Source organism: Vanacampus margaritifer, chromosome 10 (genome assembly GCF_051991255.1).
Source record: "Vanacampus margaritifer isolate UIUO_Vmar chromosome 10, RoL_Vmar_1.0, whole genome shotgun sequence".
In the NCBI taxonomy this organism is placed as follows: Eukaryota; Metazoa; Chordata; class Actinopteri; order Syngnathiformes; family Syngnathidae; genus Vanacampus; species Vanacampus margaritifer.
The window spans coordinates 27,470,606-27,610,688 of NC_135441.1; the positions used below are offsets into that span (position 1 = coordinate 27,470,606).

Consider the following 140,083-nt stretch of genomic DNA (forward strand, 5'->3'; position numbering starts at 1 on the left):
TTGAGCATTGATTCGTATGGACATCAAGGATATTGAATGAATGCTCAAAAGGCTTTCCGTCCGTACAGGGGCGGAGGGCTAAGATAATAGTTTGGGGCTGGACTGGAGAAAAATGAAGCGGTAGAGGAAGAAGCAGCTCAGTCGTGATACATTTGAAAGATGCAGCTTTTGATGACGCCCATGTATCTGTCCCACACAACTTGATGCCTGATATGCAAAAAGAGACAGAGACAGACAAGGAGACACGCACACGCACACACACAGTAATCAACCTAAGCGCAAATTCTCAAGAAAAAGTTTGATTCTAGTCAGGCAAGCGAGATATTTAAAAAATATATTTAATAAATATCTCTTTGTTGAGCACGCGTTAGAGGTGCGAGTGCGTATGGTGCAGGCCTGAGCCGAATTCCATTTCGGAATGTTTACATGAAAAACAAGGTCAGCGTCGCCTGGAAAGTTGAATGAGGTCGTACGATTCGGAATTCAACCAAAGTCTTTGAGACAAGATTGATTTGCTCCGTGACCAATTCAACTTAAATGCCATTAAGAAAACTACGCAACATTACTCGTTCTGTATCGGTATGAAAATAATATGTTACATAAAAGCAAGTAAAACCTTCAGTGTGGTACCAAATTGAGGCTCAACATGCGGGGCAGCGCTGAACTCTGCTGAACGACATGCAGCATCATGAAGACCAAGGAGAGGCAGGTAAGCTATTTCATCATTTCTTGTCATTCGAGCACAATGTGAGCAACTTGTAGGTGGTCCAGCGTTCCAGAATGGCCAACTTTTCAGCTTCCACTGTAACCGGTTTAAGGAATGAGGGATGAGACAGGGTGACGCACAACTTGATGGCTAAGCGCCAAATGGCAGAGCGCGAGTGTTTATCTGACTTTGTTTAGTTGACCAAAGTAGTCCGCTTTAACGGTGGGTCCGCCTGGGAGGAGATCAAGACAAGCCTGGTGGGCCCGTTGCCACAGTTGGACGGTGTAATGGCAGAACTTTTAAGCGACACTGTTTAATGGGTTTGTATGGTGTCGCCTACAGGCAACAATTCCCAAATCAAAGTTGTGTGCCTTCAGTGTAGTACCATGTTTTGCCACACCCTACTGGGGCAGCACTGAGTAAAGATGATTTGGTTAAAAAAAAATGTTTAGCTGTACGTTTTGCTGCTCTGTTTGTGTTAATGTAGCAGTTGTCTGACTGTTAAGAATAACTGCGACACTGATGCTCATTTCGGTTAACCTGTCTCTGGTTTTACAGAGTCAAGTGAGATTTAAACAGAAATAAGCAGGTCCACTTTGCATGTTCATTTGCTTTTTCTTCTTTTTTTTTTAGGATGGCGCTAACCCCTGTTTTTCACGTCAAATGTTTATTGTAGGTGCATCTCCGTGTAAGAATTACTGCCATTATGATGGGTGTCAATTATTCACGGCTTTTCGCTATTCACAGTCTCTACCCCACGATATTTGCGGGGGTCCACTGTACTTTAAAAGGTACTATTCGTATCATGTAATTACAAATACTCTTAAGTAAAGCATTAAAATAGTGTTCTGATCAATTTAAACATGTTTAAAATGTGTGGAAGGGTAAAACTATTTAAAACATGTTTTTTTTTTATGTACTGTATTCTCTCTATATGACATTGGGTCTGAAACTTATCCCATTATACTGACTTGAAGGTGTCCAGTATGTGCGCCGAGTTGCTGTAGTGAGTCAGGTAGAGCCTCGTGTCCGCTGCTGTCCAACGGTCCGAGCGACATGGCTCAATAAACTGAGGGAAGAAGGGAGGTGGTGTTACATCAGGCGGATTCCGTCCTGCTTTTGTCCGTCCTTGGGAAAAAAAAAAAAAAAAAAAACGACACACCTTCTCCACAAGGTCGATGAAGAAATCACGGACATCTTTGGTGTTGGTTAACTTGGCTGCGATGTTCACAAGGCCTCTGGAAAGATTCTGCCAAGAGGAAAAATTATTCATTTGCACAGCGGAAACGCCAGGGTTCCACAAGTCAAAAATATTTGGAACTGGAGCAAAACCTTGGAGAGAAATAAAGTCAAGTCGTAGACCAGACAAAAACTTGATCAGTGATAACAACTGTTACAGTAGTGAAACGGGCTGGAGTGCTTCCGGGCTGTTGATTTGTCAGTCCCAGTTGACGTTTGTTAGCTTGATGCAAACATAGGCTAACGGGATGGCCTGAAGCAGAGAGATGCCAGAAGATGGCACCAAAGCAATATTTACATTTTCCGGCACATAATGGCAGATGTGTTGCATTAAAACTAAATCTGTGAACATGGAAGTCTACAAGTTGCTAACTGTGAAGATGCGGGTGAATGCTGAACACTATAATGCTTGAACAAATTATTTTCACATGTACACTGACATTATAATAATGACAACTTTTCTTGATATTAATTTTTCACCTTGAAATTGGCCTCCATCTCGGGAAAAGCTCTCGTTTTCCCCCTGAGGGCTGTGCAGACAAGACTGGACACAAAAGAGAGAACTTGAGGCCTTTGAATTTTTGGATTCACTGTTCAGCAGAAAACGTGTGTGTGTGAGTGAGTGCACGTGTGCGCGTGTGTGTTTGTTTGTTAGACCTTTTGTGTTGATCCAGCAGATCCTTGTCGGAAATTAAAATCTTCAGTTCCTTCAGCTCTTGGAGGAATTCTTTGTCTAGATCCACATCCATGTCTTCCACCATGTTATCTAAAATTAATAAGTGAGTTTTTATCATTTATAATTTATATCATTACAAGTAATTAACATGCTATTTAGGAAATATCCATCCATACATCCTTTATCTGAACATAAAATCATAATATTAATTATTTACAATTAATCAAACAGCTACAACTTTTGTAGATGGTTATATCTTTAAAATATTCTTATTGATATATAAAACAAAACCATCTCCACTGATTTTGACAGACGGGACATTTCTCTGCCTTTTGGGGGATCCTGGCGACCTCTGGTGGCCAACAGGTAGAGGCAGGAAGTACTGTGCCAAAAGGCTTTTGACGCCAGCAAAGAGGTTTGCTTTGCCATTTGTTTGTTAGGGGACAGGCCGACTTGGACGAAAAAAAAAGAAAAGATGCTGAGGTCACTTTGAAGTCAGTCAAAACAAATACTCAGCTTGTATATACAAAAAAAATCTTTAAAAATTGGGTCACTTGTATCTCAGGGCACCACTGGATAAGAATGTGTTCACATGGGAAATATTTAGCATTTTAGTCTGGGCTTACGTTTACATGTTTTGTTTGACTTGGATGTGTGTTTAATGTAAGGCAGTCAATGATAATGCCTAAATGGCATTATGCAGTCTCACGTTAATCCAGGGATGCCTTTCATCTCAAGCAAACAGAATCAGTCTCTCACCAACAGCTCCAACTGTCCAGCTGTCGATAAGCTGCCCGGCGCAGAAAGCAAAATCCTGGAACGTGAGATACTGCAGCTTTCTCTTCCCCGTCTCAAAGCGATTGTTGGCAAAGAACACAATGGCCGCGTAATCCCTGAAACGGGCCAAGAAGGCAGTTAGCGCACCGTCGTTTTCCTTGGCGCCACGATCCTGAATAGCAGGAGTTAGTTAAAAACATCACAGTGATGTGAAACCAGGCACACACAAAAAGGAACATTAGCAATGCTTCAGTTCATAAAGTCAAGGCCTTCGAGGAGGCTTGTTACCTTCCAAGTTTGTCAGAGAGAAGGAAATGCTGGCGTATGTTCTCCACTAGAGGGCCCTTTAGCTCTTCCACCACTTTAAAAACACGCTTGAAGTTGTCAAACTGCAATCAAACGCAGCATGTATGAAAATGTGTCTTTTTAAAAGGGCTAAACTTCTTTATTCTTTGTTCATTTCAATATAAGAAAGTTTGACCCTGGGAGTTGTTTTGAAATGTGGAAAAGAATTGCATAATATGAGGGATACTTTAAAAGCCGTGGAATTGTTTTAATCGTCAACAAATGAGCGACAGTAGATCAAAAGTGATAAATTAACATTTTACCTGCCGTCGGCAGCTTTTCAGTGTCACACCCGTCTTGGTGCTGATGTCATCCAAGTCTTTCTTGGTTCCTTTTGAGAGTTTCTTGCCCAGGACTTCGCGCACAAACGCGTCATCAAAGTCGTAGTATCTTAAATTAGGAAACAAAAAAGAGAGACTAAAGTTAGACTGAACTACATCATAGAAACAAAAATAAAGGGAGTGATATGAACATGACAATGCATGCCTTCTTTGTAACAAAATGTTCATAAATGAGGCACAATACAAACGTACAGGGGAAATTAAACGCCCTAAAAGTTTGTAATGCAAGATAATTTTTGGAAGTAAATAGATAAATAAACTGGGTGTCCTCAATTTATGACGCGGTTCCATTCTTATGGTGCCAAATGAAAAACTTGTACACAAGTTAGAACGTGCCAAATCTATCACTAACCTATGCTAGCACTAGCGCAGTAGTAAAATCTTAAATTCCATAAATATAAATCAAACAAATGAAAATATAAAAAGTACAGCAGTAAGTGAGCGTGCATTATCATGTCACGTGACCAAGTATTCTTACACTACTACGCTTGTTACCTCGAAACGTCGATGATGCCAAGTGGGCATCTAAAATGCCACAAAATTTTGTAATGTTGCTTATTGTGTCCAAAAGAATGAGCACCCTCACCTAAAGGTCTTATGAGAGAAAGATCCCAGAATAATCGCAGTTCAGCATGAAATCGTTTTTTTTGTTTTTTACTCTATCCTCCAATATTCCTTGAAAATCTTTATTTGCTAATTTTGTGTTCAGGGCAAAGCCCTGGGTAATCTAAATTTATTGACAAGCCATCACTCTGACTAATGAAAAGTAGTACTTTACTACTTTGCTGCCATCTTTTGGCATCTATAGGCAATAAACCTTTGCAGGAAGGTGTCCATTGCTCACGGATTTCTGTTGTTTGTGGCAGGGCTCGCTATCCATTTTGCATTTGATTGTTTTACATTTAAGCGTATTTCAAAAATATTTACTGTAATTATGACTTTACAAGTTCACTTCTGCAGTGAAATGCGCGCTTGAGCAGATTGTGTTTGCCTTTGAGAGTCCACTGTAATTGTTGAATTAATATTGAACGTTATAGAAACCTCACACTGTACCCGTTAGTCCTAAAAGCAACATGTTCAGTAAGGAAAAGGGCGTCACCTCTCAATGAGCATGGCTTGTCGATGAGGCGGGATCTGGAAGAGCAGCTGATTGGCCAATTTGGACGGACTGTGCAGCAAGCGCTCACACATCTGGAAAGTTCGGTACTGGTCCATGGTGTCACTCAACAGCACGTCCGCACTCGCCTCGCACTCGTCCAGCGCTCCGCCCTCCATTCGGACCTTCACCGCATCGTTTACTGCTCCGGAGAACAAATATGGTTTATTCACACATGTTTTTACCCGACAGAGTCCCATTTATAACTGACTTTTTAAATGGTTGGATACAAATGGTTGTGTGTTTGGAACATGCCCAGTTCCGCGTAAACGTCTGCATGTGAGTTTTGTCTTACTATGTGATTAAAAATAAATAATAAACATAACGTCTCCTTAAAAATGAACAGTATGGCATACATTACCTGTATATCCATCCAACCACAGCTGATAAACCTCCTCGTCCATGATAGTGGTGTTACCCACAAACACATCCAGCTCCACAGCCATCAGCTTAAAGACCAAATGTTGACAAGCATTAAGATTAAGTCATACAAATTGCAGCAACCTGAATTAGACTGACTGGATGAATGGAAAAATAAACTTTGAATGCTATGCGAGCAAGGTTATTTAATATTGCCCTTGTAGGCAACACATAACTTAAAAAGGTGCATCCTCTGTGTTAAAAATTAACAATTTAGTAAAGCAAACCTAACTCCGGTATGGATGCATTGTATAAGCAAACAGCTCGTATAACTACTTCAATAACTTAGATGTATATGTTAAGCTCCAATAACACCTGACCTTTTTTTTAGTCACTTCTCAAACACCATCAGGCAACAAAATCCAGTGACATGTTTTCATGAATTCGCTTCACTTGCCTGCTAGTATGTGCTCGCCTGTCGTGCTAGCTTAGTAGCAACTACGTCGCGTCGTGAAACAGACAGTAAACACGCACTCACTCTGACAAAAAAATAATAATATATATATATATATATATCTAAAAGAACGACAATATAACGGAAGTGTGCTGTGAGGTCATAAGCTAAAGTCTTTCTAAAGCTTTCACATGGTGCGATTGTATGAGAATTATGCTATGTGAAGAATTATCAACAACAGCCGTCACACACGCCCACTTCCGTGTTACGTCACCGGAAGAAGTGCACGCTTGACGCTGCACGTCGACAACGTACGTAACATAAACTATCTGGTTTGTTCATGACATAATGCGCCTACTGCGTTACAAATATAGCATTTGTGTTCAAATCGCTCACTATTTCCTTACATAATACACAAAGTACTTTACATAATCGTGTTTACTCCCGCGTTTTTTTATCATATCGCATCTGCAGCAAATATGTTCCACACAGTTATCACACATATATTCATTTTTCATCTAGTTGTTAACTTGCACCTATCGCAGACTGGAGTTACAGTTATATAACCTTGAATGAAACATGTCGCCCGATTGGTAGTCAGAAATACATTGTTGATATCTACAATGTTAATTCTGATGGTCAAACTTAACTTTTAATTCGCTTGCCACAGTAATAGTCACTTATGTAACTAATGGGTTCATGCACGTTGTTGATGCTTTGCTGATTAAATGTTGCTTTGTGTTATTACAGTGCAACCGAGCAACTGAATCAACCAAACGATCGACTAACTTTAACTGTAAATAAAATTGACTTCAAATATGAACGTTTTTTCCTAGGTTTGTTAAAGGGTTGAATTTGAGGAGAAGATGAACAACGAAGGGGAGCAGCTGAACTTTTAAATGTTGAAACCACTTGACTAAATCGTCCGCTTGCAACCGCAATGGATGACTGACATGTAGCAGATTTGCCTATTCATTATTTCCTACTTGCTTAAAATAGCTACACCAGACCACATCTGCTCTTGCTTGATCTTACTGCATGAAATACACAATCTGCTCCCCCCGCTGGCGATTAATCTAAATAAATCCCCATAAATCCCCGGTCGCACCCTCCCTTTTTCTGTGTTTCTGCATGTGTCCTTCAGAGTAACTACATGGGGATGGGAGGCGACGAGGGGCGAATCCTCTTGTCAAATCCCTCGCTGCACATTTATTTTTTGGGTAGTTGTAAACTCGCATGACACTCTGATGCCGTCACCATTTGGGTTAACACCCCGCATTGTCCTGGTCTCTATTCAACAATAGAGGTGGGACGCAGGGCGGAAGGATGTCTGTGTGAATGCCTCAGCACAAAGCTATTGAGGAGAGACCGGGGAGGGGTCGAGGTGGGGGAATGCAGACATGCAGTCACACACAAACAGGACAGGCAGCCGTTTACCATAACGTGCATGTCGCTTGCTGTTGGTGTCATCCTGCAGGGAATATCCCAGGGGGAAGAAGTGCTGCTTTCCCAGCATTTCCTAGACTTTTGTTGGGATTTCCACTGCATGGTTTCGAGTCGAAACCGGTCAACAAGAGAAAGAAGTCAAAGCATGATTTATTTTTCGATGAGCACAGCGACATTTCAGAATTTCTCTTGATTATTCATGATGTTTTCAAAATAAGAGATCCATTGGGGGCGACTAGTAGGGCGAGATCACAAATATTTATGATGATCCCCTCAGGGAAGGCCAAGAAATAAATCTTCATACATATTTAGTTTTTAAATAACGTCTGGATTTCAATGGATATACTGTATCTGATTATTCAAAAATAATTTCCAAAACAAGATCTCCCCTGGGAGTGATGGGGAGAGATGCAAATATTTATGATCATCTCCGGCAGAAGCGTAGGAACTGATTGGTTTAATACTATTGCAGAGGACTTCTGGTAGAATTTCAAAATAAAACAATTGTATGCGAGGAAAATAAATCACAAGTGATCAATTACAAGGGGAAATTGACGGTGACTCAACTATACCCATTTATCATAACTCTTATTTGTTTTAAAGTTGCAAACAATGTATTCCATACTACAGGGTGTTTATAAAGTCGGGTACATTGTAAAAACAAAACACATAGTTCTTAAAATAAATCAATTATATTGAATTGTAATGTTGATAAAATACATTTCAATGCATAATTTGACGTGCTTTGAACTCGATGGAATAGGTATGCATTGCCATCGATTTCAGCACGTTGACCTTTTGGTGCGTGGTTTCAATTTGTAATTGTCATCACACCCAAATGAAACCGTAAGACATTGATTAAATGCTTATTTATGGATGATATCTGGTAGCCCAAAAGTGTCATTAGTGATGGGAGTGCCTTACTTGAAAGACACAGCCGTTTACCTTCTGCACTTATTTTGACAAATCAACCCATCTGCTTCCGGTGAATGCGTGTAGCTTGATGTCGTGTAGCCGCTAGCGGAGAATCCCAACCGTGAAAGTGTCTTGTGGAGGCGGACATTGTTGTGCTCAATGTCCAGCCCAATAATGGCCACAGGCGGCGTTACGCGGACCAAAACGGGCTCTTTTGTAAGCCTTCTACTTTTTTACGCCTAAAAATGAAGCGTTTGTGAGAAGAAGCCGCTGCTTTCTCACCAAAGTGGAGCAACGGGAGAGAGAGTCCATTGAGCCCGGAGTCCAATCCGGATGGCGAGTGGCGACCACCGCGATAAAAACACAACATCCAGCATCTGTGTTGTGCATCGTTGCCGGATGGATTAAAACAACAAGAAGATAAAAGGCGGCGGTGGATGGAGCGAGCCATTTTTGCAAGCCGCTGCCTTGAAAACACAATCATCCTCCTCATCTTCGGGGGGAGGTGAAAAAAAGCACAGTGGCCGTTCCCTCGCTCGCCGAGGCCTGCTTTGCAACTGCTTTGGATGATTTTTGGACGACAGGCACATCATAGTCGAGCACAAAATCTTGTCAAATGAAGCCCTGCTGTTGTGATGTTTGCACCCAGAAGACACACTGGATGAGGGTGGTCAGCTTGTGAACCGATTGCATCCTCTCTGCACTTTCACATTTTCTCAGGTACAGTACAGTGAACACCCGCGTATTTAGCTATGTGGTTTTTTTTTGTAATGGGGGGCTTAGTATTCTATTATTTACATAAAATTTCACCTCTTGTTATTTGTGTTTTTCAGCACATAATACAGAGGGTGGTTTCCCCTAAAACTAAAAACTCACAAAAAACAGCATTAACAAAAACAATGATTAGGTGACTCACAATTTTTATAATACAAGTTTGCCTTGTACTGAGCAAAAAAAAAAAAAAGCAAATAAGGCAAATTGTGGTGGATGGGTTTCCCCCCAAAAAGTCATCTATTTGCTGTTACTGTGTTCACAAAACAGGGACTAGATTAGCATCTTGAACGATGCTGAAGTGAGGTGAGTCTTAATTTAGACAAATGAAGTGCTCTGGCATCATCTTGTGGCATCCTAGTGCCAAGGAGCTAGTGAACAACCACAGTCATTTTTTTTTTTTCTTCTGTGAATAAGAAGCTATCGGCTCTCGTTCACAGTGTTTATGCGCTCTGGCCAAAACAATAGGCTCCCTTTTGTTTGCTACAGTAAAAAAATAAAAAATAATTTCAAAATATCTGAAATATTACAATTTGACTTATCTTAGTTTTAATTTCAAACAACGACAGAAGGTGCAGAGAGTTCCCAGGGTCTGAAGCATCTATGAAAATTTAAATGATTAGTTCCCTGAACACTTTTTTAAAGTCAGTCATTTACATTATGTAACATGGCTTCATGATTGTGTACATGCTATTTGCATTAATGATACTTAAAATCAACCAATCAATCCGAACGTAATACTTACAAATAAAAGTGTCTTGACTTTAGTTTTGTCTTGGTTGTCAAAGGGTTGAATTAGAGACGAAGATGAGCAACGAAGGGGAGCTCCTGACGCGGGAGCTGTCCAAGATGTCGGACGAGGACCTGCTGGCGTGCTCCAAAGAGGAGCTGCTGAGTCGCCTGCGCAAGGAGGAGTTGGAGAAGATGTCGGCGCTCATCCAGCGGGGGCGTCTCATCAAGGAGGTCAACAAGCAGCTGCAGGGCCACCTGCTGGAGATCCGCGAGCTCAAAGTCATCAACCAGCGCCTGCAGGAGGAGAACGTGGAGCTGCGGGACCTGTGCTGCTTCCTGGACGACGACCGGCTCAAAGTCAAGAAGCTGGCGCGCGAGTGGCAGCACTTCGGCCACCACGCCGCCAAGGTCATGCGCGAGGACCTGGGCGGCTACCTGAAGAAGCTGGCCGAGCTGGAGCGCACCCAGGACGGCCTGGTCAAGGAGAACCTGGACCTGAAGGAGCTGTGCCTGGTCCTGGAGGAGGAGTGCGTCAGCCGGAGCGACTCCAGCCCCGGCGGCTCCACCGAGCTGGCCTTGCCCTGCATGGTGGCCCGGGACCTGGGCGACGGCAGCTCCAGCACGGGAAGCGTGGGGAGTCCGGACCAGCTCCACTTGGTGTGCTCGCCGGATGACTGACGCGTCGAAAGGGCTTCGGAAACGGACGCTGAGGGCTAGGCACAAGGGCTGCGCTTGGAATCCTCCGCTAATCACCCACATTTGCATGTCGCGCGCCGCGACGCTTCCTTGAGGTCTGCTTGAAATTCCTTTTCAGTGATTGGGGAGGGGAGAATCAGTGAATGGTTCCGAGCGCAATCATTCGGCATTCCTGGCTCCCTGATCACAAAATCAGGATTTTTTTATGGAAGACTTAGAAAAAGTCTGCTAAAAAAATGTAATGTTTTTTTAGTGATTCTCTAATCACAAATTTCATATAGTGAAATACATAGTGCCCAAAAAAGAGTCAATAAAATCCAGATATAGTGATTCAGGAGTCGGAAATTAGTAATCAAATCTCAGTTATTATTCATTCCCGATAACCTTTTCACAAAATAAGTGTTTTTTTAGAGGGCTATCTTGTTCATGAAGAGTCGGTCCACATCCCAATACAGCATATTGATTCAGTGTGAATGATTCGGGATTGATTCGTCAATCTCGACTCCCTAATCTAAAAAGGAAAAAAAGAAAGATTCAAGTCAAGAAAATCTTTAGTGATTGTAGAGTCAAGAATGAAGAATCATTTGCCATTTCTGATTCACTATTATTAAACAAGGATTTCTTTTTTTTGATGTATTTCACAAAATATTCGAGTCACAATCCCTAATATAGACATTAGGAAGAATAGAAGGAATCATTTACCAACTCATAAATCACAACAGCAGATTTTCATGCCTTATTTGGTGGCACCATTTTACAAAAGTTGCGACAGATGTTGCCATTTTTCAACAGCATTTTACCAATATTTACTGTAAGACTTACAATCGCCAAACCGTTTTTGCACAATCTTTAGCTGAAATTCTTTTGGGGAGATGGGCACGCAAATGTTTTGGTACTGAAAACCAGGAAGAGAGCTTGGCAAAAAAAAAGTTTGCCGTTTGCGTGGTGGTCTGCTCTCATTGGTGGAAGTGGCGGAAAGCACTGATGACCAAACCACGTCAATACCAAAGTCCGCTAGCTTAATGCTAACATAGAATGGGAAATGCCATAGGTGGGCTAACTGATTTTTTAAAAAAGTATTATTATTATTGGAATACACTTTTTGGTGGTTCATCCCAGTTTTTTTCAAGAATTTTTTGGGTTTAACAAAATAAATAAATATATATTTTTTGCCATTTGGGGGAAAAAAAAGCTTCTGATATTCTCCTGTCAATGGCGGCGGTCCACTGTACTGTACTTCAGAACTTTGACGTGGCAGTTTGGTGGCGAGGGGTGGATTCCGAACGCAGCCAACTTGTTCCATTCAACTCCGTGAGCCTTTTGAATGCTGCAAGACTCGCTGTGTGCCACATCGCTGACCTTTTCAGGACTTTTCACACAACTTTCTCGATACTGTAGGTTTACATCCATTTTACAGGTTTTCTAATGACTCTTCTGCCCAAATCCTTTTTTCAGTGGTTTGTTGTTTAGAAAAAAAAAAAAAAAAAGAAGTAATGGGACCAAAAAGTGGGTCGCATTGATGTATCTCATGCACTGGACGAGAGTTGCAAAGCGGTGGGAAATTTACAAAAAAATTCCGGGAATTTTCCATAGAAATTTATGGGAATTGATTTGAGGTTAACTCCTTTTTTTTTTTTTGCCATGCTAAATTGCTCTCCTTGCCCACATGTGAGGGCATTACATTAGAGAAATGTGGTCTTCCTTCAGGCATAACAATACCGCTTTTGTCCATATGGCGCCGCCATAACCGACATAAACTGAAAGTTCCTGAGTGTTGCTTTAAGTTAATTCACACAGAAGACCTCCTAATCTAATCTTCTACCCAAATCTCAAATCCAAAACCACGTAAAGCCGGCAACTACTGGCATCTTTTTGTCATTACAGCTACGTGCGTACAAGCTTGAGTCGTCACAAGCAAACAAACTCGTTCGTTAACAACAGGATGACGAATATAAACGTCTATGGTAGTGAATGAGGTGAGAGCCAATCTTCAACGTTATGCTTAATTCCCATAAATTTCTCGGTGGAAAGTGACCTGGAATTTGCAAGCCTACACTGGACTAGACTACACTGGTAGAAAAACAAAAAACAAAAGAGCCTTTTTTTCTATTGCACTGAACGGCGCAATGGTTGGTCTAAAGATCAATTCCAATCCAGTTTTGAGCCATATTTAGTCGGAGGAATCCCTCATAGCACTGAAGTGGCGTCGAAGCTTGTGAAAATTTGCCATGGGCGCCCAACCACGTTTTATGCACTCTCCGCCTCAGGACCAGGATGCGAGTGCCATACGACGCGCGTGGCGACGACGCCTCGGCCACGCAGCGCGGCGTGACGGCCCTTCAGGTTTTACGGCGGCCCACGCCAGCGAGCCCGCGAGCCCGCCAGCGAGCGTCGACGTCTTCGGACTCACTCACGCCAACACTTTTTCAAACCAACTGGAAAAGGCTTTGTATCAAACTGGAGGAAGAAGAAGAGCAACAAGTCGGAACGCTTTGGATTCATCGCTCGAATGCATTTTGACTTCCGGTTGCTGCGGATGTTCACTTAAGATACGGCACAGACTTTAAGTTGCATCTTCTCTGTATGCTTTGTATTTACCGAACCCTGTAACATTAAGGAGCGTTTACACTACTCGCAAAAAGTTTGGGGGTCCGGAAGAGAAATTTCAGGAGGAGGGGAAAATACAAGTTCACCTTTACTAGCTAACTTGTGTTTTGAAAGGTTTTTATATGTTAAAATCAAAACCAAAAATAAATCAATTTAGCACAGATTTGTTTTTCATCGTCAAAATGTATTCAGAATGGAAAAAAATGTTCACCTAAATTTTGAGTGATTTTTGGTTGAGGCAATGTTAAAATAAATTCTGATCTAAATAAAGATTTTTGTTAAATAAATGTAACCAAAGAAAATGAACTTTATGATGTTAAGTTAGATTCAGAGTATTTTTTTATTTTGTCAGTGTTCAAATTAATACTTTAAAAACATTTCTATTAACGCTCAAATCATAGTTTGAAGAAATGTTTATTTAAACAGAATAAAAATGATTGGTTAAAATAAATTCTGATTAAAAAAGACTTCATGTGAAAATAAATTCAGAGCGACAAAAGAAAGAACCCCTCATTTTATAAAATGTTAAAATAAATTATAGTTTAAAAAAAATTGTTGAAGTAAATTCAAGTTGATATTTTTTGTGTCAATTTTAAACTACATTCTGAATTCTTAAAAATGTTTTTTTCTTTTCTTTTCATGTATTTCAAGTAATTGGGCCTTCTGTCAACTTTTCAATGCACAAGTCGTTCTTTCTTTTCAAATGTATTTCTCAAGACTCCCCCTTCGATGCCTTTCTGTGTCTCTTCCAGTCTCTGTTGCAACCCGCTGAGGACATTCTTCTCGCTTTCTTTGCGTTGGCGGTGCAACAGGGAGACTGGAAACATCACAGAAACGTTGACTGTCCCAAACGTTTTGTGAGTACGCACTGTATATCTTTGAGTCGTCTTTTTCTCTTGATTTGTCTGTATTACGTCACGTGGCATTGCAAACCCTTTTAGTTGAACGATCCCGTCGGGCGATGCGCAGGATTGAGCTGTTTTATGGCCGGGCCGTGTGCTCATGAGTGCGTTGAAGAGCTTTAAATACAGTCCGATGACACTTTGCCGCTGCGCTGTCCTTTCTTTGTGCGAAACGCACGAGTACGCGACACACGTGATTGATTTGTGCACGTGCGCTGTGTTGACCTCTTGCCCCGCGGGGGGTAGGAAGTTACCCCGGATAACAAATCACTTGATTAGCAACACCGAAAGCAAACTTATAATATTATGGCATTAAAAAATATATATCAATAAAAATAGTAAAGTATCCTAACCAAAAGTAATTTTGGTAGAAGCTAAACCGGCATTTTTAAATCTTAATCTGACAAAAGACATTTTCCTCATTCTAAGTATTAGATAAAAAGTGAGTGGTTTGAATTTTATTGTGGTTTACACAATAAAAGAGTAGTTCTACAATTACCACCTCAAAAAATATTTGATTCTCCAAATGCTATCATAATAGCTATAACCAAACGTAATAGACATACCATAAAGGGAAATTTTATTCCTAAAAAGTACCACAATTTAAGAATGACTGAAGTAAAGGAAAATATCCAGAATCGGGTAAATGCATAGCACATTTTTTTTCAAATAACAACAACAACAAATACCCGCCATGCTTGAAGGCAAATTCCCGGATGCTGACATGTCGTAGTGTCGACGGGGCCCTACAAGGGGGGACTCCCAGGACGGTGTCATTGCAGTGTCGTCGTGTTGTCATTGAGAAGGGCCGCCAGGCTTTAACAGTACAGTGCGCAAACACACACACACACACACACACACACGCCGATTTCCCCCTCCAGCTCTCCATCTGTCATTCGTCCCTGTCTGTCCGTCGCTAACCCACTTTGAGCGTAGCAACCGGTTGCCCCCGGAGACACGCATGAACAGCATTAGCAAGCGACTCGCTTCCATTTCCAGAAGCAGACGATGAGGCGAACGAGTGGACCTTAGCACTTATCCGGGATCATAGTGTCGATTATTATAGAACGCAGCGTTTCCTATCGAGCCAAGGCACATCATGTTATTTCACATGCTGTATTTTATTTGGCGCATTACAAGTAATTGTGCCTTTTTTTTTTTTTGCCATCTGATTTCCCCCAATTTAATGACTGTGCCAAGTACATCAGTCATTATCTTATGATTCAAAACAGTAACACACACGGAAATGAAATAGCCGCTACTCACCAGAAATGTTGAGTATTAACTAAATTCAGGTGTCCAGAAGCTAACGACGTACTTTGCTCTTCAGATTTAAAAATTGAGCTCTAGTCTGATCAACCAATCGGTGGGCGCGGAGGAATGCTGACGTCATTGGTCTCCCCGCAAATTTGAAATGTGATTGGTTTAGAAAGTTGGGAATTTCACGGGCCCGCAGTTACTACTTAGTGTAGTGCTCAATGTTAACTATCACACATTTGTCATATATATAGTGCACAGTTTTGCCTTACTAAAAAGGTGTCATTGTACTGCTAGTGTGCTAAAATGTTACTGATGCATGGAAGTCAACTGCATTGCAGCGCTATTAAATAAATAAGCCACGATGAGCCAATTGAGTCAATCTAGAAAAAGTCACGCACGCTATTGGAAATACAAAAGTATGACAACAGAAGCATTTGAGGCGTTGTGAAACTCTTTATTGTCTCTGAAACAATGCTGAGGTCAAAGCTGAAAAGGAAGGCACTGCCCACACATGATCAAAAATATATTATACCCTCTCGCAAATAAATATGCTCACTATTAACTCCTACGGGCCAGCCTTAGTGGTCAATAAAATGTACTGTATATTCAAAAAGAAAAGAAAAAATAGCTAAGGATGACTTTCCTTTCCATTTAAACGTTACATGCCGTGATGTAACATTGTCATAAAATGCAATCTTACATAACATTACCAAAATATACTTTGATCAAATATTCTGCATGCATTGCTCATCAACACAATTGTGCCACTTGAAAACCAAAGGTATAAAATATCTGGATCGGAAAATCTCCATAAAGTACGAGCGTAATGAGCGTACCCTGATAATGCCACTCGGGTAGAGCGGTGGTCCTCAAACTGGGGCTCCGAGGAGTCATAATGGGCAGCAGCTTGGTGGTCCCCCAAAAATCTTTTGCAAAAAATGAGTATATTATGTATCATTGAAAATAGTGCATACCGACATATGCGCCAATAAAACAAACATATCATAATGCCCGCGCTCTTCATTTTGGGCCAATTCAAATGATGACCGTGACCTTTTGCATCAATCTGACACCGACGACAAATCAAGTTGACAAAATTAGATTAAGTCCTTAAAAAATAATAATAATAATTAAAAATGGAGCCGTTTTTAAAGAGTATGGGCATCTTTCGTACAAGTTGTAATATTACAACGATTTAATTAACTCTTTGACTGCCAAAAACGTTAAATAACGTTTAGTAAAATCCTATGGAGGAGTGCCAAAGACGTTAAAAGACGTTTGTTCCAAAACAGAGGTGAAACTAACCATTTTCTATTGTGGATTACTGAAAAACGGAATAAGGTAGAAACAAACTTTTTTTTCTGATGAAAGATGAGAGTCCAATCTTTTTTTGGTAGTATGTGTGTTTCCATAGTCCAAACACATAATTTTCTATGGACCTTGAAAGATCAGTCAAAATGCTTAAAATCGGCTGGCACCCACGGCATCCCTTTTCTGAAAACGTCTGGCAGTCAAAGAGTTAAAGGTTTTTTTGGGGGGGACTTACTTGGTAAAATCTGACTTTTTTCCCACCGTTCAACTTTTAATCATCATAATATTGCAACTTTATCTTGGAAAAAATGTAAATTTCGTTTTATAAGATTGCAAATTTTTATTCCAACAAACTTGTTATTCTCAATTTTCCTTACAACTTTTTTCTTTCGTGCAAAAAGTACAAAAATGTTGTATTTTGTGTGAGATACAATCCCTTTTTTTATGGATTTTATGTGTCTTTTTGGGATAAAAGTTCTAATATTACAGCACTATTTGAATAAACTTTGATTTTTGGAACTCACTTGTTAAAATATGACTTTTCCCCCCTGAAAAATTCAACTTTATTCTTGTCCTTGTTCCCTATTTTTCTCTCATTTTTAATTTTTTTTGTTTTTACATATGCAGCTTCTAATTGAGGCATTTACGGGTACACGGTGGATCTGTTTAATTAGTGCGACAACCACGAGGGATAACTTGGAAAAACTTTACCCTGGACCCCAAAAGTTTGACAACCACTGGAGCAGAGAATGCCTTTGCCCCCCAAAATAATAATAATAATAATTGGTTTGAAATGGTCGGTTCCAAATAATCACGCCGCCAGTCAGAGCGTGAGGATGGTGGGCGAGTGCAGGGAGTGATCCGATTGGTCGCCGCTGCTGCTGCTGCGCCGGTGGGCCACGCTGCAAGGCTGCGGAGCCTGATGGTGCGCGTCCGCCGGCGCCGAGGGGTACGTGAAAATCATGCTGGCCGTGAAGGGGGTGAGGGAGGGGGTGGAGGTCAGCACGGGGGTGTGCAGGGACTCGGACTCTTGGCTGACGGCCAGGGTTAACGATGACGAAGATGAGGATGAGGAGGATGTCTTGGTGGGGATGGTGATCTTGGGTTTGGGCTTTTCCGCCTTGAGCGAGCGCCGGTCTCGCGACGGTCCGGGCGCGCTGTAGTCTTCGGGCTCCATCTTGATGCCCGCCAAGGACGAGAGCGTGGCGCTGGCCTCCGAGTCGGAGTCCGAGTCTTGGATTTTGCAGATGGGACGGTGAGCCTCCAGGACCAGCTCCAGCTTCTCTTTCTGCCTCTGCAGCTCGGCTATCTCCTTCTGCAAACGCGACTTTTCATCCTCCAGGTGGTCTGTCTCCTGAAGCGCACAAAACGGCAAATGTGAAATGTGAAGCCTGACGGAGAACGTCCCATTCAGCAATTCCACTCGTCTTTGACTCCTGCTCACGTTTTGTAGCGTGTCGGTCAGCTCCCGACGGCGATTGCGACATTTGGCCGCCGCCAGTTTGTTGCGCTCTCGCCTTACTCGCCGTCTCTCCAGCTCCTCGTGAGACAGCTGAAAACAACAACAAGGGACAATTAGGGACAAATAGTACTGAATTGATGATTCCATTTGAAGCTACAAGCAGATTTGCGATCTTCAACTAAAGGAACAAAGTTGTAGTGAGGTGTGGAGGTGCTTCTCTTTCTTTTTTTCTTGTTAAATCATGAGTGCTTTGCTGCCATCTTCTGGCATCTGTAGGTAATCACAAGTCTGTTTACTCATACATTGTCATGATTTGTGACAGGGCTCAGCAGCTATTTCCAAATGTAATGCGAATTAAAGCTTCAAGCAGCTGTCAACGGACCCTCGCATCCACTATTTCGTGGCCAGTCCACTTGGGCTGGGTTTAAAAAATCGAATCATCGATATCGAATAGAGATAAAACTATGAATCGATTGTTTTTATATCTCTTTTTCCCATAAATTTATAAGAAAATAGGATTTTAAAGGCTACGTTTTTTGTTGTATTTTACTGTTTTCTTGACATTACTGTTGGCATCAATTTAAAATTACGTTCTTACATTTGTGAAAGACTTGACTTATTGTACTTAAAGGCAATTCAATTTTTTATTTATATTTACAATTCAATCAATCAATTCAATCTCATCCTTGCTGACGCCAACGTTTGTGTAACACTTAAAGTGATTTTAACACTAAATCCAAACCGCAAAATTTAATTTGGAATGCAATATTTGTGGAGTTTTTAATCATGCCCTTGATATATAAGAAGACTTGATGTTCCATAATTAATCAATATCGCATTGAAATTGAATCTATCTCGTGGTGTGAGTCACCTTTCAAATGTTCTTGCTGTGACTAAAGATCATTTAAAATGTGAAAGGTACAAGCAGGCATGATCAAAAATAAAATAGTCCCATCATGATGATGACACAGAAGAAAATTGCCCGCCTAATTTATGAGTCAGGCCAGAAAAGCTTAGCAATGTGGCCGCTTTTGTGTCTGTGCTGCACAAGGACTCGGCCTCCATCCAGCACCGGCGCTGGCTGGCGGCATCATGAAGACGCTCGGCAGTTTCCCGCCCATTCAAAAGAGTGATGAGTCACCCTCGGGGCCCAACGGTGACTCAGGTGTGAGTCACGCTACGTGACTTGCCAGCCCCGTGAGTCACCTACGAGTCCACTTCCTGTGCCATTTGCACTTTGAGAAAATAAAGGTGGCACCGTGGGGATGGGGTGGGGGGGGGGGTACTTGCACTTACACTGAAGTAAAAGTACAATTACTTGAGTAAAAAAAAAAAGTAAAATTAGACGTAATGATTCATCTCATGGGGGTAGTGTTAAATGGAAAAAAATTAATATACTGAGGTACCAAAATCTATATATTTTTTTAATTACTGTGAAATATACTCTGGATTTAAATAGAAGTACAGTTACTTGGGTAGCAAAAAAAAAAAGTACTGGTTCAACTCGAAAATTTGAATCTGAAATGTACTGCACTGTATGGAAGTAAAAATGAATTTCTACTGTGAAAAAGTACTCACACTTTGGAGTATACAAATACTTGTGTGTAAAAAAGGAGGAGTTACTGTACCAATTCAACTCGGGTACTTACAGTACGTAAAAGTATTAAAAAAAAACTACAGACTCTGAAATGTAATCAAATACAGAAGCAAAAATGTGAGAGTGGACTAAAATTCCAAAGTTTTATGGCTGCAATAAAAAGTGCTGAATGCCCATAAAGTACTGCCCCCTATATGTCAAAATAGAGACTACGCCTTGATTCAGACCAAAGTTCATGTGAAAGATATTCTTTTGCTTTATTCTTTCCTGCACTTCTGTTAAAAAGAAGAGAAATTGATTTAGCCCACTCCACTTCTCAGTGGCTCAATTTGCAGTTAAAATTCATTTGGACTTGACCCGGATGGCTGAGAATCAACACAGACATGCGCCCGTTTTTCATTTTACGTTAAGGTCGTCATCTGCTGAGGCGGGAAAAAGCAAAGAGTGTATTTTGACAGAGTCGAAAAAAAATCTGTTTTCAAAGTAAAAAAAAAAGGCATCAGAAAAATCAATCTTAAGTAAAACTATTTGTACCTTGTCACTTCCTATTTTACAGGGGTTATTTTTATCTTTTATCAAGGGTTCAGAAGGTTCAACTGTTGAAGCAGGTCATGATAATGCTGCCCTTTTTTTTCTTTTTTTCATGTGCAACACTGCACTGCTCTCAATGTTTGTTTGTCCCAAGGGATTATTTGACTTGTTCAATATTGTCTCAAAGTCAACTAGTGAGAAATTAAATAAACAGTGTGCGCTTGGCCATCCCAAAAATCAAATTCATCAGGCTGTGTCTCCACAAATTTGTTGCGCAAGTCCAATTGGGACAGCGCAGATGTGTGAGTGAGCGTCACAGGATATTACGCACTACTCCTGACATACGTACATTAATCCAGCATTGACTCATTTTCCGCACAACTGCCGCACGTTGCGTCAGAAAGAAATCAGAAACATGTTCGCCTTACGTGCTCATCGTTCCTGCGCCGCGTGGGACCCGCGGCCGGGTCGGCGCTGGCCCTGATGACGAGCGGCCGGAAGAAGTGCGAATGGGACGGCGGCGGGGGCGGCGGGCCCTGCGGCCGTGCCCGGGACAGGGACGACGGGTAAGGCGGCACCGGGGAGCGGGAAGGACCCGGCGGATGCATGAGGGAGGGCTGGACCAGCCACTGGAGGTCCTGGCTGCTCGTGATGGCGTTGAGGCTGGGTACGAATTGGCTGGAGCCCGCCATGGTCATCTTCTGTCAAAACAGCACAAGAGTCAGGCATCCTTATTCTGATCACTACCACATTTATGAACAATTAGCCGGGATGATGTACACTAGCATGTACAGTAAACCAGCACATAATCATGGTTCAAAATTTGCATATTTTGGAGGGGGAGGCAATCCTCCGTTATTGGTGCCTTTTTCTCGGTTACGTGCTGTAAAACTCGCCGATTCCAATATAATATAATTGTGATGGCGCCATCTGGTGGCACCTTGGTGTCAAAGAGCCATGTTGAAGTGAGGGGAGGAGCTCCATTTAGTCTGGTCAGGGGTTGAATAACAAGCCAAAATTCGATGTACAAGCAAGGTTCGGTTACGTCGCCGCTCCAGTTGAAGTCAACAAGAATGGAGCAATTAACTACTAATAATAATAACAATGACGCATTGGATTCATATAGCACTTCTCTATCTAATCGGCCCCTCCCACCACCACCAAACATTCGCACCTTCCATACACCAGTGTGATTATCACTGGAGGCAATGTGGGGGAAGTGCCTTGCCCAAGGACACGACGACACACGACTTGGGGAGAGCGGGGATCCAACAGCAGACCTTCTGGTCATTGAGTACAGCCCTGGAATGCCCTCGCGTGTGGGAAAGGAGAGCTACAGCGTTTAGGTTTTAAGGATGTCTTAATATGACAAAACTATGTGATACCTTTCCATCAAATCACCATCAATTCCCAGCTAATTCCATCAATTTCCCTTGGAATTTACCAATTTGGAAACATTTCCAAAATTTCCTAGTTTAAATTTCTGGACATTTAGCAGGAAAGCAATGAATTAATTAATTAATGACACAAGATGCCATCAAAGAACTACTTTTGTCGGAATGAAGCTCCTCAACTGACTTCAAGTTACGGTAGTTTATTCAACACCTTGTGCCACCTAGTGGAAGCCAATTTAATTGTTCTGCCTTTCACAATCTGTCAGTGGCCAAAGATACGTTATTTGTAGTCGTAAATCATTTTGGGACAAATTCAGTCAAATTGAATCATTTCCAGTGGCACAGTGATTGTGAGTTTAGTTAGCATATTAGATAGAATTGCCTGTATTTTCAAATTCCCCGATTTTGTTCAGAACTTTCTCGTCGTCGCTTATTTGTGTTTTTTGACCTGGGTTGTGGTTTGTCAATTTTGTTGTTTTGTTTTGCTCTGTTGTTTCTCATGGCAATTATAAGGACTCATTAATTATTCGCGGTTGGTCTCGCCCCATATCGCGAGAGTATCGGAGATCCTCCAAAAATGGTAGATAAATGTTCAACTTCATAAAACACTAACAGCACAATCAGTTTGTGTTGTAGTTTTAAGATCGTCTCAGTATTTCTTTTCCATTCATTCAACTCTCAATATGGATATTTCATTTCATTCGTTTATATGTATTAGACAAAACGTATTAGTTAGAAGAGGAGGGTATGCTAAGAGCCTATTGTGTATATCACAATATAAAAACATGTTTACAATCAATAATGGTCATTTAACAGCTAGAGTATTTTGAATTTCGGCCTACCTGCTCTTGTGTGGTGGAAGTGGTGGTGCTTTCCAGGGAAGCAGCGTTTGACCCTGAAGCGCCGCCTGCGTACGCCGGGTTGCCTCTTCCGTGACCTCGGTACATCCTTTCTGTTGAAATAATTTTTAAAAAATTAATAAAAATCAAATAACTGCTCCCTGGCTGTCTGAAGCTGAAATAATGTAGTCCGCACGAGTGCTGAAAAAAAAGAAACTTTTACATTCAAAGTGAACCCACTCTATCGAGGCAAGTCGGTCGAGTCCAAGCAGTGACGAATCTGAGGGGTGTAAAAGAAAGAACAAACGTCTTGTTTTTATTCCAGTGGTCCTTAAACTTCTAGAAACAACGCTCAGTGTATCATATGATGATGAGTCACTCACCTAGAAATCATAGTGAGGCGATGATTGTGGAGTTGTAAACTCTTAAAGCGGGACGACAGTTTCGCCACGCCCCTTCCCGCTTACGGGAAATAAATGTTGTCTGGAATCTCTCGCGGAATTCACACACGTGACGCTACGTCATTTGCCTAATATGGTGAGAGGTTCCTACAGCCGGGGTATTTGAAGTTCATGGCCACAACGGCGGGCAGCACGGTGGCTGACTGGTTAGCACGTCCGCCTCCCAGTGCAGAGGACGTGAGATCGAGTCCGGGCTTCGGCCTTCCTGGGTGGAGTTTGCATGTTCTCCCCGTGCTTGCGTGGGTTTTCACCGGGTACTCCGGTTTCCTCCCACATTCCAAAAACATGCATGGCAGGTTAATTGAACACTCCAAATTGTCCCTAGGTGTGAATGTGAGTGTGGTTGTTTGTCTCTGTGTGCCCTGCGATTGGCTGGCAACCAGTTCAGGGTGTACCCCGCCTACTGCCCGAAGCCAGCTGGGATAGGCTCCAGCACCCCCGCGACCCTAGTGAGGAAAAGCGGCCAAGAAAATGGATGGATGGGCCACAACGGCCACTGGTAATTCATTTGGGAAAAACACATTTTGGTATCGACTTATTCAGACTTCTGTCTGAAATTAGTCTACTAAGAGTATGAAAACAAACTTACTCACTGTCTGTGAGTTAGTTTTATTTTCGAGTGAGTCACTGAAAGTTTGTGTCCAATATACACCTAACTGTAACATATGGAGGACCAAAGATGACAAAATAAAAAAATAATAAATAAAAGTGACAATAAAAACGTATGTAAAAAATGTAATTTGAAAATTGAATAACAAAAAAGTAATATAAATGTGTGTGGGGGGGGGACAACCTTTATATACATATATAACCTGTAGGATTAAACATCAGGGTGTGATTATGTTTTATATTGCGTAAGTAGGCATTTTCTGGGATCATTTTTGTGCTGATTCCATTTAGCTTAAAGGCCTCCAGCAAAGACATATTTCATAAGATCACATAGTATTGCAACACAGGTGCCCTAAAGATGTTATTACATATTCAACACACTACAGGACTGTGGGTGCAATTGTGCGGTTATAATATCTACAGATGCATCATTGATAAGGTTTCCTTTTATATTATGCTACAACACTGAGTGGTGACAAAGTGAAGGTTGCAATGATGGGCCAATGATGAAACTTGCAATTGAGGGTGTGGAGACTTTTGGAGAGTCACTCTCTCTTGCCAAACCACATCAATGTGCACACATGCCTGTGGACATGAGTCAGCTTGTTGCCACAAAAGCTGCCGTATTACATCGCCATCTTTATTCACTGACATTTTTTTTTTTTGTGCTGATGAACACCTACGGCAAAAAAAAGAAAAAAAAGGTAAAAGCTATACGGTGTGAATTCAGTAAGCTTACTTACTGTCACAACAGCTGCTGAGTTTGTGGTTCCCCTGAGGACACGCAGAGTTCCCGGCATGGGCTGACTTCTCCTGGCTGCTGACTGTTGCACCAGCATCTCGTGTTACTGCTGATCAGTGATGGTGGCCGCTTACAACCTTACTTACTAGTATTTGTTCCATTGTACTAATTTATTCCCAACAGTCTATTCTCTTCAGTTGCTAGCATTTCCCTTGGCCGCACTGCTTCCAGAACATGCTGTGGATGTCCGTTTTTTTTTTTTTGTCCAATCAGATTTCAGCCTGTATGTGTTGCCATGTCAATCTAATCTGCCCAGGGCCTTCACAGTCACATACAACCATACTAGCAGTGAGACTGTTTCTTTAACCAATCAGCATTTAAATGTGTCCTCACAGGGCTATCCAATACAATCCATTTTATTTCTATAGCACATTTTATAAACACGCGTTTCCAAAGTGCTGCACATTGAGTTCTACACACAATCATACACATAAAATCTAGTAAAAACAACTATAAAAAAAGTCAATAAAATAGTAAAATAAAAAAATTAATACATTAAAAAATGTAAAAATAAAATTAAAATAAATCATGATGCAAAAAATACAAAAAAAAACAAGGACCACACAATTCACGCTCATGCAATGATAAATATTTATATAAAATATATGCAATAAATTATTATTTTTCTAATAATAAAATAATGTGTGCGTTATTTAATGTTGCAATTCCTTTTAATGTGCTACTCCTTTCGGTGTCCCCCGTCTTGGCCACAAGGAGGCAATATAATACAGTCATGCACAGAGCCGTTGATAGAGTTTGGCCAACTTGGGGTAACAAGATGGCATCCATATGTCATGTGACCAGCAGTTGCCCAATTACAGAGTACTTTGTAACTCAAGTCGACTGCTGGTCACATGACATATGGACACCATCTTGTTACCCCAAGTTGGCCAAACTCTCTCTATCAACGGTTCTGGTCGTGCAGATGGAAGGGAAAAAGAATAGTACTTAGGCTTGAAATGCACTTATTGTCTAATTATCTAATTTGTGATGTGATAGTGAAGAGTTGGATTAGGTCGGGGAAGTCCCTACCAACGCTCGTAAATAACATTACAACTGATACTCCTCCTGGGAATAGTCAGTGACAAAGTGAAACTGCCAACAGCACGTGGACCTTCGACGGCTTGCTCACTGATCCGTTTGACTGTCAAGTGTCCCGTCTCAGAATGCCAATCTGTAATAATGATGAGGGGACGTTGTCAGACGGAAGTGTGTCTTTTCCTAGGGTATGCCATCATGGCAGTGTGTGTGTGTGTGTGTGTGCTAAAGGTGAGTGTCACATGACTCAAGCTGCTGGAATGTCATGATGACATGTGCTGCGTCTCGACGTTTACATGGCGGGACATGTCGGCCTTTCACCTAATTACGTTCAACCAATGCTTGTCTGAAGTCATGAGAAAATGTGCCAGTCACGTGTTGGCGTTTATGCAAAGCATTGATTCCGTATACTATTCGTGCGCTCGCTGGTCCATCGTGCGCTTTTTGTCTCCAATTCAGCACACTAGTAGAACAATTGATTTTTCCACGACTCATGCTAATTTTGAACCCTAATAGTAAATGACTGTAAAGCAATAGTAACACTACCAAGCCCAACTGGTCGGCAAGTGTTACACACTACTAGTAGCATCTTTATCAAGGCTATTTTATGCGCTAACAGCTTCATGGCAAGAAGTCTGAGCATATCCAGCAGATAAGGCCCGAAAAAAACATTTTTTCCCACAACAAATTCTATTTTTGCCCTACTAGTAACACAATCAAACCTTATTGGTAGACGACTTTGCTGCACTACTAGAAGGTCCAACTAGTAGGCACGTGTCACACACTAGTAACTTCCGTATCATGGATGTGAAATAAAGCTGTTTGAGGATTTATTCAACATTCATGATATTTATCTTCACGTCCATGTGCAATTGTTTGTCCTTCCTAATAAAACTGTGGCGTGCTAGCATGACAACTATATGTTACTAGTGAGGCAAATAAACTATGCACTGACTAATTGACATCTGCGTCCTACTAGTCTCCCGAGTGACATCTATTAAAGTTTACTAGTCCAAATGTGGCACTTCACTACTAGTAGTGCGCAGTTTTGCTTCACTAGTAACATGTAACTGTTTACTTGCTAGTCTAACAAATCTCTAAAGTTGAGCATCTTCAGATTCTGAATGAGCATTTCAGTGTCGGCTCCTCGGCTCACGTTCCCTTCAAAAAGTGAAGGAAGTTCGGGATTCCATTGCAATGTACTCACCCTGAAATCACCATATTTATTCACTTACTCACACGCGAGCACCCACCCACACACATCCCATACAACACACCCACTCAGCCACCCACACACACACACACACGCACACACACACGCACACACACAGAGTTCACGTGAAGTCAAAGAAACCACCTAGCATCAAACCTAGTTGTGTAACATGGATATCTTATAAAGAAGTTTGGAAAACTGCCCCAGGACAGCTCTGAATGTCCCAGCAAGACGTTGGGTGTGTTATCCATGATAACATAAAATTAAAACAAAGTGGGTGTGGGTGTGGGTGTTTGTGTGTGTGTGTGCGTGGGTGTTTGTGTGGGTGTGTGTGTGTTTCTGTGAGACATATCACTACAAGAACCACATAAATGACTAAATGACATAATTTGTTATGTTGTGCTTGACACGAAATGATTTGAACACATCAGTCACACTATCCTTCATGAGTATAATGTGTGTATCATTCGTTTCCTTGTCACAATCAAAAGTAAAAGTTCAACACATTGCATATGTACTCGACACAACACAAAGTGCACCCACACCATTCAATTAGAATGCAGAATAGAATAAAGTATCGATATAAGGTGCACCGTGCGACATCACCGTTCTCGTAGCAGCTGTGCTTCGATAGCATAAGAAGCTAATGAGGAGTTTAAAAATATATATATACAACAACAAAAAAACTACAAAGGAATGTGTTCAAATTGTCTTAGGCTAGTGAATAAAAAGGTTATTTCAATATATTAGTAACACCCAATCAGAAAAGTGATACATGTGCCAGTTTATATATATATATATAGATAATTATCATTATTATTGTTTTTATACAAAAGTTCCACTTGTTTGACAGACAGCGAGTAATGGGCTTGCTCACACAAGGTCAAGATTGATTTCTATTTTGTGTAAATAGCTCAAATTTGACCTAACTTAAAAGGAGCCTTTTAATTGAATAATTATGAACGAATCCTCCGCACGTTGATGGTGACTGGCTCCGAAGCAAACCGTGAGACCGGTTGGGCAACATTTGGTAGATGCGGAGGCCAAATTTGAGGCCTGTTAGCACCCACGTCAACAATGACGGACTCGGCCGCATTTGTTGATTTTGGCAAATGGTGGAGTACAGAAGACAATTAAGAGCTTTGCACTTCCTCGGCGTGTACCTTTCAGGTCAGCAGGTTCATGACTGTGAACAAGCTGAAATACATTTGACCAGATAATGTGCTGAAGAAACTCTTCATCTTCATGTTCCCATTAGCTCTTGATATGATATGGAACAGGGATGTGATGTACCAGATTGTAATGTAGAGTGTAATATGCTGCCATTTCGTCTCCACAAAACCCAAATCATCGTATTATTCATGATTAGTTTGTGCACAGAACTCGTTGAACACCTTGCAAGCTTTATCAATTGAAGATTCTTGATAAGCCATTAATGTCCTGTACATTGTGTTCATCAAACAAAGTGCCAGGGACTTTTCTACATATTGTAATGTTTGGTATTGCAAACTGGTGGCCAAGTTTGCGCAGCAGGTTGCTTCCAATTAATCTTAAACAATAGCACAGACCATCCCAATCAATCTGCAAACAGTCATTCTAAGCAATCAATCCTCAATGTTTCTAAGTATGAAAAATGACTTATCGGCTGGTCGAACGAACAGCATCAAAAACAAATAAATATAGCAGCAAATTGTGAAGAGTCTTTAAATGGCCCACCAATAAATGTGATGTTATTGTTTAAAATTGAGCAGTTAGACAATGATGTCATGAGGTGAAGATACGATTCATACAACGTAATCATTGAGCATTTAATTTAGTGATTCTTTTTCATACATTTATTTTTCCAAGATTGGCTTTATTTTTATCATTTCCACCTTTTATTATTGTTGTTGTTGTTGTTCTTGACCATAAAAAAAAAAAAGTGAAGTGCGCATCTCTGCAGCGCGGTGCATTATGTGTAGGTCGGCTAGTAGCCTGCTAACAACTTTCAATTGAAAATGAATTGGTACTACTGGTAATACTGGGATGGTCATGGTCACTGAGCAAAATAGAAGAAAAGAAGTGGAAATGTCATGAGTGTTACTGTTTTAGCGGGGGGGAAACAGCAGAGGCAACGTAAGATGGCCGCCCTCTGGTTTCAACCGCGAGAGGTGACTGGCAGGCACGCACGCACGCACTTACGTACGTACACTGGATTACACTGCCACGCAGGCAAAATGACGTCAACCAATCGCAGCGAGTGGGCGGGGGCAGCCATTTAGCCACGTAGCTAGCTACCTAACGATAGCAGGCTAGGTAAGTTCCGCTCCTTCCTTGGTGTGATTTTTGTGTGTGTGTTGATTGTCAGAGCATTTGATGTGCAATTGGTATCGGTCATTTATAATGTTGCTATTTTTTTTTCGTGTCGTTGGGAGTCGTAACCTCATTCTCAACTTGGCAGCTGTGCTTCGTTAGCAAGCGGCTAACGAGGAGTAGGCATTAAAGTTGAAGTCGAGCTGAAACGTTAGCATTTAACACTGCAATAATTATTGTACTGATCATATGACATTTATTGTATCTTTACTAGCAGCGTGCTAGCTTTGTGGTGTGTATGTACGTGTTTTTTTCTCATGCATTGGCTAATGTGTCACTGTTTTTATTTTGGAAGCTAACGTCAGCGAGAATTTGCAATGGATTTGCCACATCACGGATACCGAGCAAGTAAGTGGAACGTCAATCGCCAAAGTTGGCGCAAAGCAGTCATTGTTTTTGGAAAATGACTGTCATCTTCTCAGTTATTACTTCGAAAGAGGTAGTTAAATGCGAGACTGGTGACACAAGCAAGTCTTGGTCACATCAGCTACATTATGTACACTTCGAGACTATAACAGAGTCCCCCAACCTTTATCGAAACTAAGCAAAATACACTTCTGAGAAATTATTATTTATTATTATTATTATCATTATGAATCGCAATTTAAGTAAGCAAGGAGGAGCTGAACTGCAAAATCCACAACAGGTGTTTGATCCATGTGTGGAGTAATAAATATCCCGGTTTCATTTTTCTTAAACGGTCGTCTTGATCATGCTGTTCACATTTTCGTAACACCAATTGAACAACTGCACATCACCATTACAAGGCTTCGAGCAGGATGTTGGCAGAGGGAAGAACTGTCATCAGATAGGTTGCGAGCGAGAGACTGAAAGAGTCACACAGAGGCAATGACATGGCATAGACGTCATCTTGTGGATTTTGGCCACAACTAATACAGACTAACCATTCAACCCGACTCAAGCTACTGCTGTCACTCACTAGGCCACACCCCTTAAAGGCAAACATCTCCCTCGTGTTTTGATGATGCCGAAATTCTACCAACGATACTATCGTAAAACATCAACAGTGGGATCATCAATGGCAAATCATGCAATTTCAAATATTTTTTTAATGAAAAATAATATTACGCACTGAAGTATAATAACTACATATTATATGCATAACATTCCTCCTTGATAAAAGAAAAAGACAACAATTCAGCCTTTTAACATAAAAAATAAAATGTTTCTCACAGCTGCTGAAATTGGTTTAAAATGTAAAAATTGCTTCAGAAAGTTGTCATACAATGTAGATGTGTGAAAAGCAGCACACATTTAACTTCTTTTTTTTTCCTCTCTCGGTTTGGACAGTTCATAATAGTCTTTGTAGAAGATAAAAAATATGCCAATGATTGTTTGATAGCTGTCTAACTGCTACTCTGGAAGAAAAACTACTTCAAAAGATGCGGTATTGTACTGTTTTTGACAATTAGGTACTACATTACATAATCGTTTATACTTAAAAAAATCAGTTCATTTCATATTATGTTTATTTTTTTTTAATACGGCGTGGTGCTATTTTTGTATATTAAAAATCCAACAAATGGTAGATATTTTTAGGAGCCTACAATGGAAGAATATCATTTCAAAAGTTGATTACAGGCTTGGTGACAAGTTGAAGGCATCTCTGTAATTGCTCCCGCAGGCAAACAGCGGGGCCGCGGCGCCCCGACGGGCGGCGAGTCCGTGCTGTTCGACGACACCAGCGCCTCCGGGGCCAACGCGCAGGGTTATTACACTCCAGGCTACAACATGGCGGGGCCCTCCAACGACATGCAAGCGGGAGTCGGCAACCTGTTCGCCGATCCCATGGCCAGCGCCGCCGTCATGTACGGCTCGTCCTTAGCCAACCAAGGCAAGGACATGGTCAACAAAGAGGTGGGATCGTCCTTCCAAACGTCTCCATTTGGACCGCGAGGGGTCGATTCAAACAAAAATGAGCACATTTGAACCCGTTAGCATCCGCGTGGACTGTGACGCACTCGGCCACGTCTGTTGACCTCGACGGTTGGTGCAGGGTCGTCCGACCAGGAAACGCTTTGCACTTCTTGTGTGCCTTTCAGATCAGCAGATTCATGTCGGTGAACAAGTTGAAATACTTCTTTGCCGTGGACACCAGATACGTGATGAAGAAACTCATGATCCTCATGTTCCCGTACACGCATCAGGTAATCGGACAACACGTTTGGCACGTGTGAGAAGCCGTTCCTCCATCACATTTTATTATTAGTCTTATCGAGCGCCAAAGAGAAATTTCAACCATGAATCTGTGCCAAGTGAGCTTTGTGAAACTTCCTAATAGAGCGGTGATTTAAAAAAAAAAAACGAAAGCTCAGTAAAATTAGAACTTGTGTCAAGCGGCGATTCCCACATACTCTGCATTGAGAAAATGATCCAATTTCACTGAACTGAGACGGAAAGAATGATTATGACGAGTCAAGGTTTTGCTGCGCTGTTTGTGTTGGATTTTGTTGCTTAAAAGGTTGTAGCGTGGCAACAAACTGCAGATGCTATTCAGAGGTAGCATCGAGCCAACGGGCCATTCTCGAAATACGCGTGACGGTTTGACGCTAAATTGCAACCGACAGTGGCAAGAAACCGCTTACGTTATTTGACCTTATGCTGTTTTGACCTTTTTGTATTTGTACGTTTTAACTGTTGTTGTGAGTGACATGTTGGTGACTCTTGCTAGGATTGGGAAGTTCGCTACCATCGAGACATTCCGCTAACACCAAGACAGGACGTCAACGCGCCGGATCTTTACATCCCAAGTGAGTCGGCTTCAATGAACTGCGAACCCTTAATCTGGACATGCCTATAGCTGAAAATGTCATTTTTTAGCTGTGGAATGTGCACCTGATAGATATGACATTTTTGATTGGCCGTTGTCAGCATCATTTTTTAAATTATTTTTTGTATTAAGTGGAAATGTAAATAAATCCATAAATGAAAAGTTCCCTGTATCTCACTGAGCGACAAATACATGTGAATGTAAGCCAGTTGAGGGTTTTCGTCGGGGTTTGTAAAAGATTTGTGCAGACGGTAAAAAAGAAAAATGTTGGAAATGGTCTTTCTGACAAGTAGAAACGGTCTGAGAACATCTTACAAATCCTGATGAAAAGAGATGCAAACGTTCAGATTTGTAAAAAGGTCAAAATGCCAAATATCGGGCACCGGTCATCGGCCTGGCCCTACTTTTAAGCACCCAAAAGAACGCGTGCGGCGTCACGGTGAAATGTTTTGCGCTGATCCGCCAACCGTGAATGTTTTCATGACAAGCGTCCATTTTGTGGTCCTAGCAATGGCTTTCATTACGTACATCTTACTGGCTGGGATGGCTCTCGGCATTCAGAAGAGGTAACACGTTCTTTCTTTTCTTGTTGTTGTTGTTGTTTGCCATCTTACGGCCCGTTGACGCGTTGACCGACTTGTGTCAAAGGTTCAGTCCGGAGGTGCTGGGCCTCTGCGCCAGCACGGCGCTGGTGTGGGTGGTCATCGAGGTGCTGGTCATGCTGCTCAGCTTGTACTTGCTGACGGTGCACAGCGACCTGTCCACTTTCGACCTCATCGCCTACAGTGGATACAAATATGTCGGGTGAATATGACGACATGGCGATCCGCTGCAATCCGTGCGTGTCCTCGGGGCTTCCTCGGTTTGCGTCAGAGTTCCCGAGTTCTACAATTGCAACTTGATGAACGTGTTTAGCGTACAGTATACTGAAAAACAGTTTATACAATTAGCGTTAGCGTTGCGCAATCCCGTTAACTCTTTGACTGCCAGACGTTTTCAGAAACGGCTTGTCCCCAGTGCCAGCCGATTTTAAGCATTTTGACTGATCTTTCAAGGTCCATAGAAAATTATGTGTTTGGACTATGGAAACACGCACACTACCAAATGAAAGATTGGACTCTCATCTTTCATCAGAAAAAAAAGTTAGTTTCTACCTTATTCCATTTTTGAGTAATCAACAATAGAAAATGGTTAGTTTCACCTCTGTTTTGAAACAAACGTCTTTTAACGTCTTTGGCACTCCTCCGTAGGATTTTACTAAACGTTATTTAACGTTTTTGGCAGTTAATCACTAACCACTTGTAAAGACAAAAGTAAATAGATGTTTAGAGAACATTACTAGGCTGTAAATATGAAACAATCCAATAAATCATAAAAAAATATATACATGTGCGACATATTCTTACGCCGCCCAGCAAAGTAGTCCCATTGCGTGCCTTTGGAACCTCAAAGATTGGCATGTCACTGTGTCATAAACCGATGGCGATCAATATACGGGCCGCGGGCCAGATTAGGCCCGCAAAGGGGTTTAATCCGGCCCATGAGACGGTTTTGTAAAGTAAAAAAAAAAAATTGTAATGTCCACCAATTAGTGAGCCGGCCACAATCAAAACATCTGAATTTGTAATTTCACAAGTTTTTTTCACTTTTTTTACACGGAATCGTCCTGGATGTCTTTATTTTGCACACAACCTAAAGCTACGCTTTGTGTAGCAACAAACAACAAAATCCTCGACCAACATCAAGGCGTTAAATGAGAAACAAATTCAATTACTGGTAATTAGTAATAAGTAGCATCCTTATAACTTCATGAACTGCGCCACACAATGCATTCTGGGAACAATAGATTTGCAAAACAGGTCGATTTAACCCGTTCGGAACTCCGACAGGCAAAGTGTTGCCGCGTACCAGTTGCATTTGTGCGCATGTGTTTTTTTTTTTTAACAATATGATTACAGTTTTTTAAGGCTGGCCCACAAAAAGCGAAAATCTGCATACAATTGACGGCCATCGCATTTAAGTTCTATAGCGTTATTTTTCAAATGGCGGCCCTGATCTCACGTGTCTGTTTTCTCTCCAGGATGATCTTCAGCGTGCTTTGCGGTTTGCTGTTTGGCAGCGACGGCTACTTTGTGGCGCTCGCCTGGTCCTCTTGTGCCCTTATGTTCTTCATTGTAAGTATTTTAGTCTTGTCAAGTACACTACAAATGCGGTGGGACTTGTCGACTCACGAGTTTACAAGGAATTCTTCATTTGAGTTAGGTTTGATTTTGTTTTGACTTTTCTAAATTTAGATAGTTTTATTAAATGCTTAGTTTTGGTTTAGTTTTAGTTAGGTTCAGTATTAGTTTTCCTGGATTTTTTTTTTTAATGCATTAGTTGTGTGCAATATTTAATAAAAAAATATATATATTTTTGCTATAATTACAGTTAATTTTAGTTATTTTTATAAACGTTAAATAATAGATTTTTTTTATGCCTCTAGATGGTGCTCTTGGTTTAAAGATATTTTTTTTTCCAAATGATTAAATTTCCACTACATCTGCAAACCAACACTTGGTATCGAAACAAATATACTTAAAATCACAGTCAAAATCAATCACCCCCAAATGCTCATGTATTACAATAATTATTTGCGCTATAATTATAGTTAATTTTAGTTATTTTTGTAAACTTTAAATAATATTAATTTTTTTTACGCCTCTAGATGGTGCTCTTGGTTTACAGATGTAAAAAAAAAAAAAAGATTGCATTTCCACTACATCTGTAAACCAAGAGTGCCATCTATAGGAGTTAAAAAAATATATCACAAGTGCTTTCTTTATGAAGCTTAATTTTTCCATTTTTTTATGGAGCAGCTAAAGGTACTGTAATGCCCTCACACGTGGGCAAGGAGAGCAACTGCCGCCAATGCATTTATTCCCGGCCCACCTGTTTTCAGGGTTTGGCCTCGTGATCTTCGTAATGTGACCGCCAGGGCACTTTTGACATCGATTTCAGTTGACGGCACAAAAATGGCTGCGTCATCTGCTCAAATTGTTCTTTCCCTTGAAGTCGATGTCGGTCCCGCCGCAGTCGGCAACGTTGCATGCGCGCGGCGCAGCCAACCGAGCCAGCTCGCCATCTAACGCTGACATGTGCGCAGGTGCGTTCCCTGAAAATGAAGATCCTGACGTCGCTGGCGTCGGACTCCATGTCCACCAACTCCAGCGCCAAACCGCAAGTGCGCATGTACATCACCGTGGCCACCGCCCTCTTTCAGCCCGCCATCATTTACTGGTTAACCTTTCACCTGGTCAGGTGACTCGCGTGAGCGGGCTCATCCAAGTGCTTTTGGCGTCCGTCTCCATATGTGCGTGCGTGCGTGGCGAAACGCTTGTGAAAAGGAAAGTGAGTTCACCAAATTGTATGAAATCCGCGAGTGTGCAGCCATTTTGACAAAAAGTCTCCTTTCCTGCCGTCTTTTCAAAACGAGGGCTGTCAAATTTAGAGCTTGGTTTCCTCCGTGGATTTGATTCTTTTCCTTGATTTCAAGTCAAAAGCCATCATTTCATCCTTGAGATCCAGTTTAAGGTGTGCGAAACGTACGTACTCGTTGAGCCTTGCCGTGTTAACAGAGCTGCACACTAGTTAACTAGTAAGGTTTAATTACCAGACTCGTCGTCCAAAAGTGATACTATCATCCTTCCCGAGACTATTTTGGATTTGTTCTGAACGCCGAATGGACTTTCCACAAACTCCTCCGTTAATGATGACATCACCACCATTTCCAAACCTGTATTTTTATTTATCTGAAATATAACAAAGCATGACACTGTTTGCATTTTTTGTAGGGAAGAAAATAAATAATATTCAGCTTTGTGTATTCAATTGTTTGTTGGGAGGTTCCATGTGAAATGATGCGGTTCGACACTTTTTAACTAATTGCAGGGATGTGATTTTTCCGCTAATTCGCGGAATACCGCTTTTTTTATATATATATATATTTTTTTTTAGTAGTTGATTGTGTATGCACATGACTCCGACAGATAACATCTTCTGCTATAACAAAGACATTTGTGGTATGCTCTAATTACTGTATCGACTAACTTTCAACTACTAGCGCACAGTAGAGCCTCGCGACGAGTACCAAGTATTTGTCCTACTAGTGAACACAAAAGAGCTTGTGTGTGCGGGCGTGCACGCGGGTTGAACCTAAAGCTGGAGAGCAAAAGGTGACCGTTTGGATCAAGTTCCTGTCTTTTGTGACGCTGAGCGGCTGCAATCGCGAACGCGCACGCTGGCCAGTCGGGCACGCGCCGCCGGCTGCAAAGCGTCCTTTTTCGGTCCCCATGGCAACCGAAACCACAAGTTCGACGCACACGGACCGCCGGCGGGGAAGCGAGACAGGCGTTCGGGTTACAAGTTTCGGGTTTCCCAAATCATCTTGAACCCCGACAAAGACGAAAGTTGACGGGTGAGTCGCAAGTTTATTTTGTTTTTTTTTTTGTTTTTAATTCACGCACATCAAAGTTAACAATTCGGAGCGAGTGGATGACCAAAAAGGGCGACTTCAGAATGTGAACGACACAGAGAAGAAGACTGAAACTTTAGATTGCGGCGCCATTCGAACCGCTTTGTGGCTTGAAGGCGCGAACACACACTCGTGCACGATAACGTCATGTTGAGTGAGGCCCCGCACGGTCGCACCCGCAGCATTTATTGGTGTTGCCTCCACTAAAGAGCCAGGAGCGCACGATGGACTTTGTTCGTTCTAGTGGATGCACATCAGACTTTTTGAGGTTGGAGCAAATGGATAACTGACTCATGTTCTTCAGACAAAGACACCATTTTTTACAGGAGAGAAATAAAAGCCACGAAGGGGCCGAAATCTCCAGACCTCATCCCAAAAGAAAATGTAACTTTTAGAAAGGCCGTGTTTTCAACACTGAAATTATATTGAAAGACTATAATAGGCGACTAAGGTCCAATTTAAACCTTTGGCTTTCCTGTATTTGATCAAGATGAGTTTGACCAACTCAGTTATGTCATGGTGGGAGTTTGACGCACAACTTCTGTCATCATCTCTAGTTTGACAGGATGGATCACAGTATTGCGGTTGCCGGAATAGAAATAAACAAATTGACTAGAAAAAGAAAAATTTGTGCCATTTATGGTAGTCGAAGTTCAAACTGTGATTTCAAATTCTTAAAGCTGCAATAAAATCTGCCCAATGAACATTATATTTGGCTGATGTAAATGTTCGCGCTTCATCTGGATTCTTGTTTTTGCACAAAGTAGTTTTCCTCCGATTTTGGCATTTTGCTGACTATTATGATTTTGATTTGGGGTGGGGGGGGTGACTAAGTCCTTGCAAGCAGCCATCAAATCGATCAATATTTCATAAAAGATGACAATGCAGATGTACTACTTGCTTTCGGAGACTTTTAATGATCTCGTAACTCACTTTGCGGGATGTTGGCTCAGTGTTGCGCTGCGGAATCGGCAAAAGTACTGAAGACATGAATGCAGATGAAGAACGTGACTGGAGTGGCGTTCTAATTTCCTTGTATTTATTTATCTATTTATTTATTTACAATGACAATAAAGGCAGTCTGATTCTGATTGCCCCCTATAGTGCACCAAACCACGTTTTAGACCAGGATTCACCAAACATGCTAAAAATGGAGTTAGCCCACTTTTGTTCTCAGCGGCTCATTCCTTGATGTTGCCATTTTTTTTCCCTTCCCCCGCAGAGTTTGACGTGAACGATGGAGCACTTATGCCACACATTAGCCCCGTTGTCGCCGTGTCCCACCGCTTTCGGGGGGCCCTTCTCACCCTCTTGTCACATGACCTCCCTCCCGCTGTCGCCCATCTCCTTCCCTCCGTCGCCGACCACGGCCGAGTCTCTCCCATCTTCCTCCTCCTCCTCGTCCTCTTCCTCTTGCTCTCCCCTTTCCAACTGCACGGGGTCCCAACACCTGGAGGGTCCCTCGGACAGGTGGGACCAGGAAGACCTGACGTGCCTCAGCTGGCTGCACCAACGGGGCAACCTTCTCCCGCTCCAGCCGCTCCCCAAAGCTCCGCCGCCGCCGCCGTCTCCGCCTCCTCAGCCCCGAGGCCAGTGCGGACGGGAACCCGCCTTTGAACCCGCCTCGGCCAAGCCGCCGTACTCCTTCAGCAGCCTGATTTTCATGGCCATAGAGGAGTCGGCGGACAAGAGGCTGCCGGTGAAGGACATCTACGGCTGGATCGTGGACAAGTTCCCGTACTACAGGACGGCCAGCGCGGGTTGGAGGAACTCGGTCAGGCACAATCTGTCCTTGAGCAAAAGCTTCTGCCGCATGGAGAGGGATAAAAGTCAGGTGGGCGTGTTTGCCGTCACCATCCAAATGAGTGCAAGTTATTTGAATGACTTGAAAAAGCGTTAAAATGATCAATATGGGGTCAGTTTTAGGCCAATGGTTTAAAAGCCATTTAGAAAATAGGAGCTAATTTGTTCCGATAAATAATACAGACCTATGTCACGACATTTATGGAGTACCACAAGGGTCAATTCTAGGTACCCCAAATTTATGAAAAATCCCAAAGTCTTACAATGTGACCTGGCTTGTTTCCAGTCGGCGGGGAAAGGATCTCTGTGGCGCGTGAATCCGGAGCATCGAGCGTCGCTGCTGGAAATCCTTCGCAAGACGCACGCCTACCACAGCAACAGCAGCAGCCTCGTCAGCAAGCCGGCCCTGTGAGACCAATCGCACTTAGCATTTCTTATCATCTCTGCGATACATTCAACCAGTGAGAACTAGAGTGGGCTATCTCCATTTGGGCCAGTTTCATCAAAGTGGCCTGAAAGAAAGAAACAATTTGTCATTTTTCAAAAAGAAAATAGTTTAAGTGCAATACTGCCCAAACAGCCACCAAGTGGAAGTTAATTCATTAATTAAATATTATAAATTAATTAAATATTAACTTACCCTAACGTGCAGATGGACTAACACCAAAGCTAAAGTACTAGTAACTTCCTGTGATATTTTTTGCGGGATGAGGAGATGCAAGCCTTTATTTCGATCAGTATTTGTAGAAAGTGTGAATTGCAGGCTCCCTCTAGTGGTCACATGGGGGAAAGTTCCAAATGCATGTCAGTGTCTTAAACTTTCTTTCTTTTTTTAATCCAGTAAAATATATTTGTTGAGTTATTTTAAATTTAAACATTACATGTATTTTTTTTTAGCGGTTGATTTTTAGACATTTATTTAGGTAAACATTTTCAAGTATACATTTTATATATATTAAGCTGCAGTGATAAAGTTCTCTAACTATTCAATATATTACATTGGCTTACGATGATATTGAATATACTTTAAATACTTTTTTTTGTGGAGGTACTTGATTTAAAGATTTTGAGGTCCACTGAAGGTTTTCTCCACTTTATAGTAGGGGGAGGAAAAACGGACTTAGCCCAGTTTTGTTCTCAGTGGCTTTTTTTTTTAATAATATTTTTTTTTAATGATTAAACTTTTTTTTTGTTAAAAAAAAACTATTTTAACAATACTGTATCTCCACTGTTGGGCGTTTGGGCTGATGGTGCTGATGTTTTTTTGGGGGGGGAATTCCAGGTTGGAAGGCGTGGACTATGGCGTGTCTGTAGTGTGCGACTCCATGGAAATGTCAGGTTAGTACACGGCCCCTTGCAAAAAAATTTGGAAATACTTTATGTTAGCATTATTTGTTACATTTTGAAAAACAGGTAACATTCATTTCATTCCTCCAGCTCAAACATCAATGATACTCTTTAATTAAGCCTATTGACGATTTGTGCTGAGCAGTTTTTTGATATCGTCAATGTTGACTGTAACGAGTTTTGCTCTGATTGGCCAATCAGGAGACTGAAAAATGCCATCACGTGAAAACCAATGAATAATATTTGCATATTCGCATTCGTCTGGCATTCATAAACGCACCTATTTTCTTTTCTACTTAGTTGCATTAAAAAGAAAATGAAAACACATAAGCGCATTCGTGTTTTTAATTTTTTCTAAATTATTATTATTATTTTAAGACAATTATAAGGAGAGTCAAGTGTGATCCCTCTTCCCTGCAAATAGTGGGGGTCCGCTGTATACATGAACTAAAGTTGTAAAAAAAAAAAAAAAAAAGGTTAACTGAAAAACGAATTAAAAAAAAAAAATGAGGCTGTTAATAAAATTATTCTAGAGAAAATTTTCAGATGTTTTCATCTTCGTCATTGTACCTCATAAGCTTTTTGGGTTGTTTAAAAAATATATTAATTTAAAATAAAATTAAAATAAAAACTAATTCTTAAACTAAGCCTTTTCAAAAAAAATAAAAACAGCAAACACGCTCTAAAAACTGATCAAAAATCATTTGAAAATCAATAAAAGTTCAAGCGAAATTCAAACTGATCCATAAACTATTACTTTTTAATGAATTATTCTTGGTATGCTGCATGAATGTGAAATGTGATTGTTGATTGCAAAACAGTCAGATTGATGTTGATGTCCCTGTGCAGATGATTAGGTTGACATGGCAACACATAGATGCTTCAATCTGATTGGATGAGCATCGACATGTGCGTAGCGGAAGCAGCGCAGCCGATAGAAATGCTTGCAAGTGATTAAAATCGACTGTTGGGAATGAAGGAAGACATTTCATGGAACAATATCAGAATGTAGCTTGTAAATGAAGTTGTGCGCTTCTGATAGCGTTCAGGCCTTGCTGGTCCTGCTGGTCCTGCTGGTCCTGCTGGTCCTGCTGGTCCTGCCCGCCCAAAACTGTTAATGAGTCAAGTTGAACCTGCAAGCCTTTCACAATTTCACCCTATGGGATCTTTTCTCAGCCGTGTAACAGCGCTCGCTGTCACTTTTACTGCCGCCGTCTTTTCAGACTCTCGCCGGCGTTCTCAGCGTGACACATTGTTCCTGTGTTTGCTTGCTGTCGTCATGGCGACAACCTTCTCTTTCCCTGGTAACACGCCAACAGCCTCCTTAATGTGACCCGGCGTTGACGTGCGGGTCTCCATATGTGCCCACTGGCCAGCAAGAGTTTGTTGACACTTTTCTCTGTGAAATGTGCCTCGTCAACGAGTTTAGTGATCGAGTTCATCGGGTGTCGTGCAAAATAACCAATTGAGCCGGAAATGTGTTCTTTTAGTGCCCAGTTATTGGATGAAAAACGGCTCTCAAAGCCCCGTGGAAGAGGAAAGTAGCGCTTTGGCGCCATCTTGTGGCATTTTGGTGTCAAGGCACTGCAGTGAAGCTCACATTGTCGCCGCTCGCCATTTCGATTTGAAATCAACATATTTCATTTTGATTTTTGATTTGTTTAATAGCAACGGTGAAGTTCGGCATTCTCAAGTACACACTTGTGATTTTTTTTGTAATCCTTAGCTATCTGCTAATAATAATAATAATAATAATGCAGCGTGTGTTATTTTGATGCTCAAAGTAAGTTGAGACAAAACTAGTGCTTTGCTGCTATGTTATGGAATCTTGGTGTCAAGGAACAATGTTGAAGTGAGTTGAGATGTTTCATTTTGAAAAATGTAGTGCTTTGCTGCCATCTTAAAACAATTTGCTGTCAAGGAACTGTGTTGAAGCAAGTTGAGAAGTTTCATTTAGACAAAGCTAGCGCTTTACTGCATTCTTAAAGCAAAAATAGTGTCATTTAACGATGTTGAAATGATCTGAAAGGTTTCATTTGGACAAAAGTAGTGCTTTGCTGCTATCTTACAGCGTCTGGTGTGAAGTAAACATGTTAAAGTGGGTTGAGCAAATTCATTTGGACAAAAGTAGACTAGTGCTTTGCTACCGTTTGCTTATATCTATAGGCAATTTGTTCATAGTTACGTACCTATGAATATAAATATGTCAAGTTTGCTGCAGTTGAGTATTTTGTCCGGTTGCAGATTGCCTCCCTCACACCCTGATGCTGTCGGCCCCGTCGCCCGACACCCGCAGCCGGGATAATCCCGCCTTCTGCGAGCACCCGGATTTCCCCTTGACCCCGGAGCACGAGGAGCTGGTGTTCATGGAGTCGGCGGAATACCACGCCGAGGACCTGGCCGGCGACTTGGACAAGGACCCGCTGGACGACAGCGGCTACATCGAGCTGCACTACTACCAGTCCCCCGAGTACCAGTACCTGGTCCTGCCCGACGACACCCAGCTCGATCTGGAGACGGTGGAGATCCTGCAGCTGGACGCCGAAGCGCAGGAGGCGGCCGGCTCGCTGCTGGACTTGGCGGGCAGCGGATATTTTAATTAAGGGTGGCCCAAATCTTTTTGATTATTGTTGTAATCGTACCGACCACAACGTCACTGCCCAAGATTGAAAACTCTACTAGTGCGTATCACATGTCTACTAGTTTCAATCCTGCAAAATGACGAGTCCGCTCACCCGACTTCTCAGTGGCTCACTTCTAATACTAGTATGCCAAAATTGTCCTACTAGTGACGACAAACAGCATAGTAGTACACCTTGAGATAGATTTCATCAAAATTCTTGATAATGAGGCTACTAGTGCGGGACACATGCCTACTATTTGGGCCAAGTAGTTTTATCTAGAATGAAATGTACTAATAAAGTTTAATTACATACTAGTAGGCCAAAAGTGGCGCAAAGAGTGGAAAAGTGCCACTAGTGAGACAACTAGTCAGGTTGCCATCCAAATGTTTCGAATTTTTAAAGCGAATTTAGTGAAAATGCGCAAACGATTTATGCCGGTTTCCATCTGTTGTTCTTTTGCGAATATTGAGAAGGGACTCCGCCGCTGTAGGTGGCGCTATACACCATGGAGATGTGATCCATCAGTAATTCAAAAGAAGAAGAAGAGGAATTGACTGCGCCGTGCGATGACGTCGTATGAGTTGTAATTCTTGACAAATCGTATCGTTTCTTTGCTGTTTTCTATCTAAACTAGCATTAAAATTCGCTTTAATTAATTCAAAAAAATATTTTTGTTTCATCGTCTCCCCCAAACATACTTTTATCGTCTATTGCTCTGTGACTACAAACGTGCGTGTGACGTAATAACTGGTCAAAACGTATGACGTGTATCCGGTCTTGCCAGCGTTTATTCGCAAAACCTGTTTTCATTTTTTTGCGAATTTTGGGCCCTTTTTCGGATCTCTTAACGTTTCCATTCAGTTTTATTTTAACATTTTTTGAAAATTCGAATAAAAATAGGTGGATGGAAACCCAACTAATGTCATTCCACTAGTGCACTACTAGCGATGTTGGATCTTTTTTTGACTGGTATGTCATGTGACTAATACCTACAATAGTTGGATCTAGTATTATACAACACAGTAATTTGTGAGCAAGGTCTAGTTTCATACTAGCAACCCAAAATTGGCACTTGTTGTGAGAAAACATTACTAGGGTGCACTCGTAGAATGACTATGGCTTACCGGCAACATTTTTATTTTTTATTTTTTTCACCACTACTGCCTTCCACTACCACTTGACCTTTCTGTACTTTAGTAGTACAACTGGTCCCTATTAGCAAAGTGCAGATGTTAAGTAGTAGAATTTTATTTATGTTACTAGTAGTACTTAGCACGGAGTTGTCAACTCATGGTCACTGCCATTTTGACAAGTTTATGCTTTCAGGGTCCACTCGATCGTGTTTGAATTCATGTCACATCGCATCTGAATCCATGTCAAATCTATTTTTGCTTACATTTTTTAAAAATTCTAACAAATAAAAGATGCCATTCTGTTATTTTGACTGTATTTTTTTTTATTAGTTCTAAATTACTAAATTGAATTTACCTCTTTTACTTTTGTTGGTGACTTATTTTTCTTGTTCATATTTTATATTAATGTGAAATAACACAATTGTTTTTAAGTTTCTTTTTTTTTTAACGTGCATTTTCCCCCTGAACAGTAGGTACAGTTCCTTTTATTTAAATTTTTTCCTGTTTTAAAGCAGTGCATATTCTTAACATTCATTTACAAAAGCCACATGAAAAGGGTGAAGTTATAAATAATATAATAATAGATATTGTATTATATAACTCAAGAACAAAATGAAAGGACAAAAAAAAGTTATCATTGGACCTTTTTTGTTTTGACCGTTTTTCATTTTCTGCAAATAAATTCACCCAATGACAGTATATTTTGAATTTGGGAGTTATGTTGAATTAAAAATAATAATTTTGCTCAAACATTTTCCTACCAAATAGTAAAAAAAGAGAGAAACTGAAAATTTTGCTATCCAGTTTTAAAAAAAAATGTTTTTAACAAATGTTTGTACTGTATACATTTCGATCCAGAATCAAGTTTAATAATAATTTTTATTCTATTGCAACACGTTTTTAATTTTAGAATGATGTTTTCGTTTTCAATAAGGCAATTTGAAATAGATTTTCAAATCTCTTTACAACCTAATCCTCTTGCGTAAAAACAAAACACATGACCGTGTACTTAATACTACTCGTGAAAAAACGACATTTCCCATGTAAAAGATAAATATGACTCTTGATGGGTAATGTGGTTTTTACACTGGCTGAGCCACTATCTCACGAGCACGTCATAACAACATTTCCCATGAGGCCTCGCGCGGTTTTAAACCCGGAAGTGCGTAAAATTAGTGCCTGGAAAGAGTTGACATGGTTGTTTTCATGCCAGTGTCGGAGAAGAAAAAAAGTTACATTGCTGCGAGCTCCCCCAATCTGACGAGTTAGTCTTGAAACCTTTTGAAGACTTTTAAGAGATTTCACACAACATTTCACAGCGAGGGAAACAAAGTCACAGTCGAGGTAAAGTTTCCCGTCAAACTTTAATCACTGCGATGCTATGAGTTGTGCAAAATTCGCATCGCGATTTACTCCTGCAAACGGCTAATACATGTTAGCCTTTAGTTTACTGTTATTGTTGTGGTCTGCGTGTATTAATATCAACAGTGCTAGATAAATGACAGTTTGATCAAACTTATCGATTAGCAATGTTTACGTCAGGCGTCAGCTGTGCTTTGATATGTGATGTAGACAAATAGAGCGAAAAGGCGCTTTATTGGGAGATAGCGAGCGCCGAAATTTACACGTATTTACGATGAACAACATTTTGTGTGTGTGTTTGTGTTGTGCACTGGACGTCATGAACGACAAACTTGAAACTATCCACAATGTGATACCGAGTACGCTTCATCCAACACACTCAGTGCACAGAAATGTTGGCATGTTACTCTGAGAACCACACCCTTTTGGCGTGTTCACTTATTTTAGTTTTTTTCCTCCCATGTCCTTGATAGCCAATTTAAGATCTACTCATTAATAAAATGTTAGTGGCCATTTTGGCCTACAGTACATAAAGTACTGTGCTGCACTGGTAATCTTACAAGGCCCAACAAATAGGCATGTCAGGCACTAGTAGCTTCCTAGTAAAATGCACATTAGTCGTTGTGATATAGTAGTGCAAAGCAGTAAAAGTGCATTATGAGTAAATCACAGTCATTCTCGTAGATCTACAGTTTTGCCACACTAGTAGTTACATGTAGTGGTCCTAGTCGCATGCCAAAGTTGTCATATCTTTGTGAGGAAATGTCATACGGTCATAAACAACACATTTGTCCTACTATTGTGCTGAATTGTCTTAGATTGTACTAGTATGTGGACCTAAATGATGAATCAGCTTTCCATATGAAAAGTCGCGAGCGAGAAAGCGCTCGTTGTGCTCCTCACGGTGGGAGCTGACTTGTTCCTCCACAGAATCGCCAACAACAAAGGAGCTCGTTGAAGGCCGGCCAGTCCACAGCGCGCCGCTTTGCCGGAAGCCAAACAGTGTGACACCCATCAGAGCATGCACATTTACTAATTAATACAGAGCTGCGTATTGTGACCACGTGCGGGTTGGGGCGTAAACTGCGTAGCTAATTATATCTTGTCCAGAAAGCTTCCGAATGGCGTCTTCTATAGGCGCTTTCGGGGTTACGAAACCGCAAGCAAGGAACGAGTTTGCCGGGCGGCGTAAGAATGTGCGGTTTGTCATTGATGCCCTTTGAACTTTGCCCTCGTAGAAACACAAGGAAAGATTCTTTTTGGATTGGGACGTTCGCCACAATTTGTGACATTGACAACAAATTTGGGTTGAAACAATGAATCAAATAATTCAATAATTTAAAAAAAATCCAAGCAAAATCTTTTCGCAGCATGCACTAATGTTACGGCTGGCTCCCACGTCACTCACCAAGCTAGGCTCCACCTTTTAAAGCCACACACATTCAAAATCATAGACATTATCGCATGGAGCATGAGCATGGTGACCCCAACTGGGCGAAATTACTACCTGCACTTCATATGCACATTTTGTTGTTCTATAATATAAAATCGATTAATTTCAGTCCATTAATTGAAGGATAATCTCTTCTTAAAAATTTGATAGCTGCTGCCCTTCATCAAATTATTTATTTACCATATGAAATTATAATCTAAATGATGAATTAACAAAATTACTAGATGACTGAATGAACTTGGGTCTGTGGCGTAACACTTTAATAATGTGTTAAAGTAAAAGTAGAAATTTCACGTGACAAGCCCAACATGAGTAACTTTTTTGGATTCGTTTAAATTATGACCCGACCGATGTGGATTTTAAATTTTTTTTGGGGGTCCCTGAATGTTTACAACAATAAAAAAAAATGGATTACAGGCAGGGCATTTGAGTGTTTTTCAATACTGAATCTTTTTGTGTTTATTTAACTTTAAAACAGTGAGAAAAATTGGCAAAAATAATTTTTTTATACTTTATTTTTTTGAATTTTTACAGATTTATTTTAAATTTTTCATCAATTTATTCTTCATTTATGTGTAAAAAAAATCTAAAAAGTGAGAGACTAATATGAAAAGTAGCTAATATGATGCGTCTGATTTGTGGTGGTCCCCGCAGGCAGCAGCAATGGGAAGCGAGCCGGGCCCAGTTCAGATCGTGACGGTGTGCAAGGAGGATCACTCCTTCGCGCTGGACGAGGAAGCGCTGGAGCGCGTCCTCTTGTCTCCGGACGTGCGAGACAAGCACGTGGTGGTGCTGTCGGTGGCGGGCGCCTTCAGGAAGGGCAAGAGCTTCCTGCTTGACTTCATGTTGCGATACATGTACAGAAAGGTGAGTGGCGCCAGAGCACGCGGGGGTCCGAGCTTTTGCCACCAAGGGCCACCTACAGGAAGTCGTCACTTTCATATTTAGCACTTTTTTGTTTAAAAAAAACGTGTTAAAGGGGAGGTCAACCCCCCCTAAAAATGTGTGACAATAATATGTTGTATGCAGCCCCACTAGTCTAAATATGGTATTTTGGTTGATATTGTGTTTGAAGATGAGTAAAGCAGCAAAATCCAGCTGTTTTTAACCATCTTAGGAGGCGGCCATTTTGCCACTTGCTGTCGACTGAAGATGACATCAATGTCGCTCAACAAATCACAGCACAGGTTCAGAAAACAAAAGCTGTGATTTGTCGTTGCCTGTCATCTTCAGTTGACAGCAAGTAGCAAAATGGCCGCCCCCTGAGATGGATACAAACGGCTGGATTTTGCTTCATAACTCGTATTCCAAAAACGTAATATTAATCAGTCATGTTTAGACTAGTGAGGCCACATATAACATTTTATTTTCAATAAATGTTTGGTTTGATTTTATTGAACATATAAATGCAATGCAAAATATAGAATCAATATGAAAGAAAGAAAATTAAAAAGACAAATATCACTAGTAAAGTCATAATTTACATTTTCAAATGGAGTAGGAAGAAGTACAAGAACTTATCTAGTCCTACCCCCACTAACTTATATCATGATAATTTACAATAAATTATTATATTTAATCAGTAAAATAGAAAAAAAGAGAAGCAAATGAAGACGAAAAAATGAATAGTGAAAAAGTAAACAGAACATGCACTTTTCTTAAATGCACAGAAATGAGTGTAAGTTATAAACCCATATCCATTGCTTACGCAAAAAAGTAAAAGATAAAATAAAGCCCTACATATACAATGAATCTAATCACAATATGATAATTTTCCCAAAAATAATTGTTGTACATAAATTAGCACATGTACGTTTAAGGTTGACTTCCACTTTAATGTCTTAACATCGTTAGACCTCTGGCAACAAAAGTGAGTACACCCCCCTAGGTGAAAAGATTTTTTAAAAATGGGCCCACTTAGACCTTTTCCCTTCGCATCGTCTATTACATGAATAAACCAATCAAATAAACAGTCAAGTGGGAAATATGTTAGTTGAAAAGTAGATGACAAGGAAATGATTTATAACCTTTCGATCCGAATTGGCCACTTGGACCTGCAATTGCTACATGTGAGAAAGTGCGAGTTATTGCTTGTCCTCGTAAACTTGGCTCGCAATCAGCAAAAGTCACACGCGGTCGCCCCTCCCTGCCGCAACATGTGAACTGACAAGTTTGCTGACAAGAAATGATTTGGGATGCCAGGGTGGCGCGCGCCAATTAGCTCATTTGTTTTGTTTGAGTGACGCCACCGGCTTTTGCTGTGACGCGACCGGTTTTGCTATGACTCGCACCCCTTTTCAACGTCGGCCTCCCCCCGCCGGAAACACTTCAAAGATGAGCCACACTTTTGCCAGGCTGCTTTGAATGTGAGCCGGCTTCTTTCTCACCGCGGCGCAACCGCAGGGCGACGCAAACTGGCTGGGTGACGACGACGAGCCTCTGACGGGATTCTCTTGGCGAGGCGGCTCGGAACCGGAGACGACCGGCATCCAGATCTGGAGCGAGGTCTTCCCCATCCAGAAGAGCGACGGAAGCGAGGTGCTCAACGGGCGCACATCAAACCCAACACGATCAGAAACTACTGTGCTGCACTACTGACAATATTATGCACTAGTAGCCACACTATCAGGATAGCTACAATGGATATAAAAAGTCTGCACACCCCTGTCAGATTTTTTTACATATAGAAAAATAAGACCCAGGTGTAAACATTATGAATGTGACCTTTAACCCAAAACAAAATGAAGTCTTTTCACATGGGAAGTAAAAATAAACAAGTGAGACGTATTGCAATGTGAGGATGTGGTTGCGCAAGTGTGCACACCCTCTTTTATCACTGGGAAAACGTCTGTGTTTAGAATGAAGCAATCAAGCTCGCGCTAAATGCAAGCAATTGGGACACTATTTCTGTGATTAATCCCAAATCAAGTTCACATGTTCTAGTAGGCTTTTTATGACATTAAACCCGACTGCTATTTGGAACCGTTTATAAATCCCTCCACCTTGATGAAGGACCCAGTTGCATCTGCAGAAAAACAGATGAGTGGCGAGAAAAAATATATAAACCATTTCTTTTGGCCTCATTTTGTTTTAAATCATCAAAACTTGTCATTTGAACTGCAGTGTGTCCACTTTTACGAGTGAGACAAAATTGCGGCTGGGTATTTTGGTGCTACTAGTAGAGTCTAGTGAGGGACACATGCCTTCTAGTTGGGCCTAGTAGTGTTACTTATCAGGTTTAAACGTAGTAGGCCAAAAGTGGCACTAGTAGTAGATCAAAACTTTACTAGTAAGACACATTTTCCATTAGTTTTCTTAAGTGTCCACTAATGAGGACAAAATGTACTACATTGACCTTAATCTGTCTTTCATAAATAGTACATACAGTATACTGAAATATATTTTTTTAAATATTTTTCCCCACAAATGTATTAGGAAGTGTGATCCTGTGTCGTCGAACACAAGATGATTATTCAGTTTTATGAATGACGACAGGTGGCTATGATGTATTTTCTGCCATCTAGTGGAAGAGCGTGTAATTGCGCTCCCTGTTAACGAAACTTCCCTGGCATAATAGATGAGGCAATTTAATTATTTGTAGTTTCTGGAGACGTGAAATGATCTGAGTCGGTGTGGATTGATTGTTTTTGCGCGTGTGCTCCTGCAGGTGGCAGTAATGCTGATGGACACTCAGGGAGCGTTTGATAACCAGTCCACAGTCAAAGACTGCGCCACAATCTTCGCCCTCAGCACCATGACCAGCTCCATTCAGGTGAATACTTTATGCATAACATAACGTAACATTCCCACAGCACGCCCGATAAAGTTTTGACGGCACATCACTTTTCATATGTCACGTGTGCTATAGTCTAAAAATTCCAAGTTTGTTTCACGCTAGCGTTGTTTCTTGTTTGTAGCTCTACAATTTGTCCCAGAACATCCAAGAAGACGACCTGCAGCAGCTACAGGTTTGTTTACAATTTGGTGAAATCATGCAAATATTGACTGCGATAGTGACCGTGTTACTGAAAGTGAATGATGATATGACACCTTCCATCAATTTCAGGTCACCAAGGAGATCCTATTTATCATGTTTCAATGTGCAATAGACCATTATTGCTTACCATGAATCAACATCTAAATCTTGTTTTTTTCTTCTTTAGATTAGATGTAAAAATTTAAAAAAGAGAACTCGTCAAACTCGAAGTCATCATGATTGTTTTGTTTATGGCTGGACGTCTGAAAGTGTGAGTCTTGCTCGCCTGAGTGAAATGACTGGCGTCCCATCTTTGTGCGTCCGTCCGTCTGTCCCCTTTTCCATCGGCAGCTTTTCACCGAGTACGGCCGGCTGGCCTTGGATGAAATCTTCCTGAAGCCCTTCCAGGTGAGACGACCGATTTGAACATTTTGCCGCACTTTTTGTCTCCCCGCATTGGATGTCATTTTTCCCGTTGCAGTCGTTGATGTTCTTGATCCGCGACTGGAGTTTCCCATACGAGTACACGTACGGATTTAAAGGAGGCAACGAATTCCTGGATAAACGCCTGCAGGTAACACAATGCGGGAGCGAATGCGGTTGCGCTGGGAGATGAACTTCCTGCTTTTGTCGTGGAAGGTCAAGGAGGCCCAGCACGAGGAGCTGCAAACGGTGAGGGAGCACATCCACTCTTGCTTCACCAACATTTCCTGCTTCCTGCTGCCGCACCCTGGATTGAAAGTTGCCACCAGTCCTTCCTTTGAGGGACAACTTAACGGTGAGGAGTCTTTTTTTTTTTTTGCAGGCAGATACATTTTCAATTTCCACTTTAGAAAAAATCAACCCAGTAGCATTGGACAGTTGAGGATAAATGGCAGCCCGCATCCAGCCTCAGCCTTCCGTCGGTTTCTTCCTCCGTTCAATTCTCTTCCAGATTATTCCGTTTTGTAGCCAAATCCATCCCCATTCTGGTCGTGGCGATATCGGATGCAGCATGTTGTCACATTTATTTTTAAAAATAAAAAAAATGTTGAAATGAAATTTATGTTGACATTTTTGACACTTTTTTATTGTACTTTTTTTTTTTATGTTAAAATTAAATGTATGTTGAATTTTGGAAAACTAACTAACAGTAGAAAACTTTATGTAACTATTTACTTGCTTAGTTTTTAATTTAGTTAACACATGCTGATGAACCTGGAAGTTCCCTATTTTTTTTAAAATAATTTTTCAACAAAGCTGTCAATTCTTTATATGGTTAAAATTTTAAAAAGTGCATTTTAAAAAAATTTAGGGTAATATTTTCTCTTTCGCTTGAAATATTGGTTATCGGCCTCCTTGTCTTCTGATAATCGGTATTGGCCTTGAAAAAGCCATATCAGTGTATCACTAATGTAAATAAAGTAAGATAAAATAAGATACACCTTTATTTATCCCACAGTGGAGAAATTCACAGCGTTACCAGCAGCGATGCACATCATCACACGTCACATATAAATAATATGCATCATAATAAACAACCTTTTTGGTATTCTTGGCTGCCTGTTCTCATTCAGTACTGTTTAGAAATTGGAGGTCTATCACGTAACTGTCACTTTAAGCAACAAAAAGAAGATTGTTGTTCACACAGTTCTCCCAAAAAAAAGAAGCAAAACGTTCCTATTTCAAGTTGTTTGTTTCTCATTCCCATTTGAATGAACTGTCAAACCGACATGCGGCGGTACAAAGTTGAACGGCGACGTAGCAGACGTTCACCGCACGCGCTCCTTTACTCTGCGCTTCCAAATTCTTCTGTTGCGTTTGTCAGCGGTGGCACCCGAGTTCAAAGAGCAGCTGAAGATTTTGATCCCCAATCTGCTGCATCCTGACAACTTGGCCGAGAAGGAAATCAATGGAAATAAAGTCACCTGCCGAGGCCTCCTGGAGTACTTCAAGGTACCGCTCGCTCCGCTTCCCCGTCCGCGCTCTTTCTTCTCCGGCCGTTTGCTTCACCGCCAAACCTGAAAATCAGCTCCACCCATTTGCAAAACGTTGTGCTTTTTCTCTCGTCAGGCTTACATCAAGATTTACCAGGGAGAGGACTTGCCGCAGCCCAAGAGTATGCTCATGGTAAGTGCGGGCAGACGACGCCGGCAGGCAGGTGTCCGTTGTCACGCTTGGCCCGGGTTCTGAGACGTCCGTTTGTCCCGCCAGGCGACAGCCGAGGCCAACAACCTGGCGGCCGTGGCGACAAGCAAAGATCAGTATTACAGGAACATGGAGAAGGTTGGTTCGAGTGCACTCGGGTGGGAGTGGCCGTTTTGTGTAAAAAAAAAAGAAATTTATATATATATGTTTGGTACCACTTTTATTAGAGCGATACCAGTACGAATACTCAACTCTTGAGTAGACTCTTCAGTACTAGTCACCAAGTACCAATACCAATAGTACTTTTGATTCATAAAATCCCCCCACCACCACCCCAAAAAATAGATAATTTTAAACAAAGACCTCTGTATCCCAATATAGTATTTTTTTTTTAATTGCATGCAGCTATTAAAAATATAGAAATTGCCATTAATGGCAATTTCTATATTTCTTATTTCTAGCTCCTGATTGTAAAATGGCCAAAAGTTTTTAAAATCAGGTTTTAAGGTGTATGTTTCCTTGTTTTAAGAATTGAACTTATAATACGGATAAGTAATTCAATAAAGTAATAGAATTGTTAAAAGCACTTTGCGTGTCTTGAAGGTGGAAAAGTGCCAAACAATTAGAAGCTCAATCATTTTCCTTGAAAAAGGGAGCTTGTCGCAGGCCTGCACGATATATCGAAGACAAAAATTTGATTTGAAAAAAAAAAGGATTCCCACTCAATTAGAATGAGACCAAATGCAATGCACATTTAATATTAAATAAATACAATGGTGTCACGGTGAGTTAAACAAATTCTTCGCAAACAGCTATTCAAGTCATCTGGTTAAAATATCACAATATATCGCAGACCCCAAAAAATGTCATTTTTTTTCCAATCTCGTATACGAGATGAAATGTGCTCATCTCCTGTCTTCCAAATCCTCCTTTTGTGTGTGAGATGTGTGGCGGGGACCTGCCCTACGTGTCCCCCGAGTCCCTGGAGGAGAAGCACCAGTTCTACTTCAAGGAGGCTCTCTACGCCTTCACGTCCACCAAGAAGATGGGCGGCCAGGAGTTCTGCGACCGCTACCGAGCGCAACTGGAGGCGGAGCTGGAGGAGATGTGGGAGTCCTTCAGCAAGCACAACGAGGTCAGACACCTCGTTTGCGTTAGACCAGCAATTAGCAATTCATCTGATACAACGGCAATTTAGCTACGACTGCACCCCAAAAATGCTAATCTTGCCTTCGGATGATCTGCTTGCACTGGCTTTAGAGCGCCTCATTGTCATCTGTGAGTATGCGCTTGTCACAGACAGAAAGATTTGGAAAAAAAGAAAGAAAGAACCAACCGGAGCATGGCTGCTTTAGAGTGCCTCATGGTTGGCAGTGAGTGCATGCCATGAAGTAAAATTTGGAAGAACAATTTTATTGCTATTATTATTTTTTGTCATTTAAAATGTCATTTTTTAGTCGCATCAAACAATACTTATACAATAATATATAAAATATATATATATACTCAAAATGAATGGCCTAATTTTGACACAAAGTCTGCCAAGAAAACAAATTCTCTGTATTTATTTCTGTCCATATGAATTTCCGTGTTTATTTTGAAACCCAATAATCTGTTCAGAATAGAGTCTGAATGTGAAATGTTTTTCCTTCAAGTTGAAGAATCAGTTTAGGCGTCGCTTTAAGGTCTGTCTAAATGTGAGCTGTTTTTTTTTTCCCCCCCCTTGAAAGTCGAAGAATCTGTTCAGCGCCTTCCGAACTCCGGCCGTGCTGTTTGTGCTGGTCTGCTTCCTGTACGTGCTGTCGGGCGTTCTGCTCTTCGTGGGCCTGGCCACGCTGGCGCTGGTGTGCGACTGCGTCCTGGGCCTGGTCATGATGGCCATGCTGACGTGGGCCTTCATCCGCTACTCGGGCCGCTACCGGGACGTGGGCGGAGCCATCGACCAGGCGGCGGGCACCGTGCTGGAGCAGGTCAGATGATGTTTGTTTGTTTGTCTGCTGAGAAAAACGGAGGCAAAAGTCCGTTTTCAGGCCATCGTGCTGTCACTTAATTATTTTTTGGGGGGGGCTGCTATAGATGAAAATCTGAAATATACTGTAGAGACCATACAGAATTAAAAAAAAAAAATTTTGAGCCTTAAAATGACATTCCCACATGCTTTAAGTTGTCAAAGTCAAAAATAATTGAATTTTGGAAATGTATTTAAAAGGTGTGTGAAAACATTTTTTTTTCTAAAACTCATTTAGAACATACATGACAATGGGGGGGTTAGTTTAAGCCCACATGCTTTAAACACATGTAAACTTATTAAAACACCTTTAAAATGCAAAGAATTCCCGCATGAGATAATCACTTAGAAAGTTAAACGTACTTTTGACATTTTCCCAAAAAAGTGCGACCTTGGATCAAAAAAACGTCTCGCCTTTTTCATGACAGTAGAAAAAAAAAAACTGCTCACAGCAGCTGCTCTTCAAACTCGGTGGGCAGAAAATGCAGATACTTTTTAAACCGAGCCTACATTGTATGTCTAAAAAATAATGATAAGGGAATCAATTTTTAAAAACTTTTAAATATATATGTTAGCCTAAAATTTGCTTCTCACACACTGTAATCATATTTAAAATTATACACACTTTTTAAATAAAATCTGTAGAATAGAAAATACATAATAATAATGGATTAAGAAATGTTATTCTTCAAAAGACCTTAAGCCTTAAAATACTGCTCTCGTGTTCTGTATCAAATCGGAACTTATTTATCACATTGTACACAAAATTTGTGCTAAAGTGAAAAATCGGTGGTGTGTGTCTGAACTCGATCTTGAGGCGTTTGGTTTCACGTTAGCGCTGAATCGCGCTTTGTAGCCAAAGGTCGTTCTCAGGTCGCGTCCAATTGCTCAGTCACAGGAGAGCGAACGCGCGCGCGCGGCAAAAGTCTTTGATGCTCTTCGCGCTAAGCCGCCGTGTTTGCGCAGTCTATATTCGGTCATTTCAGGCCTTCTGACAATCGGACAATCGAATGCGCCGCTATCACAAATAAACAGTGCTCTCATATGCTGAGTATCGGGTCCTCGCTTATCTGGGCTTGAGCGCCGCCTCACAAATCTTTATTGTATGAATGGAACCCAAAAATATCAATCGATTTCACATTCCTTTTTTACACTACAGTACTTTTCATTTGAACTCTATTTTATGAGTTATTATGAAATTACTGAAAAGATGAAGACATGTTTCTATTAGGTTAGCATTTTTTCCACTTTTATATTAACAAGAGTATGAAAAGTTGAAACAAATCATTTTTCTTGTACATTTAAAACAGATACAATTTGCGATTAATCGGGAGTTAACTATTGAAGTCATGCAATTAATTACAATTAAAAATGTTAATCGCCTGACACCCTTTATATATATATATATATTGATTTCCTCCATCTTATGAAGCTGCCATTTTGGCCTTACACCTCCTTCTGCTGTTGACGGACTTGATGTTCAAGTACCCTCGGACTCACATGTCGGAACATCACAAGACCGAACCCAGAAAAAAAGGGTGAGCTGTGATGCGAGCCCGAGGGCACTTTGACGTCAATTTCAATCAACAGGGAGAGGGCGATGCAGGACATAAATGTAAGTCTCCTAATATGGATGGAAACAGATGGATTCATCTGTTTCATTCGTATTCCATTCATCAGAATACCACGTCGACCCAATTGGGAGCACGTACAACATATTGCAAAGAGAAGGTTTGCCTTGAGTTGAGAACGTCTTCACACAAAAACGTGTCAATTGAACTGTTGTCTTGTGTGTGTGTGTGTGTGTGTGTGTGTGTGTGTGTGTGTGTGTGTGTGTGTGTGGTCAGGCCACGGTGGTGCTGAACAAGTCGAGAGGGCAGAGCCCCGCTTTCGTCAAGAAATCCAGTTAAAGGAGCGGCCGACGAGGACTTTGATCATCTCGGCGGCGGCAAGCAAAGCCGCGCACAGCACAGACCCGCATTCAGCACGAAAGCCTTATCATTGACGACCCCCCCCCCCCCCCCCTTAGCACAGAAAAAAAAATGCACAAGGTTCCCAAAAGGCAGCGTCTGTCGGCAAACGCAAAATCTGCCTGTTTTGAAAGCATCGCACGTTTTGTTGATCCTGCCGCATTTACAAAAACACATTTACAGGATTCTTTTGGCTCAATTTTGTTCGATACGAAAACTTGCTTTTGGAGCTTTTACGAGCATATTTTAGCGACTTTTTTTTTTTTTTTTTTACATTGTGCCTTGAGAGCATTCCATTTTAGTTTCTAATTCCATTTGTTGATGGAGATCTAACATTCCGGTTCATGTTCATGTCGTCCACTGTGTTTAAAGTAGCAAGAAGGAGTAAATTGTTCCGGTGTCGTGCTAAGCAGCACCAAATGTGACAACACTCTACAGCCAGCGACATCCCGCTAATTGACAAACTATGCCACTAATTGATGCCCGCCTAAAAGAAAATGTTTAAAATTGCCCATTATAGATGTCACAGGGTGGCAGCAAAACACTACTTTTGTCTAAACAGCCCTCCTCAACTCACTTGAACAAAGCTCCTTGACATCAATCACTATTTAGTATCATTAGAACTCCTCAACTCACCTCAACTCAAGTCCTTGGTACAAGCATGGCGTCAAAGCACTTTTTTTCCGTCTTAATAAAAAATCAGCGCAGCGTTCCTTGCCACCAAAATGGTAGCAAAGCACTATGTTTGTCTAAACCTCAATGTACTTTAACATAATTCCTTCCTAAAAATGAGGTTCCTCAACTCACTTCAACATTGTTCCTTGACCCCAAGATGCCATGGTTGCACCAAAGCACTACTTTTCTAATTGAAACTACTCAGTTCCTTTGTACCAAGATGTTGACAAAACACAGTTTTAAATGCTTCAGCTCAGTCTAACATAGTTCTGCTGTGTCAAAATGGAGGAAAAACACAACTTGTGTTCATCAACTCCCTTCAACATACTTCCTTAACACCAAGGAGCCGAGAAAAGGAAAAAAAAAGCAAATTGGTGTATTTTGGAATGTCAACCTGCAAACATGTGGCAGTTCACTGTGATTTAAAAAAAAAAAAATAAAATCATGCATTCCAAATTCTCTTCTCAGCATTCCCTTCATGTCACACAAAACAGATTTTGATACAGAAAAGACGATTATTTTTTAGATACGTTATTTATAGGAAGCGCTTACTGCAATGTTTACAGCTCCAAAGCTTCCATTGATCGACAAAGATCGCCAACTTCACAATGTAGCCAAAGAGTTAGCTTCGCTTTTCTAGCCTCTTTGAATGAGCTCCTCTGTTGCTTTATGATGAATACTGTATACTTTACCTATATGTTGTGGCAACAAGATATTTTTTAAATGCAACGTATTCAAAATGGCAGCAACATGACGAACAACATTGTGAAAGTGAAGAAGGATGATGATAGAAGTGTGTGATTGCTGCAGAGATGGACGTAGCGTAGATTTGCACTTTGGTGACGAAGCAGATGAATAAACAATTGGATCATTCAAATTCAACTTGTCCATTGTCGATTTATTTCATCTTACGCCATCTTTTTCATTTCAGTTTTGTTCAACAATGGACAAGCAAAATCGAGTCTAGCTAGGATCACCCTCAACTGGTTGCCGGCCAATCACAAGGCACGTATAGACAAGCAGCCAATCACATTCCCACCTATGGACAATTTACAATATAATGCAGCTAAAATACAACCAGGAAGTCAGTACAGTATTTTAAATAAAATATTTCATACCGCCACTTTCTTTTTAAAATCAAAATGATTCCGACCAGTTGCTCTGTTGGTTTTCACTGAGTCATTCAATTTTTTAACTAAACAATTACATTAAATTATGATATAATCTAGTAGAATACATAAAAAAATTTATGGTGAGTCAAGAATTACACAAATTTTACCCAAACTTTTTGTCCAATAAAAATATAGTTTTTTGGGGTTTCAATCAGCTCAATGTGACCACATTGGAGCCCGAAGGGATAATTTGACATATTAAAAGAGCTAAATTTGGACATGACAAAATTAAACACAATTCAAAGTTGTTCACTTCAAGGTTCATTACATCTGCTTTAATGTCATAAAGCCCACAGGAAAGATGCAATCACGCTGAAAAGTGTACAATATATGCCGGCTATATGAAATATGCATGGTATGATGAGGGCGTGGTTTTCACGCACTTATCAATGACCCACAAAGAGAACAAAGAGCCATTGCGTTCTTATGTTGTTGTTTTTTTTAAACAACAAAATGACAATCGTGCATTTATCAGTGATGTCTTGACAGGCTTTATTGAAAGCGTTTAATCATGTTGACAGCACCTTTTTGTCAACGGTGGTGTTCAGTTGTGTCACTTGAAACGCGGTAAAGAATCGTTGCGTCATCACCAGCGCGGTCTTCCGCTTTTACATACAAAAAAAAAAACACTCCACTGTCGTCTGCTCACTGGCCTCCCTTTTCTCGTGTGAGTGTGTGTGTTTCACAAATGTCTATCATGGCGATATTTTGGCGTTCCTTGTTTCCTTATATGGCGATAAGCGTCGTGAGGCCACGCCCCTTCCGCGCGCCGGGAGCGAAGCGCGTGCACAGACCAAACGTTCACTTCCAAATAAGGAAGTGAGTTCAACGAAAACCGGCAGAGGGGAAGGAGACGCGAGAGGCCAGAGTGAGCGAGCGAGCGAGCGAGCGAGCGAGCGAGGGGGAGAGATGGAGAGCAAGAAAAAGAAAAAAGAGAAAGGGGCTGGATCATGGCCAAATGAACGCCTCCCCTTCATGTTCAAACATCCTTCGGCATTTAGCGAGGTTCAAACATAGCGCCTGACTTGTTACAATAATAAAAAAAAATCATCATCATCACGGAATGGCAGCCATCTTGCTCCGGGCAGCTTGTTCGGTTCTTTGTGAGTTTATTTAAAAGAAAGATAGAAAATAAGCTAATTCCATTTTGCCTGACAGCTGCCATCACTGCCAATCAAACAAATAAACTAACTTTTTTTTTTAAACCCATAACAAAATTAACAGCCCCCATTATGATGTGACTCATTATTTTGTATTTTTGTAGCTAAAAAAATAAGATAACCTCCATCCCTGCCAGTCATACACTTTAGAACTACTTTCGTCCTTAGGCTATAGTTAATATACACACAGGCCACACAAAACACATAGCTTGCTCAATATTGTGTATTTTTGTTAAGTTATATGCATATAGTATTAAGACTACCATACGCCATTTTGTACGAGTATTTGTTTACATATTTAATTTACCCACGCTAAATCCACATCCCCACGCTATAAATCAGTTTTGTAGATAAAATGTAACAATTTCCCGTTACAAATCAAAAATGGAATTTTTTTACAGCTGGACGTTGTTGGAGGGGTCGCGCTCGTGCACGTCGTTCAGGCTCGCGCACGTCTGCGCGTTCACGCTGTACCCAGAGCGAGCGGGCAAGTCTTCATCATCATCATCACCACCACCTTCATCAGAGCTCCATTCAATTTCTGGCCAGACGCTGACCAACTCAGAGCTACAACAATGGTAAGTTTAACGGTGCTTTATACACCATTTTGACGTCTTTTATATGCTGGGTTAAAATGAAACGAAACCATTTTACTGAGGTTTAATTCAATGCGCCACTCATTTTAGCTCCCCAAAAAGATAAAAGCTGTAGTTTTAGCATCGAGCCCAATTGAGAGCCACGGAAGCTAGCTTGATCGTCAGCCCTTATTCCAAATTTGAGTTTTTGAGTTGTGTTAATCATCCAAAATTGCTTCGTGGTCATGGTCAGCGTGAGAGTCAAATGTTAGGATTTGGGGGCCTTTTTAAAACGTCCACGGCCTGACACGGCTGGCGCCATTTCGCCCCACATAAAAGGCTCTCTTTTTTTTCTTTCTTTTTTTTTTTTTTAACAAAGCTAGCTTGGCCTCACTGCTTCGCAAATGTTCGGATCAAGACGAGCCATCCCGGTTGCCATGGCTGTGCTGCCTCTTTTGTTTAGCCGCAAGGCACGACGATGTTTCGCGTCGGGCTGGCAGGTGCAGAGCGAGCGAGGCGCCTGCGGCTAACAAAGCTAACGGTATTGTTAGCATGCTAAGCTAACGCCGTGACACCATTACGGCTGCGCGAGCTGTGATTTTCTTTCTTTGTCCGTTATTTGACGCTAATTCGACTCCACACAGTAGCCACAACCTCACCAAGGTAATTAGCGAAGTGATATCGAGGCCGGCTAGAAATTGGATTGAAAACGATCCAAACTGTTGGTTTGTACCACACGGCAAATGTTCGTAAATGGAGCGTCGTTCCTTTTTGTATAGGAAGCTCGCGTCCACTCGTCACATGTGCTGCATTCACGGCCCCACCCTGAATTTGGTGCAAAGAGCATCCTAGTTTTAGCCAATAATGTTAACCAATCGTAACCATTTAATCGACTCCTAAACATCAATTTGGAGATTAGTTTCGCTGCGTATTCACTCTGTCGTGGTGGACATTGAAGCGAATTATGAAGCGTTATATAAGCCGGTTTTAGCAGCGGAAGCTAAAAGGCTGTCGCGTCCGGATCCTCATTGCGCATCTTCCTTTCTTTTCTTTTTTTTTTTTTTTGCTGCACAGTCTGCACCGCCCTGCGTGCACGTCACGCCATTTGAAGGGACAACGACAATATGGCAAACCGTTGGACAATTTATTGACAAGCTTTGATATTTATCCTCACTAGTATCATTGAGTTAAGCAAATTGTAGGGAAATAATTATTTTTTTTCATTTTCTGTCACCTGACTGTTTCTAAATAAAACAGGGCTGTCGAATTGTGAACTTTGGATTCAATTCAGCAGCCTAATAGCATAATTGCTAGTCATTTTTTGGGTCATTTTTGAAATCAAGAGAAAAAAAAATGCTCAACAGAAGCCTCGATTTAACCTTTGCTGATATGGATGATTGACAATCTACACACAATAAAGAAAAATACATTTTAGCAAGTTTTTTACTTTTTTTAAATTGACATTGTGACCAAGTTGAATTTAAAGGTTTTATTATACACACACACACACATGCCCATTGTGTTCAAAAGCAATTGTTTAAAAAAAAAAAAAAAAGATTTTATTTTAAGGCAAAATCGTCCAGCCCTAATTACTATTGAGACAACTGTGTCCTAGCTTCCATTACTACCAAGTTGTACTAGTCAAAAACTAGCACTTTCTGTGTAGTAGTAGTTGTGTCCAGATGTCAACTAGTGTACAGTTTTGCCTCACTGGTGACATGTAGTTGTCCTGCTAGTGTGACAAAGTAGGAGGATACTAGTACTTACTAAAGTGTGAAATTGAATAAATGATCTAACAGCTTTCCATAAAGCTTGAGCATTTATTTGCATCATTTTAGTTTTCATTCATAATCCAGTGCACCAGTAGGATGTAGAACCGTTTAATTTTCCTGACTGGATAAATTGTGAAACGTGATTTTGCTCACAATGATATATAATGATGAATAATAGTACAGTTAACACGTCCAGTGAATGAATTCAACTGTTGTTCATAACTTTAGTGATTGTTTTGCTGCATTTTGTTGATGTTTCCTAATGAAAGGAGCCGTTGGACTCGTGCGAGGGCGTTCCCGGTCAACTACCATTTTGTGTCCCATTCAGTGTTGCGGTTGTAAACGTGAACTTGTCACTTGGACCTTGCCCTCATCGCCAAGCTTGTCCAGGACGCCGATTAGATTAGAGTTTGGAATTAACTGCACTCGCTTTGTGGTGCATTTGATTGCGGTTGTAACACACACAAAACACAAAACGAATAGATGATGTAAGGTAGTCATGAAAATGTCTGCAATCAAAATTAAATTTCAAATAGATTTCAGTTTGATATGAAAATCAACCAATGAACAAAAAAAATGAATTATTGTCAGTCATTTTATCATTTTAGTTTTTTTGTTTTTGTTTAAGCTTGCTCTAAAAAAAAAAAAAAAAATTGAATTGAGATGCGAATATGGCGGCAACTTGCAATGCGCTTCATTTTGTTTCCTGAGCAGCACAACCAGCCAAATAGAAAATGAAAACTCTTGGCAGGATTATGAAGCTAACGAGCCGGAGCTAACACTGAACTGACTGGCCGGTAAAATCAGAGCTCCTGATGTTGCTCACTTGGCCACGCCCCTTAAAAGCACACATCATCAGCATATGAATACTTCAGTGTGTGTGTGACATCCTTCCTGGTTTGTTGTTCTGTGGGCAAATCATCTTAACGGCGCAATAGTGCCACCTGCTGATATTGTCCTTCCTCTTGAAGGAAACCAATGTGATGTGAAGTGATGATGATGTCTGAACTAGTACCCTCGCATCCCAAGATGGAAAATGGGTCAAGTGACAAATGGCCGGTTCTTATCAGGCTTTTGTGAATGTTCGGCTTCCTTCCTGGTTAATAATTACGCCATTTGAGACCGATGATTTCCACTTCCTTTTCCACCCTCGGCAAACATGTTTGTCATGCTTGTGCTTCTCCACTCTTGATTCAGTTGGTCTTTCGTGCTATATTTCCTTTTTTCTTTCTTTTCTTTGTTGCCCATTAGCTCTCCTGCCCCCCCCCCCCCCCGACTGCAGACTGGGGCTGGTGTGTGTGTGTGTCCGCGCGTTTCGTGGCGTCCTCCTCATGAGACTGTTTTTCCCCTGCCGCGAATTGGCTTAAGCAAAGTCAGCAGACGCAGCGGCGTGAGTGCCGAGCAGATGTGACTCGTCAGCGGGCCAGACAGAAGCGCCATTGTGGGCCGCCTGTCCTCTGCGTGGCACGCCTTAGCTTAGCGCGGTTAGCATGCTTAGCATTGCCTCCTTCCCGACCTCGCCCGCATGCTCAGGCGATGGTGGTGTCATTGTCTAAATGCTCTTCACCTTTATCGCAGTTATTGCTTGTCCTTCCACATTTTTCAGTGGAGAAGAAAAAATGGTCCAAATTGTGGACTATTTGGTTGAATGTTACGAGAGCACACAAACTTCTTGCTATCACACTAATATTGATACTACAAATGTTAATAAAAACATAGCGATTTAAACCTTGCTAATAGCATAATTCCTTTCATTTTAATTTTCTGAAAACAAGAACTACAAATCAAATGAATCAATCATTGCTGATTGACGAGGGATGTTCAATACGACTTTTTTTTTTTTCCCAGACTGATACCCGTGCAGGTTCGTATTCACTCATGAGGACTCACGATAGCTTAACGATACTTCTTATATACGTTTGATACATAAAGTGTCCTTTTAGTTTGGGCTGTGCAAGTCATCAAAATTCCATTTCAATTATTACACTCCACAATTACAAAATTGGCATAAACGTATAAAAAAATAAATGAATAATAATACTAATTTTGAGTTTTTTTATAGTGTTCCAAATGTATTTGTCTTAATATTTTGTACGTGTTTAAACATTTACTTGTTTTGTCCTGATTGTGATTTCAATTATTACCAAATTAATCGTGATTAATATTCATAATCAAGCAGCCCTACAGTTAATCACTCTATTGTGGATGAAGTCATTTTTGGCACGATGATTCACCGGCGGTCGTCCAGTGTTCACTGCAATATAATGGCAACTACTGGCATAGAGGAATGTTGGCTTCTTCTCTTTCTTTTTTTCTTCTTCCTGCTTTTGGCTTAAGTATGACCCGGATGACTGAGAATATTCACATACAAAGAAAAACCCATTTTTAGCAAGCATATGGCTTTATTTTTTATTACAATTTTTTTTTTTTTTGACACTGTGACCTTTAGTAGAACAATTGATGCAGTTGTGTTGTTTGACTGCCATTTTGGTGACCGACAGCATATCGTGCTGGTTTTAGCACATGCCCTGAACCCAAGTTGAAGTTGGCTTCCTTGTTGCTTGTATTTTTCTGTATGCGACTCCCTGTGGAAAGAGTTGTGACGTCGTGCCTGAGTCGTTTCTTCCCGGCCGTCCTGCCCCACGGCCGTCCTGTCCCACGGCCACACCTCAGCAGAGTCACATGCGGCCCTCGGGCTCTCGCTCGGCCTTTTTCTTCCCATTCGCACGTTCTTGTGGGCCGTGGGAGGAAGGAACACTGTGGCGATTGTTTGCTTTCAAGGCATCAAGCATTAAAACGTCATTATTTTCCTTGGCCCGTACATTTGCCGCCCGAAAGTACAGCAGGACCTCCAAATTCATTTCATTTTTGTTTCTGAGCAGAAAAAACCCCAAGCCATGTATGCAAGAAGCCAAACAACGCAAATGTATGAAGAAGCAATCGTCATGCATCAGCAACAACAAAACAAGCTTGACATCTACTGCTCAAAAATGGAGTGTGAATGAGAAAGCGAGTTAAATCTCACATTTGTCTCATTTTAGATTCCGCGACTTATACTACATTCACTTCCCTTATGGTAACGTTGCAGCGGTACGAAGTCCTAATAATGTAAATTGCAGATTAGTAAACCAATTAGGAAAATGATAGTCTGTGTAATTTGGACTATTACCTGTCAACAAGTGTCATGGAAGTGATGTATACCAAAATGGCAAACGACGACAAGCACATGGCAACAATAAGAGAGCCAAGCATTTAACACTAAGCCCCGCCCTCCTTGTGCTGTAACCAGGCCACTTGTTTATAAGATCCCCTTTCTATAGTTTTACCCGCACGGCGTTTTGATAGCTTAGCAATTAGCATAACTTTCTCCCTGTTGCCCTCTTTGTCACAAGCCTTACTTAGTAAATCTTTTTTCGGTGACGATTATTGACTTTTGCTATGTCGACATCATTCAGACCAGTTCAAAGAAGGGCTACTAAATTCCAGGAATGTTCAAAGGAGGAAATTTATGTTGAAAACTGCTTGAAAGATTTGATTGTATCCTCGCTGGACTAATTTCGCATTTGAATGTGACGGTAATCTGATGCAATCGCTTGTTGTGGTCCCCCCCCCCCCCCCCCCTCAATCCGCAGGCCTCCGGTGTGAAAGTCACAGACGAAGTGATCGCGGTCTTCAACGACATGAAGGTGCGCAAGGCCCAAGCCAACGAGGACGAGAAGCGAAAGAGGAAGAAGGCCATCCTGTTCTGCATAAGCAAGGACCTGAAGAACATCGTGCTGGACGACGGCAAGGAGATCCTGCAGGGCGACCTTGGCACCACCGTGGACGACCCCTACCAGCACTTCGTCAAGATGCTGCCGCCCAACGACTGCCGCTACGCCCTCTACGACGCCACATACGAGACCAAAGAGACCAAGAAGGAGGACCTGGTCTTCATCTTCTGGTGAGGACTTTTCTCGTTTGGAGCCGCACGAGCACATGTATCAGAAAATGGCCGAGCCAATAGGGCTGGGTAAACGATTTTCCTTCTCGAGCCTGATATCGATTCTTAAAATATCAATCGAGTATTTGAATTTCTTTTCCCCATAGATTTATAAGAAAATAGAATTTTAAAGGCCACGTTTTATGTGTGTATTTTAATTCTTTTACTGTCACATGTTACCCAGACAGGGCCAGCCGATTTCGAGCATTTGAACTCATCTTTCAAGGCAAACAGAATATGTGTGGTCACGACATAAACAAGGTGCATACCAAATGAAAGATCGCGTTCCAAAGGGAAGATAATAGCCAGCAACATGTGGGGACTTGCTGACCTTTGAGCGTGTCCTTTTATTTCTGTAAAACTCTCCTACTGAAATAAGTTGGGCGTTTCATCGAGACACAAGTAGTGCTTTGCCGGCACCTCGGCGTCAAGGAACTATGACGGGAGTTGATGAGCTTCATTTACGTAACCGTTTTGGATAAAGCGCCAACCCAGATCAGCATCCTAATTGGTCAGACTTTTTTGGATGATGCCCGAGCTTTTGGAGTTTGGGTGGCCGCATCAAGATTGTGAAGGCTGGAAGAAAAAGAAAAACAAAAACTGTCCCGTTTGCAATTTTGAGGTTTGAAGGCACTGTTTGGATTTTGAGTGCGTCTTTTGTGATGGCAGGGCTCCTGATGGCGCCTCCCTGAAGAGCAAGATGATTTACGCCAGCTCAAAAGATGCCATCAAGAGGAAGTTCGAAGGTCAGTATTTGAAATGTGCTGGTTACCTTGGAAACGGGGGGGCAGGAATTTTCAAGCACGTAAAAGTAGTTTGCCATGAAAGATGGCCACATAAATGATCCAACGTCACAAAATGACATTTTTGCTCCAAATTGTTTGTTCACCTCTCAGCAACATTTAGTGACCACAACAATTTGCTGCTCTTCCACTAGATTGCAGAAGGTCCGCCTTTTTGCCACACTAACACTGAGCAAGTAAACATTGAGACAAGATTTGTTTTTCTCTTCAATGTAGACTGCTCCCCTTAATGGACTGAGAAAAAAATGGACGCTCACCAATAATTTTCATGATTGCCTAAATTATAAGTCTCACTGATCCTAAAACACTTGAATTTTGTCTTTTTAAACACGTCGCCCTTCCCATTTGATTTTGCAAAAAAAAAAAATAATAATAATTTGCGAGCACTTTGACGGCTAAGGCTGTTTGGAAGCGCTTCATAAATAAAGATGACTTGACTTAATCCACACGCGGAGAAGACGCTTTGCATTGCGCTAACAACAAAGCTAAGCTTAGCTCTTTCCTTACATGCGACCATGTTGGCCCGCGGGGCTCACCCCGACTGGAATCGGAGCCGCACATTGAATGCACTGCGACGGAAAACTGCGGCCCTGTATCAGGTTTTTGAGGCTCCGCCCACATACACCGAATTGGGCAGCATCACTTTTCTTCAAGCACAAAACCATAGCGGGATGGTCGAGCAAGAATCGGATTGCCACGACGAGGACACGGCCCACCGTGTGAATGTTTGCTTTTTGAGAGGCGGCCGGCACGCCACGTAAATCGCTCGTGTGCGGCTTGCATGCAGCCGGCGCACTTCACCATTTTGTAGAAATATGCTCGGCTGTTAGATCTGTTTCAATGGCCACAATACTAAGTAGTTGCCCGTCGGCCATTTTGGAAAGCTGCTTAGCAATGCTGCATGAGAATCCTTCCGATTCGGTCACGTTGCTGGTGTGCAGCGATCTTCATTTCTTAGTAGTTCCACCTTTTGGGCTGAGATTGGCGCCATCTTGTGGCAATTGAGGACATCGCACAAAACTAGACTGACAACCACATTTTTTCAGTAAATAGCTGAGGGAAGATTTGTGACTAAAGAACTGCAAGTAGGCGGGATCTTACTCTGATCTGCTTTTAGGACATTTTTTTTTGTGGTGCGCCACCAGTTTTTTCTCGAGTCAAAGATGTGATGCGAATGTTGGAAACGCTGAGTCAGATGCTACGAGAACCCGAGCAGGCACCCGAGTGTTTTCTTGCAGTTTGTCCTATCGGGTGACGTACGGGCGGGGCCGCGTCACCTTCACTTCCTGTTGCCACTTGACGTCGTGTCGTCTTACTCGACGGACCCACGTGGGACTGCACCCCATCACAAAACCAGTTTCTTCCTACTCGGGGAGGGTTGAACCTGTTCACTGAAGTTTTTGCTGGGGTTGGGTTCCAAAAATAATAGCCGCAATAAATGGAATCCGCTTTGTTTTACATTTCTTATCAATGTTTTAAGGCTCTAAAGCCCCTCACCACCGTTGAAAACACTTTTGTCATCGAGGCATTTACATTTTCTCACATTTCGCTTGTTTGAACATTCGCAACGTTAAAATCTTCATAAATTTGATCAAATGGGTACATTACTGCAAAAAAAAAATGCATGCAGAAGTGCACAAAAAAAATGAAACGGCAAGGCTGCAAAAAGTGAACCGTGTTATAGCGAGGGAACACTTTAAAGAGGACAAAAGTCAGTGACTTTTTAAAAAAAAAAATATATATATTTTGCCTCATAGTAAACGTTAAACATGATTTGCCTCCAAAAGATTATAAAAATATTTCATCATTTTGAATGGCAGAACAGTATTTTTACGATTAAGAGCAAATTTTTATAAAATCACATTTTTCCGATGTGAATATATGATTTAATTTGACAATATGGCACACGGTTCAGTTGTAGCGATTCGGATCGAAATGAGGTGGTCATATCTAACGTGAAAAATAAAGTGAAGACACAACATGTGTGAAATGGAACAGGAAGGGGCAGCCATTTTGGATAGTAGCAGCCATTTTGGTGTGAGTTTCAGCCAGGGCTCAATCATTTAGATTTTGGAGTCCGCCTCCAGATTTCAAAAAGGTATCAAAATGTCAAAGAGCCACCCTGAAAAAGTGGCCAAAAGATAATAATCATAATCACAAACATGTTACCAATTTGACTCATTGAGACCAAGAAATGTGAATTTAAACGGCTAGTTGGTCATTTTGCTACAACCAAGAGTTGTATTTTGACAAAGTCCTCCTGGGGAAGTGAAAACGTTGAATGTTGGCACCCCTGATGTGAGATGACAAAAATGTTGCCTTCAAACATTGAAAGCAAATGACTTGCGTTTACGTGTCGTCGTGCAATTGCAGTTTCCCAAACATTCTTTGCCATTTTCAATTCTCTTTGAAACGTGCATGACGTCTTTACAACCAAATGTTGAGAGTGAATTTGTTACCATTTTGACTGCTTTGGCCGCACGCGTGCCCTCGTTGACGTCTTGCCGTTTTCCTGCCGTCAGGTATCAAGCACGAGTGGCAGGTCAACGGTTTGGAAGACCTGAAAGACCGGCACAACTTGGCGGAAAAGCTGGGCGGCGGCACAGTAGTCAGCCTGGAGGGGTGCCCTATATAAATATTGACCCTCGCCTCCTTTCCCTCCCCCCGAGCCCCTTTTCCCTCTTTTCTGGCTTCAGTGGAGGCCTTTCAGACGCATCTGTCGGGTTTAGCCGTTCGTTCCAGTGTGCTTTGGAGAAGGGCAGGGAAAAAAAAAAGTAAAGAATCAGAACCAGCAGTTTGTGGGACTTTCTTGGGGTGGGATATTGCGGGTGGGCAAGGGCGGGGGGGGGGGGGGGGGGGTGCCCCCGTCACAGTTAACTACATGAGAAGGTGACGATTCCAAAATCCAGACTGTCATTCCAGTTAAAGAATATGAACAAACACACACAAAGTGAAAATGTAAAGAATCAATTGAGTGAAGGATGATGATGATGATGAAGATTTGGGGGGGTTGTTCCGTTTTAAATGGGACACAACAAATGTTAGTTTTCAAACTACTCTGCTTTTGATTTCAAATACTTTTTTTCTTTTTCTTTTTGCCAAACTTGTTAAATTTTGTAACTAGTTAATCAGTTTTAGTGTCAACTAATTCACATTCTGGATTGCACAAGATGTATCAAACATTATCTTGGGGAACAGTTTAATATATATATATATATATTTTTTTTTTCCGTTTTGAACATGCAAAATTCCAAAACTTGAGTGGTTGATTTTATTTTATTTCCTATTCCGACGATGGCATTTGATGTAGTTCACACATTCCTCTTACCATTTATTTTCAAACCGGGATCTCCTCATTGGGAAAGACAAAATGTTGGCGTTGTGAAGGTCGCGATGGAGAGTGACGTGTACATGAAACACCGGTGGTCACATTTCAGACTGAATATTGAATGGTGTATGTTTTGTAACGTCTCCTATCTCTAATAAAAAAAAAAAAAAAATACAAATAAAAAAAAAGCACTAAACTACTGACTGTTTTGTTTTTTCCTATGCACCAAATTGCCTAATCTCAGTTTATATGAATAAGCAGAATTGTATTCAAATGTCTTTTTCTGTAATAATGGCGCATGAATCTAAATGAGTATTTTCACCAGAGAAGCAACTGTTTAATTTGTCCTAATTCACGAAATTTGTGCACAGTAAATACTGTATTCTCAGAAGTGATTCTTAATTTTGAGTTTTCTTCTGTCATTAAGGGATGGCAAAAATGTTCTATGCGACCCCACCAGTCAAAACATGTTATTTTGAGCAACGTTGCGTTTGTGGAATATAAATCCACCAGTTCTTAATTTGTCTCAGGGGGGGGGGGGGCAGCCATTTTGACACTTGCTGTCGAGTGTAGACTGAAAATGACATCACCGCTTGTGAACGTCACGCGACCAAACCCAGAAGAAGAAAAAAAATCAAGAACAGGCTGTGAGTGGTCGTTACAAATGGTAAATAAATACGAAATTTAAAAGCATCTGGTATTCTATATTTTTCTACCAACTGATTGAATTTGGAGTTAGAAGTCATGGAAAATAGTAAACGGAATATTCAACTATTCCATTTGTCACGAGATTTTGGTGGGAAAAATAGGCTTTAGCCAAAATGACAAGAATGGAACTAGAAACAGATTAAGAAGAATAATGAGAAAATTCTCGAGTAGGGATGATTTTTTGATTTGTTGTAAATCGCAGAGGGGGAAAAAATGCAAGTCATCTTTATTAATGTTGAAGCAACTACTTGACCACATGAGGGCGCCACAGCCCCACTTTTAAACCTTGCTCAAATGGGCCACTCCAACGCTGTCATATAGAAATCTCTTTATTAAAATATATCAAGCATTTGTCCAAAAATAAAATTAACATTCTGTCTCTCAAGGCGTTAACGTTTTCCTTTTCAGATGAAGAATCAAGCCGATCCTTGATGTTGAATAAAACCTTTTTGCTGTTTCCGGTGTCAACTATGCAAATGGGAAGAGACTCGCACAAGAAGAGTGTGTTCAATTTTCCCCTTCTAAAGCTGTCAATGGGGGGAAAACATGTCCAAAGGTACACGCATACCGATAACCAGGTGGAATATGAGCCTCCATTTCCAAATCCGCAAAGGCCAGAATCTCTGGAAACAATTTTCCTGGTGTGTTTGTGATGTAAACGCCGACAATGACTTATATGAGCATTGAGTACACGCTTGCTGATTTCTTATCGTCATGTGTGGAGTCTCTCAAACCGGGTGTGCGTGTACCCCTGCTACTGACGGCTGTTATTTGACAAGCGAGTCCCCTTTGGGGCCGGAAGGCGTCACTCCTGCGAACAGTCCAGACGATTTCCGTGCAGCCAGTAGCAAATCTGCGCAAACTTGAGCGGCGTGATGCGCACGGCCACGTTGTAGTCGCGGTTCTCGCCGTCCACCTCCAGCCACTGGTGGCCCGAAAAGATCCCGATGACTTTCCTCTCCCAGCGTTCCAACGAGTTGTCCCACACGCGGCCGTACACGCCCGAGCCGCTCGCCCCCGGCCGGGCGTCGCAGTGCTGGTAGATCAGATCGCTGGACGACTCCTCCACCGGGCAAAAGCGGTAGACCAGCTGGCCGGGCCGGTCGCTGTCGAAACCCGAAAAGTGGATGCGGCGGCCCGCCAGGCCGTCCGGCGCCGGCGCCACTGCCAGCCGCATGAAGGGTCGGCGGTGGGGCCAGCGCAGCTCCAGAAGGGCGTAGTCAAAGTCCATGCTGAGCTCCTGAGGGCCCTGGATCCAGCCCTTGGGGACCCGGGTGCGCCTCACCCGCACCCAGCGCACCACGGGCTTCTTCCCGGACGAGGCCGGGGCCGGGGCCGCGCTGGCGTTGACGGACGGCGGGATGAGGAAGCCCACGCGGAGCTTGCGCGCCCCCTTGACGTAATCCTTGCCGTCGTGGATGCAGTGGGCGGCGGTCAGCACGTGCCAGCGCGACACCAGGACGCCGGTGCAGCCGGTGGAGATGCGCACGGCCGCCGAGAACGGGTAGTCTAGCAGGAAGTTGTCGCCCTGGATGTTGAAGCGGCCGTCGGCGCCGTAGATCTGCCGCCTGGCGCGCCGGCGACCCATCCTGCGGCCGGGCGCCGGGTCCGCCTGACCGCCGTCCTCCTCCGCCACGTCCACGGTGGTCAACGTGCGGGAGCCGTCCCAGTAGAGGGTCTCGAAGGCCAAGTTGTCGGCGGCCCGGTGGCCGCGGCCTCCTGCGCGGTGGAAGCAGCTGGAGTTGCAGTGCGTGGTCAAGTCCAGGTGAGGCCGGGCGCTGAAGCGGGACCGTATCAGTGGGGTGGGACGGTGGGGGACCAGGGTGGGCACCGGGGGGTGCTTGGGGGGGCGGTCGGGAGGCTCCAGGGAGGATGAGGGCAGAAGGAAAGGCAGCAAGAGAAGAAGAACTGCGAGGGGGGCGCTGCCACGGTCACTCATGGTGTTGCTGGAACCACAACAAGCACACGCGGTAGCACGTTAGTTAGCGTCAGTCCTTCCGCCACTCCCAGAACTTGGGTTAGGGTTAACTACCTACCTACCTAGTGGTTACAAAAGCAAACCCTTCCTCTCAAGGGCTTATGTTTAGGTTACTTACCTAAATTGAGGCCTAAGAGTTACTTCCTTACTCACCAAGTTAGGGTCAGCTAGGGGTTAGAAAATCAAACCCTTCCCGTTGAGTGTTTGGTTACCTACCTACCTACCTATTTAGGGTAAAGGGTTATGGTTAGAAAACGGAATCCTTCCTCTCAAAGGTTAGGGCTAGGTTACTTACCTAGGTTTAGGATTAGGGTTAATTTACTACCTACCCACCGCCTAACGGTTAGGGTTAAAAAAATGGAACCTATCCTCTCAAGGGTTTAGTTACCGACCTACTGATTTTCTGATCTTTTTAGTTTACATATATACCTCAAAAAGTTAGTCTAAAAAAAAAAAAGGTTAGTGGGTTCTTCATTCGACCAATCTTATGGTTTACACAGTAGACAAATAATCCAAAACATTGGGTCGATCCCCTTCAAAATGGGTTGTTTTGTGGGTTATGCATTTGACTCAACTTTTGGAGTTTCAATGATTAACCCAAGCATTTGAGTCGGTCCCTTTTTAACCCAATATGGGTTATTTTTGACCCGACAGTTTTTAGAGTGCAGGGTTAGCTACTTACAAAACCGAACCCTTCCTTTTGAGCGTTAGGGTTCGGGTTACCTACCTACATCTCAAAGTTTAGGATAACCTACCTAGTTAGGGTTGCTTTATAGGGTTAGAAACCCCAAGCCCTTCCGTCTACCGATTTACCCAACACACCAACTAATAATCCATACACGGTGAACCAACTCAACCCACAAAACCCGCCATATTCCCAAAGTGTAAAGTCAAATCAAGTGGAAAGGCTCCCAAAGCCGCGGAGGGAACAATGAGACACTTGTCCGTGTGCTAGAGATTATCGGAGTCAAATGGGATTGCAAGGCAAATATGCAAAGGGAGCACTTTTATGGACGCGTGTTTGCATTCCAAAGAAACAAACCAAAAAAAAGGTTCTTTAAAAAGAAGACAAAAGATTGGCCGATGCATTCACTGCTTCTTGTCGTCCAGATCGGCGCTTCTCAAAAACAGGAACACTTTGGTTACTTCTTACCGCCAGCCGGTTAAAAATCGGACCCACGACATCGTGACGGGTGAACAGGAGGACACCGCTCACGTGCACGAGGCCCGAGGCAAAGAAGAAGAGCCGAGGCGGGGCAAAGTGAAAGCGGACAGGTTGAGACAAGGTGGCAGAAGGAAAAGAAAACAAGAACATGACTTACAAGCAAATGCAAAAGGGGGCGTGGCCAACGGACACACACGCACAACCCATCTATGAATTGGCAGGTTTACACTTGTAATTTTTTTTTAAAAAGACCTCCAGTGACATCCTAAAAGTGTGGAAGTTGAGCTGCAAAACGTGGTTGGGTTGGGGGGGCGCAAAAAAAACCCAAAAAACCCCAAAGTGACCAAATCAATCCTCAGCCAACATAGGACACAAAATTCGACAAAAAAAGAGAAGAAAACAAGAAGTTTTGCTTGAAGGGCTGCCTTCTTCCACTCACTGTTCGATGTAAACATGACATGCAAAAAAACAAAAACAATTGGAATAAAAAAAAAAGATCCAATCTTTTTGCACATCTGCTGCCATTCCACTCGTGCACGTGGAATTAATGTATACTCAACATACTGTAATTCATTTTATACAGAGGATTCTTATTTTTATTTTTTTTACTTTTAAAACGCCTAACTTTACCTTGTGGGGATCAATAAAGGGGCTACTACTTATAGGTGTTTAGTTGTTAGTGTCTACTAGCGAAGAGAGATTGAAAAAAAATGTCTCCTAAAAACTTATTTGACTTTTACTTTGTTGGTTGTTTCTATCTATCGATTTGTATTTATCAATGTTTAGTGAACACCAATGGTGAAAGTGCGACTTCCATTTATTGATGTTTATATTTGACGTTTGTTCCTAAAAAGAAAGTATATTTAAAAACAACGGTGTCATTAATATTACCTGTTTTATGAATGCGTGCCGCCCGTGTTGACATCCATGTCGGTCCTTCTGCTTTCATGAATGTGGCGAGTTGGCGGCTGATGTCGTTCCGGGTGCTCGCGGAGGCGACCCGGCAGGAAGGCGAGCCGGCAGGGAAGGCGACCCGGCAGGAAGGCGAGCCGGCAGGAAGGCGAGCCGGCAGGGTCAAGTGCGGCTCCGTCCGTCCGTCCAACGTACCTGCTGCTGCGCCACGAAGAGCTTTGCAGATGAAATGACGCTCCGGAGTCCGTGCACGCGCGCACGCGCAGCGTCCACTCGAGCGCGAAATCAGGAAGCTTCGGTAGCGCCTCATGGCCAGGCCGCGCGGGGTCTTAGTGCCCTCGGGTTACTTTAATGAAGCCTCTGTTCAAACTCGGGGGAAAAGAAAAAATGTCTTCGCAAAAATGTAAAGTCGTGATAATTCTTTTGAGAATAGGATCCATCTCTGGGGTTTTCTATAGCAAAATGCTGACATCTCCAATTTTTGTGAAATGATGAAAATTATTATTATTATTATTTAAATTATGGTTTCAGGAAAAAGCTTCTTTTTTTTATTTAGGGTATTTTATGTTAACAAGTGAAGCAACATTATTTGAAAAAAAAAAAATCTGAAAATTGTGCCAATTTTAAAAATTTCATTAATTATTATTATTATTTTTTAAATGAACAAGAAAAGTAAAATACCAATACAACATATTTTTAAAACAAAATAATTGATACTCTTTTGAAATGCTATTACCTAATTTTTTTTGTTTTTGAACGATGAAGAATGATGTGGGCAGAACTTTTTTTCTGCTGCTTGCATCATTATTTGTCTTTATTTTGCTGCCACACACACACACACACGCACACACACACTTTGTGCACCACTGGCTTGACATTGAAAAAATAACTTAGTTATTTGTTTGTGAATAAATTTCCCAGGTGGGCAAAGACGATGATGACCTTGGATGACCTTGGATGACCTCGGATGACCTTGGCTGACCTTGGCCTCCAGCCTCCCTCGGAACGCGTGGGAACTCGAGCGATTGGGAACGCGCCACTGGGACGCTGACTGGCCAAACAAGCGCGCCCGGTCACGGAGACGCAGCGCGCAGGAATGTCCACACATCTCCCAAAAAACAAGAACGCGAGTCAGGATGGGCACAATACCGACCTTGTTGGACCGCACGCACACGCACGCACACGCACGCACACGCGCACACACACGTCAACACGCACTGACTGCCACGCACACACGCACGCGCTCTCACAAACGCACTGATTCTTATTCTCGTATTCTTTCTTTCTCTCTCTCTCACACACATTTTTCTTTCTCTGATGTTCTCTCATTTGAACACAAACAGTGTTTGTCAACACGTCGTCAGACATAACACTCACCAGACTCGTCAGACCACACACACACAGTTGGTTGCTTTTAAAATGTTAATACAAATATTTTAATGAATATATATTTTTTAAAATCTTGCACAAAATAAAAAAGTAAAACTAATGGAAACTAAACTAAAATAAGACATTTTCGCTAAAAGTAAAACCAATGAAACTAAGTAAGAAACTAGCCCTGAAAAAACAACAACCTCTAAACAAAATAAAAAGCAACTATAATGAAAATTGCAAAACAGTGGCTGGCAGTAAAGAAAGAAAACAAACTTGACATGCAATGTTTGTTTGCATAATTATCAAGTGTGGTTAAAGCTGCCATACAATAATAAAGTGTAATTGCACATCCACTACAGTAGGTGGCAGTGGCGCTGTCATTGATTTTTTTTTTTTTCCAGATGAACTGATACATTTCAAATCTTTTCTGTTATTGTTAGTTGCGAGTTCCTTTATATTTCTTTCATGTAAATAAGTCAGAGATGTACGCAAAACAGTTTTATAGACGGGGAGGGTTGGGGGTGCAAAAGTGAAAACAATTGCAAAGTGAGTTAATGACAAGCAGCCGAGTGAGTCATCGGCAAGCAGGTGAAGAAAACGGCAACAAACAAAAAAAACATCTCCGAGGTCTGGGCTCGACATTCACACTTTCCAGCGTGATTCATCGGAGGAAGAAAATGAGGAGACGGCGCCACGCGCTCACCTGACGAGAGCGTTAAGCGCGCTCGGAAACTCAGCGTCAGCTCGTTTGACTTTGGAGGAGGAGGATTCCTTCCCCTCGCCACTTTGTCGAGTGTGCAGGATTTCCCGGCGGTGAGGAAAATGTCAGCACGCATCAAAACGACTAAAACACTCGGAAATCACGGGCGTCTCGTCTCGGCGACTTGACAAACGTGCGAAACGCGAACGCGTTGCTATCATCGTGTGGTCCGAGTCGTCGGCAGCTTATTCCGTTGGCGTGCAGCCTAGCAGCTAAATGCTGCTTCACCGTGTTTACTTGGAACTCTGAGGCCCGAGTCTGCGGATTTCAGAGCCGTACTGGGTTTATATTCCATCAGCATTTCTTGTCGCGCCAACTTTGATGCTCTTCTACGATGTTAAAATGACTGTAAAGGATTTGAAAGTCAAAGTGCAGGACTTGCGACCGGCTCGAGACTCGGTCAGTCTTGACCCGGGACTCGAGACTTGCTTGTGACTCGCAAAAACAACGACTTCCTCCCGCCGCGGCCTCAGCCTCAGCTGATGCCCAAACGTGAAGAAGCGTCGGCCGGGCCGCCTCCGGTTCCTGCTCCTCCTGCAGAGCCTTGCGGTCGTCCCGCCGCGACGGCCGATGATGTCATCGCGCACGCTTGGACCAGCAAAATGGAAAAGACAGGAAAAAAAACGTCATGGAAACAGAAGCCAGGAATGCAAAGTGTTGGGAGGGAAGCGGATCGATGGAGCGTGCGTGCGTGCGTGCGTGCGTGTGTGCGTGTGTCATCGCGGCTGAATTTGGAGCAGCACCAAAACCGCCGCGTCTGTTCTCGGCAAAGCCACAAAAGCAAAAGGACAACAAAACAGAAAATGTTTGCAAAGTCACTGCGCAGTAAGAGACCATTTTCAATTTGGAACGATGTTGGTGAGGAAACTCATCCGTCCAAATATGCTTCATTTGCGCCCCCCCTTTTTTTACCCCACATTGTTATTTTCCCGCCTTATTAAATGATTGACTATTGAGCCATTTTCAGCTGTAAAAAGTACATATTTTGTCCTGAATTAATTTGATAACTTGATTATTTTTCATGTACAATGAATACCTTTAAAAACTATTTTTCCACTTGCTTTAAACTGAAGATGACAACATCCGTGCTGAAGAAGTAGCTAACGACCAATCATGGCTCAGCTGTTTTCTGGGTTTGGTCAGCAACCTGAACCATGATTGGTCGCTAGCTAGTAATAAAGTAATAAAGTTATGACATTGATTCCTTTACAAAATCAAAAAAATATTTACTTTTGACTGCTGGAAATGGTTCAATGAGTCAAGTTTCCTTGAAACAGACGTCAAGTATTGCAAAACAATTTGAAAACACATCTGCGACCAATCTCATCCTCACTCTGAGGGAGCCGTGCAGCTTTATGTCACCTCAAGACGGAACGTTTGGACAACAGCGAGTGAAAATAGTTCAATTGGACACATTTGAGTCGAGACTTTTTTGTTGAAAACAATTTTGGCGCAGAAGGAAAAGGTCAGCCATTAAGGTAAGGTCATTACATCAGAATATTTTTGGGGGTATTTCAACTCAAGTGGAGATTTTGTTTTGTTTCTCAGGCGTGCGAAATGCGCCCGACGGCGTGTTGCTTTTGGCTCCCTGGTCGCCATGGAGGGGACACAAAAGCCGAGAGGACGCAAATCGTCCGGAAAGCCGAGCGCAAATATTTGCAGGCTGGCATCCTGGCCGCCGCAAACACGTCCCGACGTCCGCCAGGCGCTTCCAAAAGTCATTCTTCGCATTTCTTCCTCAGTCTCTTGTTGTCAAGAAATCGGAGACGAAACTTTGAAGAAATGAAACAAAGTCCTTCCCCAAAAAAAAAAAAGAAAAAAAAAGAAAAGAGGCTTGCGTCAAGCTGTTTCTCAATCACAGTTGAAGTTTCATTTAAAAGGGATTCATAAACATGCAGAGAATTTAAGAATGAATATTTAAAAAGCTTAATTAGGCAGCTACATCGACAACACTTCCTGATCCCCATCAGGTGACTAACACGAACCAATCAGAAGCCAGCATACTTTAGGTCAATGCAAGTGAATGACGGAGAGCAGCAGATTCCACACATCAACGGAGCCGAAAAAAATAAAAATCAAAAAAATGTATGAATGTATAAATAATAATTCTGGAAATCTCTGAATATTACCCGCCCTCTAAAAAAATATATATTTATAATTGGCCCTAAAACGCTCGCTGTTGAACTGAGACAGCAACATTTGATTGGATTTTTTTTTTTCCCACAGGTGCATCGTTACAACTTTGTTGAACTCAATAGGTTTGGATTACTTCGCTGCGTCCGCGTGACAAAGGCCACGACACTCCTTGTAACTATGCGCACACACACACAACACACACACACACACAAGTTGAGGGGGCACCTGAGTGCAGCGTGGAATGGGAACTTTCAAAAGGGAACGCCGCCCACGGGGACAACATGGTTGCCAGGCAACAGGCAACACTTGATAACGGCCACTGTGTTATCTGAGCTGTGTGTGTGTGTGTGTGTGTGTGTGTGCGTGCGTGTGTGTGTGTGTGTGTGTGTGTGTGTACAGCTGGCTTTGCAGCGACAGTGTTAATGAAAAGCGGCGACTTGCTGGCGCGGGCGCGAGCTTCCATTGGTTTGGCGGCCTCCAGAACGAAGGCTTTGCGCCGATGATGTCATTTGGATAACAAAAGTTGCGTCCGTCATCCAACCAAACTCCACAAGGAAATAAGCCGTTAAAAAAAAAAAAAGCGGTGATTGATCTTGGTGAGAAAATCGTCTTCTGACATGACAAATTTCCTTATTTGGAAGATTTGGAGGAATTCTGTCATTACAATAACAACACTGAACCCGATTTTGTCTACATTGCTGATTTTCAAACAATTGCCCCCCCCCCCCACAGCGAAGGAGGCAAGTTGGAATTTCAAGTTGTTTGGCATTCTATGCTAGCGTTGAGCTACTTTCATTTGACGATAAGACGATGCTTTGAACTTGAATATTTTGGTGTTTAAAAAACAAAATGCTCAATTTTGTAACAATGACGCTAATTTCCATTAGCCCATCTATGACAATTCCCATTATATGTTAGCATTAAGCTAATAAACGTATGGAATTGTATGGTTTTCTTGAATATTTTTGAAATGTACAAGATTAGCAGCTTTGCATCTTATTTGGAGACGTGCAAGTTGTTGGATTGAAGTGATGCTAAATGTTACTCACCTATTTCTAGACAGTGAAAACAGGTACAAAAGAATACTTGAAAATGTGTTCAACAAGTTTAAATGTGTTCAAAGAGTGTAGGAATTATTCATTAAAAAAAACAAAAACAAAGAGTATACACAAATGTGCTAACGCAGCCGTGTCAACCTACAGAAAATAACTTAACAGTAATTTAAATGTTCCCTCAACATACACTGGCCAACGGCAGAGCCTGTTCTTTTTTTTTTTTGGTAACGTTTGAAATCCACCCATGTTACATGCTAGCTCGCTAGCTAGCTCGCTAGCTAGCACTAAGCTAACCTAGGAGGGGTTTCTCTCGCTGGTCCAGATTCCAAGTTTGCAACTTTGATTGCTTAAAAGTTAAAGTGAGGCGCAAACACTTCAGGTGTCGCTCTCGAACGTCTCCCTCCTCCGCAACGATTGATGAGTCGTGCGGTTCAATAGAGAAAGGGGAAAAAAAAACACCGCTAACAATCCATTCTCTTATGAAAACTAAGCAAGCTATAATTACAACCCAGTGAAACATTAGCAAGCTTCTTAAAAAAACAAAAAAAAACATTTTTGGCCATCCAGCATGTTTGCGACATTGATGCTACTTGTCACGTTTGCATGACGTTAGCGAGGAAGCAGCTCAGACAAACGAGGTCTGTTCTCCGTCCAAGACACGTGAGAGCGTTTCAACAATTCAGTTGGACCGAAAAAAAGAAAAGAAAAGAAATTCACTTTACATCCACACACGTTTCCACCAGAAAAGTGAAAGAGGAGCTGAGCGGCGCGGAATCAAAAACAAAAGCAACAAACGGCGCCTTCACGCTCTGCATTCTTTCCATCGTCAGGAATTTGCCGAGGTTTGGATCCTGCGGCGGCGGCGGCGGCGGCGGCGGCGGCGGGCTTTTCCCGTCTCCGCACACAAACACAACTGTTGAGTCGCCATCTTGGAAAAGGCGTCCCGAGAGTCGCAGGTGGAAGCAGTGTCGCAGATGTGAAAGTCATCGAGATGGCCGAGTCCCTCCAGAAAAAAAAAAAAAAAAAAAAGGATGGCCGAGTCGCGACTCCACAAGTCAACATCGATCAGTCATGATTGCTAACGCAAGCGTATGTTTTCCTGCCGATGGATGTTTGTCTAGTCAACGGCGCTTTTTTTTTAGTATCTTGCTCAAAGATACGTTGATCACAGTGAAAAAAATACTACTAATAAGTTGTTCTACTAGTGGGTTTAACGGTTGTACTAGTGATGATAAAGAATACTAGTAAGTTGACCTTAACCTGGATATAAAGGACATGGAATAAATGTTGAAACGGCTTTCCCAAAAATTCCTGTTGAAAGCTCACTGTGTGCGTGTGCGTGTGCGTGTGCGTGTGCGTGTGCGTGTGCGTGTGCGTGGACGGCCTGTCATCGGATGAAGAGTGGGCCGGCCGGGCCAACTCACTGGCCCTTGTTCACCCACAACAAACATGGCCAGGACACACAGAGCAAAGGTTTGAACCCGGGCAACGGCGCCATTGACGACACGTCCGCTGCCATTAGCGTCCTTTGGGTTGGCCAACGTCGGTGCAAAAAAATCCAAACCCAAAAAAATCAAGCTAACCCACAAGTGGCCTTTTCAACACAGCAGAATAACCGCAAGGGGGACAATCAGGAAAAGCAACAATCCATGATTCTTAGATAGCTTACTTAGCTAGACGTCGTTTAGAGATTTCTTTATAGCTAGCGATGTAGCAATCTAGCTAGCTAGCTAGCTAGCTACAGACTTAAGATAGTTAGATAACAGTACAGATGAGGTCTATAACATGCGGTACTAGTTTAGCGCAGCATAGATAACGCAACCCTTCGAAAAATGTACCTTTTGTTCTAAAAGAAAAAAGAAAGAATTTCTTCCTTTTATTATTAGTACAAATAAAAACTCGGAACGCGAGCAAAAGGCGAGCGAGTGACGAGAGGCGAGCAATGGACTCCTCCTGACCTTTCTTGTTGCTGCTCTCAACGCTCGAGCTGCTCATGTGAGGCCAGAGCAGCCCGCGGGCCCACAACAACCCCCCCCCCACCCGACACCCCCCCCCCCCAACAAGATATGTGTAAGTAGATCTTAAGCCACCTCTTAATCGCACAACCTTCCACATTGCTAAAGTAAAAACAATCAATATGCTACAAAAATGCTAATTAATGGCACACAACTAATAAACAACATTCACGATCAACATATTTTGTAATAATATGAGAAAAATATTGGCATAAAGCACGTTACTCAGCAGAGATGCTAATTATGAAACGGTTGAACACGTGAAGACAAGTGGATTTTTTGGTTTGCATATTTTGTGCTATATTTTGGAGACAAGTCCAAACTCAGCTGTTATTTATGTAAATGCAATATAAACGACCCCCCCCCCCCAAAAAAAAAAAGATCTATAAGGAGGAATTTAAATGGAGTATAATACAGTAAATAAACTAATACAATAAAATAAGAGAAACAATCAAGTGCATGTGAGTTTTGGCAAATAGTAGGAAGTAACAAAGTACTTTATTATTATATTGCATGAGCATTTATTTTTCTGAGGAAATTATTATTTTTTTACTCCTACGCCATACGTTCTGTTATTAAATATTCTTGACCGGGAACATATGCTGTGCATTGAAGATGAACGTATCGTAGGAAGAGAATTTTTTTCGTAGAAATGTTCAGCAAAAATCCTCATCCGAGCTCAAACGTGGCCAAGTCACGAGTTATCGAAGTGATCGTAACTTGAGAAAAACGTTTGATTGATGTGATCATTTTCCATTTTTGTATCTTGGACGAAACGAGTGACTGACGTTTGGCCCGCTTTGTCAAGCTTTCTTCCATTGCGTCATTCCGTGTAATGCCGGCGGGAAACTGCCGGAGGGAAGGAAAAATGTCAGTTAAGGTGCCGGCACGCGAGGGTCCGAAAGCCATCGTTTGCAACAATAAGGGAAAGACATGAATGTCATGTTTATTTTCAGTCTTGTTTAGCTTCTGTTTTCCTTGTGTTTTCCCCTTGTCTTGTCATTTCCTGTTTTATTGTGAAAAGTCTGACTCCTCTCGTTTCAGGTCACTTGCCCTTCCTTGTTTGGTGTCTTTGTCAGCCCTGATCCCTGATCGTTTCCACCTGTGTCCCCATTACCCTCATGTGTCATCCAATCAGTGCCCTCAGCCAGGTGTGTCTTGTTATGTCATTAGTGTTGGCGTATTTCGTCGGTTGTCTCCTCCCTGTCTGTGTCGGTTCATTGTTGCCACTGTCGTAAGTCTTTCGCCACGTCACGCTGACCTTTTTTGCCTTATCAGGATCCATGTCATGTTGTTAGTCTCGCCTTAGTTGTTTTGTCATGTTTAGCTTCATGTTTCGTTAGTTGAAGTTAGTTTTTTTGATTAGAAATTAAAACCTCTTTTTGGACCGCACCTCTGCCTCCTTGCTCTACCTTCCCGCATCTGGGTCCTAAAGCCCCCACCTTACTGACAATGAAGTCGGGATGGGCGAGTACCGGGCCTTTTTTTCAAGGTATCGGTACACACGCGACAACAGCCGATGCCGCTATTGGCCACATGGCCGCCCTCTTGTGGCCATTTTACGACAAGAAGCTGGAAATGATCAGTTCGAAGGAAATGGCCGCTCATTTCATGCCATTTTAAGGGCGAATACAAAATGGGATTCTTTCAAATTCCAGTCAAGCACTGACTGAAGCAAACGGCGCTTGGAGACATTTTGTGGTGTTCACAACTATGTTAGGATTGTGGGGGGGTCCTTGGAAAAAATGTCTTGCTGAAGCCAGAAAGTGCGCCAAGCCCTGTTGGAAACATGCATTCTTCTTCTTCTTCTTCTTCTAAGCGAGCACTCGGCCACACGTTGGCCCACGTTTGAGCGTCGGCGATGCCGTGTCTCTTAACCTGCGGATTTCCCCGTCAAGGTGCCCCATTAGCCGCCATAAAAGCCGCAAAGTGGGCCCGCGCTGACCTCCAGCCGATCCCTCACTCAGCGCAATGACGGCCACGGACGACGACGACGACCGGCAGCCGGCAAGCGCTTAATCGACAACATACACGCCGCAGCACGTCCAAAAACACGCCAGAGGGATGAAAGGATGCTGGTGGCAAGTAACCGAGTACAAATATTTAATTACTGTACTTAAATAGATTCGTCACTTGAATGACGGGTTACGATTTCCTGCATTCAAATGCACAGAAATCCTACAAATAAATGGCTAGTGAGACTTTTATTTTATTTAAGTAAAGAAGTTTACTTTTTTTTTTTTTTAACGCAACTTTGTGCACTTCCAAAGGGGAGGAGCTCAAGGCAAAAACGGTAAAAGTCTAAACACAGTATTGTGATTAAAATTGTTAATCCCAAAATTGAAAATCCATCCCTTTTCATCAACCCCAAGGCGGTCATTTTGTCCTGCATCGCCCCTGCTGTCCACTGAAATTCACGTCAAAGTGCCTTCGGGCTCGCATTGTGCCCGTCATGTGACCCAATGCGGCCTTCAGTGGACGGCAGGGCTGCGAGAAGACGACAAACGGAAAAGAAAACAAGCAGCGCAAACAAATGGTCAAATCAACACGATGTCATTTCCCAAAGAATCCCGCCTCACCATATTTGTGTGCTTGGACGGCGCCGTTTCCATCCTGGAAGAGTTGCAACACATTCCTCCTTTTACTGTCGATTGGGGCCGATTGATTGTTGCTGCTGTGATCGAAAAGGACAAGCAGCAAAGATGAAGCAGCTGCTTGTGGCGGACGCTCGCCAAACACGATCGTATTGCGCAATCGCGCGAACCCGACGAGTCCACGCCGTCCTTCGCCCATCTCCGCGACAAACGCTTCTCATGGGATCCAAAGGACATCAACAAGCTCTTTTTTTTCTTTTCTGGGCTGCATTTTGTCACGTTCTGGCCTGATTTGTGCTTGTTAATCACTTTAGCATGCGTCCTTTTGCTCTTGTTTCGTTTCCTCACATCAAGTGGAGTTTGACGGAAACACGTGCGCGGACGCAACCCAACAATCGGCGCCACAATCACGACGGAGAAAAAACACATTTGAGATCATTTGCTCACAAAATGCACCTGAAAAAAAAAAAAACACTTTCATCCTCATAACATAACTTTTTTTTCTCTCTGTAAAAATACGACCACCATAACTTTTTCCTATTACACAAAGCAACACTTTTATGATACAGCAGTTCTCAGACGTTTTACACAAAACTATTTATTCCTAAAAAGTATTTTTGATATTATTGTACAGTAAGCCAGTGTGACTTTATGCACCGTTTGAACATTAACACTGTTTGGCGGGAGGATAATTATTTGATTTAATTATACAAAATATAAATATAATATAAAAAAAACATTTAAAACGGTAAATAAAAAGTGCCCCTAAATAACAGTGAAAAAACAAACAGTTCTTCAAGTTCTTCATTTAATTTGGAAAAAGTTCAATACTGTTGAACTAAAGTGTCATTTGGCAGTAATTCTTTGGCGTACCAGTAGAGGGAGCTCACGTACCAAACTTTGTGAATCACTTAGAACAAAAGACACTTTTGAGAATTTACCGATAATCTTTTTTTTTTTGTAATTTTATTTTGAAATATTTTTATTTCATGATTTTTTTATTAGAATTTTTTATTTTTTTTTCAATGAATGTGGTGACCTCTGTGAGTGAGTTTGGTGACGCCCGAGAGAATAAGGAATACTTAAAAACGTGTGTCCTTTTAATTTGTTAAATTGTGTGGATGGAATGCAAGTATATAAAAAAAAAAAAAATCCATGCTCTCTCTATAGCAGACTTTGACATGTTGTGGATGGTTTTGGAAAGTAACTTTATCTCCTTTCTTTGGCGCGGTGATAGTGTGAATAAACGCCGTTATCTAATCCAACATTCCCATTCTAAGCGTCATTGAACAACAAATGATCTTTTCTACTTGTGAGGTTTGATTCCAAAGTGAGAAAATGTCTGCGATGATGTCACATGACTGATCTCCCAGCGGGCGTCCGTTCAACATGATCCAATAAGCAGTGGGGCCGACGTCAACGACAAAAACAAGCTCGCCGAGGACGAGCGTTGTGTCAACGCGCGTCGCTTCCTTTCGGATTCTTTTATTTTGGGGCTTCGTCGCAAGTTGAAGAAAGCGACACAAAAGCAAACTGTGCGTCTCCCGATGAAGACGACGAGCGCTTTGTTAACACCCCGCTGGGTTCATTTTGGCTCTGCATGAGTACGTGTGTGTTTTCACACTGGCCAAGTCAAATCTCACGTGTCACTCGTCGCTTACTGACGCCGGGATGCACACACGACGCCGCGCTTGCATTTCTTCTATCGGATCTTAATACAAAAAGCTGAAAAAAAAATACATTTAAAAAAAAGGAACCAACCACAAACATGCTTAACAGGATAATGAGTTCTTAGTCAAATTTGGTTGCCGTGTAGGGTTTTGTCCACCACCACTTGTCTGCTATACTTGTGGCTACTTCCTGTTTAATTTTGACTTCTTGTAAAAAAACAAACAAACAAAAAACAGAATTCTCTTTTGATTGTAATTGACATTTAATTCTTAATTCACAACTATCAAAAGTAACAACATTAACGCCAAAAATACAAGATAACACCCGTCGAAAATGGTTTGCTTCCCCAATCAGTAACACGCTAAGCAAACAAACCACACTGCCCCCTAGTGCTTGGAGGTCAAAACGAATCAAACATGGGGCTCCTACAGCTGGAGACCTTCAACGTCCATATATGGGCAATTGCATCGACTGGGAGGCCTCCTGTACAAAGACTTGACACACGACATGCGGACAAATTCGGGAAACGTCACATGTACAATTAAATAAAAAATTAAATACATAAAAATCCAGATGTTATGAATCTGTGTGTACACATGAATGCACAACACATTCCATACAGAAGACCTGAGTGTGTGTGTGTGTGTGTGTGTGTGTGTGTGCGTACTTTGCAAGTGTTCACAGCTGCTTTTCATATCTGCCAGATAAGAAAATGTTCAGAAGCAGCAAAGAAGAAAAACATCAATCTTAATCCCGTGAAGAATTGCCTTCTTTTCCATCCTAAATCTAGCAGCGTCCGATGACGATCCTTCAACCAAACACAAAAATGTGTCTGGCAAGACCGGATTGATGTTTTTAAGGCACTTTTCTAACTGCCAAGGATTCTTTTGTTGAATATTTGACCATTACGAGCATATGAAAATGATCACGAGAGAGGACTATTTTATCATTCCTCAGTTGTATAATCAACCACAGTTGCAGCATTGAAGGCATTTTGGAGGGCTCAAAAATGCAGACTTTTTTTTTTTCTCTCCTTCATGAACAATCCAAGGATGACTTCAATGTCTCGCGTGCCAAGTTGGATGTTTACTTTCGCACATAAGTCAGCCAAAATGTGTGTTTAGTGTTCAGAATTAACAAATCACTTTCAAATTCATGTTAAATGGCAATCAGCACACCACATGTCAAGTCGGGCCCAGAAAAGGCTTCGCACCCTCGTGAACAAACAATCGGGACTAAATCAGTATACATTTTCGTCAACTAATAAAGATGAGAGGAAAGTTTTGCTCATTTAATAAAGACTGGAGACTAAAATCTATGGAAATGTTATTTAACGAACAACAACGAGACGAAAATGATGGTTTTGTAAAATCCTGTCATGTGACACAGTGACCCCCCCCCCCTTTGAAATCTGCAGCTAGCAAATGCAACGTAACATGAATGCAACAGCTATAGGCTAAGGTTCAAACAATGTTGATTTCTAACGAATGCTAGCTTGTAGCATGGAGTCATAATTGCCACGTGTTGATATACTGTAACTGTGTGTGAAGTTGTTTTTCATAAATAAGTAAAAAAACGAGAGAACATTTTATGTGAAGTCGTTTTTCAATATTAGCTGCTGACAAAAAAAAATGTAAAAAGGGTGAAATGATTGTCCTAACTAAAACTAGACTTAAATGTTGACAGTTTCTAAAATTACACTAATAAAATGATGTTTTCTTGTTCTAAAATAAAGACTAAAATGCTCGACTTATAGTCGACTAAAAGGTGACTAAATAAAAACAGGATGAGGTTGACCAACTGTTCTAAAAACTAACAAATGTGATTGAGGTTGGACTAAAACTGAGGCTAAATTTAAAAAGGGCTGATAAAATCAACACTAGTTTGTTCAAGTGGATTTTTGGAGGGGTGTGTGTGTGTGTGGGGGGGGGGGGGGGGGAATAAAACAGCTGAAAATGGTTTGAAAGTATGAAGTGGGAACATTTGGCCAATGACGTGATGAAGACGATGTCTGAATTTACAAGAATTGTCAAATGTGCTCCTTTGACATTTACCGCCACCTTGAGGACAAGAAGGAAAACTACACCTCGACATTTGTGCATAAAACGTGGAATTGTGTGATAAATACAAATTGGGCAATGACGTCATGAATTCATCAGAATCTCATTTAAAAAGTTAGTGAGGAGGGTTCGTGTGCATGACTGCGGCACCTCTTTCTCTTTTACATTTGTACAGTTTTATTGATTGTACTTCATTTAATGAGGGTTCATGAACATTTACATGTAATATGTCAGATGATAATTTCCATCTGTATTCCCTTAGCAGGCTGAGGCAATATTTTCAGTACAAATACAAAAAAAACTTTTCTGTCTGTATTCATTTGTATTGTATTCATGTGCATTGTCCCTTTCACGCAAATAAATTCAATAAATAAAATGAGCAAAATTCTTGGAAGATTTTGAAGTTGGAAAAGTTTGAATCGGTGGAGAATTGTGGAAAGATTTCAAATGTGGGAATGTGGACAAATATTTACAATTACGGAAGTTGTTAACAGACAAAAAAATGGGGAGAATAAAAATAAATGTTGGCGCCAAAAAGCATGTGAATGCGTTTCCTATCTCTGTCGACACTGAAGGAGAAAGCGTGTTCAATGAAGCCAACATATTTTTGGAACGTGAGACGACGACGACGGACTACCCGGAAGCGCCAGCATGCAAACAACCCAGAGTTGATCCCAGAACCTCTTGAATGCGAGACAGACGCATTAACCGCCAGGCTACCGTCACAAAAAGTTGAGCACGATAAAAGTTTGGTACCCAAAAAATTAAAAGTCAACTCACCCTCCGACGATGCGTCCATTGGCGGGAAGCGTTGAAAGCGAGTCCACTTGACGGCAGTCAGCTGATCTTTTTCTTTACTGTCGCACCAGTTTTCGAAAATTCTCATCAGTGTACATTGAAGTATATTTAAAAAATAAAAAAAATGGTGGTGCACTCACCCATAAATGTGCTGATGGATGTGCAAAGGGAGACGACTTGACGGCGTGTGCTGGAGCGACAGGCGCTGCCGTACGGCGCAAAAATAACTTCTATCTCTCTCACACAAAAACTTCTTGGGTGAGTGTGAGAGATTTTTTTTTTTTCGTCAGCTTTTTTGGGTGAGTGTAAGATAATTCGGTGTGAAAAGTGTTTAGATGCATCCAAGTTCTTTTTTTAGGGGGGGTGAATGGTAGTTTTTTTTTTTTTTTTACTTTTGTTTTTGGGGGGGGTTGAGATTGTTTGGGTTGTGTGAGAGAGGTGTTTTGATGATTTTCAATTTATGTGAGAGGTACTTAGGTGAATCTAAGAGGATTTGTGTGAGTTTTTCTGGTGTTTGAGAAGATTTTCGGTGAGTGTGAAAGGTCTTGGTGTGAGTTGTATTGTGTGAGAGGTAAATATTACTTTAAGGCAATATTTCATAAGCCACTTGACAGCAAACATCTCAGCTGCCTTTTCGACAAGTTTTCATCATAATGTAATTTTCTAAGCAGCATGGCCATGCTAAATCGGTCACAAATATAAATATATATATGCAGTAACAAGATGGCGTCCATATGTCATGTGACCAGCAGTTGACCAATCACAGCGTAGAGTACCGCATCAACGGCTCTGGCCAGTTCAGTCTGAAAAAAAAGGTGGCATCTAACAGCTCTAAAACCGTTCTTAAATAAAATGAAAGCATTTGCTGCATGTGAGAGGAAATCATTTCAGACAGAATTCATTATTTTTATTATAATTATTAATATTCACACTTCTATACAATATGCCATTAAATTTGGAGGTCATCGTAATACTTAGAACACCAAGTCAACCATTTGAAAGACAGCCTATGAATGAAAGTACAAAACAGATGACGTGAGAGAGGAGACACAAGGCAGCCGTTCAAGATTTTCTCCAGAGTAAAAAGTGGGCGGGGCATTTGCCTTATTTCAAGATTGATCACGTGATCATACGCGCGCTGACAGATGTTAGTTTGTACATGACGAGAGTTCATAGCGGTGGCAAAAAAAAGATCACAATGACACTCGAAAACGGAAAAAAAAAAGTTTCCCCACCTGTTAGCAAAGCTTGTCGCCGTTCTCCCCCCCCCCAAGCAACAATCGTACGCGCGCACACACACAATCGCACACAAATACCTATACACGAGATAAAAATCGATATATTTCAGTTTCAATATTAATGATATTACTGAATTCCACGATAAAAGGCAAACGAGAAGTAGAGACAGCATTCAAATAAACGGGAGGGCAAATCCACAAAAATTCATTCCCGCAACAACCCCCCCCCCCCGCCCCCCCCAAAAAATAAAAATTATTATTCATCTTCAACTGGACTGGCCTGTTGTGACTCGGAAGCCACAGTGTGTTCCCTTTTGCGCCTTTTTCCTTTCTTGAAAGTTCTTTTCTGAATTTGTGTCCCCCCCCCCGCCCCCCCAGCGCCAAACCCATTTCCATTGGTCCAAACAAAGAAACATTTTCATGGCACAGATGCCGCCGGTGCTGAGGCAGAAACGTGGGATGAAGGAGAAGATGGCACAAGTTTCGTTTGCTCCGCCGATGAAGCGAAAATAACCTCCATGGAGGAGGAGGAGGATGAAGAACAACACACACTTGCCATGAAACTGGTTAAGTGCATTAAGGGGTTAACAACGTTCAGTCAGAGTTGGGGATCCACAAAAGCAACCGGGTGTGTGTGTGTGTGTGTGTGTGTTTGTCCAGCAGTTCAAGTGAGGGCACAAATGTTGATGTTTTCAAAGTGTTTTGTGTGGATACGTTGGCACCAAAAAAAAAAAAAGGGGGAAAAAAGCCGCCTACAGGACAAAAAACAAAACAAAAACATCAACTAGATTTCCAGTGATTTAGTCCACCGCTGATAAGACGACGGACAAGAGGAGGAGGAGGTGTGTGTGTGTGCATGTTTGTGTGTGTGTGTAGTTATAGATCCAGTATTTATGTAAGGGTGTCGGCGAGGGTTCTTTCCTTACAAGAGGAGACAGCAATTGCTCTCTGTGGTTTTTTCTCTGTTCCTTTGACCTAAAAAGAAAGCAGACGACAACGAGTGAGATTGAGAAACCGTCGTCGTGGCAACGTTTGGTTTCATTTTCCGCACAGCCGATCAAAGAAATGATCTTAAATGTGCTCGGTTGGGAGATAAATATGGAGAGATATTTGATTCGTCCCCGGCGGGAAATTAAAACACCTCATCAGCAATAATCACACACACACACACACACACACACACACACGCACACACAATTCAAACAAACAGAAAAGTTTAAATACAAGAGCAGCATTTTGGAAGAATCCCAACTTTCGATGTAATTTCAACAAGGCAAAATAAAAGCGCAGCTGTTGCATGTCGGAGTTGAAATGTTGGAAAACTTTACAAAGCTATTTACTTGCTTGGTTTTTTCATTTCGTTGAACACATTCTGACGGCGCCGACAGCTCCCTGCAATTTTTTTGTTTTCATTTCTAAACAAAGTTGTCTTTTCTTTATGTTTAAAATTAAAACAAAAACCTCCAAAGTTTAGAACACTTGAAATTCAAATTTGTTTTGACAAACGCGCTTAAAAGCATTTCAACAAAGTTACTTTCTTACATTTTTTTCTTCCCGCCTTTTTTTTTTTTTTTTTACATTTTGACGCAAATATTTTCTTTCTTACCGCAAATGAATATCAGCTTGAAATATCACTTATCGGCCTCCTTGACGACTAATCATCAATATCAGCCTTGAAAAAACAATATTGGTCTATCACTAGTTTTGCTAAAAATAAGATAGATCGCTATTATGTTTATCATCTGAAGATTAGCCTAAGCGATTCTTCTGTGGTGTTTTTTTTTTCCTTCTTCTTCTTCCAGGGCTTCCAATCATCAACGTTAAACATGTTCAATATTTACAATCTTTACAAAATGACAAGTCCTTGCGTGTGTTTTGCGACTGTGCGATGTTGTCTCTCCCCGAGTGTTGGCGTCTCCGGTGGGCTGAGATGAGGTTCAAGTGAGGATAAGAAGACCCGCGAGGGTGCAAATAAGGAAACGAGATCAAGTCATGAGCAGCGCCGAGAGCTCGGCTGACGATGACGCGGAACCCGGGAATTAAGTCCAGCACGGAGCGCGCCGCTCCATTTTGCGTGCTTACCGTGCGAGTTGGGCTCAGGAAGCGTTTCCCTGGCAACCAGGTGCATGACGGTGGTTCGGCCCGGCGGCAACTTCAGCGCTGCAAGGAAACGAAAAAACGCTGGTGATTTTGTCATCTTTCAGCTCAGGGTCAGAAAGAGGGAAAAAAAAACGGCTGAGGACAAAGCAGGGAACGTTTTTTTTTTTGCGGTTTAAGAAATGGTCACCTCCGAGGGTGACGTTGCCGTGAAGAAAGCGTCCCTGGAAGATGAGGCGCAGTATGCTGGGACTGCTCACCTGCTCCTCCTCCCATCCTGATCGGCAAACACAAAGATGGAACGGATAGTTGAGACGATCCACATGGAGACATTTGCTCACTCTTTAATAATTCAGATATTCATAAAAAATATCATGAACACCTTAAAACTACCCAGGCTTAAAAAACAAAAAATGAATTTTAAAAATATACATATACGGTAAAATTGTTAATTAGGGATAGACCGATATTTGGCGGACAAAGAGAGGTCAAAGTTGAACATTTCAGTTCTTTTGAAAAAACGTATTTACTGTACGAGCTGCAGAGCCTTTTGTGACATTTTCAAAACAAAGATATCTATTGTCTAAGTTTTTTTTTTCATCTACATTTTGCAAATCTAAAAAGTCATTGACATTTCTTTCTTTCTTTTTTTTTTTTTTTTAAACACCAATATTTTCCCTCTTACTGAAAATGAATATTGGCTCCAGGTTATCAATCTCCTTGAATACTAATAATTGGTGTCGCTTTCCGCCCTGAAAAAAAAAATCATAACGATCTTTTTCTAATGTTAACAGAGAAATATTAACGGAGTCTAATTATTTACAATGTGTAAAAACAGGCGAGGCAAATGTTATTGTTCCATTTGAGGATCAAACACGTATTGTGCCATTTGTCATTCTCCATTTCCAAATTTCAACAAGTAGTGCAAAAAGTATAAACACACTCAAAAGTTTAGAACGGGTCAAATGAATTACAGCTGTAAAGACGACAGTCAATTTGCGCGTCCTCGGCGAAACGGATGCTTAAACGGAGACCTCACAGGACATGTCGGCAAGATGTCAGGGAACAAAACGCGCAGCCAACACTTCATGTAAACAAACTCTTCCGGGTCATTTGACCGAGGCAGAGTGAAAGTTTGAGTTGAAAAGTCGATGCTACGATGACTTGGTTGATGTCACGTCGGCCGTATTTGCGTTTCAACTGGTAAATTAATTGAAAAATCGGCATAACCAAATAAGGTATTGGCGAACTCATTCGGGGGGTAGCAAAGTTAAGCAGCGCCTTCTTAACTTTGCTCTTGGGAGCTCCATTAGCATCATTTGACCTAGCATTGACTTTCATGCTAGTTTGCGGCGTATTCTTTGCAAACATGACATTTGGACCGCTGCTCACCCGTGGGCCAGTTTTCAAACACGTGCTTGGCGATGTCCGTGGCCGAGTCGTTTGGCGAGAAGGTGAAGTCCTGCGTTTTCCCGCTGACCAGGATGAGGCGGAGGTGCACCTGAGACATCAAAATATCATCATCATCATCATCATCACGTCACGGGAATAAATCCTTGGTGGATCCGGGCCACCACCTCTAACCTCGGCCGGCACGGGGGGACACGTGGGGGGCCGCGAGGAGACAAGCATTCCGCTCAAATGAGATCTCCACCCTTCTGACGCCGCGCCCAAGTGAGCGAGCGGCGTTTGCCAGATGCCGCCAGAGAGAAGGGGCGGGGCCTCCGTGCGTCCATTCATCCGTCCGTCTGTCTGTTGGTCTAATGCGATAACCGCAGGTGTCCCAGACAGCTCTGGGCCATCTTATTAAATTTGCATGGCCAGTGCATGGCAAAGAGGTGGGGTGGGGGTGCACGTGTGCATGGGAGGGGGTTAAGTGGGAGTTGTCCCACTAAGCAACAAGCTGGAACAAAGAACTAAAAATAGAACGGGGACTCCTGCTTTAAAAGGTTTTCAAATATGCAGCCGGAACTCCAAAAGCCGGCAGGGAATATAAATGAGAAACACGCGTTTGCAACTAAACAGAGCAAACATTTTGAGGCCGACGTCACATGAACAATTATTTCTGAGGCATCACGGTGCGCTAGTGGTTAGCACGTCTGTTTCATAGTTCAGAGGTTCAGGGTTCAAATCTTGGCAAGTCAAGTTTTCATTTCCTCAAAGCGATGTTAACCAAGTTTCTCATTTCTTGACTGCGAGAGATTGACAACAGGCACTACGGAATATTTTCAAAACTTTAAATAGGGTCGTCCCCATCCGAGCCCGTCATCAGAAATCAGGGCCGATCTTGTCCTTTTCCATTTTACCGATCACAAATACAGCTGTGCAATCTAACATGATATATATTGTGACGTAATAACGTCAGACCGAAACGTATTTGCACCGTCGAGTAGAACGCCACGTGGATTTCTTGTCAATTTCTGAGATTTTTTCCTCGCAAATCTGCCACTTTATAAAGTCGCAGTTTTTCTTTTCAAGTTCAGAGCAAATATTTGGAACGTGAAGCTGACAAATACAAATAGTCACCAGTCGCCACAAATAAAAAAAAATGAATCGCATTTATTATTGCTAAATTGCACAACGTTGTCTATCAAATAAAGCACGAACAACAATTGTATTGAATTTTTTTACTGCCTCTCGACATTTTTTTTTTAATGCTTCTATGCCATTTAAGACCTTAATTTGATCAAAACACATTCAATGAGTTTCGATGCTTTTGAATGACCTGCGGAAACCCTGCAAATTGTGTCAAATTCCGCGCGCTTTGTTAGCGTCAAGAAAGCAGCAAAGTGAGAACAAAGAGACTTTTAAGCGGGAGGTGTGACGTCAGCGCAGGGCAATCCCGCTCTCTGATCTGTTTACAAATACGACGCGGCCCCCAACGTGACCCCCCCCCCCGTGAACCGAATAACCTCAAAGTGGGGTTACATACCCATGTCATATTAACGAGCTTCCCCTCCCCGCCCGGCCCTTTCATCCCCCCCACCCTCAAATGAAAACAACCTCCAATCTGCCCCGTTTCCCGTGGCAACATCTTACATCGCCGGCGTCCTTGACGCTCTCCAATCCAAAGGCCCGCACATCAAATCCTTCAAACGCTGTTCGAAATGACTTTTTTTTTTTTAATCATGATAATGAGGGGCTACCGGAGCTCTCAAAGGCTTAGCCACTCTTGATAGCCTTACATTTTCCTAAAAAACACCCGCAGCAACCCAGCTAATGGGAGCACATCTATAAAGTCGCGCTTATGGACTGGACGAGGCGGCCGACGTCATTAAGGATTAATGCACCTTTTACGACAAGTTCAACACATTTCAGGGTGCCAAATACAACAAATCTTCCCATTATCATATTTTAATGGGTTTATATGAATGAAATTATGGTTTGTTTGTTTTTAAAGCCTCCATCATCTTGAATGTACTTGCATTCACTTACTTGAATGACATTAAAAAAACTAAGCAATTTAAGCACAGACTGACATTGATGAGAATATCAAAACAAATGAACACTTCATTTTTAATGACAATTTTCTTTCTGTATTAGCCATACTTTTTTTTTTTTAAATTAAAGCACGCCTGTGAAAAAACACATTTCAACACATTTTCACCTTAACAAATAATAGTCATGATTTTTTGATTTTGTAAACATTTCCAGCTAAAAGTTACTAAATCATCATTTGAAAAAGCAAACAAGCTGCATTTCAGTCACACATTTTGTTTGACAATGTTTACAGCGTACAATAAAGGATGGCATCTTTCTCTTCTCTTAATAATATGTTTGTGTGTATGTGAAATCCTGAGCTCACTTATTTAGCAAATATGACAACTGAACACTTCCCAGGGGACAAATAGCCGTTCCAGTGACCAAAAGCTATCTTTTACATTGATGTGTGTGCTGCCAATTCGGGAACAGGGGGCACCGCGGTCAGGAATTAGCGCCAACCGGGGTACAATCAATGGGCGTCCCAACCTTAAAAGGAAAGTAGGGCAATGTTTTAACTGAGATTAGACAGATGGCGTTCACGGGGGCAGCAGTCGCCGTCTCGGCTAAGTGTTTACGGACATTGGCTAATCCGTTAGCGCGGACTACCACACGTCTGCCCAACCACACGCCTTCCTCCGACACGAGACAAAAACGGCTTCAAATTGAGGAGATAAACATCAAATGTCAACACTATGGCACCGATGGATGAATGGATGGATGGAAACTGACACAGGCGTCTCATAGAAGTTAGGATGATGTACTGTACAAGGGGAATCAGTTCTGGCAAAAAAAAAAAAATATTCTCAGCTTTTATATGGGTCATTTTCATTTACTATCAGAGAAAGAAACCCAGCAGTACGCAGTGTCCATCCCTTGAGTTGACAGCGTCAAAAATTCAACATTTGTCTGGACATTCAATTATTTCAACTTACATGCAGCTGCAAATTAAACATTCAGCTGGAAATTTAACATTCAGCTGCTATTTCGACATTCAGATACAAATTTGACTGCAAAACATCCCTTGATGTGTCACTCGGAAATGCCCGTCCAAAGCAATTGTTGGAGCAGTCATTCAACCTTAGCCAATCAATGGACCATAACATGGTCGGCCGGTGTTGGATGCCGCTGCTTGGCCTGGTGACCTGGTATGCGGAAGTGACGTTTAGACGCAGATTTTGGCTGAATTTGCAGCTGACTGTTGATGGCGAAACGAAGAAAGAAAAAAAAAACTGTGCTGGTAATTCAGATTCAGAATCTGGTTGACACGGACACGCTTCCTTCTGCCTCGGTCAAATGACAGAATGGTTTGTTTACCAGTGAAGGCAACTGAGAAGGATTCGACTTTTTCCAGCGTGTGACGTCATGGTGATAAGGTATATGGTGTGGAACATTGAGTGCAAATCGCTAAGTACATTTAGAGGAGAGGCTGACTGACCATGTCGAGGTCCCGGTGGGTGCTCATGGCTCAGCGAGGAGACGAGGCAGTGTAGCCGGAGCAGAGAGCGAGCAGGACGGGCGTGCTTCAGCTGCAGCAGTCGGGGCCAGAGCCCTGACACAAACAACACCACGGAGGAAGCGTTTACAAGCGCCGCAACTGCACGGCATCAATTGTGCGGAAGGCGGCGTCGCTCATATCAAGCACTTGCTCAATCCAAATATATGACATAAATACGTCAGGCTGTCGCGAAGCTCCTGACAAAATCGAGCCCATCGAAGTGAGCCGAAGGAAGGGGGGGGGGGGCTAATGTTAGCATTAGCTTACGCCAAACCAGCCGCCGCTGGATATTAGGAAGCTAAGTGGCTACATGCAAAATATACGCAGTCAATTTGCTTGACGTCGAGCTCACCTGCATTTGACGACGGCCGTCAAAATGCGCATTCAGCAGCGTGGAACAATCATCGAGTGGCGCTTTTCTTACGGCGGAAATTTTCGAGTGCAGCTGGATCAAGCCGAATGTGAAGCTCGTCGGCTAATGGACGGGAAGACGCCGGATGTCAGCTGATTGTAAACACAAAACAGCCGCAAGGCACGCTGGGAAATGACGTTCATACGCGACGACTGTTCATTCTCAATTCATCAAAATTGGCATACAGTACAATAATTAGCAGTAGCAGAGGTGGCAAAACACACACTCAATGATTCATTCTATAAAATAATAAATTAGATTAAAAGTAGCGAGGGGAATCTATCTTAATGAGATATAACAGTTTTCATTTCAAATAAAAAGTAGACTAAGTTATGAATATATATATATATATATATATAAAACAAAATCAGCACATACAAAAAAACAAGTTAAAAAATCTGAAATAAATCAACACAAACATAAATAATTAGTTGCCCGCTTACAGATGATACCTGATCTACTTGAATCACAAATTATTTGTACTTACTAGCACTGGTATTTAGGATTGTGCTGTAGCCCGTCACACATTATAAATGTGATACCAGCCAGGTAAACAATAACCAACATGGAGCACAATTTGTCCCCTCCCATACAGTCGCTGTCCCAAAATATTTGTGGGGTTGGTATGGTGAGAATCAACAGTAAAACGTGATACATTGAGCAGTGGGAAAATCTTAAGTTAGCAATCTGTACTTTCCTCAAACTTTTTTTTTTTACTTGTCTCCTTGTCCCTAACTACATTTGAAAACAGATATAGTAAATGTACTTAATAGCTGGATCAAAACAGGCTCGTTACTGGCACAGCTGACTTCATAATGTAAAAAACACATATCTAAAAAGGTAAAGTCAACCGCAGTTGAAAATTTCACTGATTAAAATCAAACAGCATTCAATTCAATGTATTTTTATTTTTTACTTTTTGATTCAATAAAGGAGAAGTGGAATCACTATTTTATTTTTAATTGAGACTTTTAAAAAACACACACACAAAAAACAAGTATCTGTACTTCTTTTTAAGTACAGTGTGACTATTTTCTATTTTTGCTACTTGTTGATTCATTCCCCCAAATTCTATATGTATTAAGTTAAATGACCATTTTTGATGATAAAATGTGTTGTTTGTCCATCGTTATTACAAGAGTAACACACTGCATTTAATCTGTTACATGTACTTAATTTGACCGTATTTGTACTTGTCAGTGTAGCTTTATTGCAACATACATTTATACGTTTTATTTTAGAAGAAACACTTTTAATCTATGACAGTGAGTATACACTCTGCCATTTTTCATCACTTTATAAAATGTGTTATTATTTTTTGGTAGAGTGATTACTGTTGGGCAATAAATAATTTGCAAACTCTTGATTGATGTTTTGTCCATTTGACGGCCACGCTCATGCTGACTAAAAATAAATAAATAAAATATACACCACAAGTTACTCAAAAATTGCTGGTAGCTTTTTCACGGAATGTTCTTACCCTACTAATTTAGGACTACTTTTTAGTTTTCCTTGTTACTCTACTGCTACTCTTGCTTAAAGTACACTTTTGGCTACTGACCACCGCTTAATACCTAACTGGGGCGCGTGGACAGTACGTACCTGGAACTTGGGACGGTTACGTAAGGCGCTATAAAAGGTCCAAGTTTTGTTTACGCCGCGTTTCCCGGCCGAAAGACTCAGTTTCCCAAAATGCACCTCGGCGCATGCGCAGTGCGTTTTACTTGACAGTGGTAAACAGACGTCAGAAGGGAGTCTTCGCCTCGAGTCAAAACAAAACAAACGCAAACAAACTATTCAAGACACCCGAGGAGAGCCTCGTCGGACCACCGGGACGACCGCAACTTCCATCCGAGTCGCCGCTGTCTCCAAACGGCCACTTTGGGCGAGTTCTCGGCGGACTTTTCGGCGCGTTGCAAACTCCGGAGTAGCAGCAGCTTAAGCGGCTAACGTGACCGGGGGGCTACCCGGACTTGTTTTTCACACACAAAAAAAAAGTTGGAAGCCTCACCCCCGGGTGGGGGGACTCGAACGCCTCCGCCGAACAGGCTTACTTTATTCCGCCACTTGTTGGGAGTCGAGACGAAAGACGTCGCGGGGGAAGCATCCCGGCGCGGCGAGCTGCGGGGCCTGGGCGGCGGAGTCGGAGGCGTTTTGTAACCACCTCCCGTGGCATCGTGTGCGGCGCCACGAGTGGACAAACATGGCAGATGGCGACATGTGGCGGATTGTGCACGCCTAAAACAACACTGCGCGGTCGATTGGATTCTTGTAGTCGCGTACACTTAGTGAGTAGAATTCATTTTCCTTTTTTGTTGTGTTTTTTTTAAGTAATAGCCACCATTTTGTACGTTTTTTTCCCCTCACTAGTGGTCAAATTGGTGTTGTGGTTCGTCTTCAATTTCGGCCCAGACTGGACTGTCAGCGTGTAGTGGTAGGGGTCGTTTGAAGGTTTTTTTTTTAACTGGATTTTGTTTTTATGTATTTATTTTTTTAAACAGTACGAGCTCTTTTTTTTTTCTATCTAATAATATATTATACTTGCCACAATCCCTCATGAGCAAATAGTAGTGGCAACACTTGTCAACATCACTTTGTTTACAAACTCATTCATTTACTGTCAAATTCTCGCAACTACTAAAAGTAGTGCTAGTAGATTAAAAAAATAATAATCTTTTTTTTACTTCAAGGTACTTTGAGTGCTTCCTTTTTTTATTTGTAGATTATTCATCCATATAGGGGAAATTCATACGATTATTTCAAACAAAGGCGCTCCCGTTTCCTCCTCCTATATAAATCAGAAGGTTTATGATAGTTAGTATTAAGGAGATTATTTGGGTTCCCTAATCTCCAATCTGAGGATTAACTGGAGTTATTGGTGTGCCCAGATTATTACGTCCCTTTTTTTTTTTTTAAGGACTCCAGTGTTTACTCCCAGTATATTATTGTTTTTTTTCCTACCTGGAATAAAAAACATTTAGAGGGTCGTAAGTAGTTCCGGTGTTTTGGAGTGTATTGGAAGTAGCCAAAAGGTGGAGATGGACGAGCGGATCGCCATGGAGGACTTGCCAGCGCCGCCCATCGACCCGGATTTTGAGCCGCAGAGCCGGCCCCGCTCTTGCACGTGGCCGCTGCCCCGGCCGGATATCTCGGTCGTGAAGCAGGAAGCCCCCGACGGCGCTGAATCCGCCGCCGGGACTCCCCCCGCTGACGACGACAAGCCAGATCCGCAGCAGCAGCATGCGGCGACGTCCGAGCCGGAGAAGGCGGTGGGCGCCGCGGCGGGGGTGGCGGCCGACCCCGCCGTGGGCAGCGTGACACCTCGCAAGGGTTCGTCCAGGCGCAACGCGTGGGGCAACCAGAGCTACGCCGACCTCATCAGCCAGGCCATCGAGAACTCGCCGGACAAGAGGCTGACGTTGGCGCAAATCTACGAGTGGATGGTGAAGACGGTGCCTTACTTCCGGGACAAGGGCGACAGCAACAGCTCGGCCGGGTGGAAGGTCAGTCCACTTGCGGTAGACAACAACAGTGCTGCTCAACTGTTGGCTTGAGGCCAGCTACTGACAAAATACTTTTGTTTTGGGGGAAATGTACAGTTAGAAAAGTTTTGTTCTAGTGTATGTCCGCTTGTAATTACTGAAAAAATTGCCCATTCAGCGTTTTTATGCTCAGGTCAAATCAATTTTGAAGATCTCACTTAAAAAAAAATGTTTGTATTCAAACATCTTTATTTTGTGCAACTCTTTAACTGTCTGGCAGTGGCAGACAGTATTTTTATTTTATGCATTTACCTTCAACAAAATTGAGAACAGATCGCCATTTGCAATGCTGACCCGACTGCAGACAGCAAACTGCAATAAAGCAAAATGGACAATATATTTTAAAAAAACTTTACCTATCACAAAAATGTTTTTATTTGTTTATTGATTATCACCAATTACAAGTTGGGTGTGCAACGTGTTCCCCTCAATAATCCGTTCACATTTGCCAAACAAAAACAGTCGCAATTGCCGATAGAGGCCACAAGATGGCGGCAAAGCATTACATGAAGCTCCTCACGGCACCTCAACACAGTTCCTTGGCGCCAAGATGCCATAAAATGGCAGAAAAGGAGTGATAGCACTCTAGAGGGCATTCTTGGGTTAAAGATGCAATGGAAATGTAATTACTTTCCATTGCTTTAGCCTTCAACCTTTAAAGCAAGCGCACCATCTCGAGGAGTGAAAGGGAAATATCTCAGGTGCTTCATGAGGCTTCATTTTCCCGTCACTACACAAAAGCACCACATGAAACTCTTCAACTCGCCTCAATATTGTTTATTGGTAGCGAGAGTTTTTACATGAAGCTCCTCAAATCACTTCAACATACTTCCTTGCTACCAAGATGGCACAGGGTGACGCCCCAAAAAAACAATAACAAAAACTGAATATATGAATCAGAGAAGTTTTACGCGGGGAACATTTGAAGAGTGGCCACCGTGAAAAATGTGTTTTTTTCCCTCGTAGAATTCCATCCGCCACAATCTGTCGCTGCACAACAAGTTCCTGAGGGTCCACAACGAGTCGACGGGCAAGAGCTCCTGGTGGATGCTCAACCCCGAAGGGGGCAAAACGGGCAAGGCCCCCCGCCGCCGCGCCGCCTCCATGGACAACAGCAGCAAGCTGCTGAAGAGCCGCATGCGCGCCAAGCAGACCAAGAAGCAGGCGGGGGCCGGCGGCGGCGGGGGCGGGGCCCTGCAGGGCGACGGCGCGGCAGGGCCAGCGGGTGCCGGCGCCGACAGCCCCAACTCGTCCCAGCAGTTCCCCAAGTGGGGGGTGAGCAGCAGCAGCCCGTCGTCCCGCGGCAGCCTGGACGACGGCGACATGTGGACGTCCTTCCGGCCCCGCACCAGCTCCAACGCCAGCACCCTGAGCGGGCGGCTGTCGCCCATCGCGCCGGGCCAGGAGGACGACGACAACCTGCCCGAGGACGGGCTGCTGGGCCGCTACGCCGCCAGCGCCCTGACGCCCACGCTGGCCGAGACCCTCATGGAGGAGCTGGACCTGATCGACGGGCTGACCCTGATGAGCGGCCAGCAGGGCGGCGCCAGTCCCAGCACGGCCCCGCCGGCGCCGCCCACCCCGCTGCCGTCTGCCGCCACCCTGCTGCCCCGCGGCTCCTCGTCCTTCTCCTCCTTTCATCAGCTGCAGGCACCTCAAACGCCCCCCCAGCCCGCGGTGGGGCCCGTCGGGAAAGACTTTGGCAACTCACTCTTCAACTCCTCTCACGGCACCGCCGCTGCCCACTACGGCGCCCACGTGCCCTCCAGCCTGGAGGCGCTGCTCACCTCCGACTCGCCTCCTCCCAGCGACGTCCTCATGGCGCAGGTGGTGGACCCTATGGCGCCCGCCCCGGCGGGCCTGATGGGCCTGGGCTCCCCGGTGGTGGGCGTCAGGCCCAAACCCACCCAACTGTTGCTGGGCAAGGGCCTGGAGGCCAGCGCGGTGAGCCCTCGGAGCGTGCAGGCGCCCATGCAGCACCACCTGCACCAGCACCAGAACCAGCACCAGCACCAGCAAGCTCCTCTCGGACTGGGCATGATCCTCTCCGGCATGTCGCAGGACCCGCTGCCGATGCCCGGCCTGAAAGTGCTGCACGCCGCCCAGCATCACGCCAGCCAGCATCACGCCGTCCCCTCGGCCGCGGGCCCCTTCGGGACTCCGCCCTGCTTCCAGGTGCCGCAGGACCGGCTGCCCACCGACCTGGACGTGGACATGTTCACCGAGAACCTGGACTGCGACGTGGACTACATCATCAACAGCGACCTCATGGACGCGGACGGCATCGACTTCAACTTCGACCCCTTCGCCGGCCCCGCCGGGCAGGGCTACGCCGGACCCGCTACCACGCAGGGTTCTGCCCACAACTGGGTGCCCAGCTAAAGGCTTTGCCAGGTAGTGTTACTGCCGCCCTTCATCTCCTTTAGGTTCACGTTGCCCCCGTACGGACGAGTATTTGCCCTCTTTTGTCTCCTTGTTTTTGTTACTTGTTGGTGCCCCATTTTCTTGCTGCCCTTCGTCTCCTCTTGGATGTCATTTCAACGTTTTGTTTTCTGTTTGCCTTTAGTCTTCTCTTTGATTCAATTTGTCTTCTTCTTGAAAGGTTAACGCCATCGTTTTTAACTTTGATTGTTGTTTGCTGGCGCTCGGGTTCCTTTCTAGCCTTCGTCTCCTCGTGGATGAAAATTGCCATCGTGCTCTCTGACCTTAGTCTCCATTTGGAACAAATTGGTCTCCCTCCCAAGAAGTTAAAACCAGCATTTGCCCTTGTTCATCTCCTTTTTGCCCCGAAGCAGTTCTTGTCTCACTACCCTTAGTCTCCTGTTGGATAAGTTATTTATGTGATTGTTTTATATTTCGTCTGCTTTCTTGCTGCCCTTAATCTCCTCTTGGGTCAGTTTGTCTCCTTACTGAGAAATACAAATCTCTATTATCTACTTTTAGTTCTCCTGCTTAGTAACTTGCTCATGCTCCGTAAACCATCTGCCCTTAGTCTCCTCTTGGATAAAATTCCTGCTTTTGCTGAGAATGAAAAAGAAATGATGCATTTAGACATGTCAACATGTTTATCGTTCCTCCAAAAAGCTAAATTTTCTCCTGATGTTTCTCACCAGGAGAAGAGACCCCCCCCCTCCCCGACGTGGCCCCCCCCCCAGGGAGGACAAAAAGTCCCGCCGCCTAACCATGTGGACCGGCCTCTCGTCACGTGCCAACGCAACCGTCGACTATGCACGCGCTTTTTAGTCCCGCCCCTTCCTCCTCCTCCTCCATTTTGTTGTTTTTCATCACATGGCTGCGGCCATTTTCTCCGTCAAGACTTCCTCAAGTCCGCCTGCCACTTGACCAGATGTGACGCACAAACATCTTGCGGGCGGGCGGGCGGATGCTGAACCACGTCGGCTTCTGGATGGACCTTGTGCGTGCGTGCGTGCGTGCGTGCGTGCGTGCGTGCGTGGTGACGAGCGGCCAGTTTCCCTGCAGGAGGACGAGCCTGCAGGCCCGGACGAGGACGCCGACCATCGTTTCTCACATGAGACGATAAATGACTTCCTTTTTTGTTCTTCTTTTTTTCTTCCTGATTCAACACTAATTGTAATTTGGGTAATGTGTTTTTTTTGTTTGTTTTTTTGTTTCGACTTCCATGCGGTGTGTAACGTACTTAAGCGGGGTGCGCACACAACGATAATCAGGACACATTTTGGCGATTTCCCCCTTTCGCAATCATTGTCGGGAAAAAGGCCCGATTAACAAATACCTCAAAAGATTGTTTTGTGCTGTGAGGTGTATTCATTTACACCTCAAAAACACCCGTCTTAAACCTGTTCAATATTTCCGATGGAAAATCCGTCTGTGTAAAGTTCAAGCCGCGTGAGTTGGTCTGCGTGACGGACTCCCCAAAAAACGATTTAGCGGGGTGATAATCATACCGTATTTTAGCAGTTTTCCTTCCGATCAAATTTGGCAAAGAGCTGATCATCGGACATCGCTAATAGATTCAACGTGCCGAGTGGGGCGTGTCCAACTTCTCAGAAAACAATCGGGGTTGACTATCCTAAATAATAAACTGACGCGGACGATAATTGGGTACACTCGTACGATTGATCGTCACTTTTCCGCAAATCGGTTGAATATTTCCGATGGCAAATTCTTGTGTGTGACCGTCTTCAAGTTACCGGAAAAGCTAACTGTTAGCCTAACTTCAGCGATTTCTTCGTCTACATGTCCTGTGCTGCCACTCACAGGTCAGACTTGGTACTGCAGGAAAAACGAGGAGGCCTGCGTGCTTTTAGATGGGGTTGCTATTAGGTGCATTTGTTTTGTTTTTTTAAATGCAGTTGAACTAATAAAATGAAGTGTAATTTTATAAATAAATAAATAGGGCATTTGAGGTTAAATAGGCGACAAGTGATGGGTTGGCTTCCTATCAAATGTTGCTACCTGATTTTGGATTTTGTTGTCAACATTTTGGTGGCACTTACGTACGAGCAGGACCAGACATCCGATTTTTTTTCTACTTTTGGTTTGAAACATTTCGACACGCGATGCACACGTTGCACATCAACAACTACGCGCTATGCAGATTTTATCAAGACAATTTTGAAGGAAATTTTTTAGCAACAACAAAACCACGGAGGGTTTTACCATTTTGGCGTATACCCTCACTAACTTGAAAAAACAAACAAAATAAAAAATATATATATTTGGTTATAGCTTTAATATACAATAGAGATGGAAAATAATAAAGTGATGCTACTTATCATTTTTTCAGTTTTTTTTTTACATTAGAGGATGCATTTTTCAGATTTGTAACGGCAATTTTTCTACACTTATTTTTGTAAAAATGGACGCACATGTAGAATGTTGTGAGTGTGTGTGTGTCGAACCTTACCAAAGGAACACTAACATTTACATTTGCATGGCATTTAAGGGGCACACCGTATCTCAGTGTACATAAAAGCTTTTTTCTTGTTTTTTTGGGGTATTTTTCTAGCGTTTCCACATTCGTCATCTCAAAACGAAACAGTAATTTTTAAAAAAAAAAAAAGACTCATACAACTGTTACCTCTCAGGGTCGCTCAGAAGAAGAAAACAAGCTCAATCATGCCACAAAAGCAAAAACAAACAAACTTATTTATTTTTGTTTTTCTGCCGCGACTGGAAACTGTTTATTGCTTTTTGAGACCTTCTTAAAAAAATCTTTAAAAAAAAAAAACCTCCTGCTATGCATTTCACTTGTAGCTTTTTTTTTGGGGGGGGGGGGGGCTTTTTCACTTCCTGCCAAGGTTAAACACTAGCATGAGGTTGCTACTAGTGTGTACGCAAATTGTTCTCATTATTTTTTGTGTGTATTTAATTTGCTGGTCATGTACAGTTTGTTCACCGATCATTTCACTCGTTTAAAAATGATTTTTGGTTAAACAAATGTTTTTAAAAAAAAAAAAGAAAAGTGGAAAAGCACTCGATTTGCTTTGGAGTGGTGCTACGAATCGTTCTGGATGCATAACAGGGCCTTGCTCAAAGTTATTTAGCTGCAAGAATCAAGCTTGTTTGGAATCGCTCTCCTTATATACATATATATTAGGTCCTCAACCTGCTCACTTAACTAGTCCCAATCAGTTTATGTACGGAATGTTAACTGTGCGCGTGCGACAAATTGCAGCATTTATTCCGTACTCTACTAGTGCACCCACGTACAAGTATGCACTTAAGACAATTGAGCGCACTAGTAGCATATGGAATAAATGCTCAAACGGCTTCATGAGCATTTGTTCCATGTCCGTTGATTATTTGTCAGCTTTCAGTGTGACATGCTCAAATTCCACTAGCGTGTCACTAGTAGCGTTGGTAGTGCACAGTTTTGCATCACGTAAAGTTTAGTTGTGCTACTAGTGTGCTGAAATGTCTTCCAGTAGCGGATTATTGAAAAGCATTTATTCAATATCCGTCATTGTGCTGAATTATCGCACTAGTGAAGACAAAGTGTGTACTAGTGCAGAATCTGAATGTGGAATGAATGCTCCGGAAGCTTTCCAGATTTCTTTTGCTGTTCTTTTGCTTGGCCTGCATGCGTGCGTGCGCACTCCACTCGTACTTGATCTCCATTTGGTCTTTTCATCCCCTTCAGCTACTAGTTCCCCTTCTATGATGTTTTGGATGACCTGGATCCCCCGCCCGTCACACAGTATTTTAGAAGCTAGTTTCACGGGACGAGAGCAGAAAGCAGTTACTATGTTGATGATGATTGTTTTTGATTGAACTCCATAAGTACTTTTGCTCTCCTTCCTCGTCCTCAGCGAGTCGAGCGAGATGCGAAAACGGAAACTTTACATGTCAATAAACTGCTTTAACCCACTTGGCCTTCCTCAAGTTGCTTGTTTTCATTTACGACACCATCAAAATTATTATTTAATTAAAGGATACTTCACTTGTTTACAGCAATAAAAAGTTAATATTTAGTTTATAATTAATGGGGTAGATGCCACGGACTTCCGGGTTTCACATCAGCGCCGTTTCCGGCCACTGCTGACCGAGTTCCAACACTCGCACCCGTCGTCGGGAACGCGCAACCGAGGGGCACAAGGGCGGAAGCACAAGCACCTTGTGCTCGGCCCACACGTCGCAAACAGCAACCGGAAACAGCGCTGGAGTGTGAAACTCGGAAGCCCCGCCTCCTCCGTGGCATATATCCCATTAATTCATACTTTTAAAAACGCATTTGCCACTTGCTGTCAATGACATCACATCTACACAGTATCAAGTAACAACCAATCACAGCTCAGCTTGCGAATAGCACATGACCAAACACTATAGTATATAAAGATATAAAGTAAGTGAATAAATAGCATAGTATAAAATATTTTATCTGGGTTAGAAATTATGCGGTGAAGAAAATGGATGGATTAGAAAAACTGAGCAGCCTTGGAGTGGTTGGTTCAACGTGGGGTGGAGCTAATTGGTGCAGCATTACATGTCTCCAGCAGAGGGCGCACTCTACTGATGGTTGACTTGAGTACAGTAATTGGGTTTCGGTCGTTTTGTCATTTTTGATGTTCAATAAAGTAGGGGTGTGCCAATAAATCAGTTATTAGATTCATCGATATTCGACATGTGATGATTTGATTACGATTCATAAATGTTCAAAAACGAATATTTTCCATAATAATGTGAGAATTCTCACTTTAAAGTCAGAATTCTGAGATTAAAGTCAGAAGAATCCTGCCAACCTTTTTTTTTCAGCTTCACTGGCCCTAATCCTCTTCCATAATAACCTGAGTCAGGTGGTGGATTATTTATTTATTTGTTTGAGTTTTTTTTGGGGTGGGGGTCGGTCACCAGTTCATCTCCAGACAGACGCCACATCATCATAAACATGCCCGTGAGCTCTCTTGATACATTTCTATGGTGTATATGACATGTTGATTTGCGTTAGCGTGCCTCTCTCTGCCTTCAGTACTTCGGTGGCGTCATTGCTAAGCTAGCAATCGATTTTATTTGTTTAGACACGTAGCAACAATTGTTCAATGTTTTCCATCAGATGCTAAATGTGTTGTGTACGCGTATTTGTGGTATGACGTCGACGCAAGTCGTGTGTGTTGGCACTGCAGCTGCTGCAAAAGTCGTTTGATTTCGGCGTGCACAAGATTGTGTTTGGGTCGTTGCAGAACTGCAGGACAATTTACTTTTAGCTGAGGTCTTTCTTGTCGATGCCTTTTCAATTTAATTTACTTGATTTGATTTGTCTTGCTCAACCATCAGCGATCGACTTCTTTAAAATGCTTAATCTGTTATCTTACTTTGTAAGACTTAAAAATTAGGTAAAACTACTTGAATCTATTATACAAATATTCAATATTACAATTAAAATTGTGACTGACATTAGGCTGGGAACAAAAAGTTTTGCCTCGAAGCATCAACAGAGAAATTTGATTTGACATAAAACTCCTTTTTGCTGCATTTAAAAAGCACTTTATATTACAACCAATCCATACGAAAACGTGATTATTTGATGAAAAAGTCAGATCATCCATTTGAAAAAGATTGGATAGTGACGAATCTTGAAGAAGTGCTGTGGGAATTAAAGATGGACCTTCCCACTCGGTAACTCCTAATTACGACCCACTTCTGTTCAGGTGATTTAAAAAAAATAATAATAATAATTCAGAGTTTTTATTGTTTGTCAAACAGTTTATGAAGACATTCCACAAATGAGCCAAAATGGACAGTTACCAGGCGACAGAAAATCTCACTGTAAAAGAGAATCCGACTTAATAACGAGGTTTATTTCCTTAAACGACTTTTTTTTCACCGTTTGAGCCGACTTCCGGTTGTTGGTTTGTTTTTACTATTAGTTTGAAAGGCGTAGCCGGAAGTTATGCTGCCATTCAGGGTAACTTAATTGTCCATAAGTTTTCGCGTCGGAACCGGGCAGGTCGTCGCATCACATTTACGAGGAAAAAGTCGATATTTTTGTGACAGCGCATGTAATAAACACGGAGTTATTATTTAATCGTCCGACATGAGCGCGCTTGTCTTTCTTTTGCTTCTTTGTGTCGGGTGTGCGGAGCTCCGGAGCCACGTCCGTCTCACCCCGCCGCCTCTCCCCGGGGTGGCGCACCTCGGCCGGGGCGAGGATGCCCCGGTAGCGGGTCGCGACGAGTCTCCCCGGAGACGAGAAGACCCGAGCGGGTACTTCACGACCCCGCGGGTCAGCCGCAGCAGCAGCAGCCGCGGGCCCAACTCGTCGTCGTCCACCGGGCCGCCGCAGCCGCCGCAGCCGCTCTTCCCCGCGGGCGACGCTTCGTATTGGGCGTACGCGCTGATGCTGCTGGCCCTGGTCGTCTTCTCGGTGGGCATGGTGGGCAACCTGGCGCTCATGTGCACCGTGTGGCACAACGCGTACCTGCAGAGCGCCTGGAACTGCATCCTGGCCGGCTTGGCCCTGCTGGACTTCCTGGTGCTGTTTTTCTGCCTGCCGGTGGTCGTCTTCCACGAGCTGACCTTCAGGCGCCTTCTCGGGGGAGCGTCCTGCCGCCTGGTGCCCTACCTGGAGGTCAGCATTCCTGCAACGTCTTCATCACACCTAGAAAAATGTTGACTTTATTCTTGCAAAATGGAGACTTTATTTTCATCAAAATTTGACTTAAAAAAATTTTTATACCCCCAATAATCTGCAAATTTCTGACTTTAAAGTCAGAAAATTAGGATTTAGACATAAAATGAAGACTTTCAGAAGATAAATGTATATTTTTTAGCATTATTGTTTTATTCTTTTAAAGTAATTTTTTGGAAATGTGTTTTCATTCATTCATATTATTTCATATATATATATATATATATAAATGTGTAGGCGTGGTAGAAACCCATCACGGGCTTATCAAGGACCTCACCTAAGAATAATAAAGTAACATTTTAATGACAAAAATATACTACCAATGCTCAACAAACATCTTCAACATAACTGAAATTTTACTTTAGCAAAATAATTCCACAGCAGCACACATATTAAAGACATTAAAGCTTCCTTAAGTTTGAAAAATTCTCTATGTTTCAAAAACCATGAATTTATCGCTCAGAAAATTAGCACTGTACTTTTTTTTTCCATTATCTTTTTCGCATTGTAAAATTTTGACTTTTTTCCCCCCCTTCAAAATGTAAGTATTTTTCACATACAATTTAGTCTCATCAGAGTGTGATTTTCAAAATTGTGACTGCAGTGTCAAAAATTTGGATTTTAGTCATTAATTTAAGACTTTCTGTTGATAAAATTAGAGGATTTTTTTTCACAGTCTTGTCATGTGTTGTTGTTCTGAAGATTTTTAAAAATATTTTTTAAAGCCCGATACTCAAAGACCCAGCAAAAATCGTTCTTTTTTTCCCCCTTTAACCCCCAAAATTCTCGACTAAGCCGCCCACAAAGCTAAGCATACCACACAGCAAAAATTGGAGCGTTAAAATTTCAGGCTTCAATTTTTGGGAATTGATTTTAACTCCCGAAGCGTAATTTGAACATTTTCAGAGTTAAAAGGTGTTATTTTTTTCAGAGTGGACCAATTTAGACACATAAAGTGTTAAATGGAAATTTGCCCAAAAATATATATATTGGAAGAAAAAAAAACATGCGAATAGGTGAATCAAACATGTGGGCCAAGTTTGTTAAAGTTTCTTTTGAATGGCATGAGGAGGAGGAGGAGGAGGAGGAGGAGGAGGAGGAGATGGACGTTGCTCCTCCTCCTCCCCTCGCTGGCCGAGTCGCCTTTTTGGCTCCAAAACACTTTTGTGTGTTTAGTGGTTTTCCTCCTTCTCTGCTTCTGAAAGGCGCTAATCTGGCTAATGAGCGTTAGCGCCTTTGTCATGCTAACGAGACTAATCAGACGTAGCCATTAATGATCTTAACTTTGGGTCTTAACAGGGGGGGACGAGGACAAGTGGGATAATCGGCGTCTGCTTTTCGTCTTGTGCCTCTTTGCACACAGACAAAAGTTTGGCTCTCGAGCCAAGGTTCGGCTTTCGAGATGAAATTAAGGTTTCAATCACGCAATGAGCATTTCAAAACAGGTCTAAAAACAGCAGAGGTGGCAAATCCGGGTACAGAAAGTAAAAACCCTGCCCAGTTTGCCTTTAGCCCCTGATGTTTGCTAGCTAACAAGCTAACTAGCTCCCTAGCAGGTAAACGAGCACCATAGGAGCTAGCTAGCTTGTTAGCTAGCTAACATCAGGGGCTAACGGCAAACTGGGAAGGGTTTTTACTTTCTGGACCTGGATTTGCCACCTCTGAAAAATATAACCCAATTATGGCTCCAAAAGGGATCAACCCGAAGGACCAATTTGACCCAACTTTTTGGGTTATTAATTTCCTTCAAAAAAATTGCAGATTTTGTGGGTTGTGTATACAATATTTTGTGAAAACAATGAATGAATCCAACAAACTGTTGGAAGTGCTAAATGAGGAACTTGAATGAAACATAAGGACAAAGGTGAGCAGACAATCATGACTGGACGGGACATGAGTGGACTGGTCGCCATGATTGGTCGGGACACGTGCAGACTGGTCGCCATGACTGGACAGATAATGAATCCAACAAGCTGTTTGGCACAGATTATTTTTCTTTTTCTTTTTTTTTCTCTTCTCAGATTCTGTATCAGCAAAGGAACGTTCTAAAAGCACTTAACAAAAAAAATAAAAATAAAAACTCAAATCTGGTCAAAAAGTGACTGACCGAACATCTTGGTTGAAATGACCCAAAAAGTTGGTTCATTATTTGGGTTATTTCAACCCAAAAGTTGGCTCAAATGAATAACCCACAAAAACAGCAAGCTGCAAAAAAGTTTTGAAATGAATGTGTGATTGTCAGGTGATGTCTCTGGGCGTGGCCACATTCAGCATTTGCGCTCTGAGCATCGACCGCTTCCACGCCGCCACAAGCCCCGCCTCCGGCCCCGCCCCCAGGTTGGAGCCCTGCCGCTCCATCCTGTCCAAGATGGCCGTCATCTGGCTGGGCTCGCTGGCGCTGGCCGCCCCCGAGCTGCTGCTGTGGCAGCTGCGGCGGGAACCCGTCGGGCCGCGGGAACTCGTCGGGTGGCGGCAATCCGTCGGGCCCGGGGGCTCGTCCCCGGCGCTGGACGTGTGCGTGCGCGAGCCGTCGGCGGAACTGCCCGACGGCGTCTACTCGCTGGTGCTGACCTATCAGGAGGCCCGAACCTGGTGGATGTTCGGATGCTACGTCTGCCTGCCGCTGCTCTTCACGCTGGCCTGCGACCTGGTGACAAGACGGGTATGGTTCCGACCGACAGTCTTCTTTATTTAGTCTACTGCATGCAATTCTCCACTGGGTTTGTGCTCCGTGTGTGTGCGTGACATTAACGCAATAAAGAAATGTTGTGTTTATATTTTAGACAACTTGGTGGCTGGTCGCCATGACTGGACCGGACGCGACTAGACTGGTCGCCATGACCGGACGGGACACGACTGGTCGCCATGACAGGACGGGACGCGGGTAGACTGGTCGTAATGACGGCACGGGGCGCGAGTAGACTGGTCGCCATGAATGGACGGGATGCGAGTAGACTGATCGCCATGACCGGACGGGACACGACTGGTCGCCATGACAGGACGGGACGCGGGTTGACTGGTCGTAATGACGGCACGGGGCGCGAGTAGACTGATCGCCATGAATGGACGGGACGCAAGTAGACTGGTCGCCATGAATGGACGGGACATGAGTGGACTGGTCGCGGGACGGGACGCGACTAGACGGGTTGCCATGACTGCACGGAACGCGAGTAGACTGGTCGCCATGACGGGACGCGACTAGACGGGTTGCCAGGACGTGACAGGACCTGATTTGCCTCGCCTTGTCTGCGGCTCCGACTTCTTGTCTGTCAACAAGAACGAGAACACCGTTAACAAACCAAAACCTTTCCCCCTAACGACATCGCCGTTGATTCCACAGGTGTCAGCGCACCAACCCGTCAAAGCGGCGAGCAGGCGCTCCTCCGCCTCCTCTTGCGTATCTTCATCCCCAAGGAAGAAGAAGCATCATCATCATCATCATCATCAGCACCACAGCCGCGAGCCCCGACTGGGCTCCACCGTGATGTGGCTGACCGCCTTGTACGTGGCCTGCAACATACCCGACAGCGCCTGTAGCATCGCGCTGACGTACGTGCAGGTGCCGGCGGCAGTGGCGGCGGCGTCGGCTCTGGCAGGACACTTCTTCCTGTTCGCTCGCTGCGCCGCCACGCCCGTGCTGCTGCTGTGCTTGCGCCGCTCGCTGGGTCAGGCCTTTCTGGACTGCTGCTGCTGTTGCTGCGACGAGTGCCTGCCCGACGCTTCCTCGTCCGCTTCCACCGCCGCCTCCGCCCTCTCCTCGCCATCCCCGACGTCCTTGACGCCGTCCGCGCCCGACGATGCGTCGCAAGCCATCGGGACGCCCTGCTGAGATCAGGTTTCTCACTCAGGTGACACTTTAGTCGGAACTCGTCACGTACGCTTTTTAAGGTAGGGTTTTAAAATAGGATGATGGTTTCAAAAAGAGCGGAGGTTTGAAATGAGGGTTTTAATCTGGGATTAGAGTTTCAAGCCTGCGTTAAAGATTCAAATTAGGGTTTCAAACAAGGGTTGGTTTGTAGACATTATTGAGGTTTCAAATTAGGGTTAGGGTTTTAAACCAGAAGTAGGGTCTCAAAATTGTGTTACAAACTAGGATTAGGGTTTCACAAGAGAGTTAATGTTTCCAAATTAGGGTTTCAAGGCTGGGTTTGGGATTAAAATCCATCGAAGGTTTCATAACAGGATTAGGGTTTCAAAGTAGGGTTCGAAGACGCCGATAGGGTGTAAAAGTATTGTTAGGGTTTCAAGACAACGTTAGCATTTCATGTTAGACTTTTCAAGACAAGATTAGGCTACCAAACAAGATTTAGGGTTTGAAATGAGGGCTTCAAGCAAAAGTTAAGGGTTTGAAGTAGGTTTTCAAGACTGGTTTGGGCTTGAAAAACGAGCGTTTCAAACCAGGATCAGAAATGAGGGAGCCCAAATGAGTTTTCCAAGTCGTGTGTGAGCAGCAAACGGAACATTTTTCAGCATTGTTATGAAGGTGTTACTAACTTGTAATAAGCATGAAAAACGTTCCCCAATCGAAAGCGGTGACTTCGCACTCGTCAATGTTTAGCATTCAAAAGACATCAAAGCCACTTGTGGGCAAAACTTTCCTTTTTGGCGTTTTTTCTACTCGTTTTTGCTACTTTGAGTAAACTTTGGATTGGATTGATTTTGCTGGTCCGTCATTTGTTCTCGTCTGAGCCTCAAGCGGGAAATGGTTCACGCTGCTGTTTTGTTTTTGTTCAATGAGAAAGAAAGAAAAAACGAGTGTGGCCTTTTTTTTATATATATATATATATATATATATATATATATATATATATTTTTTTTTTTTTCAATTTAAAAAAATGATATAAGGAAAGGGTGATTCCAATTTTTACCATTTTTAATTGTAATTAATCGGATGACTTTACTAGTTAACTCACGATTAAGCACAGATTTTATTTCTGTTCTAATACAATAAAAAAAAATCTAGGTTTTCATACTCTTGTTAACAGAAGTGGGAAACAAAATTTAATTAATAGAAATAGTTCAAATTAATTTTTGACGTCTATTGCCGTCAATGGCAGTGAATGAGTTAAAGGAAACCTCAAAATGATCCAAAAATACTCATTTATTAACATTATGGCGGATTTGCTGCGTTATTGGCTTCTTATATGTTTTTATGGGTCTCGCCATGATAGATAAGTTTTCATGTTTCAAACTGGCTGGACGGAATTTCCTCCAAAATTAGACCAATGAAGAAACACAACAGTTTCAACTGGCTTGCATCAAAATGACCCAAAAAAGGCCACTTCAAGCCAAAATGGCTGTCTTCCTGTATGTTTTCAGATATAGGTCCTTGAGACTTTTTTGTGGGTCTCCTCCTTGCAGACATGCCCAGCAAATTACATGTTGATAAGTCAAATTGGCTTTGGGGGCTGAATTTTTTACCTCATGAAGAAAACTGGCCAAATTGACTTTCAAATGTCATATTTGAGCACAATGTGGAGTTTTCCTGTATCTTTTTCAAGCATGGCTTTTTGAGGCTTTTTTTTTGTGGCTCTACTCTTGATAAACAAGTGCGCCAAACTTCATGTTGCAAACTGGCTTCTGGGGCTGATTTTTCAAAATAAGACCAATGAAGAAACACAATTTCAACAAGCTGGCATCAAAATGACCCAAAAAGGCCACTTCAAACCAAAATGGCTGACTTCCTGTACGTTTTCAGGAATAGGTCTTTGAGACTTTTTTGTGGCTCTACTCTTGACAAACAAGTCTGCCAAATTTCATGTTGCTGCGTCAAACTGGCTTCCGGGGCTGAATTTTCAAAAACTTCAAGTTGAGCCAATTTTTGCTTGAGAATAGTAACAACAAATGAAGCCCGGTGAATAATAACAAAATGTCTCCATTAATTGGGGACCACCTGGCGGCCCCCCCCCCGAGTTCCACCGTGAAGCTGCGAGTCTCCTTTGAGCTGAACTCTTTCCTCTCACATGCAAAGAGCTGAAGAAGAAGAAAAGAGCCTCGAGGGTGGGTGCGAGGCCTCCAAAAGAAGAGCGCTTTTGTTCGGGCGTTCTCTCGGGCCGCCCGACGGCGACGCCGGAACAAAGCCGCATATCAATCCGGGGCGGCCATTGCCGTTGCTAAGCTACGCTACGCCCACCGACTCCCACCGCCGCCGTCTCGCTCGCCAGCGTCGCCACACACAAGAGAGAAGAAAGAAGAAGAAAGATAAGCACAAAGCCAAACTGCTTTGTGGGTCGCCATGACGACCACCGGGACAAAGTTTGCAATATGGCCTCAAAGTCAGCGCCGCGGACGCCCGCCCCCGCCCGCCCCCGCCATCAGGTCGCCAGTCATCACTTTTACGACTACATGAGGAAGTGATGAAGCGCCTTTTGTTATATTCACACCGAAAGGCAGCAAGAAAGATCAAGCTTGTTTTTTGAAGAGTTTTAAATAAAGTTTGCATTTTTGCACACAATCTCATCTTCCGGTCATTAACTAAATAAACGTAACATATTTTTGTTTTTATTTATGTTTTTGTAAAAATCACAAACGCAATTTTGAGCTGTTGACCAACCTGAGCGACATTTTTGAATTAATGTCATGTTTAGCATCTTTAGCCTATTATGAGCATAAGTTTTACGAATTGTCACAGACAATTTACAGTCGTCGATAAATGTTTCGTACACGGTTTTCCTAACAATCAACTTTTACTTTAAACTTGTCGACCGTCCACTTTTTTGAAAAATCAAACGTTTAGGATCGTAAATGAACTTAACGTATATGTTTGTTTACGAATTAATGCAAACAATTTAGAGTCATCGACAAATAAAACGTACGTGTATTCGTAAAAATCAAACACGATTTGGAACAGTTTTGTAAAAAATGTAAAGTTTAGCATCTAGAATCATCGATGAACGTTACGTACGTGGTTTTGTCAAATTCAAACATAATTTTGTCAAAAATGAAGCGTTTTGGATCTTGAACGAACCTGACGAATGTTTGTTTACATATTAGAGTCACTGACAAATGTAACGTTGGTTTTGACTCTTTTTTTTTTAAGTACATTTTTGTTGAGTTTGGTATTTGACGTTACGAAACATTAAAGACGATCAGTTTTCCACAAATCATCTTTCATAAAAATCTTTGAAAATTCAAAGTGAGCAGTCAATCAAATTAGATTTTTAGAGTTTTCAATGACGCCAACAAGAGCCTTTTTTGTCAAAATTGATGATCGTAAAACATTACACAAAATTGTGCGTAAACGTGTTACTCGCGGTTGCTGTTATGCATTTTGGACATTTATTCAGACTGGAACGACTTTCACAGCACGTCAGCCTGACCAAGACGTTTGAAAGGAGATCCGCTTTGGAATGAGACCTTCCGGATGCTTCCACGCAAGGCGCAATGCTGACACTTTGTTCTTGTGTGGCGCAAGTTCCGCAAAAAACAAACAACAACAACAAAATCCCCGGCTGAGCTTTTCGAGAGGCGCTCGGGACGCCAGCGAAAAAGCCGTCCGGGAACTTGGCAAAGACGTCGGCCATTTTGTCTTCCAGGAAAGACGTCACGCCGACAAGGCCAGCGTGGGAGCCTGCAAACTTTCGTCCACCGCCGACGGCGACCAACAAAAGCAGCAACAATATTTGAATTGTCATTAATCGACAAGGGGAGGAAGTTCTGACATGAAGAGACTTCAAGTCTTGATCATAATCGCAAAATTCTCACTTGGATGGCTGTGAAAATGTATTCTTTTCAAAGCCATACCCTCACATAAATAAATGGCAGACATTTTTAAATAATAAAATTATTAAAATAATGTATTATTATTATTTTTTATATTATTTTATGTATTTATTTATTATTAATATTATGTGTTATTACAATTATTCAAATAACATTAATTTTTTGGACAGTATAATAAAGTCATATAGAATAAGCTCATATAAATTCAGTATGTATGATGAAGGAAAAGAAAAGAACTATGAAAGCGTGTTCTGGCCTTGAACGGAAACATGGAACAGGTGCGTGCGCTCGTTAGCATGAAAAGTTGGGATGGAAAAGTTGGGTCAAGCGCTTGTTGGATTTATGACAACACCTTTATTTTGGGAATCATAACATGAAAGTATTTTGAATTTTCCCTCACGCACCTTTGCAAGGCTGCAGGGTGAATCGCGGAAGCAAGTCGAGTCATCGAAAAGTAAGTCAAACTTATTTTTATTTTATTTGTGCGTTGGCAGTTCAAGGTCACTTGTAGATCAATTACATTTAAATACTAATAATGTATATTTTTAAATGCTTGATGAAAATATTTACGTAAGGCTAAAAAACAAATGAAATCGGTTAGCAAACTTTTGTTGGAGTGGCGACAGCTTGCAGATCTTAGCAAGAAAAGGCAAAAAAAAAAAGAGGCAAATGTTGTATTTCTTAGACCACTAGAGGGCAGCATTGCACCGCGTAAGGGCGAGTCAAGAGGTCACCAGTTGAACGCAACTCAACTTGTTGCACGTACAAAATAAAAGAAAGAAATTACAAACGTCTCTTTTATTCAATAGCAAATCAAAGATTGGAGCCCTTTAACAAATCTGACATACACGTAAACACGTAAACATTCACCTTCATTAACAAATCCATTTGTTTACATCAAAGATGATTTCAGATGATTTTAATGTGCGTTCTTTCCAAAAGTCAAAGTTGCTTTCAAATCCTCAATGACACGAACGTGCGTGTTTTTTTTGTAAACATCAAACACGATTTAGTTGTCAACCAATTCAGCACACTTTTCTAAACAGTCAATAAAACGTTGAACGCGTTGGTGGCAAAAACTGAAGGTGATTTATTTCATGTCATCCATGACGCCAATGTTCCTGTTTGTGTAAGCATCGAAGACTTCAGATCATGCCAAACCATTTCAAAGGCAACTGTGTGTTGAAAACCGATTTAAGTCTTCAAAAGGACGCGGAGTGTGCGCATTCGTCAGAAAAATCAAAGACGCGTTAAATCATCCAAATAACAACTTGTCTTGTTAGACATTGTCAACTTTCTTTTTTGGTATCACGCTAAAAACATTTTTTTTTTTTAAATGCTGCTCTCAACTTTTAAGCAGGAAGCTACAAGAAACGCTTCTGTGTGTGCGTGCGTGCGTGCGTGCGTGCGTGCGTGCGTGCGTGCGTGTAGGCTTGATTCACGTGTGAGCGTGTAGTGTAAATCATGTGGGCAGATATTGATGCCATGGCAACAACAGCAAAAGCTGCAAATTTGAGGTCGCATCAACTGCTCATGTGAGAACGTCCAACACGGCCAAAATTTGCCTTAGGGGACTTGACCTTTGAACTCTTCTCAGGACGTGCTTGAAACCACCTCAGTCCTCCCAAATATGTCAACACGTGCAGGAACACATGCTATTTGTTTTGATGAATTGTTTTTTGAATGGATGTCATTTCTTACTTGTTCTTTCAAGTTTCATTTCAAGTCGAGTTTTCAAGGATTCAAGCAGTTTTACTTTCCGCAAAATTCATTGTTATCATTCCAATATTACAAAGTGAATTGAAAATAATAAATTTGCCTGCAAATTTCAACGACCAAAAAAACTTTTATCAAAAATATTATTATTATTATTTGAAACCATTATTTTCCCCCTGAAATGTTTTATGTTTAGAATTCTGGAAAATAATTTGACTTTTTTTTTCTAAAATATAATATAATAATAATATGAAAACAATTATTTTTTGTACTAAAAATATTTTTATTATTTATAACCATGATTTTCCCCCTGAAATATTTTGTTTATCTAGAAAAGAAATTGACTTTTTTCAAAATATAATAATAATAATAATAATGTGTGTATTTTTTTTTATATTAAAAATATTTTTTACAATACAACTTTTTAAATACTGGAATTGCATTGTTTTTTTTTTGTTTTTTTTTAAATAAAACGTTTTCTCTGCAGAAAAAAAATTAATCTGGAAAAAAAATTATATCATCCTGAAAGCCATTATATTTACAGAAATGTCAAAATCCAATAAAAAATATCATTTTACAAGATGATAGAAGAATATTTGTTTGTCACAACGCAAGTGCCGTTTTTGTGGTGTTTTTTTTTTGTGCTCCGGCGACTTTGGCACGGTTGTTCATGGGGGAGTTTTGAGAGCAGCCGACAGGCGGGGAGGGCGGTGACCTGAGGGGCTTCATTAGCACCCTCTAAGGGTCGCGCGTGTGCGCTCCTTCATAATTAACGGCGGCGCACGCCGATCAATAATGAACGAGTAGCAGACCATTTTTTTGCACGGCAAATAGACGAGAGGCGCAAACGCAAAATCCGATTAGCCCAACACGACGGCGAAAGTCGGCTCGCTAGCCGCAGGGAAATGCAGCACATGGGCGACCAATCCGTGTGGGAAAAGGTGATTGGATGGAGACTGTCACATGATCCGAGAAGAGGACCATGTTTGTTTTCTTGAACATTTGGACTTATCTTTAAAAATAAAACATTTTCAGCTTACTTCAAAAGGCAAATCAAGCATCAAAATGAAGCCATTATGATCCATCCAATGGGGCGGCCATTTTGCTTTTATAGCCACTTGCTGTCGTCTGAAAATGACATCACAGTGCTGGGCGGGTTTAGCCTGCAAATGTCACATGAGCTAACTCACAAACCAAGTGAGCCACGATTGGTCGTTAGGTAACGACCCTGTGATGTCATTTTCAGTCGACAGCAAGTGGCTGTAAAAGCAAAATGGCCGCCCCCTCAGATGGATCAAAATGGTTCTGATGAAACTGCTCGCCCTCTCCCGGTCTTTCTCACTTTTTTCCCTCTCCAGTGAAACGAAAACTAAAAATAGAAGCCATTCATTGAGACAATAACGATAATTAAAATGGACTAAAAGAAAAATGAAAACAACGCAATCCAATCAGAAGGAACGAAATGCGGGTGGGAGAAAAGAAGCACTTGGAACCCGATTCAGTGTTCAGCTGCACTTGATTTCATGTTCAAACATGTTTACATTCATTGTGCGGCTGTAAGATTAATCTCAAGCAATTTTGCACTTTTTTTATTTTGGTGAAAACAAAGTTATATTATTGTCAGTTCAACATGTTTCATTGAAACAATTAATAAAGACACCGTTGTATTAAATGTGTCTTGCGTGTTAAACGACAGTTACAAAAAGGTGTTATCATTTTCTGTATAAGAGTTGAAATGTATGCTGAAGGAAAATAGCCACTAAACTGTCAATTTGTCGACTAAAATTTCTCTTTTGTTAAAAATACTATAAAAAAAAAAAAAATTCCAGGAGAGCTCAGTATTGTTCATTCGATTTGACATCATCATTGCTCTCCTTTTTTTAAAAAAACAACTAAATTAAAAAAAAATAATAAATGTTTTTTTTTTAATTATTATTTTTTTTTAAATATATATACATATATATACATGTACACATATATATATATATATATATTTTTTGTATGTGGGTGAGTAGGTGTATGTGCGTGTGTGTGTGCGTGCATGCGTGCGAGTGTGTGTGTATTCATCAGTTCACCTAAAGCCCATTAAAAAAAAATCCCATACTAATAATATAATATAATAATAAATTGCCAAATGCAGAAACATCAATGCAAGCTCTCGCCACTAAAATACTATAAAATAAAATACAATCAGGTGACAGAATTATGACTAAAACTTTCATTAATTATAGTCAAAAGACGAAATAAAAATTTGTCGTGGAAATGAACACTGTTCCTCTCATTTGTTTCTTTTGGTTACAATTCAGCCATCGACAAAATCCTGGCGCGAGCGTGGAAAGCAAGAATGCACAAGATGAGCAGGGAGCGTTTTCCTATCAAGCGCACGTGCGTGCGTGCGTGCGTGCGTGCGTGCGCGCGCGCGTGTGCATTGATGAGTTGCTCCCAGTGTGCTCGTTGACCGGCGCCCGCAATGAAATGCTGACTGGCAGCCATAACTCTGCAAAGGCGTTTCATTGCTGCCCCCCTCCCCCCATAACCCCCCCCCCCCAGCCAATCCATTTCTGCGTCGTTTCTCGGCCAACACGTGGACGCTTTAATGTGAAGACGTCAGAACTCATTCAAGCTAAAAGCGGACGTAAACGGGGCCTCGCGACTCCTTTTTCATGGCCAACAATCCTCGGGATGCTCGTCAAACTTCCATGCCACATAAATGGCTGCTTCAAAACAAAATGGCTGATTTTTCGACATGGGTCCTTGAGACTTTTTCGTGCGTCCCGTCATGGCAGTCGTGTCTACCAAATTTCATGTCAGTTTAAGAAACCGCTGTCCGGGGCTGTTTTCCCCCCGAACCTTCCCGAAAGTGTCACATCTGAGTATGAAGTTGCTGCTTCAAACCAAAATGGCCGACTTCCCGTTCAATTTCAGGACCGAGGTTTTCACGTGCCCTGTCATGATACGCGTGGTTGACCTCATTCGGCGTCGCTTGCTAAAACTGCTACCTGGCGTTGATTTTGTATTTTTTCCTTTGCATCCTTCTTGTTGGTTTCCACTTGTCAAATTTGCACGTGCCTTGTTTTGGCGCGCGAGGGTCTCGCCTCGCTCGTGATCCTCATTGATTGGCGGCCATGACGGGAAAGCGTTCCCAGGTGACCGCGCAGGCATCGACTGGTCGCCGGCATCCACTTGAGACGCATAAAGGCCGCGCCCGCTGCAGTTGAGTACATAAAACATCCAGTGATATGACGCCTCATGGACATTCCGAGCTCTGCCGGGCTACGAGGAGGAGGAGGAGGAGGAGGAGGAGGAGGAGGAGGAGGAGGAGGAGGAGGAGGAGGAGGAGGACATCCATCCATCCATCTTCATCTTTATGACACGGCTTTGGAGCTGCAAAATGAGTCAAGATTCTAACTAGCAGTTTACGAGGATGCAAAGAGAAAAGGATCAGAAGGGATGAATGGATGACATCTTAATGAATGGCTGGATGAATGATGGCTTAATGGGTGGTGAATGGATGAAAGATTAATGGATGGATAAATAGATGACGGATGGATGACATCTTGAAAATGGATGAAAGATTAATGAATGAATGGATGGATGGATTTATGACGACCAGATGATTAGATGAATGAATGGATGAACATATGGGACGGATGCATGGTGTCATAAGCAGTTAGCATGACGTCTGTTAAACACTTTTTACGATGTCAAAAAAATGATATCTAGCTTTGTGTTTGAGATGACGAAACACATCTTAAGCGTAAACGTGTTTTTTGTTGACGCTGCTGAGAAGATGACGGCATGAATTCACCCTGCAAGTCAAACCTTTGCAGAAGTCAATAATGTAAAAGTGGGAGAAGATTTTGCTCTTCTGCGCATGCATATTTCAATGGCGAGCTTCTTCCTGCACGCGGCACTTCAAAGTGTGCACGCAACATGCATGTTGACGCACACACTTTTTACGCTGCCAACATACGACCACAGGGAGGCAGGCCCCTTTCGCGCAGCCTGCAGAAGAGGGGGTGAATGGGTGAACGAATGGACACATGAAGGTGCAAATGGATGGATGACGGATGGCAAATGAGGATGGACGGATGATGATTGGTGGGTTGAATGGGCGAATTATTGGATGATAATAAACACACGATGATGAATTTATTATTGGTTGAAAGGCAGAATGAAGGGACAGTTAACAGATGCAAGATGGTCGGATGGTCGGATGGTCGATGGATGCTGGTTTTGAAGAATGGTTGAAAGATGTCGGCCGGCTCGTCGGAAGCCGATGATGAAACGCGGACGGATGTTGAATTCACACTGGTCGGATGGAAAAGATGGACTTTCTGCTGCGAATGACAAACGCTGATGGGGGCTGGTGGGCGGGGCCTTTAACTCAGCTCCGCCTTTATTTATTCTCGATCATCCATATCACACACAAACGCTCATCAAGCAGCCACAACTTGGACGAAACATACAATATTTGGGATTACTTACGCACTTGTCATCATTGACGTGCTCAGAGCATCGCAATCGTTGCTATGGCTAGTATGATAATAATACATATTTGTAATGAACGTGTTATTACAGGGTTACGCCCCAAGTTACGTGTTGCGTGCGTTGCATTTAAATATGGCTAATCAGTCGTTTTTGCAGCATTATTACACAAGGACACAAATGTTGGCACTGTATGACTGCACAATGACATGTAGTTATTAATGCATAATTACACAACTAAGCAATCTTTATTACTGTGGAAGTAAACCGAGTACAGAGAAAAGGACACCATAAAGCGTGTGTGTGTGCGCGCGTGCGTGTGTGTGTGTGTGTGTGCGTGTGTGTGTGTTTAGACAAGACGAGGCCCACCATTTTGCTAACAGTGTCCAGGTCATAACATCCATATTTAGACTGTGAGCCAGTGGAACAGTTTCACTTTGTTTACCACACACACACACACACACACACACACACACACACGCACACACACACACACACACACACACACACACACACACACACACTTTTTTCTCTTGTTCTCCGTCTTCTTCTTCTTCTTCCACTTTCAGCTTGCATTAGATTCACTTGTTACGCTGATGAGCACTGCTGACTCTTTTTTTTTTTTTGCTTCCATTCAGTGGATGTCGTGCTGCTCCTTGTGGCGCGCGGGCCACGGCCACCCGGCAGCAATATTGTACCATCAGTATCAGGTGTGTGTGTGTGTGAGCACCAGCCAATTCCAGAATGTCATTGAAGTGGTTGCCATTGCGACCCCTAGTGGACAAAAAGGGCAAAACTGTCATTGCAAACTCGCCCGACGAACCCCAGTAAAAAGTTCAGGGGGAGGCTACAAACTAGTAAAGTCATGTGACTGCTTGCTGCAAACAAGATGGATTCTCTTCCTTGTGGATCTTTTAGGGCTTCCGTGCATGTGTGTGTGTGTGTAACCATGGCGACCTTGTTGCGCTTTTGTGTTGCGCTAGTTTACGGCCAAGAAAGAAAGAAAGAATGATGAGAAACACCAAAGTGTCTCTGCAGAGACTCAATGCAGGTGTGTGTGTGTGTGTGTGTGTGTGTGTGTGCGTGTGTGTGTGTGTGTGTGTGTGTGTGAGTGGGTGCGAGTGTAGGTGTGCATGCGTGTGTGTCATTTAAGCATTGGCTCCATGTCAAATGCAAACATCTCATTGACATGTACAAAATGCTACTGCTTCCTCGGGTGTGCTATGTGAGTGTGTCATAGTGTGTGCGTGTGTGTGTGCGTGTTTGTGTGTGTGTGCACGCGTGTGTTTGAAGTGAGTGCCAGGGTGCAGCACTGCAGCTTGCATGCTAATGCTGCGCCAGAGATGGAGGACGTGGGAGGGGAGGGGAAAAGGCCAGAGAAGGCCCGCCTACACGCGTGCGCACACACATACACTCACACACACACACACCACACACACACACACACACACACACACGCACGCTCACGCGCTCACAAAATGGCAGCTTGTGATTGGATGCTGGTGCAGAGTCAGGCGATGTGCTGATATGTTGTGTTGCAGACTTGACGTGAAAAATGCCATCAGGTGTTTTGGGCGGCGCAAGCGTGGGCACACTTTGTGTGTGCGCGCAACTTTGCGTGTTACTCCATCTCTATCGCACAGACCTCCACCAAGGCAGAACTGTAAAATAAAAAATAAAAATGCACGTATAAATCAGTGCCCTGATGTACGGCAAAGCACGCCGCTTTAAGCCCACTTAGCTTAATGCTAACAAACAATGCGAAACACCATTGACAGGCTAACATGTATAGCATCAATTTTGCTTTGTTATCACAACCCTTTAACAACAGATATTTGAAGACCACATGTAGACAGACAATCAAACAATACACTCGGGCATGTATTCTTTATCCTCGGTGAAGAATAACCTTTGATCCATGATTTGTTGATATTTTGGTAATGGCCGAAATCCGATATCAGATTGTATGATTGAGGAAGTGTGGCGCTTTATTAATAGTCGTGTGACGAAAGGTTAATCAAGCCAGTGTAGCGCTAATGATGGCCTGGGCCTCCAAGCAGCGGGGAGGCCCACCCACTCCGCCTGGCCCCTCCCCCCGGCGGGACGCGGGGGTCCGTCCATCAGCGTCAAAGATGCTCCCCGGATAGGAATTGATTTGGATTTCCCCCCTGACCTTTCAACCCGCCTGTCAGAAGTCGCGCTTGCTCCTCGCAGACGACACAAAGCGCAGTTTTTTATATTCATGGTTGCTTATTAAATGTACATTAATAGATATCATATATTCCACATATGAATCAATAGAAATGAAAACAATATAGTACATTAGCTAGTAAAATATGGTAATGAGCTGCTTACGTGATCTGTTAGCGTGCTAGTTTGCGAGGTAGTTGTCTTGCCATTTCTCCCGAAAAGTACACAAATTGTGATGCCAAATGCAATTTTGTGAGTTTGGGTTAGGGTTAGAACCCTAACCCTAACCCATGGCTTATTTAGCAAATGGAATGATTTATTTAGTTGGTTAGTTGCATGATTTGTTCCGTCATTTATTCTGTGAAGTGGGAAAAAGTCAGTTAGCTAGCTTGCTAGCTAGTTCGGTATTGTTTTTTTTTTTTGTTACTTTACTGTAGCCAGGCCATTTTGTAATCATAATAAACTGATTTGTTGATTAGTTTTATAATTGCTTCTGCCAAGTACAAAATAAAAGTGACACCGGAGACTATTTTGTAATCATTACTTAATTTGTTTTTTAGTTGGTCAAGTTTCATAATTTCGTCAATCAAGTATGACCAATTTTAATCATTTAATTACTTGATAGACTTTTGCCTGAAAAGTACATGAAGCCATTTTGTGAAGACAATTAATTAGCTGGTTAATTAGCTAGTTCATTTTGGTTCCGCAATTTCTTCTTCCAAGTATGAAAAACATGAGGCTAGCGGCTATTTTCCTGATTATTAAGTTAGTTATTTTGTTGGCTAGTTACATGGTTTGTAGTTGTAACATAATTTCTTCTAGTAAGTGCAACAAAAAAAATCATTAATATTCATTTATTCCAATGTATTTTGTGATCAACGATAGTTTGTCTAGAAAGGTAATAAACGCTTGTGTGTCAATGAGCCTGTTAAGATGTACAGTCAATAAAGATTAACCGTTCAAAATGCTTCCGGTGCTTACTCACTAGTCTCAGCAAATATGAACAACTTGTTTGTTTCTGTCTCCAATCTGACAAAAAGCAGAGGCCGACTGTCAGAGTGAAGTCAGAATATCATAAACACGTCCTCGTTGTGTTTACCGTAAATCTTCGGACTGCAGGAGACGTCCATGCGGCGTACGTTAGCGTCTTAGCTCAATCTTTTTGGCTCTTCGCTGATAAAAATAATCAGAAGTGCGTGTGAAGGTCGCCATGGAGACGACATCCAGCTGCATATATGGACACATTTATGGCTGTGTGTGTGTGCGCGTGTGTGTGCGTGTACGTGTAGGTGGATGCTGACCGCAGGAAGTGACTTGATTACATAAGTCTGATGGATTTGAAATCGCAGCCTACACGCTTATACACAATTAATACACACAGAAAAGCACACGATGATAAACAGAAAAAGATGCCTTGGGGATGTAAAAACCTTTTGGCCCTTGCGAGCGTCATACTCGCAAAGCTCCGAAAACACAGACTCGCTTTTCTTGGTGACTTGCTTGGTTTGTTTGGAAATGTTGTTGCGCCATCCAGGAAAAAACTTGAAGCCAGAACTCCTTTTGCGATGGCCGACTGTTTGTTAGCTAGTTCAGAGCAAAGGGAACGTTTGTTTTTGTGTTTCAAATGAGGCCTACTTCACTTGTTAGGTTGATCGTTCCTTTTCGGTTAGTAGCTAGTTAGCTAGTTAGCTAGTTACAAGCTTGAAAAAAACGAGAAGCAAAAGGTCATTTTAAGATTGTTTGTTAGTTCATTCGTTCGAAAGATAGTTTCATTTTGAGTCGCAGCTCGTTAGCTAGTTACAAAAGTGAAGTTTCATTTTGTCATAGTTAGTTAGCTACTTGCAAGCATGAAAAGCTTCATTTTGTGACCAATGTTGCTAAGTTCACTCATTAACTAGTTTTATTTACTAAATGAGTTCGTTCATTTGTTCATGTTGTGTTGTTGTGCGACGTTTTGTGTTGAGTGTTTGTTTACTCATTCGCCAGCTAGTTTATTTTGTGGATGACGCTAGTGAGCTACTTTCATTTTTGTGACAGCTAATTATATTTTTTATTTCAATTTTACTTCACTTTTACTTCTACCTCAAGCACAAGTTAGTTCACTGTTTTGTGAATCGGACACTAGTTTGTTTCTTTTTGGGTTGCAGTGTTTGATTACTGACCAGCTCGAAATAACGTGCCGCCAAACGTCTGTCTGCGGTCACTGTTAGTTACGTCACGTCCAAGGTAGCTAATTGTAGCTTGGGAATGACAGCGGGTAGTTTAATTGGTTTACGCGTTAGTTAGTTAGTTAGTTTAATTTTTGTACACATTCTGCCAGACACAAATGAATTTGTCAATGAGTCTTGAAATTAATGTGTTAAAAATGTTGAGCATTTGCAGCTATTTCACATTGACGATGTTGTTTTTGAGCAATGCAGTCACCGCTGCTCCGTGTGTGTGTGTGTGTGTGTGTGTGTGTTGTGCACAAGTGTGCGTGCGCGCGTGTGTGTTCTGCAGGTGTAAAAGAGTGATGCATGAGCCTATTACAGTGTAGACAACAAGATCAGTCAAGAGCAGTACACACAACCCCCCCCCCACACACACACACACACACCTTACTTTTTACTCTTTTACTCACATTTGTCAGACTATCGATCTTAATAGTGTACATATGTGGCGGCTAGTTATTACTCGCGCCTCCACCACAAGACTTGAAAATGACTTTTGTCAAGCTTTCATTGTCACTTGGAAGAAAAAACATCAAGGAGAGATCGTTTTGTGACGGCAGTTTAACTACTTTGCTCGTTAGTTATATAGTTAGTTTGTGAACTACTTCAGTAGTTAGGTATCTGTTTAGATGAAACTAATTAGTAAGCTAGTTGGTTGGTTAGTTTTGACATCTCTCCTGCCGTGCACGAAAAACTTCAAGCTAGAGACATCTTGCACTGGAGTTGTTACTGTTAGTTAGTTATTTAGTTAGTTTTCTTCTTTTTCTTCTTCTTAGTAAGCTAGTTTTATTGTTCTTTATTTAAATAACAAGTCAGCCAGTTTGTCAGTTAGTTGGCTATAGTTTGCTTTTAGCCAGTCAGCTAGTTTGCTTGTTACTTAATTAGTCAGCAAACTACTTAGCTGGTTCAGTCTGATATATTCTAGACTTGGAGAGGTTTCTGATTGCTTTGTCCTTGCTATCAGTTAGCTATTTAGTTTAATTTATTTAGTCAGTGAATTAGTTCATCTGCTTAGTGTGAAAAATGTGAAGTGAGAAGTCTTTCAAGTTAGTTAGTTAGTTAGTTATCTCATTCTGCCAAGTGTGTAAAATATAAAATGAGGTTTTAGTTTGTTTATTGATGTTTTTCAGTCAATTCAGTAAGCGCTTGAGTTAATGAATCTGTTAGTCAGTCAGTCAATTTTCGGTGTCAACACTGCCCCCCGCCATTTTCTGCTGGTACTGCAGCATTTTGCCCGTATGCCGTAAACTTCCAGGAAAAACCTTCTCCAGGAATATTGCGACTCCTAAGCAAATAGGCACAACTTTCTGTTCTCTGCCCCACCCTGGGCCTCGTTGCCGCGGCAACGGAACAATGCAAATTCATCCACTGTCACTCCGTATTGACATTATTGACATTAGCCACACAGTGTGTTGTGGCAACAGCGTGCCGGACGGGTGAAGGACGGATGACGGATGGCAGGTAGACGCACGGACGGATGGACGGCAAACGCTCTGTGTGTATTCCAGTCATGTGACTCATCACGACAACAATGTCTACACCTTGACAGGACGTTAGTGTCATGTCATCATCATCATCATCATCTTTTACACACAAAAACATATACTACATGAAATATGAGGTAAATATGTTACACTACCCGTGCGTGAACATGAAATAGGGTGTCAATATGCCACAAGAGAGACATATAGACATGAAATACTTATATTAAGTAAATACGGTACATTGGAGATGTCCATATATTAAATACGATACAATAGAAAAGTACATGAGACTTCAAATGAACAAATATTTAACGTGACTTCCATCAATACTCTGCTACAACGAATGGATTACGTGAGAACTTTACTAAAAGCGACCACTGGACATTTTGTCTTGTGCTTCACCAATTGATTTTACTCAGCATTTTTATTGGATATTTTCATTATTTGTAAAGAAGAACAACAAATCACTGGCCACTGCAGAGAGAAAACACACAAAATTGTATCGTTGTATCAATGCGAGTATTCTGTATGGTCTTTTGAACTTTATGCTCTAAAAAGTAAATTATTGATACTTCCGTAATTTGAGGTTATGTAAATCATTAACTGTTGAAAGTGAGATGCTATCTGAATGATATGCGGATGATGGGAATTGGTTTTTACTTCCGCTGCTCTGACTGTCAAAATCATGTCAAACGTTACTGTCGTCTTGTCTCTGATGACGTACGCAACTTTTTTTTTTTCAGATTTATCAGATGCATCGGGTTTATTTGCATTAAATGCTGGTTTTGGATCAGTATCACCCATATCAGCTTGAATTTGACTCTGTATCCGATTAGAAAGGAAATCAAGGATCTCACAACTACCGTTTGCATGGAAACTCATGCATTGCGGGATTTGGGTCTTTTTTTTCGCCTCTGTATTCATATTTTTGTCACGGTCTATCACGTATCCGACGGGCCTCTTAGTTAGAAGCACGTTAGTCACATAGACACTGCACAGTGCATGCCCTCGCACACTTTTAAACATTATACGTTTTAACTTGGTCAAGGCATGTCACATGCTATTGAAATAATGAAAGTGGCAGAATTGGAGGGATGAATACTAAAAACGTTTAAACCCCAAACGAGCTATTTGAGCTCGTCGCGTGAGCATTTAGCAGCGTTGTGCTGTTAAATGGTAGCTTGAAGGAGCTGTCATTAGCATAGCGTAGGAGGCCAGGGAGGCTGATTGAACGGCCACTTGGCACTCAGGAGACCATTTTCTTCATCTTATTTGGTCAGGTCGTGTGTTTGAATGAAATAAATCGCCATGCAGGCGCTACAGTGTGCTGCTTGATATGACTCTACATTAAGGGGCTCCATAACGCCCCCTGGATTATTTGTTGTTGACAATTCTGACCCATAAACCAGTTGCTAGGAGTGGGCTCGGCGCCACCGCGCGTTACGATTATCGTGCCTCCCCAGCGTCAAAAACATTCACTGGCCAAAAACGAAAAAGAACATGCTCACAAAAACAAAGAGGCGCCACACTGCGGATTGTTACAACACCAGATTTAATTCTATCACGAGTAGGCCCACAAAAAAAAGTATCAAGAAACAATATCTAAAAACACACAGGAAATCTGTCATTGTGGTTTTAAGCGGACAATTTAGGCTCAATTGGTTCAGTTGCACTTAACCATAACATGAAATTTGGTAGGTATGTCGATCATAAGTGAACCCACAAAAATGTCTCAAGAAGCTCGGTCTATAAACACAGGCAATTTGCACCCAACAAGATCATTACATTAATTGCAGTGCCACTGAGCAACATGAAGTTAGTTAGACTCGGCATGCCCATCATGAGTTGACTCACAAAAAAAGTCCCACGACACCATGCCGAAAAGGCCCAGGACGTTCGCCATTTTGGATTGAAGCGGCCATTTTAGGTTCAATTTGACCATTTCCGGGCCAAATTGAACCTAAAATTATATATATGGGCTACATTCAGGGGGTTTTCTCTTGCCATATTTGAACCCAGAACCTCAAAAAGGTGAGGCTTGATGAAATATTTTGATATCGTTTAACTTCAGTGATTTTTTTTTCGTTCCCTTTATTCACTTGCATACCGCGCCTTCGCAATAAGCAAAACATATTAGGCAGTGCGTGTCGAAAAAGTGTAGCAAGAGCGCATATTAAATATAAGATGGAGTCCTTGTGATTGAAGCGATCCACCTTAAAAAGTCACCCAGCCTGGCCCCGCCCTCTCTCCCTCCCTCCCTCCCTCCATTCGTGTGTTCCCCGGGGCAAGGCAGCCAGTCCGGCCGGAAAAGGTGCTTCTCAGACGGGACTCTGCTTCCTCCCCTCTGCGCTTGGAACGTGTCGGTGCCCCCCAAGCCCAAGCACAAGCCCCCCCTTGTGCGTCTCTCTCAATATCCCACCAGCAGCCCCCTCCGACTGCTTCTTGACTGGATCTTGTCTAGGCTATCACGCCTTCCCTCCCCTGCGTGTGTTCCAGCGGCGAGGAGGCGGAGGCGGAGGAGGAGTGGGGACTTGGTCTTCCCTTTTATCGGATTGATTTCTGACCCAATCGGGAAGGATCCGGGCTCCGTTCTGCGGTACTGCAGTGGTGTGTCACGGCTGTCTTGTTTTCCTGCTTTCCGGCGCGGGGAACCATTATCGATTTGTTTTTTTTGTTTTTCCTCCTTCGCCCTAACAATTCCATTCCCGGCCTGTCAATCATTTTTTCCCACCGCTGCAGTCCAGTCAAGTCGTTGCCGTGCTGGGACATGGACGAACCCCAGTGAGGGAGCGCCACACGCCGACGTGATTCGGACACGGATCCCCGACCGAGGTAAGCTCCTTTCGCTCTTTTTGGAGGTGAAACTTTGGCTGGCTGTTTTCACGTCGACGCTCGGTGAGTTTTTTTTTTAAAGCTCGTGTTGGGCTTCGAAGCGTCTTTTAGCTCGCTCGTCGTTTCCGTCTTCTCCGGCGGCCCATTTGGGCTTTTTTTTTTCCCCGCCACAGGTGTGAGACCGCAACCGCCGGGTTGTCGTTTTAGGAATATTTGACTAGCCACAGTTGCCGCAAAGTGAGCTCGTTGGCGTGGGATGACTGTGTGAGGTGGGGAGACAGGAAGGCTCCACGCGGGGCTGTGCTCGGCGGAAGCCCGCCGACGAGGCACTCTTCGCCCGCAGCCCGCGCTGTCAAGTCTCGGTCGAGCAATGTGGACGTTTTCACCGCAACTTTCGCTGCACTTTGACGTATCGTCGTACAGTTGCATTTCGTCGCGTGTATTTTTCCCGGTTGGCTCCAAGTTGTTTCCGAATTCAACTTTTGGACGCGGTTCATACCGCCGACCAGTTGCTGCCGCCCACCGCTGCTTGCGGGCGACTCGGTCGAATGCTCGCATTTTCCGCGGAATGCGACGAGTGGTGGCTCGGTTGAGATACGCCGAATTGTCGAGCGATTGTTCAAAGTGTACGAGGCCGCGTGCTGGACTCGCCAAGTCCTCATGGAGCCCCTGAAAGCCGGCGGCGTTTGATAAACGTCCCGCTTGTCAATGGCGGTTTGTTTCGGGGGAGCTCTGTGCAATGATTGCGATTTCCGCTAAGTCTGGAATCAGTTTGGCCGCACTACGCATTCACGTCTGGCGCTTTTTGATGCGAGGGCAGCTGAGCACTGGTTGCTGCTGCGGTGCGTTCGCCGGGCAGCTCGTTCTTCCTGTTGGAGTGGTTTCCCCACATTGTCAACACGAGCTGCCAGCCTGCAAAAAGCCGCTTTATTGTCACAAACTGTGGATGTGATGTCACCCACTTGGAGAATGAACAGTGTCAGCTCTCTTCTTCTACTTCTTCTTCCTCCTTTGCTGTCATTTTCTTGGTCCCCCTCCCCCCCTCCATCTGGGTGTGTCCTGACTTACGTTGGAAGGGGAGGGGGAGGATGGGGGGGGGGGGATCCCGCATCTTCTCCAGCTTGTGACCTCCAAACGAGGGCATTGCTGCCTACTCCTGCCATCGATGCTGCTTCACCTCCACTATCGGGGTAAACACCTCACTGGGTTGTTGTTGTTTTTCTCTCCAGAGGATGGAAATGGGGGGGGGGGGCTCACGCTCTACGCCCCCCCACCCCTCTCGAGGTCTTAAAAAGCCATTTGCTGCAAATTGAATCGAGCGAGAGTATAATTGTTAGCGCACCGCTCTGATTTTTGTTCTCTTTTTTGAGAGTAAGAGTGAAGAAGTGAGTGATCTACTTAACAGCAGCTCATGGCACATTTGCATATTCCCTCATGGTTCTTTTGTCTGGTACTTGTAGCTCAAAACACCACTTGACTGTCTGTCTCGCTTCCAAACAGGGGTGCGCAAGTGTGGCAGATGAGAAGGGTAATGGCAGCCCTTGATGAAATAAACAAGTAACAGTATCCACGGGCCGTCTTTCGACTTTTTCGTCCCCATGGCCGTGTGTGTGTGATCAGGCATTCCCAAACTGGGGGGTGCGCCAGAACATGAGAGTGACGTGTCATGTTGGGCCAAGATATAATGAACAAATACAAATGTGGGCTTTTTTTCCCTTCCAAGGGTGTCGGAGGAGGTACGCCAACTAACAATCTGTTAGCACATTCCCACACTAGTTGTAGTGGCTCACTTGTTTACAAAACGGCAGGTGCACCTCTGCGGGACAAGATAGGTTGAACCAAATAACTGCTTCCATTGACTTTGTTTTAACCTTTCCAGGGTGTTTATTTTGATTTGACTTTTCTTCCCCACGGGTGTGTGCGACGGTGCACCAAGTACAAAGTATCATGCAGTGCGCCAGAACGTGAGACTTAAGTGTTAAGTCTGGCCTAGTTAAAATGAATCTGGTAAGATTATCCAGGGGCATCTTTGCAACATTCCAGCGTTTGCTTTCTGAACCATCATTAACTACAGTGCCAGCTAGTGGCCCGGCATGCAAACAGCAGCGTTAGTCGTTGGATTCGGAATGCATAAATAGGACTTGACTGGTCTAAATATTGCTTTGTCAGCACCAGTCTGCAGGCGCTATCGCAACCTGTCAGCAAATTGGGAACACCGCCGCGAGTGTCGGATGGAATTAGGAGCCGGTGTCAGATGGGCCTCCAGGAAAAACAAAACAAAACACCAAGCGACGTCACGCCGCGCGCCACTTATTCAATTAGCGAGCTAGCCCATTCCGACGTGTCGCTCAGTCAAGCTGAGCGGCCGGCGTGGCGTCACACGTTGATGGGACCGAGTCACCCGGCGAGTGTTTACCAGACAAACGGGCCCGGTCAGCCGGCCGGCCAGTCAATCAGTCAAATCTCATCTGGCGCAGGTTTGAAGCCTGGCAATGTCGTGCCCCGGCGACTTCCCGTTCCGATATTGAGCAGCTGGACGTTTACGAGCGGCTGCTTTATGTCCGCATCAGCGAGCCGTCGGGAAAAAAAGACAAAGTGGGACGGTGGCGGGCGGGCGGCCGGCTCCCCCATGTCCTGCGGCAAATCCTTTTATTCGTCTTTTTGATTTTTAAATGGATCAGTCTGCTCGTCAAAACGGCTGCGGGTTAATGGTGGGTATTTACTCGACAGGGTGCAGGGAATGTATTCGCCCTGCAACACTGAGGCCGCAATCAAGGTTGATCCGGCTGAGAAGTCAATACGTCGCGTCCCAAATAAAATGTAACGGCCGTTTCTGACCAAACTACAATAGGTGAGAATTTGCAGTACAGAAAGACCAAATACATTTTTGGTGTAAAGTTTTACCGAGGGCTGCAACGAGCAATTATTTTTAATAACGTATGAATCTGACAATTTATTATTATTCATTTTCTTTTATTAATCAATGAATCGGATAAACTTTTTTTTTTCTTCAAAAATACCATTAACATAAATTGATCATGGAACAGTTGATCCAAAACATGTTAGAAAATCGTTGGGGGGGGCGAGGTGCGAGGTGCGGGTGCGGGTGCGGGTGCCCTGTATCAGCATTTTAGTCCGAATCTGATCAGCCATTGATTGCGTGTGGCAGCCCCCATCCCGCTCCTCGCCGCTCTGATTTATGCCCCAATTGGGCGGCGGCCCGCTGGGCGTCCTTCACAGTAATCGCGCTTCACCTCGTCTTGCGCGGCAAATCTAGCAGCAAACTTCCCTGGCGTAAATACAAGCTCTGCCGGGACCCGCGTCGACATTAAACAAGAGTTATGCACGGAACTGCTCCTCCATGCATATTGGATGAGTTGCTGATGGATACCCCGGCGGGCCGCGCCAGCAAACAAAATGGCCAACTACGGACGCCTGCGCGAGGATTAACAATGGCGTCGTTGCCGCGTTGCGCTTGAACGCCACGGCAACACGCGCACGCCGTTAAGTGTCGGCATGAGACGATGTTATTATGGCCTACAAATGGATTTAAAGGAGCAAGCGAGGGACTTTTACACATTAGCTTGTTAGCGTTAGCAGTCGCTCAGTTATGATGTAGCGGGAATTTGCGAAAAGAAATTCCAGCGCAAAATGTTAGCTCGCTGGGGGATTTCTTTGCTGGGATGTGACAAATTTGTGGGAAAAATGTTCTTGGATGAAGTCATCAGTAGACGTTGGGTACGACGGCGTATTAGGGCCACGTAAAAAAAACATATCTTTTTTAGAAGGGGGCGATATTGGGAGAAAAAAAAGTCTCAAATTGCCTCTTTATAAAGTCTCAAATTTGCAAGAAAAAAACTTGTGAGAAATACACGTAGCGTACTCGGATGTTTGAAGATCAAGCATTTAAATTCATTTGTTAAAATAAATATTTACTTGTACATTCATGTTTCCAGAATTATTTATACATTCATACATTTTTTATTTTGATTTTTTTTGGTACTCTGCTCTGCCATTCACTTGCATTGACCTGACGTATGCTAGCTTCTGATTGGCTAGTGTTAGTCAGCTGATGGGGATCAGGAAGTGTTGTCGATCTCGTGTCCCGTTAACCACCAACCAATCCTTGCATTAGACTAGAGCTACGCTACGTGTGTTTCTCGTAAGTTTCTCTGTTTTTTTTCTTGCAAATTTGCGACTTTTATAAAGAGTTTTTTTCTCGGAATATATCCCCCACCCTCTGTAAAATATCTATTTATATTTATATTAATACACCGTCGAAGTTAGGCCACCTTTCTAGCTGTGCTCGTTTCTCCTCTTTTCTTAAATTGTTGATTCTTTGATTGTTTTTATTAGTGAGCAGGTTACGCAAAAACACTTTGCCAAATTTTGCAGGCAGTTTGGAAGAAATAAGAGTAAAAAGGAAACTGTTTACTTTCATTGATTTAACCCCAAAAGTTACTTGAGCAGAAATTCATCTGCGTACTATTCGCCAAAATTAGCGTTGGAGCTATTGTTTTGATGGTGTTTGTCATTTTCTTGAGTCTTTTTTCAAAGTCATGTTCGCGTGTTTGGCATAACAGAGATCGGAACACGCAGAACCACCCAAAAACATTTGCTACAAAACGTTCTTAGAATTCCAAATCTTGTAGAATACAATTTCTCCTCGATGGCCGACTCCCAACAGTTGCATTAAATGAATGAACAAGCTTTTTTTAAGTGGATGGATGCGGCCTTGGATTTCATTTCATTTGGCTTGCATGGGAAAAAAAAAAAGGAAAAAAAGTGTGGTTTGGTTTCTCCCACTTGTTACACTGGAACGGTGAAGGGGGAATTCGGGAAGCCCCTGCAACAAGAGCGCCTGCGAGGGCGCACGCACGCACGCAAACACGGTCGCCTCTTACGTAAGTCTCCATCAATTATGAATGGACGCAGTGCAGCAGCGAGAAGGGAAGCGCTTTCCTCTCGCTTATATTTAAGATGTGAATGCAGCAGCACAGGACGCGTTTGCGGATAATTGAGCCGTTGGCCTTCATGACTATTTGATGGCGCCAAGGAGGTCGCCCGCCGCCGTCCAAAGGGAGAACTCATAAAAGCCGCTTGACTTATTTATCATCATTCTCAACGTTTGATCAAGCGGGGGAACTCCACCATATTAAAAAAAAATAAGAACAAATAAATAATTTTCAGTCATCAGCTTGTTAGTTTCTTTCAAATTCTTCCAAGGTGAGCCTAATTTGGACAAAGCAAAAAAAAATTCATATATATATATTTTTAAAGACTCGTTAAAGTTAAAACAAAAAATGTTCATGCATGGTGTGCTTCCTTTTAAGTCCAAAATAAATTGAATCATTTTGTAGAATGACTAACGTAGTAAATGTAGACAAATTGAAGCGCATGCACGCTATTTTAAGGAGTTTTAATTAATTAATGAATTTAAAAAAAATAAAATAGTCCGATTTTCCAAAAGGTTTTATTTACATTTTAGGGAAAGTGCAACAATTAATCAAAAACTCATCCATTATCCATATAATTGACAACTGTTTTGCTAATTGAGCAATCGTTGAGAGATCTCGTTTTGATTGAAATTGTACAAATCGTCGGAATTTCGGTAAATATTCTCAGCAGCAAATGAGATGGGGCGGTTGGCGCTGCGAAGAATGGCTGTTCATCGTCATCAATTTGTTTGTACATTCTCCGCCCTGAGTTCTTGCTTTTTAACTCATTTACTGGCAGCCATTTTCACTGAAGCAACCTCCTTCGCTCCCAGCTGTTTTACTGGATTTTGACTGATTTTGCAAGGTCTACAGAATATTCTGTTCTATTGCTATAAAAACGTGGGACCTACCAGAAGAAAGATTAGAGTCTAATATTTGTATCTGTTTCCATTTTGCAGCAATTAGCATTAGAATATAGCTAAGTTTCATCATTATTCACAAATCAGTTTAAAACAGTGGGGAAAAGATCTTGTTGCAACATGGCCCTGGTTGATCTCTTATACTCTGCTGCCACCTGATGGCCGTTTTTTTTGTAATAACTACCATTCCTTCACCCGTTTTCTGCAGTTCAGAGTTTACATCAAAGCCTTCTGTATGCTCTAGCACAGGGGTGGTCAAGATGGGTCCTGGAGAGCCCCTATCCAGCCTGTTTTCCATGACGGGGGCTCTCCAGGACCCAACTTGAGCACCGCTGCTGTAGCATAAAACAACAACAACATAAAAACGTATAAATACGTTTTTTGGGAATGCAGGACAAAGTATTAAAAAATATATTTATATGTTTTTGGGTTGAAAAAGTTTTTTTTAAAAAGCCGATTAACCAAAAATCAACGCCGATTATTGACACAATTTTTGGTTGCAACTGGAATAAATGAATTGGATTAATTTTGGGTCATGACTGTAACTTGGCACACAAAAGCAGGCAAAATGAGGTTTGTATTGTGAAATAATTGAGCCCAAAAAAATCTCAATGAAATGCTTTCACTTTTTCATCATGAGGCTTTTTGTGTCCAATTTTTGGTGCGAATCTATATTTGAATACGGCTGTAACCTTTCAAAGCGTGAGGGAATTTGCTTCTTGCGTATCTCATTCAATCTGAACTGGAAAAAGTGAACATCAATCATCTGCTTGATTCCAGCCTGAATACGGAGTCACAAATGGACTTGGACTTCTTTCAAAGAGCTTGTTATTGTCAAGCGCCGTTGATGAAAATCTTATGAAACGGCAAACTGGACGCTTTGATTGGCTTTCCCCCTCCGTCCCGCCCTCCTTTCTGTCTGCCGGGCAAACTCCCACAAGGCCGCCCGCCCGCCAAACACCTGTCAGGAGCTGCACCCACGCCGCCGTTATGTAAGCCGCTGTCTGGGGGGGGGGGGGGGGGGGGGGGGGGGAGAGTGCGCTCCCGCATGCTCATCAATCGGGCTGCCACCGACTCACGCTTGCAGGGAAGCGGAGAAAAAAAAAAGGGCAAAATGTACATTTGGATGAGTGGCGTGTCAACCCAGACGCGGGCGGCGCTGCGTGCAGGTTTCTTGTTGTTTCGTGTTTTTTTTCAAAGGAGACTTTGCAGGATGGCCGGCGGTTTTTGAGCATTTGAACGGATCTTTCAGGGCTCACAAGACACAGCAGAGTCCGTCATCGAGCTCGTTGTGGGGGGCCCTGCCACGAGCGCTCCTGCCCCCCCGTATAGTCCAAATAGAACTAAAGCGATAAGTTGTGATTCACAAAAACAGGTGATGTCGCACACGTGACACGGCACGTTTTTCTATATTAT

General features: G+C 42.6%; 12 protein-coding genes and 1 long non-coding RNA gene across 29 annotated transcripts in view; 8 read left to right on the forward strand and 5 right to left on the reverse strand.

Annotated features, from left to right (window-relative positions):
• Window positions 1–6,329, reverse strand: part of fibpa (fibroblast growth factor (acidic) intracellular binding protein a) — a 6,470-nt gene extending 141 nt beyond the window's left edge. The window contains exons 1-11 of one of the 2 annotated variants that reach the window (XM_077577461.1): window positions 6,058–6,329; window positions 5,602–5,689; window positions 5,184–5,382; window positions 4,007–4,133; window positions 3,687–3,787; window positions 3,381–3,514; window positions 2,603–2,711; window positions 2,426–2,489; window positions 1,869–1,955; window positions 1,678–1,775; window positions 1–207 (exon numbers count right to left, since the gene is read on the reverse strand). The exon at window positions 1–207 is cut by the window's left edge and continues 141 nt beyond it. In XM_077577461.1, coding sequence (XP_077433587.1) covers window positions 138–207; window positions 1,678–1,775; window positions 1,869–1,955; window positions 2,426–2,489; window positions 2,603–2,711; window positions 3,381–3,514; window positions 3,687–3,787; window positions 4,007–4,133; window positions 5,184–5,382; window positions 5,602–5,686 — 1,074 coding nt within the window. In that variant the 5' untranslated portion in view covers window positions 5,687–5,689; window positions 6,058–6,329 and the 3' untranslated portion in view covers window positions 1–137. Of the gene's footprint in view, window positions 208–1,677; window positions 1,776–1,868; window positions 1,956–2,425; window positions 2,490–2,602; window positions 2,712–3,380; window positions 3,515–3,686; window positions 3,788–4,006; window positions 4,134–5,183; window positions 5,383–5,601; window positions 5,690–5,980 lie in introns of both variants that reach the window. The other variant, XM_077577462.1, reaches the window with a different exon arrangement.
• Window positions 6,330–8,528: 2,199 nt separating this feature from the next.
• ccdc85b (coiled-coil domain containing 85B) lies at window positions 8,529–14,267 on the forward strand. Its single transcript, XM_077577748.1, has 2 exons — window positions 8,529–9,135; window positions 9,975–14,267. Exon 2 carries the CDS (start codon window positions 9,994–9,996, stop codon window positions 10,594–10,596), a length of 603 nt encoding a protein of 200 aa, XP_077433874.1. The 5' UTR covers window positions 8,529–9,135; window positions 9,975–9,993; the 3' UTR covers window positions 10,597–14,267.
• A 1,555-nt stretch (window positions 14,268–15,822) lies between these two features.
• On the reverse strand, window positions 15,823–22,905 carry fosl1a (FOS like 1, AP-1 transcription factor subunit a). Of its 5 annotated transcripts, none has more exons than XM_077577747.1 (5): window positions 22,758–22,905; window positions 22,521–22,630; window positions 20,713–20,982; window positions 18,139–18,246; window positions 15,823–18,048 (listed from the first exon to the last, which is right to left on the reverse strand). In XM_077577747.1, the coding sequence occupies exons 2-5, from the start codon at window positions 22,623–22,625 to the stop codon at window positions 17,518–17,520; spliced, it is 1,014 nt and encodes a 337-aa protein (XP_077433873.1). In that variant the 5' UTR covers window positions 22,626–22,630; window positions 22,758–22,905; the 3' UTR covers window positions 15,823–17,517. The 5 variants fall into 5 exon arrangements, with proteins under 5 accessions (XP_077433873.1, XP_077433870.1, XP_077433872.1 ...); XM_077577744.1 differs by having other exon boundaries at window positions 20,713–20,985; XM_077577746.1 differs by having other exon boundaries at window positions 22,741–22,894.
• A 5,923-nt stretch (window positions 22,906–28,828) lies between these two features.
• Window positions 28,829–35,648, forward strand: yif1a (Yip1 interacting factor homolog A (S. cerevisiae)). 4 transcript variants are annotated; one of them, XM_077578073.1, is made up of 9 exons: window positions 28,829–28,935; window positions 29,288–29,340; window positions 30,638–30,870; window positions 31,010–31,160; window positions 31,685–31,763; window positions 32,292–32,349; window positions 32,432–32,587; window positions 33,864–33,957; window positions 34,929–35,648. In XM_077578073.1, the coding sequence occupies exons 2-9, from the start codon at window positions 29,310–29,312 to the stop codon at window positions 35,219–35,221; spliced, it is 1,095 nt and encodes a 364-aa protein (XP_077434199.1). In that variant the 5' UTR covers window positions 28,829–28,935; window positions 29,288–29,309; the 3' UTR covers window positions 35,222–35,648. The 4 variants fall into 4 exon arrangements, with proteins under 4 accessions (XP_077434199.1, XP_077434200.1, XP_077434201.1 ...); XM_077578074.1 differs by having other exon boundaries at window positions 31,056–31,160; XM_077578075.1 differs by lacking the exon at window positions 32,432–32,587 and having other exon boundaries at window positions 31,056–31,160.
• A 143-nt stretch (window positions 35,649–35,791) lies between these two features.
• LOC144059158 (uncharacterized) lies at window positions 35,792–43,508 on the forward strand. The gene is made up of 5 exons (XM_077578072.1): window positions 35,792–36,239; window positions 37,519–38,130; window positions 38,386–38,507; window positions 39,382–39,437; window positions 41,691–43,508. Exons 2-5 carry the CDS (start codon window positions 37,534–37,536, stop codon window positions 42,047–42,049), a joined length of 1,134 nt encoding a protein of 377 aa, XP_077434198.1. The 5' UTR covers window positions 35,792–36,239; window positions 37,519–37,533; the 3' UTR covers window positions 42,050–43,508.
• Window positions 43,509–44,375: 867 nt separating this feature from the next.
• On the forward strand, window positions 44,376–57,656 carry LOC144058690 (atlastin-3-like). Its single transcript, XM_077577062.1, has 14 exons — window positions 44,376–44,547; window positions 46,673–46,885; window positions 48,422–48,556; window positions 49,686–49,790; window positions 49,936–49,986; window positions 50,346–50,402; window positions 50,476–50,568; window positions 50,634–50,772; window positions 51,802–51,929; window positions 52,047–52,103; window positions 52,188–52,259; window positions 53,065–53,256; window positions 53,852–54,091; window positions 55,977–57,656. The coding sequence occupies exons 2-14, from the start codon at window positions 46,682–46,684 to the stop codon at window positions 56,037–56,039; spliced, it is 1,536 nt and encodes a 511-aa protein (XP_077433188.1). The 5' UTR covers window positions 44,376–44,547; window positions 46,673–46,681; the 3' UTR covers window positions 56,040–57,656.
• A 1,864-nt stretch (window positions 57,657–59,520) lies between these two features.
• Window positions 59,521–69,762, forward strand: cfl1 (cofilin 1). Its single transcript, XM_077577065.1, has 4 exons — window positions 59,521–59,684; window positions 65,086–65,396; window positions 66,105–66,181; window positions 68,761–69,762. Exons 1-4 carry the CDS (start codon window positions 59,682–59,684, stop codon window positions 68,871–68,873), a joined length of 504 nt encoding a protein of 167 aa, XP_077433191.1. The 5' UTR covers window positions 59,521–59,681; the 3' UTR covers window positions 68,874–69,762.
• Window positions 69,763–70,587: 825 nt separating this feature from the next.
• Window positions 70,588–74,632, reverse strand: prss23 (serine protease 23). 2 transcript variants are annotated; one of them, XM_077577064.1, is made up of 2 exons: window positions 74,309–74,632; window positions 70,588–72,220 (listed from the first exon to the last, which is right to left on the reverse strand). In XM_077577064.1, exon 2 carries the CDS (start codon window positions 72,211–72,213, stop codon window positions 71,080–71,082), a length of 1,134 nt encoding a protein of 377 aa, XP_077433190.1. In that variant the 5' UTR covers window positions 72,214–72,220; window positions 74,309–74,632; the 3' UTR covers window positions 70,588–71,079. The 2 variants fall into 2 exon arrangements, with proteins under 2 accessions (XP_077433190.1, XP_077433189.1); XM_077577063.1 differs by lacking the exon at window positions 74,309–74,632 and adding an exon at window positions 73,406–73,743.
• Window positions 74,633–89,674: 15,042 nt separating this feature from the next.
• On the reverse strand, window positions 89,675–98,023 carry ubl3b (ubiquitin-like 3b). Of its 3 annotated transcripts, XM_077577201.1 has the most exons (7): window positions 98,005–98,023; window positions 97,458–97,580; window positions 97,046–97,159; window positions 93,520–93,628; window positions 92,318–92,404; window positions 92,113–92,190; window positions 89,675–91,005 (listed from the first exon to the last, which is right to left on the reverse strand). In XM_077577201.1, exons 3-7 carry the CDS (start codon window positions 97,070–97,072, stop codon window positions 90,953–90,955), a joined length of 354 nt encoding a protein of 117 aa, XP_077433327.1. In that variant the 5' UTR covers window positions 97,073–97,159; window positions 97,458–97,580; window positions 98,005–98,023; the 3' UTR covers window positions 89,675–90,952. The 3 variants fall into 3 exon arrangements, with proteins under 3 accessions (XP_077433327.1, XP_077433326.1, XP_077433325.1); XM_077577200.1 differs by lacking the exon at window positions 98,005–98,023 and having other exon boundaries at window positions 97,458–97,618; XM_077577199.1 differs by lacking the exons at window positions 97,046–97,159; window positions 97,458–97,580; window positions 98,005–98,023 and adding an exon at window positions 93,712–95,054.
• A 1,181-nt stretch (window positions 98,024–99,204) lies between these two features.
• On the forward strand, window positions 99,205–107,410 carry foxo4 (forkhead box O4). 2 transcript variants are annotated; one of them, XM_077577198.1, is made up of 4 exons: window positions 99,205–99,805; window positions 99,888–101,020; window positions 102,026–103,453; window positions 104,173–107,410. In XM_077577198.1, exons 2-3 carry the CDS (start codon window positions 100,556–100,558, stop codon window positions 103,439–103,441), a joined length of 1,881 nt encoding a protein of 626 aa, XP_077433324.1. In that variant the 5' UTR covers window positions 99,205–99,805; window positions 99,888–100,555; the 3' UTR covers window positions 103,442–103,453; window positions 104,173–107,410. The 2 variants fall into 2 exon arrangements, with proteins under 2 accessions (XP_077433324.1, XP_077433323.1); XM_077577197.1 differs by having other exon boundaries at window positions 99,205–101,020.
• Window positions 107,411–108,159: 749 nt separating this feature from the next.
• Window positions 108,160–114,826, forward strand: gpr37l1a (G protein-coupled receptor 37 like 1a). Its single transcript, XM_077578992.1, has 3 exons — window positions 108,160–110,108; window positions 112,411–112,830; window positions 113,509–114,826. Exons 1-3 carry the CDS (start codon window positions 109,575–109,577, stop codon window positions 113,995–113,997), a joined length of 1,443 nt encoding a protein of 480 aa, XP_077435118.1. The 5' UTR covers window positions 108,160–109,574; the 3' UTR covers window positions 113,998–114,826.
• LOC144059721 (uncharacterized) lies at window positions 113,181–114,525 on the reverse strand. Its single transcript, XR_013295719.1, has 3 exons — window positions 113,690–114,525; window positions 113,525–113,569; window positions 113,181–113,434 (listed from the first exon to the last, which is right to left on the reverse strand). It is a non-coding gene; the product is annotated as an uncharacterized LOC144059721 (long non-coding RNA).
• Window positions 114,827–132,254: 17,428 nt separating the features above from the next.
• The window catches only part of LOC144059722 (plasma membrane calcium-transporting ATPase 1-like), a 62,955-nt gene continuing 55,126 nt past the window's right edge, over window positions 132,255–140,083 (forward strand). For all 5 annotated transcript variants that reach the window (XM_077578998.1, XM_077578994.1, XM_077578997.1 and 2 more), the window contains exon 1: window positions 132,255–132,810. The gene's annotated coding sequence lies outside the window, so the exon portion shown is untranslated. The remainder of the gene's footprint in view (window positions 132,811–140,083) is intronic.

Bases quoted from the DNA above. Each gene is read 5' to 3' on its own strand.
- fosl1a (XM_077577744.1), bottom strand. From the start codon at position 22,625: ATGTACCGAGGTCACGGAAGAGGCAACCCGGCGTACGCAGGCGGCGCT. The intron at 18,247-20,712 runs GTAAGGCGAACA...TGTTGTTTTCAG, and splicing joins GGCGCAGGAACGATGAGCAC to CTGTCTCACGAGGAGCTGGA. The intron at 18,049-18,138 runs GTGAGCAGGAGT...TGTGCGCTTCAG, and splicing joins TGACCGACACGCTACAAAAC to GAGACAGACCACCTGGAGGA.
- cfl1 (XM_077577065.1), top strand. The intron at 65,397-66,104 runs GTGAGGACTTTT...TTGTGATGGCAG, and splicing joins GACCTGGTCTTCATCTTCTG to GGCTCCTGATGGCGCCTCCC. The intron at 66,182-68,760 runs GTCAGTATTTGA...TCCTGCCGTCAG, and splicing joins CATCAAGAGGAAGTTCGAAG to GTATCAAGCACGAGTGGCAG.
- LOC144058690 (XM_077577062.1), top strand. From the start codon at position 46,682: ATGGGAAGCGAGCCGGGCCCAGTTCAGATCGTGACGGTGTGCAAGGAG. The intron at 46,886-48,421 runs GTGAGTGGCGCC...GCGCAACCGCAG, and splicing joins TGCGATACATGTACAGAAAG to GGCGACGCAAACTGGCTGGG. The intron at 52,260-53,064 runs GTTGGTTCGAGT...TTTGTGTGTGAG, and splicing joins ATTACAGGAACATGGAGAAG to ATGTGTGGCGGGGACCTGCC.
- prss23 (XM_077577063.1), bottom strand. From the start codon at position 73,437: ATGTCGTGGGTCCGATTTTTAACCGGCTGGCG. The intron at 72,221-73,405 runs GTAAGAAGTAAC...TTGTGGTTCCAG, and splicing joins CGATTTTTAACCGGCTGGCG to CAACACCATGAGTGACCGTG.
- foxo4 (XM_077577197.1), top strand. From the start codon at position 100,556: ATGGACGAGCGGATCGCCATGGAGGACTTGCCAGCGCCGCCCATCGAC. The intron at 101,021-102,025 runs GTCAGTCCACTT...TTTCCCTCGTAG, and splicing joins ACAGCTCGGCCGGGTGGAAG to AATTCCATCCGCCACAATCT.
- LOC144059158 (XM_077578072.1), top strand. From the start codon at position 37,534: ATGGAGCACTTATGCCACACATTAGCCCCGTTGTCGCCGTGTCCCACC. The intron at 38,508-39,381 runs GTGAGACCAATC...GGGGAATTCCAG, and splicing joins CTCGTCAGCAAGCCGGCCCT to GTTGGAAGGCGTGGACTATG. The intron at 39,438-41,690 runs GTTAGTACACGG...GTCCGGTTGCAG, and splicing joins CGACTCCATGGAAATGTCAG to ATTGCCTCCCTCACACCCTG.
- yif1a (XM_077578073.1), top strand. From the start codon at position 29,310: ATGGATTTGCCACATCACGGATACCGAGCAA. The intron at 29,341-30,637 runs GTAAGTGGAACG...TTGCTCCCGCAG, and splicing joins ACATCACGGATACCGAGCAA to GCAAACAGCGGGGCCGCGGC. The intron at 30,871-31,009 runs GTGGGATCGTCC...CGGTTGGTGCAG, and splicing joins AGGACATGGTCAACAAAGAG to GGTCGTCCGACCAGGAAACG.
- gpr37l1a (XM_077578992.1), top strand. From the start codon at position 109,575: ATGAGCGCGCTTGTCTTTCTTTTGCTTCTTTGTGTCGGGTGTGCGGAG. The intron at 110,109-112,410 runs GTCAGCATTCCT...TGTGATTGTCAG, and splicing joins GCCTGGTGCCCTACCTGGAG to GTGATGTCTCTGGGCGTGGC. The intron at 112,831-113,508 runs GTATGGTTCCGA...TTGATTCCACAG, and splicing joins GCGACCTGGTGACAAGACGG to GTGTCAGCGCACCAACCCGT.
- ccdc85b (XM_077577748.1), top strand. From the start codon at position 9,994: ATGAGCAACGAAGGGGAGCTCCTGACGCGGGAGCTGTCCAAGATGTCG.
- ubl3b (XM_077577199.1), bottom strand. From the start codon at position 93,867: ATGAATGGACGCACGGAGGCCCCGCCCCTTCTCTCTGGCGGCATCTGG. The intron at 92,405-93,519 runs GTGAGCAGCGGT...TTTGCCGATCAG, and splicing joins GTTTGAAAACTGGCCCACGG to GATGGGAGGAGGAGCAGGTG. The intron at 91,006-92,112 runs GTAAGCACGCAA...CTTTCTTTTTAG, and splicing joins TCCTGAGCCCAACTCGCACG to GTCAAAGGAACAGAGAAAAA.